Source organism: Spermophilus citellus (genome assembly GCF_964194105.1).
Source record: "Spermophilus citellus genome assembly, chromosome: X".
Lineage (NCBI taxonomy): Eukaryota > Metazoa > Chordata > Mammalia > Rodentia > Sciuridae > Spermophilus > Spermophilus citellus.
The window spans coordinates 31212758-31330210 of NC_138190.1; the positions used below are offsets into that span (position 1 = coordinate 31212758).

At 39.5% G+C, this 117453-nt stretch overlaps 2 protein-coding genes, 1 long non-coding RNA gene and 1 pseudogene across 4 annotated transcripts; all 4 read left to right on the forward strand.

Annotated features, from left to right (window-relative positions):
* Positions 1 to 440: 440 nt before the first annotated feature.
* Positions 441 to 1312, forward strand: LOC308639005 (autophagy-related protein 16-1-like; annotated as a pseudogene). The gene is made up of 2 exons: positions 441 to 494; positions 670 to 1312. The product of its transcript is annotated as an autophagy-related protein 16-1-like (transcript).
* Positions 1313 to 12380: 11068 nt separating this feature from the next.
* On the forward strand, positions 12381 to 12932 carry LOC308639787 (ferritin heavy chain-like; the record flags this gene model as incomplete). The annotated part of the gene is made up of 1 exon (XM_081278128.1): positions 12381 to 12932. One exon carries the CDS (start codon positions 12381 to 12383, stop codon positions 12930 to 12932), a length of 552 nt encoding a protein of 183 aa, XP_081134254.1.
* A 1767-nt stretch (positions 12933 to 14699) lies between these two features.
* Positions 14700 to 70439, forward strand: LOC308639006 (ferritin heavy chain-like; the record flags this gene model as incomplete). Its single annotated transcript, XM_081276920.1, has 2 exons — positions 14700 to 14756; positions 69738 to 70439. The coding sequence occupies 2 exons, from the start codon at positions 14700 to 14702 to the stop codon at positions 70437 to 70439; spliced, it is 759 nt and encodes a 252-aa protein (XP_081133046.1).
* A 2284-nt stretch (positions 70440 to 72723) lies between these two features.
* Positions 72724 to 73753, forward strand: LOC308639044. Its single transcript, XR_014019967.1, has 2 exons — positions 72724 to 72896; positions 72964 to 73753. It is a non-coding gene; the product is annotated as an uncharacterized lncRNA (long non-coding RNA).
* The last annotated feature ends 43700 nt before the right edge of the window (positions 73754 to 117453 follow it).

The following is a 117453-nucleotide window of genomic DNA, read 5'->3' on the forward strand; positions in this document are numbered from 1 at the left end:
GGGAGAAAGATAGCTTTTTAAAACAACAAATGGTGCTAGAAAAACTGGATATCCAGGGGCTGGGGTTGTGGCTCAGCAGTAGAGCATTCGCCTCACATGTGGAAGGCCCTGGGTTCCATCCTCAGCACCGCATAAAAATGAACAAAATAAATGTATATAAAAAAAACTGGATATCCATCTATAGAAGAATGAAATTTAGGCCTTACCTTGCCTGCTAGCTGCAACATGCTATATGGGCTGCAGCAACCTGCCTCTGTTGGGTTCCATGGCCCTGAGGCACCCAGGCAGTGTGTGACAGACAAATCACCGGGCCCTCTGCTCTGCTAACTTTCCCAGCTGTAAAGGCCACACTGCAGAGGACCTGAGGGCCCGACCGGCAGCAAAGGAAGTCGTTGGAGGAGATCATCCTGCAGAAGCATCCCGTGCAGGTGATCGCACTGATGAGACAGACGTTAATTGACTTCAAGCACCAATGTAAGGAATTAACATTGCAGGTGAGTATCATACAGCATGTGACATTTGATTTCTGAGAGTCTTTTCTCTTACTCTACCCCAGTGTTCTTTCCTTAGTGGGGACATAGCCTTTACTGTTGATGGAAAACCACTAGCATGAAAGTGATTTCTTCACCACCACCTCTTGTCATTTAAAGATAACAAGTTGCTGAAAAGTTAGATCTTCATTCATTGTTGGCCCAGAAACTACAAGCTGAAAAATATGACCTCCCAAACAGGCATGAGATAAGTCCTGGTCACCATGGCACATGGAATAACAGTCAACTATAAGAAATGGCTCAGCTGAGGATTAAACATCAAAAAGAACTGACTGAATTGCACAAGAATCATGGGGAGTTAGCTCAGTTGGTGATTTACCAAATGCAGCAGAAGGACAGGGAGATGCAGGCGAATGAAGCAAAAATTGAAAAATGTTTGCAAATTATCTCTAACCTGGCAAGAGTGCCTAGATCTATCCAGCAAGCTTCCAGACCTCCAGGTAGCCAACCAGACCCTGAAGGACAAATATGATGCCCTGCAGATCAATTTTAGTGTCTTGGAGGAAAACTACTGAAGGTGGATGGCTGAGAAAGCCCAGAAAGCAAACCGCCTCAAGGCAGAGATTAAAAGGGACTCCAGGAGATGGCAAGCCTGACTGCAGAAAGAGCTTGCAGAGGCAGCAAAGGAATTGCTGCCAGTTGAACAGGATGATGACATTGAAGTCAGAGTGGATCAGACCTCAGAGCAAACACAGGAAACCTTGCCTGTGGGAGCTATCAGCAGAGTAGCCTGCTGGAGGCCTTCTGGATTCTACCACTAATATCTTTGGGAGACACTTTGTCTCTTCCTTCCCAGTCTCCCAAGATAATGCAGATACTCATCCTGGTTCTGGTAAAGATATGAGGGTATCAACTACTGCTTTATGAGGGAAGTTAATGCTGTGCAGTTCAGTCCAGGTTCCCAGTTACTGGCCATTGGAAGTATGGACCATAGGGTTAAGTTATGGGAAGCATTTGGAGACAAATGTGAGTTCAAAGGCTCTCTATCTGGTAGTAATGCTGGAATGATAAGCATTAAACCTGGTAGTTCTGGGATTTACCTCTTAGAAGCTTCAAATGATTTTGCAAGCTGAATCTGGACTGTGTATGATTACTGATTACATCAAACGCTCAGAGGACATAGTGGGAAAGTGCTCTCTGCTAAGCTCCTGCTAGACAATCCACGGACCATCTTAGGAAGTCACAACTCTGGGATCTACACAGCAAAGGCTGCATAAAGACAGTGTTTGCAGGATCCAATTGCAATAATATTGTCTGCACAGAGCAGTGTGTAATGAGTGGACATTTTGATAAGAAAATGCCATTCTAGGACATCAGATCATAAAATGTGGTTTGAGGGGCTGGGGTTGGGGCTCAGTGGCAGAGCGCTTGCCTCCCACGCATGAGGCACTGGGTTTGATCCTCAGCTCCACATGAAAATAAATAAATAAAATAAAGATGTTGTGTGTGTGTGTGTGTGTGTGTGTGTGTGTGTGTATATATATATATATGTATATATATACATATATATATATGTGTATATATATATACATAGAAAGAAAGAAAGAAAGAAAGAAAGAAAGAAAGAAAGAAAGAAAGAAAGAAAGAAAGAAAGGGTGGTTCGAAAAATGGAGCTGAGGGGGAAGAACACTGCCTTGGACCTAAACCCAGAAAGGACTGAACTTCTGAGTTGTTCCCATGATGACCTGCTGAAAGTTATTTATCTGCGGACAAATAAACCCTCAAGCATATGTTCAGTGCACCTTAGTTCAAGTGCAGCTCTGACTGGACCACAGTCATCTTCAGCCCTGATGGCAGATATGCAGCAGCAGGCTAGACCAAGGGCTCTCCCTGTGTTTGGAGTGTTCTCACAGGGAAAGTGGAGAAGGTTCTTTCAAAACAGCACAGCTCCTCTATCAACACGTGGCATGGTCTCATCCCAGCGTACATGTCATTGTAGACAAAAGGTGCAAAGCTGTGCTGTGGGCACAGCCTATGACCTTTAGGAGAGGCGCAGGGACACACAGGGCCCTGTCCTGTGGGTGCATGCCCTTTCAGAGAAGAGCTCAAGCCTTGTGACACGGTGGCCTTCCTTTGGACAGGATTTTTGAGAATTTTGACTAAGCTCTCTAGTGGCCTGGAGGAATCAACACTGAAACAGCCTGACCCTGCAAGTCACCTGGCTGAAGTTCAGGCTCTTGCCTCAGTTAGGGTGGGAAACACTATTAGCTCCAATCTTCCATACCTCATTGGGGAGCACTGGGTCTCCTCTCTGGATGACAGTTTCAATGACACCCCACATGTCCCATCCTTCCAGAGTTGGTTCTGCCTGATGCACAGCCCCTTGCCTGGAGGTCCTTCACCCAGAAGACTTGTTCTAAACATTGGATTAGTAAAAACACCAAACACAGGGCCTGGGGTTGTTGCAGGGCTCTCGTGATCTGGTCTTAATTACTGCTGAAACTATAGGTCTCTTGACTGGTCTTCAGAACTTCTGATTCCCTTCCCCTCAACTCTTCTACATATCTACTTCTTGTCAAGAAATGAATTTTGATTTGGTTACCCAACAGAATTGATTATAAATTTAAAAAAAATTCTGTGAAAAAAAAATTAACCTCTTTCTTTCACCTTGCACAAAAGCAAAGTGGGTCAAAGACCCAGGAATTAGACAGGAAACTCTGAAACTGCTAGAAGAAAATGCACGCCTCTTATATTTAAGAGCCTCTTAACAAGACTCTTAAAGCAGAAGAAATAAAATCAAGAATCAATTAGTGAGATAGCATCAAATTAAAAAGCTTCTGCACAGTAAAGGAAAAAATTAGGAGCAAGAACAGAGAGCCTACAGAAGGCTAGATCTTTGCCACCTGCTCCTCAGACAGAGGATTTATATCCAGAATATATGAAAGAACTCAAAAATACAACCAGAAACAACAACAACAAATAACCAGCGGAAGGGAAGATGGCGGCGAAGGGAGTGCATCACCCCCGTGTACCGCGTCACTGTGTGGGAGAATGACGAGTTAGAACCACTAAAAGCTATCTTGTTAGGAATTTCCAGCAAAATTGGGGTGCTCCAAAACCTAGAGGAAGGATTTTCATCGCACGACGATCAGCTACGGGGGCTCAAACGCGAGCGATTTGTCAGCACGGAGGGTCACGCTGCTTATTCAGCAAATCGCCCTGCAGCTAGAGTCTGTGGCGCGCACTGGGAAATGACAAGATAGCAACGCAAAGATACAGCGCTGCGGATTCTGTGGGCTCCTGCCAGCTGTGCAATCACTGTACTCAGTGCTGAATTCTGGGTCTGAGACGGGGGAAGGAAGCAGTCCAATTCAGTTCTCCACACCGGTCAGACCACAGAGGAAGCCAGCGGCCACCATCTTGGAGAGCTGACGTCACCATCCCTGTTTTCGACTGATCGCAGCTCATTCAGCTATAGAACAGGTAATTTCAGGCTGCCATTCGCCTGAGTCTCGCAGACAAATTACTCAGGCTCAGTGCTAAAGAACGGGCAGAAACTGCTTCTTGAAGCCTGCTCCTATTAGAACATACACCGAGCCAGGTGCGGCCGAATTCCGGCTCCCGGAACTGCTCTGGCCCAGGGCTAAAGAACCCGCGGAAACTGCTTCTCGGTCCGGGTCCTGCTGAATACTGTGGAGGCCAGAGGGGCAGAGCAGAGCCACCACCCGCGCCCGGAACAGGCCCAGCGACCCACAGGCATGGTATCACATCACCCCAACTGGAGTAGGGGCCGAGTAGAGCCACCGCCCGCATCCGGAACAGGCCCAACGACCCGCTGGCGTGGTAGCCACGTCACCCCAACTGGAGTAGGGGCCGAGCAGAGCCACCGCCCGCGCCCGGAACAGGCCCAGCGACCCACCGGTGTGGCAGTCACATCACCCCATTTGGAGTAGGGGCCGAGCAGAGCCGCCACCCGCATCCGGACCAGGCCCAACGACCCGCTGGCGTGGTAGCCACGTCACCCCAATTGGAGTAGGGGCAGAGCAGAGCCACCGCCCAAGCCCGCAAGGTAGGCAGACCTGCGACCGACCGGCGGAACAGGCCCAGCGGCCTGCCAGCATGGTAGACACGTCACCCCAATTGGAGTAGGGGCAGAGTAGAGCCGCCTCCCGCGCCCGGAACAGGCCCAGCGACCCGCCGGCGTGGTATCACGTCACCCCAACTGGAGTAGGGGCTGAGCAGAGCCGCTGCCCATGCCCAGAACAGGCCCAGCAACCCGCTGGCGTGGCAGTCACATCACCCCATTTGGAGTAGGGGCCGAGCAGAGCCGCCGCCCGCATCCAGAACAGGCCCAACGACCCGCTGGCGTGGTAGTCACGTCACCCCAATTGGAGTAGGGGCAGAGCAGAGCCGCCGCCTGAGCCCGCAAGGTAGGCAGACCTGCGACCGACCGGCGGAACAGGCCCAGCGGCCTGCCGGCATGGTAGACACGTCACCCCAATTGGAGTAGGGGCAGAGCAGAGCCGCCGCCCGCGCCCGGAACAGGCCCAGCGACCCGCCGGCGTGGCAGTCACATCACCCCATTTGGAGAAGGGGCTGAGCAGAGCCGCCGCCCGCATCTGGAACAGGCCCAATGACCCGCTGGTGTAGTAGTCACGTCACCCCAATTGGAGTAGGGGCAGAGCAGAGCCACCGCCCAAGTCCGCAAGGTAGGCAGACCTGCGACCGACCGGCGGAACAGGCCCAGCGACCTGCCGGCATGGTAGACACGTCACCCCAACTGGAGTAGGGGCCGAGCAGAGCCGCCGCCCGCGCCCGGAACAGGCCCAGCGACCCGCCGGCGTGGCAGTCACGTCACCCCAATTGGAGTAGGGGCAGTGCAGAGCCGCCACCTGCGCCCGAAAGGGAGAGAAAAGGGAAATTGCATGGAAATGAAGGGAGACCCTCATTGCTATAAAAAATTACATATAAGAGGTTGTGAGGGGAATGGGAAAATTAACAAGGAGAGAAATGAATTACAGTAGATGGGGTAGAGAGAGAAGATGTGAGGGAAGGGGAGGGGGGATAGTAGGGGATAGGAAAGGTAGCAGAATATAACAGTCACTAATATGGCAGTATGTAAAAATGTGCATGTGTAACCGACATAATTCTGCAATCTGCATTTGGGGTAAAATTGGGAGTTCATAACCCACTTCAATCTAATGTATGAAATATGATATGTCAAGAGCTTTGTAATGTTGTGAACAACCAATAAAAAAAATTCTTAGAGATAAATGAAAACACAGACACAACATATCGGAATCTATGGGACACATTGAAAGCAGTTCTAAGAGGAAAATTCATTTCTTGGAGTTCATTCCTTAAAAAAAGAAAAAAACAACAAATAAATGATCTCATACTTCATCTCAAAATCTTAGAAAAAGAAGAGCAAAACAACAGCAAAAGAAGTAGAAGGCAAGAAATAATTAAAATCAGAGCTGAAATTAATGAAATCGAAACAAAAGAAACAATTGAAAAAAATTGACAAAACTAAAAGTTGGTTCTTTGAAAAAATAAATAAAATCTACAGACCCTAAGCCATGCTAACGAAGAGAAGAAGAGAGAGAACTCAAATTACTAGCATACAGGATGAAAAAGGCAATATCACAACAGACATTTCAGAAATACAGAAGATAATCAGAAATTATTTTGAATCCTTATACTCCAATAAAATAGAAGATAGTGAAGGCATCGATAAATTTCTTAAGTCATAGGATCTTCCCAGATTGAGTCAGGAGGATATAGACAACCTAAACAGACCAATATCAATTGAGGAAATAGAAGAAACCATCAAAAGAATACCAACTAAGACAAGCCCAGGACCGGATGGGTATACAGCAGAGTTTTACAAAACCTTTAAAGAGGAACTAATACCAATACTTTTCAAGCTATTTCAGGAAATAGAAAAAGAGGGAGAACTTCCAAATTCATTCTAAGAGGCCAACATCACCCTGATTCCTAAACCAGACAAAGTCACTTCAAAGAAAGAAAACTACAGACCAATATCTCTAATGAACCTAGATGCAAAAATCCTCAATAAAATTCTGGCGAATTGGATTCAAAAACATATCAAAAAAATTGTGCACCATGATCAAGTAGGATTCATCCCTGGGATGAAAGGTTGGTTCAATATACGGAAATCAATAAATGTTATTCACCACATCAATAGACTTAAAAATAAGAACCATATGATCATCTCGATAGATGCGGAAAAAGCATTCGACAAAGTACAGCATCCCTTTATGTTCAAAACTCTAGAAAAACTAGGGATAACAGGAACATACCTCAACATTGTAAAAGCAATGTATGCTATGCCTCAGGCTAGCATCATTCTGAATGGAGAAAAATTGAAGGCATTCCCTCTAAAATCTGGAACAAGACAGGGATGCCCTCTCTCACCACTTCTGTTCAACATAGTTCTCGAAACACTGGCCAGAGCAATTAGACAAACAAAAGAAATTAAAGGCATAAAAATAGGAAAAGAAGATGTTTTCTAAGCTGCTCTTCCATTTCTTGGCTGTCCTTAAATCACCTACTTGTTTTCTCTGAAACTTTCTATATTCCTAAGCTCTTTGAGTCAAGACTGAATACCTAGAACTGAGAGCCTCAGTTTTTGGGTTATGAATTGAACAAAGCATCAGTTGCTGGACCCATTAATGCTTGTCTTTATGCTGATTATTACCATTATTATTGTTACTACTACTACTGCTGCTATTAAATAGTGCTGTGAAGTGAACCCAGGGCATTACACATGCTAAGCCCCACTCTAACATAACAATAAGCTACACCCCAACTCCTTTTTTGTAATTCCTATCACATGCCATATCCTTAAACTTTGTATCATAACATTTTGTAAAATCACTTATCTATGTTTTTTGTAAGTTCCAAAACCCTCTATAATCGTGTCCAAACACCTTATCTAACTTTATTTCTTTCTATAGCTCAGATGACAGATATTTACAAAATTCCTATTTTAATACATTAAGAAATGGAAAAAAAGACAGTAAGAAAATTAGAAACTAAGAATGTCTATAACCTTTGTCCTGGGGATTTTGCAGTCCTAATAAAACAGGGATAAACTTATATTCTAAAGGGGTTTATTACCCTAATTCCAGTACAGGTCACAGAGATTCTTCTTGTCCATAGTCCCATGGCATTCACAGATAGTTATCTTTGTCACAAAATCCTATACATTAGTCTATGTTGTGTTTTTTAGCAATGGAATGTAACTTTCAAACAATTTTTTCATGGAACCCTAATATATTAAACAGATGGGACTGTTGTGGTTACTTATAGAAGTGTGAAGCTTGGGAACCCCATCATCTCTGAACTTCCTTGTCACGATCAATGCACATCACCACAGCAAACACTGGAACTTGATGAACCTAAGTGAAAAACTCCTGTCATATAACATCCCCTATTGATCTCCAATTTCATAGTTCCTCATCCTTCCACCCCAAACAAGTCTACACAAATCTTTTCCATATATAGACTGCTTGGGGATGAAGTCTCTGTTTAGTTCAGTTATTCTTTTTTTCTTGTTCTTCTAATTAGTTATAGATGACAGTAGAATGCATTTGACATGTCATACATAAATGGAGTATAACTTCTCATTCTTCTGGTTGTACATAATATAGACTTACACTGGTGGTGTAATCATATATGCACATAGGGTTGTAATGTCGGGTTCATTCTACTATCCTTCCTACCCCATGACCCCTACCCTCCTTTCACTCCCCTCTGTCTAATCCAAAGCACCTTTATTCTTCCCTACACCACCATTCCCATTGTAAATCAACATCCACATATCAGAAAAAAAAATTTTTGGTATTTGGTTCTTTGGGATTGGCTTATTTTGCTTAGCTTGATATTCTCCAACTCCATCCATTTACTGGCAAATGCCATAATTTTACTCTTTTTTAAAGCTGAGTAATGTTCCATTGAGTATATATACCATATTTTCTTTTTTTTTTTTAAAGAGAGAGTGAGAGGAGAGAGACAGAGAGAGAATTTTTAATATTTATTTTTTAGTTCTCGGCGGACACAACATCTTTGTTTGTATGTGGTGCTGAGGATCGAACCCGGGCCGCACGCATGCCAGGCGAGCGCGCTACCGCTTGAGCCACATCCCCAGCCCTACCATATTTTCTTTATCCATTCATCTATTGAAGGACACCTAGGTTGGTTCCATAGTCTAGCTATTGTCAATTGAACTGCTATAAACATTGATGTGGCTGCATCACTATAGGATGCTGATTTTAAGTCCTTGGGGTATAAACCAAGGAGTGGGATAGCTGGGTCAAATGTTGGTTCCATTCCCAATTTTCTGAGGAATCTCCATACTGCTTTCCATAGTGGTTGCACCAATTTTCAGTTCCACCAGTGATGTATGAGTGTACCTTTTCAACACATCCTTGCCAACATTTATTGTTGCCTATATTCTTGATGATTGCCATTCTGACTGGAGTGAGATGAAATCTTAGAGTAGTTTTGATTTGCATTTCTCTAATTGCTAGAGATGTTGAACACTTTTTCATATATTTGTTGATCAAATGTATTTCTTCTTCTGTGAAGTATCTGTTCAGTTCCTTAGCCTATTTATTGATTGGGTTATTTTTTTTTCAGTGTTAAGGTTTTTGAGTTCCTTATATATCCTAGAGATTAATGCTTTATCAGAGATGCATGTGGTGTAGATTTTCTCCCAATATGTAGGCTCTATCTTCACTGTATTAATTGTTTCCTGAGTAAAGCTTTTTTAATTTGAATCCATTCCCTTTATTAATTCTTTTTTTAATTTTTTTTTTGTAGTTGTAGATGGCCAGAATGCCTTTTTTTTATTTGTTAATTTTTATGTGGTGTTGAAGATCAAACCCAGTGCCTCACACATGCTAGGAAAGTGCTTTGCCACTGAGCTACAGCCCCAGCCTCAATTTATTAATTGTTGATTTTATTTCTTGCACTTTAGGAGTCTAGTTAAGGAAGTCAGATCCTAGGCCGATGTGGTGAAGATTTGGGCCTATTTTTTCTTCTATTAGACACAGAGTCTCTGTTCTAGTGCCTGAAACTTTGATCCACTTTGAGTTGATTGTGTGTGTGTGTGTGTGTGTGTGTGTGGTGTAGGGGAGCAAAACCAGGGCCTTGTGGAAAGCACTCTACCAACTGAGCTATATCCCTAGCTCAACATTATATTCTAAAAAGGAATTACTTTCCTACTTTAAAGTTCTTCTGATAGTGGTAAGGAGGAAAATTTTTTAAAATGTTGGGCATATCATAAATTATACAATATTTATTAAGTGTCATTAAAATATAGGACTTAAAATTATCCATTAAAGTAAATTATGATCTATTTTTAGATGGAAATACATGTTCATTTCCTAGGAAAATGTGACTTGTCTTCTTTCTACCCTAGAATACATTTTTAGCTAGAAAAAATAAAGGGCTAGGCCGGGCGCAGTGGTGCATGCCTGTAATCCCAGCAGCTCAGGAGGCTGAGGCAGGAGTATCATAAATTCAAAGCCAGCCTCAGCAATGGTGAGGCACTAAGCAACTTAGTGAGACCCTGTCTCTAACTAAAATACAAAATAAGGCTGGGGATGTGGCTCAGTAGTCGAGTGCCCCTTAGTTCAATCCCCAGTACCTCCAAAAAAATAAAAAAAAAAATAAAGGGTTAGAACTCTTCATACGATAAAAAAAAAAAAAAAACCCTACATTTCCATTAGCTCTCAGGAGCTGGTCCCCATGTATATGTGAAGTTGAAAGTTTCTTATGAGTACACAATTCTACATCAAAGGCAGCAGCGAGATGTGTCATTTGTCAACAAACAGTGGAAAAGGCTTCATTCTTATGTAATTCAAGTCCAATGTACAAAGTTAACATTGTAAGCATGGAGTAGAACAGATTAAGGATAGGGAGGTAGCAGAGCAACTTTGAGACAATAGAGGAAAATCAATTAATTGAATTATTTTGTAGCCCCTAAATTCATAATTATGGTGTGGTCCCTTGTAAGGTCTAGCTTGCAAATAACTTAAGAATTTATTTAAAAGAACTATTCTATGCCTGTCATCTCCAGTCCTGCAACATGAGTTGTTGGCAATTACTTGTGGTTCTCTTCATATCTTATCAGCCAGCCCTTCTTTCTGGTGTCCAGGGGAAAATAACTAACATCTAAAAAGAAAAACTAGTCAGATCTATGTACATTTTGTATAGTATTCTTTCCTTTATTTCCTTAAATAAAAACAAGTTCAGTTTTTTGAACTAACAAATTTTATTAAAATAAAGCACAAAATAGCAGTACTAGTATTTAGTGGCTATGCATTCAATAGACAAAAGTAAGATCTATTACTTTTTAAATAATCTAACATAATATCTACTACATTGCTATTATAATAAAATTATGTAATACAAAAGAAAATAGCTTTAAAAACAAGATCTCTTGACATCACTATTATAAATTCCCTAGTTCAGGAAGCTTTGTCTAGGAAAAATACACATAACTAAGGATCTTCATCTTAAAATGTTTACAGTCTTTTTAGGGAGCAAGATAGGCAGACTTGAGGGGCTGGGATTGTGGCTCAGTGGTAGAGTGCTCACCTAACATGCATGAGGCACTAGGTTCCATCCTCAACACCACATACATGTAAAGTAAAAAAGATATTGTGTCCACTTAAAACTAAAATTTAAATATAAAAAAAATATATGCACACTTGAAATTAATTAGCAATTCAGGACAATACATAGGAACTATCTATATAAATCTATCCTGAATAAGCTACCTTTGCAAGTTTAGTCCCTTTCTCAGACTAACCTTGGGATTTACTGATTCGCAGTGGGAGGATAAAAACCAACAACAAGGCTACCTGAGTGGCAGCGAAAGTCAAGAGGAGGTTGTAGGCCATGAATACTTCTACGTGGTTAACATTGCTTTCCCTAGGAATGCACCTAAAGCTTTTCTTTACTGACACAGCAAAGAGAATGCGGTATTTACACAAGAAGAAATTCATGGTCTAGGTACAGAGAGTGAGCTGATCCAGGATATTAAGAGACCATTGAGATTGTCCATTTAGGAGTCCAGAGAGGACAAAAAGCATGTTTTGCTAGGGTGGTGGTGGAAGGTTCCAGAGAGAATAGAGAAGTGAGGAACCAGTCTTAAAAGTGTGAAGAAACATGGAAAGGTAGAAGGATGCAGAGATTTTGGAGTGAAGCTCTGCTGTCAGAGAAGTGTGAGCATGATCATGAGTGGAAGGAGAAAGGAGGCAGTGGCTGGATTTACTGACTTCCGGGAATGGAGCGAGGACACAATCAAAAGGGTCGTTAGTCCAGACACTGACGTCACTGAGGAAAGCTGCCATTCAAACGCAGCCTGTGAGATTAACCGTCCCAGAAGCCCTCCATCTAATGAGAGGGTCCCACTGGACAGTATTCACACGAGCCTCTTCTTACCTGACCACCATTACCACGACGCCCGTCCCTCTAGGCCTCTAACTTAAACATTACGCAGGTGAGACGCCCAGCGGAGTCGCCCAGGTTACTGAGGGAACTCTGCGGGGCACAGCAGGGCACAGCCGGGTACCGCCAGGCCCCTGACCCCTGACCCCTGACCCTCAACTCCCAGGAAAACGCCACCGCCATTGCCAGGCTCCACAGCCGCCATTACCCGCTTGCCTTCCGCCGAGGTCAGACCGGCCCAGGCCCCGGCACCGCTCACCGCCCCAGGCGCCGCCCTCAGACAGCCTGGCAGCGGTCCGGGGACCCCGCCGCCGCTACCGCGGCCGCCGCCGCTGCCCACTGCGCAGCCCCAGAGCCCGCTCCGCCCTCGCCTTCGTGGTGGCACCCCTCCTGCCCGCGCCCGTCATGGTGCCCATCGTGGTGTCGCAGGTGCGCCACAACTACCACCCCGACTGCGAGGCCGCCGTCAACAGCCAGATCCAGGTGCAACTGCACGCCTCCTACGTCTACCTGTCCTCGGCCGCCTTCTGCCACCGCCCACAAGTGGCCCTGGAGCACTTCGCCAGCTTCTTCCTGCGCCTGTCGCACGAGTGGAGGGACCGCGCCGAGAAGCTGATGGAGCTGCAGAACCAGCGCGGAGGCCACATCCGGCTCCACGACGTCGAGCAGCCCGAGCGCAGCGCCTGGCACAGCGGCCTCCAAGCCATGGAGTGCGCCTTCCACCTGGAGAAGAGCCTCAACCAGGGCCTCCTGGAGCTGCACCACCTGGCCGCCGAGAGGGGCGACCCCCACCTCTGCCAGTTCCTGAAGCGCCACTATCTGCACCAGCAGGTCCTCATCATCCGCGAGCTGGCCGGCTACCTGACCAACCTGCGCAGGATTCAGGCCCTGGAAGACCCGATGGCCGAGATCCTCTTTGACAGGCTCACCCTGGGCCGCAGCTGCAAGGACGACTGAGCAGGACTGTGCCCAGCCCATGCCACCCCCCGGGTGGGTCCCCAGGCCGGGCCTACACGTAGCCCTTTCAGCAAGTTCCCTTCAGTTTGGGCCTTTCAGTTTGATTGTTACTTCCAATAAAGTTATTTATTTGGTTTTTAATGAAATAAAGGTGTTCAGTTGGTGTGTGTGTGTGTGTGTGTGTGTGTGTATGAGAGAGAGACAGAGAGAGAAACTCTCACTTTTCCAGAATGAGGGCAGATCCTTGTGTATCCAGGATTCTTTCTGACCACCCTTGTCCCATCCACAGGCTACTCAGAATCTCCATGGGTAAAGAAGAAAGATATACCAGAAGCCCCTGGAAAACATAAAATTAATCTTCCCTTATAAAAAATGTGTGCAAGAGGAATAGGACCGTGTGGGGAGATGTCATGGGGTCTCTGTGGTTATTCACTGCTGGATAAAAGTGTAGGAACTTGGTGCCTCCATAGAAAAGTGAAGGGAGTGGGATTGAGCATGTATTGAAATAAAGGAATCTTTACCTGAAAACTTTTAGTTTTTAGTCTGAAGAGGACACAAAATGTATGGTTGTACTATTCCTTGATAAAGAATTTATGACAGAAACACTACCAGTTTTAACTGATAGGTATAGAGATTTTTCAAAATAAGGGATGGCTGTTGGATTTCTTGTTTTCATTGGAAAGAGACAATTCAGGTATGAGCACATACTATTATTCAATACCTTTACTTACTTACTTACTTTATTAATTTTTTATGTAGTGCTAGAGATCCAACCCAGTGCCTCATGCCTGCTAGGCAAGTGCTCCACCACTGAGCCACAATCCCAGCCCACTTATGTTCTTCTTATCAGCATGGAGGAGACTTTTGGACCTGCATTTCTCCTCCAAGTACCTGGTTGGTTGCTGAGGAATGAGCATATTCTATTGACTTAAGCCAGGCAGTGTCAGAGCAGCCTTAGGCAAATTGGCCTTCAAAAGAAAGCATGTGGGGGTCAATAGAGTAGGTCCACTCCATAGAGTTATCCACTACTGACATCTCTTTGTTATCTCTCAAAATCATATCTACACTCTCACACTATTTGATTTAAAAAAGAATTTGGATTTTAGACTTTAAAGTTGATACTGGAATAAGTTATGATCTTTAGAGCTGTTTGGATATGTAGTGGCTAATATTATATGTCCATTTAACTAGGCTAAGAGATACCCAAATAGCTATTAAAACTGAGTAAAAAAGATCCACCATCCGCACTGTGGACAGGCATCATCCAAACTGTTGAGGACTGGGCATGGTGACAATGACCTATAATCCCACTTACTTGGGAAGTTGATATGAGAGGATTTTAAGTTCTAGGCCAGCCTGGGAAACATACTGATATTCCCATCTTTTTCTGCCTTTTAGCATTGGAGCTTATGGTTCTCAGGCTAGATGTTATGCCATTGGTTCCCATAGTTCCCAGACATTCAGAGTTAGACTGAATTATACCACAAACTTAAGCCAATAGTGGGACTTCCATAACTGTATAAGTCAATTCTATTCTCATGGTAAATTTCATTCACATATATATATATATATATATATATATATATATATATGTATGTATTATATTTGTCCTACTGGTTATGTTTCTCTGGAAAACTTTGACTGATACAGGACAGAATGTGTGTATTTTGCACATGTAAAGGATAGAATATTGGGAAGGCAGGGATAAAACACTGAACATTTGTGCCCTCCCCAAATTCATATTATGAAGCTCTCATGCATATTGCGATGATATTTGGAATGGAAGCCTTTGGTATGGAATTAGATTTAGAAGCAGACATGAGGGTAGGACCTTTCCTGATGGCCTTTATAAGAAAAGACACCAGGGCTGGAGTTGTGGCCTAGTGGTAGAGCACTTGCCTGGCATGTCTGAGGCCCTGGGTTCGATTCTTAGCACCACATATAAATAAATAAAGTAAAAGATCCATTTACAACTAAAAAAAAATTTTAAAAAAAGAAAAGATGCTAGAGTGTGTCCTCCCCACCCCCTCTCTGCCATGTGAGCATACTATAAGAACACAGCTGTCTGCAAGTCAGGAAGAGTTAACACCCTGATCTCAGACATCTAGCTGACAGAACTGTGAGAAATAAATTTCTGTTGTTTAAGCTACTGAGTCTTTGATATTTTGTTATGGAAGTTGTGAGAAATAGAAAGTCTTGTGGTCCATTTTCAGAATACAGTACTCAGCCTTAATTGAATCCAATTGTATAAATTGTACCCAAGTCCTCCAATCAGGGCAAAGGGCAGCACTATGTTAGGTATATAAACCAGTGGACTTCCTGCCCAGGTGTGCTTGCTAGCCCCGTTCCTGTAACATGCCCTTCTGGCAGAAATAAAGATTTGTCTTGCCCACCCACTTTCAAGCACTTGTTTAATCTCTTGTGGAATCTCATTATATCTAACAATTTTTGCACCCAACATGGAGTTCCATGTATTACCTAGAGGTCACAGGGATCCCCCTCTTCAGAGGAGATGTTTAATATATAAGCCCACTGCCTTGTTGCAGTAGCCTTGGAGAGGGGCTGGAAACTACAATCCTTGAGCGAAACAAAGGACCCCAAATCTGAAGTGGATCAGCAACACAGGGAAAGGGCCTAAGCAGGTACAGCAACAACCAAGTACTTCTTTTGAGGTTGAGCCATACCAGGATTAAATAAGTGTGACCACAAGATCACACCTAGGAAAATGGTATGGGGGTATGCAAGAAATCTCCAATAAGGGGAACTGAGCACACTGGGGTGGTGGCGGGGGGGGGGGAGTTAAATGCACAAATGGAAACTGTTACAGGAACCTACCAAAAATGGGGAATAAAAATTCTTGGGCTAGGGACAAGAAAAAGTAATGGAACTAGTCCATATATAAAAATCTTCTCCTTTGAAGAGTTCTAAGCAAGGAGAATAAAAAGTGATGATGGTGGGAGTAAATCTTCCCCATGGAGGACAAATAAACCTTTGATTTCAACATCCACAGTGGCTGGCAGATTTTATTCCTAATGTTCCCAACTGCACAGGCTGTTTTCATTTTGGGGTCATACTTTAAAAATATGTGATAGGCTCTATTTTACCTACTAAGAAGCTACAAGATCTTTGTTTCCTGTTTTATGTATGTGTGCACACCTGTGTGTTGTATTGTTGTGTCTACATATGTTTTTGTGATGGGCACCCTATCAAAATTGGCTTATAGATAAATGAGTACACATAAGTTTAATTAATGGATTCAAATGCCTTTCAGTTCAGTGATTTAAATAAAACTTTAACAAAAAGGGTCAATCTGAATTGATAAGAGTAAAGATGCCTTTGAAATTATTAACCCCATTGCTTCTAGGCCTTTTGGCTAAGATCAAGTGTGAAATTACTAACCCAAATATTTTTTCTAGGTGACCAATCAATCAGAGTGCTGATGGATGAGAATAGTCAATGGTCAACAGTCAGAAATGATGGGCCCCAAATGAGACCTTGTTCAAAGGCAAAGGACACACCAAGATGCTAAAACGGGATGGGTGGGAAAGACGGTGGAATGAGACTGACAACATTACCCTAGTTCATGTATGAAAACACGAGTGGTGTGACTCTGTGTATAACCAGACATGAAAAATTGTGCTCTATATGTGTACTATGAATTGAAATGCATTCTGCTGTCCTATATAACAAGTTAGAATAAATAAATTTAAAAGAAAAAAGATGCTAACTAGTAGAAATATTAATGGGCAGCTTCAAGGCCTATTTCAAATGTAAATGGCCATGAGTCTCACCTGTGGGAATATTTCAGCTACCTCCTTTGTCCCAGAGGCTTGGAAAAACTGAAGGTGGGAGTGACCAGATAAGAGTTAAAAAGAAGGATTAAAATTCAGGCTAAAGGATAAAACTAATGGCCTTGATTCTTTTTCAATGCCTGTTTAATATATAAGCCCCTCAGCTAGCACACCAAAATGGGTTTTTCCTGCTATCTGGCCCCCTCTCACCCAGCGGGATCCTGATCCATTTACTCTTCCCTTTCATTGTTGTCCATGGATTTTATTCTTCAAATCTGTAAAACAAAAACCCAGGAGGTATATATGTGTATTAATAATTGTAATGCAAAAAAAAAGTACATGTATAAAGGCATAAATTGGCGTGAACATACTTTATATACAGAGATACGAAAATTGTGCTCTATAGGTGTAATAATTGTAATGCATTCCACTGCTGTCGTGTATTTAAAAAGTAAATAAATAAATAAAATCAAATAAAAAAAACAGGAGGAAGTTGGCAAAGCAAGGAATCCAGTCATGTCTATACTCTGGCTCATCTTGGAAGCTGTACAGGGGTCTTCAGAAGATTAGTGAAAGAAACTAATGCTCTATCACTTTGTTTTTCTTCCAGGAGTCCTATACTCCATTTTATATATTCTGTCTCTGTTAAAAATTCTGGGACCCTGTCAGCTAGTTAAAAATGGATAGTGTGGCTGCTGGACTCATGACTCAAGGGCCTTGCTGGAATGAGACTTCCCTCTCTGCCCTTGGCAAAGAAAATGTTAGTCTGATTTTTGCTTCAGTCTCCTTCCAAAATAGTCCATTTGCTTGAGAAACTGAGGTCTGTCTTAAAAGTATCCTAAGTCTCTCACTAGGGCTACTCCCCTGTGTGAACACAGGGTCTCTACAGAGGGCCAAATGCAATCAATCACACATGGAAGCTCTGTCTCCACTTTAATCTCCTTTCAGGGCCTCTCACCCAATGGTGGAGGGAGGGCCTCTTTGGATCCCAGGCAGAGGATTACTTCTCAGCATGATCTGATGACTCCAAGACAAAGCCCCACCCATCAAACTACCAGTGCATGAGTGAGTTGCCCCTTTCTTTCTATTTCTCTGCCTTGCAACAACCTCCCCCAGGAACATGGCACTGATCCTGTCCCACTGATAGGCAGTTTTGTCACTTTATACGTAATTGGACTACAGGGAAAGATGTTCTTATCCTTCTAGGAAGAATAGTGGGTCCTTAGGTTTCTAACCCTGCCAGTTTCCCTAGGAAAACCCCATGGCTCTCATTTTAATTACTCTAAGACATTTTGTCCACTGCCTCCTTATCTACTAGGTTAAATGAGGATAGCAGAGTCAATTAACATCTACTCCTTCTTTCTTCTGGGTCTCAAATTTTGGTTCTGTTACAGTGAGGACATCATCTTTGGCTCTATAAATTAGATTCCTTTATACAACAACCAGCATGACAGGTCTTTGATGGCCCTAATAAATAAAATAAAGAAATAAATAAAATAAAGGTCCATCAACAAGTTATATATATATATATATATAAATGAAAACAAAAGTTATAAAAAGAAAAAGGGGAGATTTGTAAGAAATGGAAAGTCTGAAAGTCTGGTGGTACATTTTCAGAATATAGTATTCAGGCTTAATTGTAGCCATCTTAATGATAGTCCCTCCCTTTTGCCCACCCCAATTTTAAAATTAGCCAATCACATAGATTATACCTGAGTCCTCCAATGAGGGCAAAGGGCAGCTCTGTGTTAGGTGTATAAACAGGCAAACTGCCCACCCAGGCACACTTGCTAGCCAGGTTCTGGTAGCATGCCCTTTTGGCAGAAGTAAAGTTTTGCCTTGCCCACCCACTTTTAAGCATGCGTTTGATTGCTTGTCGTACCTGGTATTTCTAAGAGAACCTCAAGCAAACTAAGATATCCAGGGAGCTGGCAAATACTGATGCCTGTATTCAAACTCACTCAATTATATTCTTATGCAAGTATTGGACCAAACAAAATAAAAGTTTATGGAAACTACATTATTGAATTGACAAATATCTAAAGGGGTTTGGAAACATTTCATTTGTATTGATGTTATACACAGAGACACAAACATACACAGTTTTACAAATTTTTTATCCCAAATTGATCTATCTACCATGACCTCTCAAACTAGGGCTTACAATCCAACTTCAGCTCACCAAGTTTTTGTAATGAAGTTTTATTGGAACAGGACTGTGTTACTTTGCTTTCTGTCACTATAATGAAATACCTGAGACAGTTAAATTAAAAAGAGCAAAAGCTTATTTTAGTTAATAGTTTTCAGTCTGTGATCAATTGATCCTGTTACTTTGGGCCTGCTGCAAGGCAGTGCATCATGGCAGGAGCATGTAGCACAGCAAAATCACTCACCTCATGGCTAAGAAGTAAAGAAAGAAAGAAGAGATTGAAGTCCCAGAATTCCTTTGAGGGACATTCTCAATGATTATGGACCTGCCACCAGGCTCGGCCCCCTAAAGATTTAACTATCTACCAATAATGCTACTCCGGGAAACAAGCACATGAGCATTTGAGGGGTATTCAAGATCCAAACTATAGAAAGAACCATGTCCACTTATTTACATTTTGAATATGAGTCAATAAGGAAGCCAGAGGAGCAGGAAGTGATGGTGAGAAGGTACATGTGAGGTGAAGATCTCTGAATGAAGAAGCCAAGGAAGACATCAGAAGGATGGGAGAGGGAATTAAGTATGCACAAGGCACAAGACCTAGTGCTTCACATGTGGTCACTGCACAATACATGAATTAGCCTCCCTTTTGAAATATACTACACAAAATTAAGAATTTGTTCCAGATATGGCATGACTAAGAGTGAAGGAGTATCTCAAATTCCTCTGTGGAGACCACACATCCATGGTATAACTGCAAACCTACTATGCAACCCTTTTAAGAGTTGCCTGCCTTAATTGGCTCATACAGAAATGTTCAATCAACTACAACCACCAGAACTTTCAGAACTACGAAATATAGCAACTGAGTAGCTGTAACAGACAAAATTATCTGCCCAAGTACATATAAATTGAAGAGCTTCATGGAAGCAACTATTGTTGTGCTAGTTTGCAGGGAAACCTTATCCAAGTTCCTCAGTCTGTTGGACTCAAACTACACAAATTTATATTCTTACAGTTCTGGGGACTAAGAATCAAAGATGAAGGTTTCACCAGATCTGGTTCAATTCCTAGGCATCTCTCCTTGGATTTTAGATGCCCCTCTTCTTCCTTGGTCCCTCACAGGGCATTTTTTCCTAAATGTGCACATCTGCATCCTAACCTCCTCTTCTGATAAATGAATAAGAATAATCAATGATCAGGTAATCAGGGTAATGGGCCTAATTAAGGTCTTGTTTTGTAAAGACCACATCAAGAGGGGAAGCTGCAGAAATATTAATGGGCCCTATCAAGGCCTTTATCAAGTGCAAAGACCATGAGATGAAACTAGATTCATCAATATGAATGACACCAGTCATATTCGACTAGAGCCCACCTTCAAGACTTATTTTAACTTAAATGCCTTTTTAAAGACCTATCCCCAAGTGCAGCCTCATTCAGAGGTACTGGAGGCTAAGATTCCAATATGCATTTGGGGAGCCAATTCATCCCCTGACAATGTGAATGAGAATTCCATTTCTCAAATGCTGGAAATTTATCAAGACTTCTTGTCCTATTTTAACACATATTAGAAAGGCCCAAAGAAGTTTAAAAGCTGAGAGAGAATTTAAACTGAGTTTCAGTAACATACAACAAAAGATTGGACCTCTTCATACCAAAGGAGGACTACTCTGAAGAATTATTCACCCAGTGAAGAAGCAAATAATGTCTCCTCTTTACTAAGAACAGAATGTGTAAACTGTTGAGCCTAAGAAACAAAAGACAAAGAAAACCCCATGATACCGAAGGGGATCTTTGTGCAAGGGGCGCACCTGGAGTTTCACCAAGAAGGTAGAATTCAAATTTAGATTTCTCTAAAAACAAATAAAAAGGGCTGGTATGTAGCTCAGCGGTAGAGCTCCCCTGGATTCAATCCCCAGTACCTGCACCCCACTCTCCCAAAAGAAAAGACACCTATCAGTACTTTTAATTACATCTACCAAATGGCTTTCCACTAGTGTTGTCCAACAAAGTACCTACTGGCTATGTGTGGTTCTTTAAATTCAAATGAATTGAAATAAAATATGATTTAATGTTCAGTTCCTCAGTCACACTGGGCATATCTCATGTTCCACACCCACACCTATTAGACAGCATGGATACAGAACACACCCTCTGCATTCAGTTTTGATGGACAGGACTGACTAGAACTAACTGGCCCTGATGTAATTTAACTGGTTAATCACTTCTGTGAACCTTCTATTGAAAAGATGTTTTACAGAAACCAATAAAGACACAGATTAAAGGCTGAACGCTGAAAATGTCTTTCTCATATCAGAAGGACTCTACAAGTCTTAGGTAAAAGTCCCTGTTGGGTATATGTCTTAAAAATATATTCTCTTGTTCCACAGCTTATATTCCTACTCTCTAATTTCTACATGAGATTTTTTTTTTTTTGTACCAGGGATTGAACCCCGGGTCACTCAAAACCTCAGCCACATCCCCAGCCATTTTTTTTATATTTTATTTGAGACAGGGTCTCGCTAAGTTGCTTAGGGCCTTGTTAAATTGCTGAGGCTGGCTTTGAACTAGCAATCCACCTGCCTCAGTCACCTGAGCTGCTGGAATTACAGGCATGTGCCACAGCACCTGGCTACTTAGTGAGATCTTTCGATGACATGGAGTTCTTATTTTTTTTAAGTGCTTATTTTTATATAATCTATAGCAAAGGAGTCAGGGTACCTGATTACAAAAATAGAAGGCAGTGCACTCTGATATTTTCCTTTGTATTCAGTTTTAGTCTAGTTCCATTTAAAGAATATTTCTGGGGAGATCCAACATGGCGGCGGGCACAGAGGTATCAAGTCTCTGACCTCTCCAGCTGTGTGGGCATAGGGAGTCTTAAACCATCTAAATGCCGTTTGCTCAAGATCACTAGGGATTGCAGAGCTAACGTGGATCTGGGGCAAATAGCCTGCTCCCATCAGAACACACACTGAGCCCAGAGCAGCCGAATTCGGGCTCCCGTTCACCTGCGTCTCGCAGACAAACTGCTCTGGCTCAATGCTAAAGAACCTGCGGAAACTGCGTCTCGGTCCGGGTCCCACCGAATACTGTGAAGGTAAATACCAACCAAGCCTTCATAGGCAGTGGCAACAGGATTGAGACGGGGCTTGAGAGGGCCGGTCAGGACCCACCCGTTGCTTTGGTCACCCGGCAAAGGGAACGAAATGCTGCCATTCGCATGGGATACCAACATAGCAGAGAACTGACGTCATCAGAAAGCAGCGGAGGAGATAACTTCATTGATACCAGCGGCAACAGGTGTGTAATCCCCTAGCCTCCCCCTCCACACAGCCGGGAAACCTCAAGGGCCCCTCCTAGCTCTCCCATGATAGTCAGACCGAGGGATTCAGGAGTGGCGCGGGACCTGCGGTGTGGGACACCCGGGCTGCCACTCCCACCAGCGCAGACAACTGAGGTCTCTTGCACCAGCTCCTAGGGGCGTGGCTACCAGAGGGCAAGCAAAATATGCCGAGGGCTCTCAGCCCCAAGCTCCACAACCTTAGGGGCTGAGGGATTGGCAAGCAGGGATAGTGTGCCCAGTTGTTCAAGAAGATAGGGCTCCCGTGAGCAGCAGACCTGGTGTGTAGCCAGTATTGTGGTGAGCGTCACCTGTGAATGGGGCAAGTGGCGGGGTGACTAGACACAAGAAACAGCCCGAGGCACTCAGGAGTGGAGACCCGCACAGTCGGGGAGGAGGAACTGCTGCACAGTGATTGGTTCCCGTGCACTGAGAGGAGAAGCTTGTCCCAGTGGACACAGCTTCACCTACTGGAAGAAAGTTAATCAAACTGTAAGACTGCATTTTAAATTTTTTTAAAATTTTTAATTTTAATTTTTTTTCTTTTTTAATTTTTTAAAATATTTTTTGTATTTTTTTTATTTTTTATTATCACTTTTTTGATTATTTTTTTTAATTTTTTCTTTTTTATTCTCTATTTTTTTCTTTTGTCTTTTCATTTCTTTTCAATTTCCTTATTCCCCTTTCCTTGAATTCTGTTTACTCTCATTCTCTTTAGTGACTTCTTCCCTTCCCTTCTAATACCTTTCCTCCCAAGCAATACGATGCTGTTTATGTGTAATTTACTAAATATGTATAGGTCAATGTTCCGGGACGTTATATAGTGCTACCAAGACCTTAACTTCCCCCAAATACTCCAGACCATTCTTCTGTTAATATCCCTCGTCAGTAGAGCAACCTTCCAAGGTTGCCAAGAGATACCAACCTCAATACCATCACATCATTCAACCTAAATATAAGTCCCAAGACCAAACTGCTATATGCCATCAGAATCCGTAAACAGTTTAGGAAACGAATGAATCTGCACTAAAGTGCAACAAAACACATCATCTCTAGTCATAGTCTCCCATCACAAAAGAGAGACCCCCGAGACACACAAAACCAAATAAATTTATAGGAGTAAACAGTAACTTAGCAGTCAAACAGAGCAAGAAGTAACATAAGCAGCATGAAAAAGCAAGGAAGAAAAGGAGTACAAACAATGCAGGACAGCCTAAATATACAGGAGGACCTAGAGGCATCAGAAAAATTGCCAAATAAAGAACTCAAAGAATACCTTAGACAGATGGAATGGAATCTTAGAGAGGATGTGAGACAGCAAATTCAAACAATGAAAGAACTCATTGAAAATGAAATACACAAGCAAATGAAAGAAGCAAATAAGCATCTTTATCAGGAGATAGAGATTATAAAAAAATCAAACAATAATTTTAGAAATGAAGGAAACTATAACCCAAATTAAAAACTCAAATGAGAGTATCACCAACAGAGTGGAGCAAGTAGAAGCCAGAACATCAAATAATGAAGACAAAATATATCATCTTGAAAAGAGTCTACCCAACTCAGGAAGGCTGGTAAAAAATCACGAGAAAAACATCCAAGAGACATGGGATAACATAAAAAAAACAAACTTAAGAGTCTTCGGGATAGAGGAAGGCATAGAGGTTCAAACCAAGGGAATGGACAACCTGTTGAATGAAATAATTATAGAAAACTTTCCAGACATAAAAGAGGAAATGGATGTACAAATTGTAGATGCATACAGGACACCAAGCATACAAAATCACAGTAGACCAACGCCAAGACACATTGTTATGAAGATATCCAATATACAGAACAAAGGGAAAAAATTAAAAGCTTCAAGAAAAGGAGGCAGATTACATTCAGGGGTAAACCAATAAGGTTAATAACGGAGTTTTCATCACAGACGCTGAAAGCGAGAAGATCCTGGAATAACATATTTCAAACTCTGAAACACAATGGATGCCAACCAAGAATTTTGTACCCAGCAAAATTAAGCTTCAGGTACAACAACGAAATAAAAATCTTTCATGATAAACAAAAGTTAAAAGAATTTGCAGCCAGAAAATCAGCATTGCAAAGCATATTGAGCAAAACACTACACGAGGAAGAAATGAAAAACAATAACCAAAACCAACACTGGGAAGTACCTCAGTAAGCCAGAGAGCAAGTTGAAAGCTAATCATGGAGAAACAAACCAAATTTAAAAAAAAAGATAAATAATCAAACATGGTGGGAAGTACAAATCATGTATCAATAGTAACTCTAAATGTAAATGGCTTAAACTCACGAATAAAGCGACATAGGCTGGTAACATGGATTAAAAAAACAAATACAACAATATGCTGCCTCCAGGAGACACACTTGATTGGAAAAGACATACACAGGCTGAAGGTGAAAGGTTGGGAAAAAACATACCACGCACACGGTCCTCGTAAGCAAGCAGGGGTGGCTATCCTCATATTGAATAAAATCGACTTCAAGATTAAGTTAATCAAAAGGGATAAGGAAGGACCTTATATACTGTTAAAAGGAACCATTCACCAACAAGACATAAAAATTATCAATATTTATGCAACAAATAATGGTGCTGCAATGTTCATAAAACAAACTCTCCTCAAGTTCAAGAATCAAATAGACCACAACACAACAATTATGGGTGACTTCAACACACCTCTCTCACCATTGGAGAGATCCTCCAAACAAAAGTTGAATAAAGAAACAATATAACTCAATATCACAATCAATAACCTAGACTTCACTGACATATATAGAATATATCAACCTTCATCAAGTGGATATACTTTTTTCTCAGTAGCACATGGATCCTTCTCAAAAATAGACCATATATTATGCCATAGGGCAACCCTCAGTAAATATAAAGGGGTGGAGATAATACTATGCATTTTATCTGATCATAATGGAATGAAACTGGAAATCAATGATAAAAGAAGGAAGGAAAAATCATACATCTCATGGAAAATGAACAATATGTTACTGAATGATCAATGGGTTACAGAAGACATAAAGGAGGAAATCGAAAAATTCTTAGAGACAAATGAAAATACAGACACAACATATCGGAATCTATGGGACACAGTGAAAGCAGTTTTAAGAGGAAAATTCATCGCCTGGAGGTCATTCCTCAAAAAAAGAAAAAACCAACAAATAAATGAGCTCACACTTCGTATCTCAAAGCCCTAGAAAAGGAAGAACAAAACAACAGCAAATATAGCAGAAGGCAAGAAATAATTAAAATCAGAGCGGAAATCAACGAAAATGAAACAAAAGAAACTATTGAAAAAATTGAAAAAACTAAAAGTTGGTTCTTTGAAAAAATAAATAACATCGACAGACCCTTAGGCATGCTAACGAAGAGGAGAGAAAACTCAAATTACTAACATATGAGATGAAAAAGGAAATATCACAACAGATGCTACAGAAATACAGAAGACAATTAGAAATTAATTTGAAACCCTATATTCCAATAAAATAGAAGATAGTGAAGACATGGATAAGTTTCTGAAGTCATATGATTTGCCCAGACTGAATCAGGATGATACACACAATTTGAACAGACCAATATCAATGGATGAAATAGAAGAAGCAATCAAAGGACTACCAACCAAGAAAAGCCCAGGACCTGATGGGTATACAGTGGAGATTTACAAAACCTTTAAAGAAGAATTAAAACCAATACTTTTCAAGTTATTTCAGGAAATAGGAAAAGAGGGAGCCCTTCCAAATTCATTCTATGAGGCCAACATCACCCTGATTCCAAAACCAGACAAAGACACCTCAAAGAAAGAAAACTACAGACCAATATCTCTAATGAACCTAGATGCAAAAATCCCCAATAAAATTCTGGCGAATCAGATACAAAAACACATCAAAAAAATTGTGCACCATGCCCTCCCCCCGCACCTGCAAGGTAGGCGGACCTGCGACCCACCAGCAGGTCAGGCCCAGCAACCTGCGGAGTGACAGAGCTGCCCCACGCGCCTGCAGGGTAGGCGGACCTGCGACCCACCAGCAGAACAGGTCCAGCGGACTGCTGAGGGGCAGGCCAGCCCCCTCCCCCAGTGCCTGCAAGGTAGGCGGAACTGTGACCACCGGCAGATCAGGCCCAGCGGCCTGCTGAGGGGTGGAGCTGCCCCCTCCCCCCGCACCTGCAAGGTAGGCGGACCTGCGACCCACCAGCAGGTCTGGCCCAGCAACCTGCAGAGTGACACAGCTGCCCCACGCACCTGCAGGGTAGGCGGACCTGCGACCCACCAGCAGAACAGGTCCAGCGGCCTGCTGAGGGGCAGGCCCGCCCCCTCCCCCAGTGCCTGCAAGGTCAGGCCCAGCAACCTGCGGAGTGACAGAGCAGCCCCACGCGCCTGCAGGGTAGGCGGACCTGCGACCCACCAGCAGAACAGGTCCAGCGGCCTGCTGAGGGGCAGGCCAGCCCCCTCCCCCAGTGCCTGCAAGGTAGGCGGAACTGTGACCACCGGCAGATCAGGCCCAGCGGCCTGCTGAGGGGTGGAGCTGCCCCCTCCCCCCGCACCTGCAAGGTAGGCGGACCTGCGACCCACCAGCAGGTCTGGCCCAGCAACCTGCAGAGTGACACAGCTGCCCCACGCACCTGCAGGGTAGGCGTACCTGCGACCCACCAGCAGAACAGGTCCAGCGGCCTGCTGAGGGGCAGGCCCGCCCCCTCCCCCAGTGCCTGCAAGGTCAGGCCCAGCAACCTGCGGAGTGACAGAGCAGCCCCACGCGCCTGCAGGGTAGGCGGACCTGCGACCCACCAGCAGAACAGGTCCAGCGGCCTGCTGAGGGGCAGGCCAGCCCCCTCCCCCAGTGCCTGCAAGGTAGGCGGAACTGTGACCACCGGCAGATCAGGCCCAGCGGCCTGCTGAGGGGCAGAGCCACCCCCTCCCCCCGCACCTGCAAGGTAGGCGGACCTGCAACGCACCGGCAGGTCAGGCCCAGCAACCTGCGGAGTGACACAGCTGCCCCACATGCCTGCAGGGTAGGCGGACCTGGGACCGACCAGCAGAGCAGACCTAGCGGCCCACCAGTGTGGTAGACAGATCACCCCAATTGGAAGAGGATCACAGCCACTACCTGCCCTGCAAGGGAGATTTTTCAACTATACAAGAGCAATATAAATAAATAGAGGGAAAATTTCAAAAACACAACAGTTTCACAAAGCAGAAAGAAACACGAGCAGTATGAAAAGACAAGGCAAGAAAGGACCACAAGCAATGCAGGTCAACTCAACTCTATAAGAGGTAATAGCTGCAACAGATGGAATGTCAGATAAAGAATTCAGGATATACATGCTTCAGATGATCTGGAGTCTCAAGGAAGACATGAGACAGCAAAATCAGACAATGAAAGATCACTTTGACAAGGAATTACATAAACAAATCCAAGAAGCAAAAGATCAATTACACAGGGAGATAGAGGTAATAAAAAAACAAACAAATAGAAATGCAGGAAGCAATAAACCAACTTATAAACTCAATTGAGAATACTACCAGCAGAGTAGATCACTTAGAAGATAGAACATCAGACAATGAAGACAAAGTATTTCAACTTGAAAAGAACATAGACAGCTCAGCAAGACTGCTAAGAAATCATGAGCAGAACATCCAAGAAATATGGGATAACATTAAAAGACCAAACTTAAGAGTCACTGGGATACAGGAAGGCACAGAGCTCCAAACCAAAGGAATAAACAATCTCTTCAATGAAATAATACGAGAAAACTTCCCAGACTTGAAGAATGAGACAGAATCTCAAAACCTAGAAGCCTACAGGACGCCGAATGTGCAAAATCATAAGAGATCTACACTTAGACACATTATAATAAAGATGCCCAACATACAGAATAAGGAGAGAATTTTAAAAGCTACAAGAGAAAGGAAGCAGATTACATTTAGGGGTAAACCAATCAGGATAACAGCTGATCTTTCAACACAGACTCTGAAAGCTAGAAGATCCTGGAATAACATATTTCAAACACTGAAAGAAAATGGGTTCCAACCGAGAATCATGTATCCGGCGAAATTAAGCTTCAGGATGGAAGATGAAATTAAAACCTTCCACGATAAACAAAAGTTAAAAGAATTTGCAGCTAGAAAACCATCTCTTCAAAAAATCCTTGGCAAAACATTACAGGAAGAGGAAATGGAAAATAACAATGAAAACCAACAGTGGGAGGTAGGAGAGTAGAGGGGGGAAAATAATCAAAGAGGAAAACAAATCAGGTTTAGTAACATTAATAAACAAATATGGCTGGAAGAACAAACCATATCTCAATAATAACCCTAAATGTTAATGGCTTAAACTCACCAATTAAGAGACACAGGCTAGTTGAATGTATCACAAAACAAGACCCAACAATATACTGCCTACAGGAGACACATTTGATAGGAAAAGATATACATAGACTGAAGGTGAAAGGTTGGGAAAAATCATATCACTCATATGGACTTCAGAAACAAGCAGGAGTGTCCATACTCATATCAAATAAAATAGATTTCAAGCCAAAGTTAATCAAAAGGGATAAAGAGGGACACTACATACTGCTCAAGGGAACCATACACCAACAAGACATAACAATCATAAATATATATGCCCCAAACAATGGTGCAGCTATGTTCATCAAGCAAACTCTTCTCAAGTTCAAGAGTCTAATAGACCACCATACAATAATCATGGGAGACTTCAACACACCTCTCTCACCACTGGACAGATCTTCCAAACAAAAGTTGAATAAGGAAACTATAGAATTCAATAACACAATTAACAACCTAGACTTAATTGACATATATAGAATATACCACCCAACATCAAGCAGTTACACTTTTTTCTCAGCAGCACATGGATCCTTCTCAAAAATAGATCATATATTATGTCACAGGGCAACTCTTAGACAATATAAAGGAGTAGAGACAATACCATTGCATCTTATCTGATCATAATGGAATGAAACTGAAAATCAATGATAAAAGAAGGAAGGAAAAATCATGCATCACTTGGAGAATGAACAATACGTTACTGAATGATCGATGGGTTTTAGAAGACATCAAGGAGGAAATTAAAAAAATTCTTAGAGTTAAATGAAAACACAGACACAACATATCAGAATCTATGGGACACATTGAAAGCAGTTCTAAGAGCAAAATTCATTGCTTGGAGTTCATTCCTTAAAAAAAGAAAAAACCAACAAATAAATGATCTCATACTTCATCTCAAAATTCTAGAAAAAGAAGAGCAAAACAACAGCAAAAGAAGTAGAAGGCAAGAAATAATTAAAATCAGAGCTGAAATTAATGAAATCGAAACAAAAGAAACAATTGAAAAAATTGACAAAACTAAAAGTTGGTTCTTTGAAAAAATAAATAAAATCGACAGACCCTTAGCCATGCTAACGAAGAGAAGAAGAGAGAGAACTCAAATTACTAGCATACGGGATGAAAAAGGCAATATCACAACAGACATTTCAGAAATACAGAAGATAATCAGAAATTATTTTGAATAGTTATACTCCAATAAAATAGAAGATAGTGAAGGCATTGATAAATTTCTTAAGTCATATAATCTGCCCAGATTGATTCAGGAGGATATAGACAACCTAAACAGACCAATATCAATTGAGGAAATAGAAGAAACCATCAAAAGATTACCATCTAAGAAAAGCCCAGGACTGGATGGGTATACAGCAGAGTTTTACAAAACCTTTAAAGAGGAACTAATACCAATACTTTTCAAGCTATTTCAGGAAATAGAAAAAGAGGGAGAACTTCCAAATTCATTCTATGAGGCCAACATCACCCTGATTCCGAAACCAGACAAAGACACTTCAAAGAAAGAAAACTACAGACCAATATCTCTAATGAACCCAGATGCAAAAGTCCTCAATAAAATTCTGGCGAATCGGATACAAAAACATATCGAAAAAATTGTGCACCATGATCAAGTAGGATTCATCCCTGGTATGCAAGGATGGTTCAATATACGGAAATCAATAAATGTTATTCACCACATCAATAGACTTAAAAATAAGAACCATATGATCATCTCGATAGATGCGGAAAAAGCATTCGACAAAGTACAGCATCCCTTTATGTTCAAAACTCTAGAAAAGCTAGGGATAACAGGAACATACCTCAACATTGTAAAAGCAATCTATGCTAAGCCTCAGGCTAGCATCATTCTGAATGGAGAAAAATTGAAGGCATTCCCTCTAAAATCTGGAACAAGACAGGGATGCCCTCTCTCACCACTTCTGTTCAACATAGTTCTTGAAACACTGGCCAGAGCAATTAGACAGACGAAAGAAATTAAAGGCATAAAAATTGGAAAAGAAGAACTTAAATTATCACTATTTGCAGATGACATGATTCTATACCTAGCAGACCCAAAAGGGTCTACAAAGAAATTTTAGAGCTAATAAATGAATTCAGCAAAGTGGCAGGATATAAAATCAACACACATAAATCAAAGGCATTCCTGTATATCAGCGACAAATCCTCTGAAATGGAAATGAGGACAACCACTCCATTCACAATATCCTCAAAAATAATAAAATACTTGGGAATCAACCTAACAAAAGAGGTGAAAGACTTATACAATGAAAACTACAGAACCCAAAAAGAGAGAATTTGAAGAAGATCTTAGAAGATGGAAAAATATACCCTGTTCATGGATAGGCAGAACTAACATCATCAAAATGGCGATATTACCAAAAGTTCTCTATAGGTTTAATGCAATGCCAATCAAAATCCCAACAGCATTTCTTGTAGAAATAGAGAAAGCAATCATGAAATTCATATGGAAGAATAAAAGACCCAGAATAGCAAAAACAATGCTAAGCAGGAAGTGTGAATCAGGTGGTATAGCGATACCAGACTTCAAACTATACTACAGAGCAATAATAACAAAAACAGCATGGTACTGGTACCAAAACAGTCAGGTGGACCAATGGTACAGAATAGAGGACACAGTAACCAACCCACAAAACTACAACTTTCTTATATTTGATAAAGGGGCTAAAAGCATGAAATGGAGGAAGGATAGCATCTTCAACAAATGGTGCTGGGAAAACTGGAAATCCATATGCAACAAAATGAAACTGAATCCCTTTCTCTTGCCATGCACAAAAGTTAACTCAAAATAGATCAAGGAGCTTGATATCAAATCAGAGACACGGCATCTGATAGAAGAAAAAGTTGGCTACGACCTACATACTGTGGGGTCGGGCTCCAAATTCCTCAATAGGACACCCACAGCACAAGAGTTAATAATAAGAATCAACAAATGGGACTTACTTAAACTAAAAAGTTTTTTTCTCAGCAAAAGAAACAATAAGAGAGGTAAATAGGGAGCCTACATCATGGGAACAAATCTTTACTCCTCACACTTCAGATAGAGCCCTAATATCCAGAGTATATAAAGAACTCAAAAAATTAGACAATAAGATAACAAATAACCCAATCAACAAATGGGCCAAGGACCTGAACAGACACTTCTCAGAGGAGGATACACAATCAATCAACAAGTACATGAAAAAATGCTCACCATCTCTAGCAGTCAGAGAAATGCAAATCAAAACCACCCTAAGATACCATCTCACTCCAGTAAGATTGGCAGCCACTATGAAGTCAAACAACAACAAATGCTGGCGAGGATGTGGAGAAAAGGGTACACTTGTACATTGCTGGTGGAACTGCAAATTGGTGCAGCCAATTTGGAAAGCAGTATGGAGATTCCTTGGAAAGCTGGGAATGGAACCACCATTTGACCCAGCTATTCCCCTTCTTGGACTATTCCCTAAAGACCTTAAAAGAGCGTGCTATAGGGACACAGCTACAACAATGTTAATAGAAGCACAATTCACAATAGTTAGACTGTGGAACTAACCTAAATGCCCTTCAATAGACGAATGGATTAAAAAAATTTGGCATTTATACACAATGGAGTATTACTCTGCACTAAAAAACGACAAAATCATGGAATTTGCAGGGAAATGGATGGCACTAGAGCAGATTATGCTAAGTGAAGCTAGCCAATCCCTAAAAAACAAATGCCAAATGTCTTCTTTGATATAAGGAGAGCAACTAAGAACAGAATAGAGAGGAAGAGCATGAGAAGATCACCACTAAACAGGGATGAGAGGAGGGAGGGAAAGAGAGAGAGATGGGAAATTGCATGGTAAAGGAAGGAGACCCTCACTGTTATACAAAATTACATATAATAGGAAGTGAGGGGAAGGGGAAAAAAACAAGAGAGAGAAATGAATTACAGTAGATGGGGTAGGGAGAGAAGAAGGGAGGGGAGGGGAGGGGAGGGGAGGGGAGGGAAGGGGAGGGGAGGGGGGATAGTAGAGGTTAGGAAAGGCAGCAGGATACAACATACACTAGTATGGCAGTAGGTAAGAAAAGTGGATGTGTAACCCATGTGAATCTGCAATATATATATAGGGTAAAAATGGGAGTTCATAATCCGCTTGAATCAAATGTATGAAATATCATATGTCAAGAGCTTTGTAATGTTTTGAACAACTAATAAAAAATAAAGAAAGAATATTTCTGGTTGTGTCCCACTAAATTGATGGAGGGGGTGTTCCATTAATGGTTTCCAACCCAGAGGTGGAAGAATTCTGGAATATAAGTTACAAACTATATGCCAACACTAGATAGTATGGCCCTTCTGGAACAAGCTTCCACAGTTGCCAAGACTACCCATTTTTCAGGCCAATAAAATCAACCATGCAGTGAACCAAAACTATCAGGGCAATCTGCTCCTGTCTCTTCCTCAGAACTGGGCCTGCAGCCCCCAGGTGAAGCGCTAGGAGTGGGCTGTCTGCTGTGCTCTCCTAAAGAACCAGGCAGCCTTCATGGGAACCTCAGGTCCTAGAAGTGACTTGTCCATCCCTCTCCCAGGCTACAGGAGAGCTGACCCCTTCTCTTTCCTTCTTCGTTGGTCCAGCAGAACTGGCCACTTCTCCATGTCCCCCCATGTGCCCCAAGTGCACCCAGCTTCTGCATCTCTGTAGACAATGTCATTTCCCAGGCCATGTGCTTTGCCCCTGGGCCATTGTGCCTGTCTGGGTACTGTGATGCCTCTTTCCACCTGGTGGAGATGGACTCCAAGGAGAGGACATGCTCTTCCAGAGAGGCAGACCACATTGCCAGGTGTGGTGTCTCTGCAGAGCTGTGAGCTGGGGGTAGTGAAGAGGGGTGACTTCTGGGACCTATGGCATGATGGAACTGCTCTACCTGCTGTTGCTGGAGTAAGTTCACGTGACCGCTAGGAGGCCCTGAAGGCAGTGGAAGGGTAAGGGCCAGGGGTTGAAAGTCAGGCGGCCTGGACTCCATCCCAGCTCTTCCCCTGAATGAGCAGCTGCACCACCTTGACCAATTACTTAACCCAAGCTAGACTTCTACTTCTCAGCCTGTTTTGAGGATCAATGGGGTGTTACTGTGAATGCCAAAATGCCTGGTGCATGGCACTGGCTCATTAATGATGGCTGCTGTCATTAATACATCGCTGTCACTAGCACATGTGGGAGGAGAACCTGGCGAGTAGACCTAGGCAGTGGCTTCTGGGATGCAGCTGAATGCATCACAGAGCATCTGGGAGCTGATACAGTGACCCAGAAACTCGCCCTACCTGGGCGGGCCAGTACAGTCTCTTACCTGTTGGCCACTCTATGGAAGCCTCTCAGAGGACAACTCTGCCGAGAAGGGCTCTGAAGCCAGGGCAAGCCCCAGTGTGGCGGCAGAGCATCAGACCTGAACTTCCTGGCCTGGTCTGGGTTTGCAGGGGACAGCATTCTCGCCCTTCCTGCCTCTCTGGGTTTTAATATTTAATGATTTGGCCTTAACTTACTTGTGCAGACCTTTTAAGATGGTTGGAGTTTTTGTTTGTTTTGTTTTGTACAAGAATTTAAATCCAGGGGCGCTTAACCATTAAGTCATATCCCCAGCCCTTTTTTGTATTTTATTTAGAGACAGGGTGCTGTTTTTAAGAGCATGGATTTCTGGCCAGGCACCATGGTGCATACCTATAATCCCAGCAGGTCTGGAGGAAGCCTAGGAAAAGCCAGGCGCTAAGCAACTCAGTGAGACCTTGTCTCTAAATAAAATACAAAATAGGGCTGGGGTGTGACTCAGTGGTTGAGTGCCCCTGAGTTCAATCCCCAGTAACTGCCTCCTCCCTAGCTCACTGCAAGCCTGGGCACACACACGAAAAAGCACGATGTTTGGTCATCACTTGGGAAGAGGGTGGGTGCTGGGTAAGTTCACTGAGTTTCTGAGAGGCTACAGTGCACAAGGAGTGCTTTTGAGGATGGGTTACATGCATAAAGAGGTGAGTCAACCAGTCATAGAATACGAAGAGCATGCTGGAGAACATTAGAACGCATGCAACAACCATAGCAGCAACAGAGTGTGGTGGTCCCCAGCACTAAGGCAGGGCCATAGTCTGCACCCTGCTGCCCAGGGAGAATGTGACAGCCGAAGGATGCTTTTGGAAATGACATGTATTTGAACAATGTGAGGAAACAGGGGTGAATAGACTAAAAGCAAAATATTTAAGCCGCAGCGCTTTACCATGCATGTGCAAGTAGGTCCTTGAGGACCAGAAGCCAGGGAGCAGATGTGAGATCACCAAGCGAATGAGAGGCTTCAATCCATTTGTTGTTGTTTTGAAACTGGGTCTCACCCTGTGGCCCAGGCTGTCCTGGAACTCCTGGACCCAAGGGATCCTCCCGCCCCAGCCTCTGGAGTAGCTGGAACCTCAGCCCAGACCACTGCGCCCAGCAAACCCCCTCTGTTTTCATAGCTGACACATATGGACAGTGTGTCTGGCGGCTGCATGTGTACTGTCCCTTTACTTCCCAGGGTGACTTCCTGAGACACCCTTTTACATTGTGGAAACAGGCACAGAGAGGTTAGTACACCTAGCCCAAAGTCACTGGGCAAAGGACTGGCGGTGCTGAAATATTCCCCAGGCAGCTTAGCTCACAGCCCAATGCACAGGAAACAAGAGATTGAGTGTGAATTTCAAAGATTCAGAGAGCAAACAAGTCAGGAAAAGAGCTGAACTCCTAGAGAAGACATGGAGATGACTTTTCTTTCCATGTGAATCAATTCACAAATATTTCCTGTGCACCAACTATGTGTTCCCTACTATGCCAAACACCATGGGGCTGTCAAGCAGATACCCACAGTCAAGCTGGGAAACTCAAACACACATGTAGAAGCACTCCAAAGGCACCATGGAACTACACGGAGACGTGTCATCAACTGCAGAGCAGAGAGGAGGAGAGAAGCAGGGGAATCAGGAGGCTGTGATGAGGGAGGCCAGGGACCAGGTTGCAGGGCATGGGGAAACATAGAAGCCACACTGGATCCACATAAGTGTCTGGAATTCCAGAGAGCCTTAAGGAAAGAACCTGGACTTTGCAGTGACTGACTGAACACCGTGGGGGGAGGGGCTTTAGTGATGGATGAGAAGCACATTTGACGCTGTTTCCTGCACATTATTTATTTTTCAAATATTGTACTCCAACTCCTTGCAATAAGCATAACCATGGGGGAATCTCCTGGACTCCCCATGTCAAAACATTGCTTTCTTACAGCTTCTTCATCTCTGTGTAGCCCAAGAGAAGAGATGGGGAGAAATGCAGATGGGACAGGGCCACATGGGGAGAGAAGAGCTCAGTGGTTAAGAGCACAGGTTTTGGAGTCAAGCTCCTCATTGGCATATGACAGCTATGTGTCTTTGGGCAAGAAACTCAACCTCTCGGTACCAGCTTCCCCATTAGGCTGTGGTCAAGATTAAGAGCCTAAATTCTTGTAAAGCCCCCAGAACAGAGCCTGTTCAGTGAACTGTTCCCATAGAGTAGTAATAATCCTGTTTTAAAATGCATATCATTAGATGGGGCTGGGGATATAGCTCAGTTGGTACACTGCTTGCCCCGTACCACAAAAAAAAAATTATATATATATATATATATATATATATACACCACGTGACACAGGAAAGTGCCAGGGCAAGGCAAACCTTTACTTTTGACCTAAGGGCTTGCTACAAAACCTGGCTAGCAAGCACAACTGGGCTGGCAGTATATACGCCTGTTTATATGCCTCACGCAGGGCTGTCCTTCGCCCTGATTGGAGGAGCTCAGGGATACAATCTACGTGATTGGCTAATTTTAAAATTGGGGCGGGCAAAGGGAAGGGTTATAGTTAAAGTGCTACAATTGGTTCCAATTAAGGCTGGATACTATATTCTGAAAATGGACCTCCAGACTTTCTATTTCTCACAATATGAGCGAGTATTTCCCTTTCTCATTTGCCTGTCCCTGCCCCTGGTCACCTTCGAGGCATCATCTGCCTGGGATGGGGGAACAGAGGGATGAAATGGGTGGAACTGGAAAGAGGAACGTGGGGTTTCTGCTCAGGATTGACAAGAGCAAGATATTTTGAGTTGAAGTCCCATCTTGAAAGCCAAGCTTTGTTGGGAGACAGAATTCTTGACCAAGTTCCCTTCGCTTTTCTTTAACACTCGAAAAACCAATCCTAGAGGGTGAGGCCACCCTGTCCTGGCAATGAGAGAGGACCCACCCTCCTGCAGCCCCAAACCATGGCTTTGGGGAATGGTGAGGAGGATGGAATCCATTGTAGAAAAGGCACTTAATTGGACACCTGAGCACAGCGCCAGGAAATCAGTGATCCTACTACCTTTAGACACTTTCATCTGGTGAATGGTCCTCTGTTATTGAGTTTCAGGCACCTGCCTTTGTTTATGAAGGAAGATTTCTGGAACACTAAAGAGTTATAGTGCAAATCCATCAGGCCCCACCCTGAGAGACACTGGTTTAATTGATCTGAGGTGTGACACACTATCAGCAGTTTGTTGGGTTTTGTTTGTTTTTATTTTTTACACGTCTTTTATTGGTGCATTATGATTGTATCTAATGGTGGGATTTGTTTTTACTTATTTCTACATGCACACAACATAACAATGTAATTTGTCTAATCATTCCCCAGAACTTCCCCTTGCCTCTGTTTCTCCCTCCCCCTGCTCCATTTCTTCTACTCTATTGATCTCCCTTCAATTTTCATGAGACCCTCAGCCACCAACACCTTTCTTTTTTTTTTCCTCTGTGGCTTCCACATATAAGGAAAACATGTGACCCTTGACCTTGTGAGTTTGCATTAACATAATGGTCTCATGTTCCATCCATTTACCTGCAAATGATATAATTTTATTTTTCTTTATGGCTGAGTTCAAACTCCATTATGTATCTATACCACATTTTTTATTCATTCATTCATTGGCAGTCACCTAGATTTCTTCTATAGTTTAACTATTTTTAATTGTGCATCTAAGCATGGGTATGCATGCATTACTGTAGAAAGATGACTTTAATTCTTGAGGATAAATACTGAGGAGTGGTATAGCTGGGTCATATGGTGATTCCATACCTAATTCTTTGAGGAACCTCCATACTAATTTCCACAGTGATTGTACTAATTTGCAATCTACCTAAGAGAGACATAGAAGGGCTTGGGCAGCCAGGGCAAGATGATGAGTGAGGAGGTTAGGGGAAGAGCCAGAACAAACGAGAATGGAGAGGGTCTTCTAATAGGTCAACTTCCTAGTTGAGGAAAGTGCTTGAGGATACCAGCGGGGGACCCAAATAGACGCTTCTGTACTTGGTGCCCTTCAGCAGGGATATCCAATTGAAAAGCTATAACAGATGAGTGGATAGAGGGGCCACCAATCAATAATAGTGAGGAGAGTGTGGACAGGGGAGAAGATAAGGAAAGGAGAAAATTCCAGAGACCATAAAAAGAACAGGCCCAAACTCCCCCACTGGACTCCTGGCTCTGGGGTGACTTTTCCAAAGAGAAGTAAGTGTTTGGGTGTCCACCAGGTCAAAGGTTTAGAGCAGCTCTGTCCACTCTAACAGACCCCAAATGGGAGCCACATGGGAAACTCTAAATGTCCCAGTAACCACAGTGAAAAAGTAAATAGAAGAGAAATTAAAAGTTTAATAATATATTTTAATTATGTCAATATATGTAAAATATCAATTTTCATGCCATCAGATATAAAAATTATTAATAATATTCTGTTCTTTCCTGTAGTAACTCTCAAAATATGATGTGTTATTTATACCTACAACACATTTTGGTTTGGAATAGCCACATTTCCCATATTTAGTAGTCACATGTGGCTAGTGACTGCTATACTGAACAGTGCTGGTATAGACATGGTGGCATTCATCAGTATTAGATGCTAAGCCATGTTAACATGAAATTTATTTATTTTCCTTTGGCAACATATTTATGATATGGGGGCCCAGAAAATATAACATTTTCTTTCTTTTGTAATCCCAGCTAGCCCTGTCAGGCCACAAAGACTCCTGTCTTAGTAAATGTAGAAAAGTGATTCTGACTTCCTGTTGCATTCAGCCATTTGCTCATGTAAAATTGTGTTCCACTGGGGGTATTCATCTGGAATTATGTGGGCCACTGAGTTACAAACAATGCTTGTAATTGCTCATTATACAAGCAGAAATAAACTCTTAATATATAACTCATTGTTACGGTTTACACATTAAGTGTCTTACAAAAACTCATGAGTGAGACAATACAAGAAAGTTTAGAGGTGAAATGATTGGGGTTGAGTGTTTTTTACCTAATCAATGTGTTAATTCCTGATAGGGATTGACTGGGTGGTAACTATAGGTAGGTAGGGTTACTTGCCCAAAGACACATAGCTGTCATATGCCAATGAGGAGCTTGATTCCAGAGGACTCCAAAGCCTGTGCTCTTAACCAATGAGCTCGTCTTTCCCCATGTGGGTGTATTTTTTGTTCTCTGTGAATAGAGCTCTTTTTCTCTGCTTCCTAGTGTGATGGCCTGAGCTGTTTTCCTCTGCCATGCCCTTCTGCCATGATGTTCTTCCTCACCTCTGGCCCAGAGCAATGGAATTGGCCAAATATGGATGGAGACCTGTGAAACCCTGAGCTCCAAATAAACTTTTCCTCCTCTAAAATTATTCTTGTAAGGTCTTTTGGTCACAATGATGAAAAAGCTGACTAAAACACTCATTAAAAGGATCAATTTCAAAATGATAGAAATGAAGGCACACAAATTGATCAAAGCTTACAACTCTTCTCACCACTTGTTTCTACTCTATAAGAGATCTTGATTTCTTTCTTTCCTTTATTCCATGTTTTTTTTTTAGTTGTAGATGGACACAATATATTTATTTATTTATTTTTATGTGATACTGAGGATTGAACCCAGTTCCTCACACTTGCGAGGCAGGTGCTCTACCACTGAGCTATAGCCCCAGCCCAATTCCAGGATTTCTTACTGGTGCATTATAATTACACATAATAGTGGAATTCATTGTTACATATTCATACATGCCCACAACATAACAATATAATTTGGTAAGTAACATTCTCCAGTAAGGATCTTTCCTCCACTACATAATGATACCTTCTAATGTTTGACTTGTATAAATTCTTTAGGTTGTGGCTCAGTGGTAGAGTGCTTGCCTTGCATATGTGAGGCACTGGGCTCGATCCTTAACACCACATAAAAAAACATAAATAAACAAAATAAAGTTAGTGTGTTTATTTACAACTAAAAAATAAAATAAAATAAAACTCTTTGGGATATTGCTGTAGTGAACTGTAGCAGGAGCAAGGAGACTGGAAGGACAATCTGCTATGCTGGAGAGGTGCCCTTGTCTGCAGCAGTGCCAGGAAGAAGGTGGAGGTTCTCCTTCCAGAACTCACACTGTACTCTAGACATAACGTGATCACCAGTCAGGAGCCTAAAATGTGATGTGGCAAATGTTTTCATTTGACCAAGTTTTATTGCATAGGTGCTATGTGCCTAGAACTAAGAATTCAGTAGTGAACATATTAAATATGGTCCTTTCCCTCACTGAGCTTGCAGTCTAGCTTGAGAGACAAATGATGAAGTAAACAAGATAATAAAACCAATAACCAGGCATGGTAGCACACATCCATAACCCCAGTGATCCTCAAGCCTGTAGCAGGTAGATCCTAAGTTCAAGGCAACTTAGCAAGACACTGTCTCCAAATAAAAAATACAAAGGAAAGGGTATGAGGCACAGTGGTAAAGTACCCTTGGGTTCGATCTCCAGTACAAAAAAAAAAAAAAAAAAAAAAAGCACTATCTGGCCATAGAGAATACCTCATTAAGGAGGTAATTTTAAATTGAGGCTTAGAAAAGAGAGGTATCACTTTTGGCCATGTACTAAACTACCCTGACTCTTGGCAGACTTTTGTTAACTCATGATTCTGTGGTTCAATGATTTGGGCTGGGCTTAGCTAGGCAGAACTTCATACCTAGACCAGACTCACCTGCTGTTGCCCCATCAGGCATCTATCATCAACTGCAGGATGGGCTGGGAATGGCTGACTGTCAGTGTGCTGGGTTACTTCAGTTGTCCATGTGACCTCTTATCCTCCTACAGCCATTCCTAGGAGAATTCCCACGGCAGCAGAGTTCTAAGAGCAGCAAGAGGACATGCCCAATGTGCAAGCACTTTTCATGCCTATGTTTGTGCCCTGTTTGCTAATGTTCTATTGGCCAAAGCAAGTCACTTGACTCAATGAGATTTAAAGGGGACAAGAAATAGATACTACAGCAAATGGGAGGTTTTACAGTGTCACAATATAAGGACATGAGTGGAGAAAATTGACATTTTAGTCAGTGTTTTTTTTTTTCTGCTGTGATTAAAATACCTAACAAGAACAATTGTAGAGGAAGAAAAGTTTATTTGGGGGCTCACAGTTCAGAGGTCTCTGTCCACAGACAGTTGGCTCCATTCCTCAGGGTTCAAGATGAGACAGAACATCATGGTGGAAGACTGTGGTATAGAGAAGTGACTCACATGATGATCAGAAAGCAGAGAGAGACTAAGCTTAGGTCACAAAATATATACCACAAAGTCATGCCCCCACTGACCTACCTCCTCCAGTCACACTCTGCCTGCCCACAGTCACCACTCAATTAATTCCATTAGGGGATTAATGCACTGATTAGGTTAAGACTCTTAAACCCCAATCATTTCACCTTTACACCTCCTTGCATTATCTCACACATAAGCTTTTGGGGGATACCTCATATCCAAACCATAACAGTAGAAGAATGTGATCATTTTTACAATGTCCCAGGAAGATAGGGAGTGAACACAAGTAGACATTAAAGAGGTAGGACAAGGACCTATTCTTGATATGTTAACATGTGGTTGATCGTGGGAAAAGAGGAGGAAGAACTCGCAGTCACCCTAGGGTTCAATTAAATTTAATCAAATATAAGAAATTATTGGATTCCAGAATTCAGCAGAAGCCAGAGGACAAGGCTTAGATATAAGAAGATAATCTCTCCAAAGAAAATGAATACTAGACAGCATTCATATTAATACTGTGAAGAAAAACATAAACATGAAATATTGGGATCAGAACACAGGAGAACAGAGATTTATGTCAATGTTGAAGGACATGTGGAATTCACTTAGCAAATGTTTCTATACCTACTAGATATCCACATTAATTGAGCCCCCCTTTACAAGGGAGTCTGTGCTACACCTGGGAAGCAAGACCATGGAGTAAGAAAAAAGATGCATGTTAGTAGTTATAAGGTCTTTCTTAGCATCTGGATGGCCATTTTAAGGGAAAAGTTTCACTTTCTCACCCAAGGGCATTTCTGAGAAAGGCTCACCACTCCTTCATACCAACCCAACCTCTAACTGCCTGCATTAGGACCTGCCCATCTCTGATTCCTGAGCCTGCACTATAAAAGTCTCTGAACCCAACCTCTCTCTCCTATAGAGAGATGGCCTTTATTTGTCAGAGATGACAAATAAACTCTTGTGTGTATCTCTGCCTAGTCTCAGTCTTTCATTTTTCGCTTACCGTCTCTCATTCTTTGCTTTCCCTTCAGTAGTTAAAAGCACTGATATTGTGGTCAAGCTGCCCTGGGTTTGACTCACAGCCCTCTGTGAAACCTTGAACAAGTTAATGAATCTCACTCAAGCAGATTGTTACCGAAAGCTCGGTCCTCATCCCTGATGGCAATCCAATAACAAGGACACAATTTTGAGAAAAAGAAAAAAGAAGTTTTATTGCTTTGCTAGCAAAGGAGAAGCAGGGGGGACTCCTCCTGTCCCAGAGGCTGTGATTCTACCCATCAAGGGAAGCAGGGGGATTTTAAACAGGTTATTCAATGGCTATATTCCAGTGCTTTGCTATCTTGTTTATTATTGTCTTAGCATGATCCCTGCCCTGTGCATGCCTTGTCTTGTCACCTGCCATCTGCCACTGTGGACCTCTGGATGGCTCTGATGCTGAATATCCTTAATTGTCCATGTCCCACGTTATAGAGAACAAGAGACGTTAGGTTACTTCCCCCAACTTTGCCCTCTTTCAGCAGGAAACAGCTTAGATATGTTGTCGCCCATTTTTCCATAGAAATGGAATGTAGAAATTGACAGTGGGGGAAATATAACAGTGATCCACTTTATGCTTTGAATATAGCACTTGATGCTCTGCCACTGCAACTTGTTTTTAAAATGAACATGTTTCTTTCTCTTCCTTTCTCACTGCTCCCCTCCGTAATCTCAGGTGAAACAGGATTATCTTCCCCATCCTAGGCTGAGTTATTTGTCCTTGAGTACTCACCCACCATAGGAACAAATTAATCCAGACTTGGGGATGGTATCAAAAGATCTCAGAAATGATTGTCTCCTAAATTAACAAGTGAATTACAACTCCAAAAGAGCACACATGGAATGTAGCCTTTGAATCACCTCTTTAAAAGCCCCCTATTCCTGCTGATGGGCAGAATCACAGCCTCTGGGACAGGAGACCCCTGTGTTTTTATTTTGCTATCAAAGCAATAAAACTTCTTTTCCCTTTTTCTCAAAAAAGGGGGGGGGGCTAAATTCTAAGAGTTCTGTCCAGAATTGTAATTCATTTGTTAATTTGGGAGATAGTCATTTCTGAGATCTTCTCCTGCCATCTCCAAAGTCTGGATTACTTCTTCCTTTGGTGGGTGTTTGCTCAAGGACAGATAGCTCTGCCTACGGTGGGGAAGAAAGGTAAGTAACCCAGTTTCCCCTGAGATTAGGGAGGGGGAGAGATTAGGGAGGAGCAGGGACATAGGAACTAAAAGAACCATGGTCTTTTAAAAATAAATAGCAATGGCAGAACAGCAAAAGCTATACTCAAAGCATAAAGTGGACCACTGTTACAAGGTGACATCATATCCTTAGTTTGTTGCAGAAATGATATAAGCAGGGCTTGGGTCATGGCTCAGTGGTAGAGCTCTTGCCTAGCATGCATAAGGCACTGGGTTTGATTCCCAACAGCACATAAAAAACTTAATAAACAAAATAAAGATATTGTGTCCACTTACAACTAAAATTTTTTTTTTAAAAAAAGAGAAAAAAATGATATAAGCAAAACACCTAAGATATGTCCATTTAAATAAATGGTCATTCTTCTCAGTCATGTATTATACTTCCAAAGAACTTACACTCTGGTTGGGAACACAAGACCTTAAAATAGCAAATCAAGAATCAAAAGCCAGTTCAAGATAAGACATAACGCATAATAAATTTTCTGAGATTTCAGAGAAGATATAAACATCAGGCCTAGTTTCTCTGACAAGTTTCCCAAATGTGTGACTTTCTGTAACCTATTTTTTTTGTGTGTGCCCTCTAGTGAGAAACTGATGTGACTCCATTTTTGAGAAACTAGCCTCTACCTCAGAGCAAAGCCTGTCCAAGGAAGGGGGCATGACCCTTGTCCTTGGAAAGACCCACAGAGCACTCCTAGGCACATACCCACCCTGCTGAGTTGTTTGTCTGCAAATAACAGGAGAGATCTGTGGCACCAGGTGTCTCTGACTCAGTCAGGCTAGGTGGGGACCCATAGCAACCCCCTAGCAGCCACCAATCAGCATGAGACAGGGAAAATACCTGGGATGCCAGATGACCCTCCCAGTAGTTTATGGTGGTTGATAACATGTTGGGAAACCATGTAGTTCAGCACGTACTCCCCTCATGGCCTAAACCAATCAATTCAAACAAATCCCCCTCTTGTACTAACCAATCACCCCTACCCAACGTGTTCCCACCAGTGAATGTGCTAATCATGTTTTAGAGTTGTTTTATGATTTTCCCGAGGTGTATGATGATTTGCTAAGAGATGCTATGATGTATGTGAAGTCCCTGCCTTCCCCAAAGAATGTATAAAACTGCTGCAAACCCTGGGCTCAGGGCCTCTCAGCATCACCAGTTGCTGTGTGTGCATGGAGGACTGAGCTAGCTCGCAATAAACACCTCTTTGCTGCTTACATCGATTTTGATCTCTGGTGGTCTTTTGGGGGTCCCGAACTCAAGCATAACACTAGAATTCCCTTTCCCCAGTTTCTTCTCTCTAAAGTTAGGTTCCTGAGAGAGACATCTTATCCTTTCTACCATGTGAAGTTAAAATGAGAAGGCTCTGTCTGTGAGAAAGCAGGCTTTCACTCAACATTGAATCTGCCAGGGCCTTGATCATGAATTTCCAGCCTCCAGAACTATGAGAATTAAATTTTTTTTCTCACGTGTTTTGTTATAACAGCCTCAACAGATGAAGAGAGTTGTTTTGTGTATTTTGACTTCTTATGGAAGTACACCATAAATACAGTGTGCGGGGGTATAAAAGGCTAAGATCAATGAATTTTCATATAATGAAAATGGCCATGGAACCAATACCCAGATCAAGATTGAAAAATGTTACCTTAGAGAGATGGGTAAAGTGAGAGCAGGGGACCAAGGGGGAGGGAAAAAGAGAGGGGAAAGGATGGAACTAGGGAATAAATTTGGTCAAATTATGCTAGGTATATGTATGAATATACCACAATGCATTTCAACTTTATATATAACTATAATGCATAAATTTAAAATAAATAAATAAATGGAAGGAAGACCAACAGAGTAGAGGAAGGGGATCAGGGGTAGGAAGGAGGGAAGGGAAAGGGGTTGTACTGAGGACTGAAATGGAGTAAATTATGTGATATGCATTTAGGGATATGTCAAAATGAACCCCATGGTTATGTATATCTATAATGCACTAAAAATAAATTTTAAAAAATTTACCTTTGGGTCTGCTCAGCTTTAAAAGATAACTGCCAAGCTGTATCACAAAGTGGATAAACATTAAGTACAAGTAACCCTTCCAAGGCAGCAGCCTTGGAAGTCCCCTCCTCCCAGGTCTTGTTTGAAGTCCTGTCCTACATTGACACCTGCTGGTAGTTAGTGTCATCCTCTCACATCAAAGCAGTGAAAACTAGGAAATAAGAGGTTTGTGGGTTTTGTTTTCTTTCTTTCTTTTTTCTTTTTCTTTTTTTTTTTTTTTTTTAGTTAGGAAGGCTTTACTTTCTTGGCCTTACAGTCAGTTGAATTCATTCTTTATATATATATATATATATATATATATATATATATATATATATATATATATATATATCATATTTCAGGGAGATAAGATCTCAAATAAGGAAAGAACAGGTATTACAAATGCACAGAATGTCCTATAACATTCCCTTGACTAAGTGAGCAGCTAAGATTCGTGGCAAGGGTAACAGGAAGTTAACCTATGATTATTTTGAAATATTCTGTATTTCAAGTTTGGGCCAGTATACATTTTCCGAGCCAAAATGTACTCAAGTGCTACTGGTTATTCATTTACAGGAAGCCTACTATGTGCTAGTAATAAAGTAATTCTTGAGAACTCCACAAGTAATATAAATACCGCTCCTCCCTGCTGTGTACCCCTTAAGCTTACCATCTAGAGGACAGAGAGTTGTACAAGGCAGGTCTGTAATCCCAGAGACTCAGGAGGCTGAGATGGGAGAATTGCAAGTTGGAGGCGAGCCTCAGCAATTTAGTGAAGATATAAGCAACTTAGTGAGACCTGTCTTAAAATTAAAAAAAAAAATTAAAAAGGTTTGGGGATGTGACTCAGTGGTAAAGCACCCCTGGGTTAGACCCCCAATACAAAATGTGTGTGTGTGTGTGTGTGTGTGTGTGTAATGATGTTAAACAAACTTTTAAATAATTTTATGTCTCAGTTTCTTCATCCATAAATGGGGATAGTAACAGAACAGACCTCGGTGGGTTTGTGAAGTTTACACAATTGTAAACAAACTGTCTGTTAGAAATTGACACATAAATGCCATTTGAGGTTGTTGGCTAAGAACAATAATTTATTATAGTCCCTCACAGTTCTGTGGGTTGAGTCAGTTTGGCTAGATTTGTCTCACTTGGAGACTCTCATGTGATTGGAGTCAGAGGCTGGCTAAGGAATTTTCAAAAGGTTCCATTGGGAGGAAGGTCCAAGACAGTGCACTTACAAAGTTGGCAGTTAACAAGTTTAGCTTTTGACATGAACGTAACTAGGTCTGTTTACTAACGCATCTACAAATCCTCCATATAGTTTGCATTTCTTGAAGCATGGCAACTGGGTCCTGAGAGGGGGGCTCTCAAAATATGAACATTCCAAGAGGGCCAAGTGGAAATAATGGGGCTTCTTAAAATCTAGTCTGAGGTTTAAAGTTCTGGAACACCACTTCCACAACATTCTATTGGTCACACAGAGCCAGCCCATATTCAACGTGGAATGTGACTACAGGAGGGCAGGATCATTAGGAGGTGAGGATCATTGGGGACTACCTTGGAGACTAATTACGACTACCACTAATTGGGACATAGGATCACAGGCTGTAACTCATCCTGTCCACAGTCACTAATATGGCAGTATGTAAAAATGTGATGTGTAACCGATGTGATTCTGCAATCTGTATTTGGGGCAAAAATGGGAGTTCATAACCCACTTGATTCTAATGTATGAAATATGATTTGTCAAGAGCTTTGTAATGTTGTGAACATCCAATAAAAAAAAAGGGACAGAATTAGAGTACCATCTGGCTATTATTCTCCATCTCTTTCTATGGTTATTGAGCATCTTTATATCTTGATGCTCCCTTGTTTTTAGTCTGTTTAAGAATACTCCCTAACAAGAATATTGTTTAGGGGCTGGGGATGTGGCTCAAGCGGTAGCGCGCTCGCCTGGCATGCGTGCGGCCCGGGTTCGATCCTCAGCACCACATACCAACAAAGATGTTGTGTCCGCCGAGAACTAAAAAATAAATATTAAAAATTCTCTCTCTCTCTCTCTCTCTCTCTCTCTCTCTCTCTGTCCTCTCTCACTCTCTCTTTAAAAAAAAAAGAATATTGTTTATATTTATCAGATGCTGTTTGTAAAAGCCTAACACAGTTTGTAGAAACAGTTAACAATTGGAATCAAATATGTTCTTTATGGAACACTTCAAGTCACCTAATTTTGGTATGTGAGCCCTGTTAACTCATCTTATTAAGACAAGAACTGTGTCAGGAAAATAGCAGATAAGTTAGTAGGTGATCCCTTAATTTTCTTTTCCCTCTTTCTTTCTTTCTTTCTTTCTTTCTTTCTTTCTTTCTTTCTTTCTTTCTTTCTTTCTGTGCTGGGGATAGAACCCAGGGCCTTGTACATGCTAAGCAAGTGCTCTACCACTGAGCTATATCTCTAGCCCATGACCCTGAAATTTTTATAATCAGAATTAATTTTAAACTTCAGTGTACATGCTTATATCAGCAATTCCTAGAATTTTGAGTGACTTTGAACTTTAGAGTTTTGCCGTTTATATTTTAAATTTAAATTAACAAAATTAACTCATTGAAAACATAAGCAGGGCTGGGAATGGTGGCACAGGCCTGTAATGCTAGCAATTCAGGAAGCTGAGGCAGAAGGATCACAAGTTTGAGGCCAGCCTGGGCAACTTAGTGAAGCCCTATCCCCAAAAATACAAAGGGATGGGGGTACAGCTCAGTTGTACAGCACTCCTGAGTTCAATCTCCAGTACTGGGGGAGAAAAAAGAACTATAAGCAGGACTAGGAATATTTTGAAGCACTATACTTAGTTCAGAACATAGTATTAAGCAACTGGCAAAAATACTATTTTCAGAGACAGAAATATTTCCACAATTTGATAATGAATTCATTATATGAAGTGAGAGGTCCCTGGAACGTTCACTTGTTATTCCACCAGGGCAGATTCCCATCTTCTTACCCTAAGGTTTGATTCTCTTCTTTCCATGCAAGAGACAGCTGGTGGATCTTTTGTAACCAAGAAGATCACATTATTCTCAGCTTCTTGCAGTTTTATGGACAGAGGACTACAGATGTTTCTTCTAGGTCTGGCTATATCATACATCAAAAATTTTTTCTCTTAGCCAGGCATGGTGGCACACACCTGTAATCCCAGCAGCTCGGAAGGCTGAGGCAGGAGAATCACAGGTTCAACGTGAGACTCGGCAATTTAGCAAGGCTGTGAGCGAACTAGTTAGACCCTGTTTCAAAATAAAAAAAAATAAAAAGGGCTGGGAATATGGCTCAGTGGTAACCCCACCAACACCACCACCACCTGGGTTTAATCCTTGGTACCAAAAAAAAAAAAAATTGTTTTTTTCTCTTTATTGATGCCATGTTCCTTAAGTTGAAGACAATGGAACATTGATTTATTTTCCAGAATGTTTCTCTTAGGGTAAGTAGATACCACAATCACCCACCTTCCTGTTTCTGCTGGCCGCTGGATACAACACATGCTACTCTCTCTACACAAAGACTCTTTTCTTCTCAGAATCTCAATGTCTCATATTGCATATATTAGGACTATTCTAGATCCTGCCATGAAACTTTTAAGGATTTCCCTGTGTCCTTAGAATCCTACCTAAGAAAGTTGTTTGTTATGGTAGTTTTAAAAATTTAAGCCAAAATAAACTTTATTTTGGTTTAGTAAGCAGAAGAGAATTTTATAAGACTGCACCTCAGTAAATCAGTATTCCTAATATAGTACAACTGGGAATGCATAAGGAGCTTGGCTCTACTTTCCAACTCCTAAACTGAGATGTGAAACCAAGAGTTAAAGTATAAATCTTCTAGGATTTTAGACACTTTATTGAGAGATAAATTGTATTATTTTATCTTCTGAATCATTTACATGAAGGCATTTCACATAAACAGCAACACATTATGGGCCTCTTCACCAGTGTTCACACACACACACACACACACACACACACACACACACACTAACACACCATGGAACTATAATTTCAGACCTCGGCCCCATTTATAAAATTATTTAAAAAAATAAACTGTGTTTTAGACACTCTTCTGTGGTCCTCAGTGCAGATTGAGGTGTTAGCTGGCATCACATACATTCATTGCCTGCACAGTAAAATTGGCTTATTACAAATAAGTACATGATTATACGTCCTGAGACATTGTAACTATACCTATCTTGCAGGAATTTTCCTTATTTGTCAACATCTCACAGTTTTACTTTGCAAGAGAGAATCCAAAAAGGATTTTACCAAGTTGAAACATGCTGTGAAGGCCACTTTTTTGCTTTTTAAAGTAAAAATAAATCATTGTAATAATACATATTTTCACTTCTGTTAATTCAGCACTGATTTCCACTATGCACATATATACAGTCTAGTTGCATTTTTATTTTTGAACATGAAGGAATTATTAAAAAAGAGATGGTTGAGTTTAATTGTATATTCTAATATTTATTTATTTATTTATTGTACTGGGGATTGAACCCAGGGGCAATTTATCCCTGAGCTATACCCCTAGTCCTTCTTTCTTTCTTTCTTTCTTTCTTTCTTTCTTTCTTTCTTTCTTTCTTTCTTTCTTTCTTTCTTTCTTTCTCTCTCTCTCTCTCTCTCTCTCTCTCTCTCTCTCTCTCTCTCTCTCTCTTTCTTTCTTTCTCATGATCTCCTTAAGTTGCTGAGGATCTCACTAAGTTGCTGAAGCTAGACTCAAACTTGCCATCCTCCTGCCTCAACCTACTGAATGGCTGGGATTACAGGCCTGTGCCACCACACTCGGCTGTGTGTTTGTTTTTTGCTCTTTTTCAGGTACTAGGGATGGAACTCAGGGCCTTTCTCATGCTAGGCAAGCACTCTACCTCTGAGCTACATCCCTAGCCCCTGGACTGTGTAGTCCTAAACTGCATAAAGTATCTTGTTCTTAAAGAGCTTTATCAGCTGGGCACAGTTGCACACACCTATTATCCCAGCACCTTTGGAGGCTGAGGCAGGAGGATCATGAGTTCAAAGCCAGCCTCAGCAAAGGCAAGGCACTAAGCAACTCAGTGAGACCCTGTCTCTAAATAAAATACAAAAGAGGGGCTGGGGCTATGTCTCAGTGGCTGAGTGCCCTGAGTTCAATCCTTGGTACAAAAAAAAAAAAAAAAAGCTTTATCAACTTGACCATCTTCAAAGACCCCCAGAAAGCACTTCAACATGTTTTTTTTTTCACTGAAATCTTTCATTTGGAGATAACAAAATAGATGGACCTTCTTAAGCCCATGGATTGCTTGTATTTATATCACAGCTTTGTAAATGATAAAGACTGAATAATATTGAGCAGATCTTCTGCAAACAGTCTCACATGATAGCTTCATTTTTTGAAAGTTAACCCAAATCATGAAAACCTTCCAAATGGAGTCATATGTTCCGGGATTCTTTCCATACTTAAGAAGGGAAATGTTCATTCTTGTGCATAGTCTTTTACTACAAGTACTCTTATTGACAGCATTACAGTTTTCTTCTCCAGCCATCCTTCTAGCATGAGGTGATTTATTGTACTTGAGTCGAAAGCATGAAAATGTCTACTTCCATAATCACAGCTAGCAACAGCCTTCTTGTTCCCTGCTGAATGGATAAGACCACATTCTTAACCCTGTGGCTGTACATCTTATTGAACAATATTGGCCTGATTTATGACTTGTTTCTTCTGGTATTCCTCCAGCCTCATTAGGAGGCAGAAGTAGATGCAATAGAAGGCAGCCCCAAAAGGGAGACCAAACAGCCAAAAATGAGCAAGATGCGCAGGTTTTGGACATGGTACCAGATGGGGGCTGCCCTGAGCCACCCAAGCACTCTCTGAAATCTTGCTTGGGCCAGCAGGACCGTGACCCTGCTCAGAAGAAAATTCAAGCCACTTTAACCAAGAAGGATTATGGATAGACAGATTCCTCTAAGCTCTCCTATCTTACCCAGGAGTGCCAGAATTTTTGACACCTCTTTCCTTGATGACCATCACCAAAAGAGAGCAAAAAAGACAAGTGACATAGTAAATACACCAAGGGCATGAACTCCAAGAAAAGTTTGGTAACAATGGAGAATCATCAGGACAAAAACAAATTTTGAGATTTATCTTCTTTGATCACCATAGTCAAGTTTGCCAGCTGAAATGATCAAATAATTCATCTGCTTTGTATCTTTAATTATTTAAATTATAAGGAGGTAGAAATTGTTTGCTTTTTTAAAATCAGTGCTTTTCATTAAAACTGCCTTTCTTATCAATATTGTTCACAAGTGCAGAATATAGGGGCTGTATGAGACCCTGCATTCCCGCACCACAAAAATAAGTAAGAAAGAAAAAGAAAACAACTGCAGAATACAGGATCTGAGATGGTCATTATTAGAGAAAATAAAACTTTGCCACTTAATAAAAGATGTTAGGCTTCACACGATAACACATCATCAACAGTGGAATGAATAAATTTTTTTAAAAAAGTGTATTTCAGCTCACAGTTTCAGAAAAATTGATACATTCACACAATGGAATGTTACATATCAATGAAAAGAAAAATTACAACTATACCCAAAAGTTTGAATGAATCTCACTGTTGGACAGAAAAGGCAGATCCAAAAGAGTACATGCAACATGATTCCATTTAGGATTGACAAAGATCACCACCTCTGTTGTCAGAATTCAGTAGAGTACTTACTCTTGGGAGGTAATGACTGAAAAGAGGAATGAGGGGTCATCTGGGATGTTGGTTTTGTTCTGTTTCTTTTTTTTATTTTTTTATTTATTTTTTTATTGGTTGTTCACAACATTACAAAGCTCTTGACATATCATATTTCATACATTAGATTGAAGTGGGTTATGAACCCCCAATTTTGCCCCAAATGCAGATTGCAGAATCACGTTGGTTACACATCAACAATTTTACATAATGCCCTATTAGTAATTGTTGTATTCTGCTACCTTTCCTATCCCCTACTATCCCCCTCCCCTCCCCTCCCATCTTCTCTCTCTACCCCATCTACTGTAATTCATTTCTCTCCTTGTTTATTTTCCAATTCCCCTCACAACCTCTTATATGTAATTTTGTATATCAATGAGGGTCTCCCTTCATTTCCATGCAATTTCCCTTTTCTCTCCCTTTCCCTCCCATCTCATGTCTCTGTTTAATGTTACTCTTTTCTTCCTACTCTTCCTCCCTGCTCTGTTCATAGTTGCTCTCATTATATCAAAGAAGACATTTGGTATTTGTTTTTTAGGGATTGGCTAGCTTCACTAAGCATAATCTGCTCTAGTGCCATCCATTTCCCTGAAAATTCTATGATTTTGTCATTTTTTATTGCTGCATAGTACTCCATTGTGTATAGATGCCACATTTTTTTTTTATCCATTCATCTATTGAAGGGCATCTGGGTTGATTCCACAGTCTAGCTATTGTGAATTGTGCTGCTATGAACATCGATGTGGCAGTATCCCTGTAGCATGCTCTTTTAAGGTCTTCAGGGAATAGTCCGAGAAGGGCAATAGCAGGGTCAAATGGTGGTTCCATTCCCAGCTTTCCCAGGAATCTCCAAACTGCTTTCCAAATTGGCCGCACCAATTTGCAGTCCCACCAGCAATGTACAAGTGTACCCTTTTCCCCACATCCTCGCCAGCACTTGTTGTTGTTTGACTTCATAGTGGCTGCCAATCTTACTGGAGTGAGATGGTATCTTAGGGTGGTTTTGATTTGCATTTCTCTGACTGCTAGCGATGGTGAGCATTTTTTCATGTACTTGTTGATTGATTGTATGTCCTCCTCTGAGAAGTGTCTGTTCAGGTCCTTGGCCCATTTGTTGATTGGGTTATTTGTTATCTTATTGTCTAATTTTTTGAGTTCTTTGTATACTCTGGATATTAGGGCTCTATCTGAAGTGTGAGGAGTAAAAATTTGTTCCCAGGATGTAGGCTCCCTATTTACCTCTCTTATTGTTTCTCTTGCTGAGAAAAAACTTTTCAGTTTAAGTAAGTCCCATTTGTTGATTCTTGTTATTACTCTTGTGCTATGGGTGTCCTATTAAGGAATTTGGAGCCCGAACCCACAATATGTAGATCGGAGCCAACTTTTTCTTCTATCAGACGCAGAGTCTCTGATTTGATATCAAGCTCCTTGATCCATTTTGAGTTAACTTTTGTGCATGGTGAGAGAAAGGGATTCAGTTTCATTTTGTTGCATATGGATTTCCAGTTTTCCCAACACCATTTGTTGAAGATGCTATCCTTCCTCCATTGCATGCTTTTAGCCCCTTTATCAAATATAAGATAGTTGTAACTTTGTGGATTAGTCTCTGTGTCCTCTATTCTATACCATGGTCCACCCGCCTGTTTTGGTACCAGTACCATGCTGTTTTTGTCACTATTGCTCTGTAATATAGTTTGAAATCTGGTATCGCTATACCGCCTGATTCACACTTCCTGCTTAGAATTGCTTTTGCTATTCTGGGTCTTTTATTTTTCCATATGAATTTCATGATTGCTTTATCTATTTCTACAAGAAATGCCCTTGGGATTTTGATTGGCATTGCATTAAACCTATAGAGAACTTTTGGTAATATCGCCATTTTGATGATGTTAGTTCTGCCTATCCATGAACAGGGTATATTTTTCCATCTTCTAAGATCTTCTTCTACTTCTCTCTTTAGGGTTCTGTAGTTTTCATTGTATAAATCTTTCACCTCTTTTGTTAGGTTGATTCCCAAGTATTTTATTTTTTTTGAGGATATTGTGAATGGAGTGTTTTTCCTCATTTCCATTTCAGAAGTTTTGTCGCTGATATACAGAAATGCCTTTGATTTATGTGTGTTGATTTTATATCCTGCCACTTTGCTGAATTCATTTATTAGTTATAGTAGTTTCTTTGTAGACCCTTTTGGGTCTTCTAGGTATAGAATCATGTCATCTGCAAATAGTGATAATTTAAGTTCTTCTTTTCCAATTTTTATGCCTTTAATTTCTTTCGTCTGTCTAATTGCTCTGGCCAGTGTTTCGAGAACTATATTGAATAGAAGTGGTGATAGAGTGCATCCCTGTTTTGCTCCGGATTTTAGAGGGAATGCCTTCAACTTTTGTCCATTCAGAATGATGCTAGCCTGAGGCTTAGCATAGATAGCTTTTACAATGTCAAGGTAAGTTCCTGTTATCCCTAGTTTTTCTAATGTTTTGAACATAAAGGGATGCTGTACTTTGTCAAATGCTTTCTCTGCATCTAACGAGATGATCATATGGTTCTTATCTTTAAGTCTATTGATGTGGTGAATAACATTTATTGATTTCCGTATGTGGAACCATCCTTGCATCCCAGGGATGAATCCTACTTGATCATGGTGCACAATTTTTTTGATGTGTTTTTGTATTCGATTCACCAGAATTTTATTGAGGATTTTTGCATCTAGGTTCATTAGAGATATTGGTCTGTAGTTTTCTTTCTTTGAGGTGTCTTTGTCTGGTTTTGGAATCAGGGTGATGTTGGCCTCATAGAATGAATTTGGAAGAGCTCCCTCTTTTTCTATTTCCTGAAATAACTTGAAAAGTATTGGTATTAATTCTTCTTTAAAGGTTTTGTAAAACTCCGCTGTATACCCATCCGGTCCTGGGCTTTTCTTGGTTGGTAGTCTTTTGATGGCTTCTTCAATTTCATCCATTGATATTGGTCTGTTCAAATTGTGTGTATCCTCCTGACTCAGTCTGGGCAAATCATATGACTTAAGAAATTTATCGATGTCTTCACTATCTTCTATTTTATTGGAATATAGGTTTTCAAAATAATTTCTAATTATCTTCTGTATTTCTGTAGCATCTGTTGTGATATTGCCTTTTTCATCCCGTATGTTAGTAATTTGAGTTCTCTCTCTTCTTCTCTTCGTTAGTATGGCTAAAGGTCTGTTGATCTTATTTATTTTTTCGAAGAACCAACTTTTAGTTTTGTTAATTTTTTCAATAGTTTCTTTTGTTTCAATTTCATTGATTTCCACTCTGATTTTAATTATTTCTTGCCTTCTGCTACTTTTGCTGTTGTTTTGCTCTTCCTTTTCTAGGGCTTTGAGATGAAGTGTGAGCTCATTTATTTGTTGGTTTTTTCTTTTTTTGAGGAATGACCACCAGGCGATGAATTTTCCTCTTAAAACTGCTTTCATTGTGTCCCATAGATTCCGATATGTTGTGTCTGTATTTTCATTTATCTCTAAGAATTTTTTGATTTCCTCCTTTATGTCTTCTGTAACCCATTGATCATTCAGTAACATATTGTTCATTTTCCATGTGATGTAGGATTTTTCCTTCCTTCTTTTATCATTGATTTCCAGTTTCATTCCATTATGATCAGATAAAATGCATGGTATTATCTCCACCCCTTTATATTTACTGAGGGTTGCCCTATGGCATAATATATGGTCTATTTTTGAGAAGGATCCATGTGCTGCTGAGAAAAAAGTATATCCATTTGATGATGGTTGATATATTCTATATATGTCAGTTAAGTCTAGGTTATTGATTGTGATATTGAGTTCTATAGTTTCTTTATTCAACTTTTGTTTGGAGGATCTGTCCAATGGTGAGAGAGGTGTGTTGAAGTCACCCATAATTATTGTGTCGTGGTCTATTTGATTCTTGAACTTGAGGAGAATTTGTTTTATGAATGTCTCAGCACCATTGTTTGGTGCATAAATATTGATAATTGTTATGTCTTGTTGGTGAATGGTTCCTTTTAACAGTATATAATGACCTTCTTTATCCCTTTTGATTAACTTAGTCTTGAAGTCGATTTTATTCGATATAAGGATGGCCACCCCTGCTTGCTTACGAGGACCGTGTGCGTGGTATATTTTTTCCCATCCTTTCACCTTCAGCCTGTGTATGTCTTTTCAATCAGATGTGTCTCCTGGAGGCAGCATATTGTTGGATTTGTTTTTTTAATCCATGATACCAGCCTATGTCGCTTTATTGGAGAGTTTAAGCCATTAACATTCAGAGTTACTATTGATATATGGTTTGTACTTCCATCCATGTTTGATTGTTTATCCTTTTTTAAAAAAATTTAGTTTGTTTCTCCATGATTATCTTTCCCCTCGCCCTCTGTCTTTACTGAGGCACTTCCCACTGATGGTTTTGGTTATTGTTTTTCATTTCTTCCTCGTGTAGTGTTTTGCTCAAAATTCTTTGCAATGCTGGTTTTCTGGCTGCAAATTCTTTTAACTTTTGTTTATCATGAAAGATTTTTATTTCGTTGTCATACCTGAAGCTTAATTTTGCTGGATACAGAATTCTTGGTTGGCATCCATTGTCTTTCAGTGTTTGAAATACATTGTTCCATGACCTTCTTGCTTTCAGTGTCTGTGATGAAAAATCCGTTGTTAACCTTATTGGTTTACTCCTGAATGTAATCTGTCTCCTTTCTCTTGTAGCTTTTAATATTTTCTCTTTGTTCTGTATATTGGATATCTTCATAACAATGTGTCTTGGCGTTGGTCTACTGTGATTTTGTGTGCTCGGTGTCTTGTATGCATCTTCAATTTGTATATCTGTTTCCTTTTTTATTTCTGGAAAGTTTTCTGTAATTATTTCATTCAGCAGGTTACTCATTCCCTTGGTTTGAATCTCTGTACCTTCTTCTATCCCGATGACTCGTAAGTTTGGTTTTTTTATGTTATCCCATAACTCTTGGATGTTTTTCTCGTGATTTTTTACCAGCCTATCTGAGTTGGCTAGACTCTTTTCAGGATGATATATTTTGTCTTCATTATCTGACGTTCTGGCTTCTACTTGCTCCACTCTGTTAGTGATACTCTCAATTGAGTTTTTAATTTGGTTTATCGTTTCCTTCATTTCTAGAATTATTGTTTGATTATTTTTTATAATCTCTATCTCCTGATAAAGATGCTTAACTTCTTCTTTTATCTGTTTATGTAATTCATTCTCAATGTGTTCTTTCGCTGCTTGAATTTGCTGTCTTGTATCGTCTTTAAGGTTCCATTCCATCTGTCTAAGGTGTTCCTTGAGTTCTTTATATGACCATTTTTCTGATGACTCTAGGTCCTCCTGAATATTTAGGCTGTCCTGCATTGTTTGTACTCCTTTTCTTCCTTGCTTTTTGAAGCTGCTCATGTTACTTCTTGTTCTGTTTGACTGCTGAGTTACTGTTTACTCCTATAAATTTATTAGATGCTTGGGAGGAAAGGTATTAGAAGGGAAGGGAAGAAGTCACTAAAGAGAATGAGAGTAAGCAGGTAGAATTCAAGGAAGGGGGATAAGAAAAATGAAAAGACAAAAGAAGAAAAAAATAGGAAATAAAAAAAGAAAAAAAAATTTAAAAAAATAATAATAAAAAAATTAAAATTAAAATTAGAAGAAAGAAATTAAAAAATTGTAAAAAAATTAAAAAAACAACAAAAAAGAAAAAGAAAATGAAAGAAAAACCCAAATCAAAAAAAAAGAGAAAAGAAAAAAAGGAAAAAAAAAACTAATAAATGCAGTCTTAGAGTTTGATTAACTTCTCTTCCAGTAGGTGGTGCTGTGCCCACAAGGTCAAGTTTCTCCTGTCAATACGCGGGAACCAATCACTGTGCAGCAGCTCCTCCTCCCAGACTGGGCGAGTCTCCAATCCTGAGTGCCTAGGGCCTCCTCTTGTGTCTAGTCACTTCCCACTTTTCCTCTAGCCAGGCCCCTCTCACGGGTGCCGCTCATCATAATACTGGCTACACGCCAGGTCTGCTGCTCCCGAGAGCCCTGTTTTCATGAACGATCTGGCACACTCTTCCAGTTTGCCATTCCCTCAGACCCTAAGTTTGTAGAGCTTGTGGCTGAGAATCTTCAGCGAATTTTACTTGCCCTCCGGTAGCCACTCCCCCGGTAGCTGGTGCAAGAGACCTCAGCAGTCAGCCCTGGTAGGAGCGGTAGTTCCGCGCCGCGGGTCCCGCGCCACGTCTGATTCCCTCAGGCTGGCTGTCGCACTCACGGGAGAGCTGGGAGGGGCCCTTACGGGAGAGCTGGGAGGGGCCCTTAAGATTTCCCCGATGTGTGGAGAGGGAAGGCTAGGGGATTACACACCTGTAGCCACAGGTTTCAATGAAGTTATCTCCTCCGCCGCAGTCTGATGACCTTTGTTCTGTTTCTTGATGTGGGTGTTGGTTTCATATGTATATGAAACCCACGAAGCTGACTCATGATTTGTATACTTTTCTCTATGTATATCATATTTCATTGAAAACTTAGAATTTTAATAATAATGTTATGGTAATTCCTAGGTTTATGTGTGGGCTAATAATAAGGAAATATGTGGCTCTAGAACAAGAGAAAAATATAGTAACTGTTTAAGAATCAATTTTATTCCCAAATTTCGGCAGTGGCTATCAAGACAACTAAGATTGATCATTTAGAAACATACATACATGTTCATTGACCTCCACAAAACATAAGAGATGGTACACTTGACTACCCCAATTTACTAATTCCAGAGATGCTGTCATCTTTTAGAGGGAGGTTGAATAACTTATCCAGTCCATATCCAAAATTGGCAAAAATAACTTTATCTTGATTATTGCCCTTGGGCCTTTGGAGGAAACTGAGACCACTGAAATGTTTAAAAATCCTATAAGGCTATTTTTTCATCCATTGGTTGTAGTTTTATGAATATGGAAACTTAAATGTGCTGTAAACTTGAAAAGGACAACTATAAAATGAAATTTACATACGGCAGTAACATACAAAGACTTAATTTCTAACATTTCATCGTCTGAGTAAAATCATCTAATTTGGTTCAAATCTCCATTCTTAGTGAAAGAAAAGTATTAAGAACAAATCAAAGAAGTATTTTAAAGTTACCTTTTTGCATGTCAGTCCTGTGTTTAAGTGGTCTCAATTTCACAGAGATGGCAGAAGATGAGCAATGATCATTAAGAGTCTAAACACTGTCACTCTCTGGCTGAATTATTCTGGGCAAGTTCTTTCCTCTGGGTCTTTTGTTTTGTCACCTATACGTTGAAAGCATTGTACATATAAATTATTCTTCCCTCATGTACAAGTCTGAACATAAGTAGCCCAGGAGAGTACAGTCATTTCAGAAAAGCAAGGAAGGCCCTAGGCTCCTATCATCTTGCTATTCCCATTATTGGAATAATGTTGCCCTGACTTACAGGATCCAAAGTGGTATACCTCTACCACATCTGCATCCACCCAATTGATGAAGAGATCAGAAAGGGGAGGAGTAGATTATTTCTTCTCACATTACTGATCAGAACTTAATTACCTGGCCTATATAGCTGCAGAAGATACATAGATCTATGTTTTCATATTAGTTGGCCATGTGCCCAGCTAAATATTGGGACTTCTATTAAGCAGAGATGAAATGGAAAAAATATTGAGGGACATTTAGCGATGCTTTTCACAATGAGATAACCTCTAACATCTCAGCTAGGACGGTACTTCTTAAGTACTAAATATTAATTTTGCAAGGTCTGTTCTTAAGACAGTTTACTAACTCATTAGTAAATGAAAATATGCTACTATCGGATGAAAAGTGAAGTCTTGCATATGAACAATTAGACTTCCCATTGGTGTAACTCAAAATGATATGTCAGACTTTTCCTTGAACAGCAACTGACATAAATGTTGAACCATATGAAGCTGACAATATTCAAATATTTTTGATAAAAAATGGGAATTTTATTTATTCAAACTTTGTATTTTCATATACTTCATACAGAATGAGTATACCAAATACATAATGATATTTTCTTTTTTTCTTCTTCTTTTTTTTTTTTTTTGGTAGCAGGGATTGAACCCAGGGGTGCTTTTTGTATTTTAAGGAGGGTCTCACTAAGTTGCTTGGAACCTCACTGAGTTGCTGAGGCTAGTCTTGAACTTGCCATCCTTCTGCTTCAACCTCCCAAGTTGCTGGGATCACAGGCATGGTTCCCCCATACCCCTGAGCCCTGAGCTTATTTCTTAATAGTACTTTTTTTTCCATTTTTTACAAACCCATAAATGTTAAGAATCACTATTATATAGTCTTGTGTACTTGAGCCAGAAATATGGCTCTGAGAACCAGTTTTCCTGGGATAGATGTTTGATTGAAGCAGTGTTAAAAGATGCTTTCATAATATTTACAAAGGAGAAAGACAAGTTCCTATTTTCTTTTAACACAACAAACATAAAGAAACTTGAGAAAGCACTTGAGTACTTCTGTGTTTGCTGATATGTAACCCCGAAGCTTTATTTCTCCAATCAGAGGAGAAAGCATAGCTCATGACCTTTTGCTAACTGCAGTGCATTGCTCTTTAGAGCCATATCTCATGTAACTGCCAATTTACAGGAAATGGTCTCTTGGCAACAATTACTTATCTGGAGCAAGACATGCACTCCTTGTGACAGCAAAATGTTGTTTGAAAGTGACTGTTTGCCTTGCCAGTTATACATATAGAACTTTTAAAAGCATATTTAAGTAATATTTTATCTGACAGAGTTCTCAATGTTTAGACTTACACATTGAAATATTTATTATGAAATGAGGCAATGTCTTATAATTTCTTCAAAACAACATGTAAGTAGTATACCACCATGAATAAATAAATGTTCAAAGCGGGAGATGGGAACATGGGAATCTATTTATGTTAGTCAGCTTTGCATTGCTGCGACCAAAATACCTGACAAGAACAACTTTGAGGAGGAAAAGTGTATTTCAACTCACAGTTTCATAAGTTTAGTCCACCTTGGCTGGTTCCATAGCTTTGGGCCCCCAAGGTGGGGCAGAGTATCTTGGCAGAAGGATCCAGCAGAGGAAAGGCTGCTCAGCTCATGATGGGGTCAGGAAGCAGAGAGAGGAGTGAGGAAGGGGCCACAGGGAAGATGCATCCTTCCAGGGCTCACCCCAGTGACACACCTCCTCCAGCCATGCCCTACATGCCTACAATTACCACCCAGTTCACTTAAACTAGGATGAACTGATTAGATTACAGCTCTCATAATCCAATCATTTCACTTATGAACATTCCTGCATTAACACAGGAGGTTCTGGGGGACACCTCATACAAATCATAACACTATTATAGTATTCTTTTTATTTTATTTTATTTTTTGTTGTTGCACACATTTGAAATGATCCATGATCAAGAGATAATTCATCCTCCAAAAGCACATTTAGGGAGAACACAACATATTATTTCATACAAACATAGTTTTGTCATAAAGTATCACAAAAACAATAATTTTAATTATTTTAGATTTGTTGTTGGGTTTATTATATAACACTGTTTAAAGGTCAATAGGTCTTACTACATTTCCAACCAAAACAACTTGAGAATAAAATCTAATTCTCTCTCAAAGTCATAGGTCTCATAATAAATGAGTGTCTAGTATTTATACTATTTTTTCAGTATATTCCAGAACTTTCCATGGTAACATTTTCCCAATATTTAAATACTAACATTGTTAGAGAATGTAACCTTAACAAAATATTTTTCCACTCCTGACGAAAATCTTTTATTGCATTCAAAAAAGCCAACATTAAGATTTGAAAAAAAATAGAATATTTAGTTTTGGTTTTATGTATAAAAACATATTGTCACACTTTTTCTCAAAATTATTGATTGACAATATAAAAATGATTTAAATTTAACTTCTAAAATTAACTTTATTCATAACAATTCTCTTTGACAATTAATATTTTAAAAGCAGATGAGAGACAATAATATGATATCCCACCTACAGAATGTAACTTTGCAAGATATTTTCTCAACCAACTAATCTAATATGTAGGTCGTGGCCACTGAAACTACTTCCCAGTTCTACAAAGCAACAATTTTACACAGCTATGACTCAAAGATTTAGCACTCAATTTGGAAACAATGAAATATAATTTGAGGCTTGTTTCCTAACACCAGAGGGTCTAGAAAACATGTTTTGTTTCTAATTTGTAAACATGATTAAGGTACTCAACTGACAAAATATAGGCGGCAGCTACAAACCCTAAGCAAAGAGCTATTCTCCTTTGCAAAATTTCTCTTCTCTTACCACCATTATCTCCTCCCTCCCTTCCTCTTTCCTGGCAGACACAATCATGTGATAATTTCTAAGGCAACTTCAGGCCAAAAACCACATAAATGTGGAATTTTTCTCTTTGACAAAGTTTTATTTACCAAAGTGAACTGAACATCAAAATTGACTTTGCCAGGCACCAATTTGCAAGTATTTATAGCCATTATGTATTCATAACTGAGAATAACCAAATTCTGGCTGCTATCATTCTATGCAAATGAACCACTTTAATCAAAGAATTAAGTATAGAATTTGTGTTCTGGGAGTTGTCTTTCACAATTTTGCTGTAATAAAACTAACATACAACCCTCAAATCCCAGTTACAGGTTTCCAGAATGACTCAATTGTTATCTGCAGGGCTTGGCTATGGGTTGAGTTGGGTTGAGATGAGTTGAGATTTGCTCTACCTGCCTCCTGATTCTACAATGCTCAGTGCATGGCCAACCACAATTGTGTAAGCACATTTACCAGACTTTTTATCTTCTCACACACCACTAATGAAAGGAAATGACATGGGACACTCAAAATTAGGGGACAAAGAAGTATTTACCACCACCAATGAAATCATGGCTAAGATAGAAAAGGAAGGATGAACTGTGAGTAAATAATACAACCTACCACAAGAGAACAGAATACAACAAAGTCCCTAAGTGGCAAGGGAATGATGAATGGAAAGTTTCTATCTTGAGTCTCTAAACAGGTGCTGGGCCCAGACTGACTTATAGTTGGGTTGACTCATAGCAACATCAATAAATTACTCACCTTGAACAATTATGCAATAAATACAGACTACAATCCAGACTTCCAAAGCTAGCAATAGCTTTTGTTCATGACATAAAACTAGTTTGAATAAATCAAGTCATTTTCAAAAGATATATGTTGTTAGACTTCCATCTAGTGGCCAACAAGAGTCACTATTCAAGATCAATGACGAAAGCATCTTGAAGGGAAACAACCACCACAAAAACAAAACAAACCTCATATAGAACAGCTGTAGCTCAAAGGTCAAATTCAACCAATTTTAAGGGGTGTGTGTGTGTGTGTGTGTGTGTGTATGTGTGTCCTTAAGTATATTTTTTTAAGTATACTACATGTTCTTTTAGTATAATACATGCACCATGTTTATGTTTTTTTTTTTCTTTTTTATATTTATTTTTTAGTTGTAGCTGGACACAATACCTTCATTTTATTTATCTTTATGTGCTGCTGAGGCTTGAACCCAGGGCCTCGCATGTGCTAGGCAAGTACTCTACTGCTGAGCCAAAACCCCAGCCCCCCTGTGTGGTATTATAGGGCAGTTAATATATATAGGTTAACATAGGTTAATGTTTCTTCCCTGCATAGTGTACCTAAAAACACAGCCTCTTGTATAGAAAATTCATGAATATTTGTTGATGGATTTAATTGAAGAACACACCTTTTCCCTTAAGGAACTTAAAATTTCCTTTTGTAAATGCTTTTTTTCATCTTATTACACCTCTCTGGTAGAAAAGAAGTCATCACCGACATGCAAATTAACTTCCTTCAATATTGCCCAATGATAAAAATAATCAGTTTCATGACCAATGAGCCATATAGTCACCACTTGGAATTTCATCTCCACTGAATATTCTGCTCTTTGGCTGACACACTGTTCTTTTTTTAAATTAAATTTATTTTTAATTTTTATTTATTTATTTTTTGTGTGGTGCTGGAGATTTAACCCAAGGCCTTGTGCATGCAAGGCAAGCACTCCATCAACTGAGCTATATTCCCAGGGCTGGATATAAAAATAAATTAAGTTTATTTTAACTGATATATGAAAACATAAGAATTACACCTATTAATGGGGTACCATGTGATTATATATATATATATATATATATATATATATATATATATATATACATATATATATACATATATATATTAGTATAATGTTTAAATCAGGTTAAACATATCTATCCCCTCAGACATTTATCATTTATTAAGATAAAATCCACATACCACAAAAATTCTTTAAAAAGTATAATTCAACGTTAAATGTTCTCACTGAGTAGTGCAACCATCATCACTGTGCAATTTCAAAACATTTTCATTATGCAAAAGAAAAGCTATGTACCCATTCATACCCATTAGCAATCATTCCACATTCCCCTCTCTTAGCAACCACTTTTCTACTTTTTTTCTCCATGGATTTGTTTATTTTGGACATTTCATATAAACAGAACCATACCAGCCTACCAGCCTTTCATAACAGGCTTCTTTCATTTTAGTTTAATGTTTTGAAGGTTCATATTTTTCGTAGCATATATTAGTATTTCATTATGATAAGGGACAGACAGGTACAAGTTGTGGGAACGTGAGATTAAGGGAATAATTCTATAAAATGGGTGCACTGTGCTGATCCCCACATACTTTTTTTTTTCTTCTTCTTATTCTTTTTTTTTTTTTTTTTTTTTTTTTTTTTTTTAGTACTAGGGATTGAACCCAGGGGTGCATAGTCTCTGAGCCACATTCCCAGCCCTTTTTATTTTTTTTTTATTTTGAGACAGGGTCCTGCTAAGTTGCTCAGGACCTCACTAAACTGCTGGTTTTTATCTGGCTTTGAACTTGCAATCCTCCTGCCTCTGACTCCAGAGCTGCTAGGATTACAGGTATGCGCCACTGCACCTGACCCAAGTTTTCCACTATTTTACAATCCTCCCAGTAAAGTATGAGAGTTTCCATTTCCTCATATTTCCAACACTTGCCATTATTTGTCTTTTTTATCATCCTAGTGTGGGTAAAATGGTTTCTTATTGTGGTTTTGATTGAATTTTCTTGGTGGCTATTAATATTGAGTATCTTTGAATGTATTTATTGGCAATTTACACATCTTCTTTGGAAATATTCTTATCTAAACACAATGCTCATTATTTCTTCTCCTTTTCCTTCTTTTGAGATGGTGTCTCTCTCTGTTATGCATCTTGGCTGGAACTTACAGGCATGTGCCACTATGCCCGGCAACTTTGTTCATCTTTCAATTGGATTATGTGATTTTGCTCATTTTGTTTTAAGAGGTCTTTATATATTCTGTATATAAGTTTCTTATTAGTTATATAATTTGCAAATATTTTCTCTCTGTACATTCTTTTTTTGTTTTGAGTAAAAATATTTTTAACTTTTTATCAAAAGTTTTTAATTTTGATGTAGTCAAATTTTTCTATTTTTTCCTTTTGTTGCTTGTAATTTTGGTGTCATAGCTACAAAAGTAGTACTTAGTCCAAGATTATAAGGTTTTACTTCTAAATGTTTTGCTAAAAGTTTTATGGTTTTTATCTCTTATATTTAAGTTTGTGACCCATTTGTAAGTTAATTTTTAAATTTTTTAAGATGGACTCAATGCCTTTATTTATTTTTATGTAATGCTGAGGATTGAACCCAGTGCTTCACATATGCTAGGCAAGCGCTCTGCCACTGAGCCACAACCCCAGCCCTGTGAGTTAACTTTTTTATATATGGTTATCCAATTATCTCAGCATCACTTATTGAAAAGACTATTCCTTGCTTTTGTCAAAAATTAACTGACCATAAATATATGGATTTATCTTGGGTTCCTCAATTCTATTCCATTCATCACTTCTATTGTCATGCTAACATCAAGTAAACCTTATTAATGGAGTGCTATAGTAAGCTTTGAATTCAGTAAATTATGAGCCCTCCAACTTTGTCCTTTTTCTTTCCCATATGAATTTTAGGTAAAGCTTTTTTATTCTTCCCTCCAAAAAGCTGAAAATTTAATAGAGACTTGCCAGAGAGCTATAGAAAGTTCAACTCAATTGTCATAAAATCTGATGATTTAATCTAATAAGTCAAAATTACTTGGAGATCATTCTTATATGCCTGTCATAGCTGAGGTTATGTTAGCCTTTCTTTCCATAAGTTTTATTCTCTTTCCTTCATGCTCAGTTTCACTCTCTTTCACTAGAGGAAAGTGAGTTGAACTTTCTATAGCTCTCTGGACTTCATCAAAAGAAAACAAGGTAACTCTAACTTAGAAATAAACAAACACACACTTTCTCTCCCTCACATGCATCAAACCACTACTATGACCACTACCGTCACCACACTTCTCTTTTAAGTGCATACAACTTGCAGAAACTGGCCTAAGGAGAAAATAAGTACTTTTCCTTTAGAGGGCAGTTGGACATGTCTGTTCTTTTTTTTCTTTTTTTAGCATGAATACTCTCCCTGGTGAGAGGGTAGGAGAAGGGCCTAATAAAATTATGCTGAAAGTTCTCCTCTCACTCTGAACCTTTTGACACAGATAAAATAAAACTAAAAGAAATATCAAGGGGCAACCAGGCACAGTGGTGCACACCTGTAATCCCAGCTACTTGGGATTGCAAGGAGGATTGCATGTCTGAGGCCAGCCTCAGCAACTTAGTGAGGCCCTGTCTCAAAATAAAAAAATAAAATAAAAAGGGCTGGGGATGTAGCCTATTGGTAGCATGCCCCTGGATTCAATTCCCACAATTACAGAAATAAAAAATAAAACAGCAAGGAAAAGCTACAATGGAAAATTTTTATTAGCCAAGCACAATCTTAGACTGAAAGTTGGATTTTTATATTTTCTTTGAGAGATAATAGGTTAGGAAAATAATTTACACAAAGAACATATGATTTTTAAATTGGCTTTTATTTTCCAGCCAATTGATTCTAGCCATGCAGGGACATATCATTCAAAGGATGAAGTCTTGAGTAGCAGCTTCAGTTTACTTTAAAGTAGAGTCTACGAGGAACCCTCACTCTGCCTCATGCCTTTGATCCAATGTCCTGTGAATGCAAAGGGAAGGAAGTTCTCACCTAGACCTCTATTTCAAGTAATTTGCCCAACCACAGACCTTAAAGTTAACCCACTGGCCTCTTCCTAGGGGTCAATGTCCAATAAAAGACTTCTCATATCCCTGTCTTATTCAGGGTTCTCAATGTTTTAGCTTTGTCTCAGGTCACAAAACATTTCCTGAATTGCAACAAACTCTTCCTTCCCTCTACTAGATTTGGAATTATTTTGTTCTTGCTTCTTGTAGTTTCTGTAGTTTGGAAGTTAAAAAATTGATTTGAGACCTTTTTCTATGTAATATAGCCAGCCATTTAGTGCTCCCATCTAAGTAGTTTAGATGACTCTCACAAATGTTGATATGTTGTGCTTACTATCATTCACTTCCAAATAACTTTCATACCCCTTGATCTCTTCTTTGACACATGTACTATTTGGATGTATGTCATTATTTTCCAAATATTTGGCAGAGTTTTTTTTTTTCAGATATATTTCTTTTAATGATTTCTAGTTTAATGTTATTGTGGTCAGAGAACATGTTTTTGCACGAGTTAAATCCATCTAAATTTATGTTGTTGAATGGCCCAGGATTTGGTCCATCTTTGTAAATGCTTCATGAGAACTTGAAAACAAATGTGCTTCTAAAGAACATATTTTTAAAGATTCCCCTTACACCTCAGTGATTTTTGCTTAATGTGAGCATTATTTCTTCCTTCTCTTCCTCTTTTCACCCCTGATTAGAAAAAGTAATATTCCACTGGTAGCCTGCAGAGAGACTTTTGCTGTTTTTGAATCATGTGGATGTATTAATTACTTAAGAAATAATTATTTGCATTTTTAAGAGTAAAAAAGGTTACTGGAGCCATAGTGGTGAGCTAGACACACAAAAACTTATCTACGACACATACACATACATATACACATACACATACATATACAATACACATACAGTTAGTAAAGCAGAAAAGGTGAGGAGTGCTTGGAAGATAAAACAAAGGATGCTTTCAGACTGATAAATCCAGAAAATTAAAAACACCTGCAGTAGAAAGTCAAACATACTTGGAGAAAGTTCAAGAACAGTGTCTATAAAACCAAACAACTACAGAGGGTACTGGTGCAACTATGAAATTAATTAGAGTTCCTCTCTAAACAGCAGATCCGCCTGCCCCTACCTTGCTATACCCCTCTGCCATGTCTGTTAAAGTGGGTAATGAGCACCAGTAGCATTTGATCCCTCTTAGTCCTCCAAAACTACATTTCAAAGGCAATATTATCTGACCAGGAAGAAAACCCAAATAACAGTAGAGGTTGAGACAACTGAATAACTGAACAGAAGGGACACAAAACAGCAGCACATATTGCCTAGAAGAGAGATCCACTAAAGCCTTCTAATGGATATGCCCAAATTTTGGAACTGGGATGATTCATGCCATGTATCCCCAAAGGAGAACACTGTCTAATTGAAGCGCTATACTCTAATACTCAGAGAAGCCTGTTAGTGAAGTGGACCTCCCAAGACTTCACAACTGTGGATCAGAGTCATGCTAATTCCCTAGGGCAAATCCAAAGGGTCCTTGATTCCCACAAATGAATAAACAAAGGTTGGCCAGCTATTTCAGGGAATGAAGAGGAGACTACCAGAAACAAATAAAACTAATGCTTAAGGAAATAAACAGGTATAATAAAAGAAACAGAAGAGAACTTTGCCAAAATTAAAATTCATATTCTCAGAGTTATAAGGAAGACAGGAAGTTTACAAAAAGAGAGCACATTGTTATAGAAGGAAACAACAGAAGACAAGAGAAAGTCCTTGAATGCTAGAAATGTTATTGCAAAATTAAAAATTCAATGGAGAATAGACATTGTGAAGACACCTGGGTTGCTGATGGAACTCAGTACCAAGCCTTGGCCTCTGACCACTGACACCTAACCCCTCCCTCAAAAGGGTCATTATTAGTATAAACTTTGAAATCACTAAAGAGAGATGCCATTTAAATAGAGGTTTATGATATTAACTAAGGATACCACAAAAAGTACTACAGTTTTATCAAACAATCACATTTGGACAATATTCCAATGAGTTGCTTTAAGAAAATGTTCAGGTGATTGACACAAGAAGCTTGTCCTTATATTCATAAGTACCTTTTAGAAATATTATAGGTTAGCTCACACTGGCTAGTTTGCGGATGGAACTAGGTGCGGGCGGCCCCAGCCACTGATCGCTGACCCCTGACCTTCCCTCAACGGATTTCCGCCCAGTGGCAGCCATTTCTAGGCCAACATCCGCTATTTCTCACTTCCAGCCGCCATTTTCCTCTTACATTTCTCCTCAGGTCCACCTAACGGTGACCCTCCCGGGTCCCGAGCCTATTTTTTTGCCAGCCGCACCTTCCTCACCAATCCTGGGGGCGCCCAGAAGACCCAACCGCTGCCGCGGCCAGCGCAGCTGCCGACTTCACTGTCTGCTGTCAGTGTTACCGCGCCGTCTTCGACTTCGTGCCCGCGCCACCCGCGCCCGCACCGGCGTCCGCCATGGCCTACTCCGAGCCCTCACAGGCGCTCCTCAACTATCACCCCGACTTCGATGCCAACGTCAACAGCCAAATCCAACTGCAGTTGTACACCTCCTACGTGTACCTATCTGTGGCCTTCTTCTGCGATCGCCACGACGTGGCCTTGCAGCACTTCGCCAGTTTCTTCCTGAGCCGCTCCCAAGAGTGGAAGGTCTGCGCCAAGAAGCTGCTGGAGCTGCAGAACCAGCGCGACGGCGGCGTTCGCCTCCACGAAACCACCAAGCCCGGCCACGACGACTGGCACAGCGGCCTCCAGGCCATGGAGTGCGCCTTCCACCTGGAGAAGAGCCTCAACCAGGGCCTCCTGGAGCTGCACCACCTGGCCGCCGAGAGGGGCGACCCCCACCTCTGCCAGTTCCTGAAGCGCCACTATCTGCACCAGCAGGTCCTCATCATCCGCGAGCTGGCCGGCTACCTGACCAACCTGCGCAGGATTCAGGCCCTGGAAGACCCGATGGCCGAGATCCTCTTTGACAGGCTCACCCTGGGCCGCAGCTGCAAGGACGACTGAGCAGGACTGTGCCCAGCCCATGCCACCCCCCGGGTGGGTCCCCAGGCCGGGCCTACACGTAGCCCTTTCAGCAAGTTCCCTTCAGTTTGGGCCTTTCAGTTTGATTGTTACTTCCAATAAAGTTATTTGGTTCTTAAAGAAATAAAAGTGTCCAGTTGATGCGTGTGTGTGCACGTGGGCGTGTGTGCAAAACGCTCATCTTTTGAGAATGAGGGCAGATCCTTGTGTATCCAGGATTCTTTCTGCCCACCCGTGTCCCATCCACAGGCTACTCAGAATCTCCATGGGTAAAGAGGAAAGGTATACCAGGAGCCCCTGGAAAACACAAAATCAATCTTCCTTTATAAACAATGTGTACAAGAGGGATAGGATTACATGGGAGGATGTCAGTGGGCTCTTAGTAGCTATTCACTGCTGAGTATAAGAAGATGGTGCTTCTGGGGGACAAGTGAAGGGAACGGGATTGAGAATTAAAATAAGGGTGGGGGGAGGTTGGTCGCGCAAGCCTGTAATTCCAGTAACTCTAGAGGCTGAGGCAGAAGGATCGCAAGTTGGAGGTCAGCCTACGCGATTTAGTGAGACCCTGTCTCAAAATAAAAAGCAGGTTGGGGATGCAGCTCAGTGGTTAAGTGCCTGGGCTCAATCCCTGGTACCAAAAAAGTTTTTAAAAAGGCACCTTCAACTTTACATAAACATTTAGTTTTTTAGAATATGCAAATGTTTAACATTTGATTCTGGGTAAAAAAATGAGAGCCCCATGAAATGGCATGTCAGAGTACCTCTTTGACCACCTCACCCTGGGCCACAATGAGGGCGATGAAAGGACTGAGCCTTAGCCTGGCTTCCCCATAGACACAAGGTGAATTACTGTGGTCATCAGTGTGTGTGTGTGTGTGTGTGTGTGTGTGTGTGTGTGTGTGTGATGGGGGGGCAGTAATACATATTACCCTCAAATATTTTCACTTCTTTTTTCCCATGTGCATCATTTCTTCCATTAAAGTGACCTTATTACTAAGGAAAAATATTAATAAACTCTCGAGCTTGCTTGTTCTTCGTTGACTTAAAAATCATGAATTTTGGTGGTTATGCAGCGGGGCAATACATTATTCATCTCCCAGGAGCTTTGCTGTAGATAACACCTCTGACATGTGGGTTGTGATGATAATGGTTGCCTAGGTTACTTTCCAGAGACTTGGAGCCTGCTTTTGCTAAAAGCACAGACTCTTCACTTGGGTCTACACATATTTAATAGGTGACTGGAACAGAATGAAAAGGCTTGGCATCTCTGCCTTCATATTGTATCTCTTTTGCCACCTTAACCATTGGGTCAGTTTTTTGTTCAGCTTTGCATGTGCACATGTTGATCATCTGAGAAATGTTATATCCAAAACTATTAAGACAAGTTTAACTTGACCTGGACTTGCCTAGCCATCTCTTCTCCCCCTTGAAGGCTAAAGGTATCTGTCAGCCATCATCAACAAAAAGGAGTGAAAAAAGGTAGCAGCCAAGTTCCTGGAAGATCTGTGGCTATTCCCCCAAAATGAATATCCCTCCCCTTTGTTAGCCTGTCTCTCTCCCTCATTTTTTCTATGTTTACATCTGTAACCCCTCAACTCCCTGGAGTTGAAGAGTTTATTTGTGACATGAACTTCCATTTCTCTATTCTCTGGCCACTAAATAAAACCTTTATTTCTCCCCAACACTTGTTTCTTGGATATTGGTTTTTCTGTGGGATAACCTTCCAAATTGGGATGGGGTAACAACCTGATACCCAAAACTGTCACTAGAAGGATGCAAAGGATGAGGCCAAGGTTGAAGAACATAATTGTTATATTGGACAAAAAAACTAAGTTGTCCTGAATGGTAAGCCTGTGACTTCAGCAACTTGGAATACTGTAGAGGGGTGGGAGGAGTTGAAAGTGGTTGATCAGTGAGGAAACATTGTATCCAGTCCAGGTGTTGGTTGAAGAAATGAAGACACAGATAAATTCCAAACTGGTTTGGGGAAAGTTAATCAAAGTTACTCATGAAGGAAAGATGAGGAATGAGAGATGGTTCTGGGGTTTGGACTTGAGTATCTGGGTTAATAGTGATGCTATTATGAACCCGGGAATGTTTGCAGCAGGCTCACCTGGAGGTGGGGGTGGGGAAACAAAATCTGAGATACGTATTAGACAAAAAGTCACAAGGTCAGCAAGTAGCTGAAAAAAAAATGAATATCCCTTTCCCCTCCAAATGTACATATGAGAGACATCATCCTATAGGTTATATTAAAGCCATGTGGGGGGCGGGGGGTCTATGGTGTCTGGGAGCTTTGGATCCCCTGCAGTTTTTACAGAGCACTAAAATCTATGGACTCTAACATGGACTTCATTTAAAGAAACCCACGGACCATTAATGGACAAAAACATGAATCAATTTGTATTGTGACATTCAAATCCTAGCACTTTGGGAGAGGCTGGTCTTAAAGACCTGGGCATAAGCAAGTCTCCTGTCTTAGCCTACTGAGGAGATGGGACTACAGCATCAAGTACCAAGTTTTTGAAGACCATGACCCACCATACCATCACTATGCATTCAAGAGTTGAGTATGAATAACCACATCAAGATTTAGATCCTCTTCAAAAGCTTCAAGTGTCATCTGAATTAAAGCTCTCCATTGAACCCTCTCACAAAACTAAAAGCTGAAAGGGACCCAACTCCATTAATATACTTTAAAAAATATCCCTTCCTCTGACTTCAGTTTCCTTGACCATTAGGGTCTTTCATGTTGCTTATGTTCCTTTATACAAGAGCCAACAAAATGGTGCATTCCAAAAAAATATGTTCTATGGCCATAAGCTTTTCTTGGTAGGACAGAATAAACTTGGCAAAATAAGTTTGGAATTAGGTCTTTTATTGTAGCCTACAAAAAGTTGGATCAAGAATGTGAAAATGAGAATTAAATGTTAAAAATATTTGAGGTTAGTAGAGTATATGCTTTGCATGAGTAAGGCCTGGATTCAATCCCCAGCATCAAAAACAAAACCAAAAAGCCTCCCATATATTTATGAGGTTAGATTACACTCTCTATGTGTTCTAGAGAAAAGACCCCCCAACCTGAAATTTGATGGTTTTTATTCTATCTCTGCCTCCATCTCTTACTAGCTATATGATAATTGGGAAAGTCATTTAACTGACCTTATCTTCATTATCTATAAAGGAACCTGGTATTTCCCCTGCCTACCTCACAGGGTTGTTGTGAGGTTCAAATGAAATAATATACATAAAAAAAGACAATAAAATGTGCAATACAGTTGTAGGGACATGTGTTACATGATTGCAAATCATTCTTTCTGCTCTTTGGCCTGGGAAGGTAGGTGATTTAAACACAAATTGAAAATATATATTATGTCCAAGCTGGATATGTGGAAATTAGGCTACATTAAACTTTTTTCTCCCTCTGAATACTTAGAGTACTCTTATGGGCTAATTCTAAAAAGGAGGAAGACTACAAATTTCCCTCAAATTATAAATCGGCATTGATGATGTTCTAAAGTAATTAAGGGTTGTAATAGCGATTTACAATGTCCATTTACTAAATTGTGACCAGAATTTTTTAAAAATGAAGAACATAGAGTAGAATATTTCACAATGCCTCCCACATAGGAAGAGTAAATATTGTTTTAGTTATATGTATGTTTGAATATGTGTATAGTTTGTTATTAAATAAAATGATATTTTTTCTTGTGAGTTGCAAAAAATAAAAAATAAAAAAATAAAGCCATGTGACTGGACATACTCACCAGAAAAAGAGCATAAAGACAGTAAGGCAAACTCATCCCCAAGTCCAAGGCAGCTGACATTTAGAGGATGGTTGATGTATTGAAACACCCAGAGAGCTGCTGGTTCCATTTGATCCTTATGTTATTTCCAGAGTGTCCCCATGTCTGTTCCAAGTTTATTTCAAAATCAGCCCATTTCTGGAAGCTAGATGTGGCCTCTGGTTTGTCTTTAAAATGTGGAGAAAAATTGGCCTTTTGCTTTGTTTTAACGGCAATGGGTAGAAAGAAATTATTTTCCACTAAAATAATTATTCCACAAGGAATTTATATACCTGCTTTTCTATGTTTGTTTCCTATTCCCCTTTAAAACCAACCCCCTCCCGGTCCACCCTCTATTTGACTAGGATATCTCAACCCATGTAAACACTAAGGTTGTCCATATCCATGAAAAAAATACTCAAAACATTTTTTTCCTATGATACATTGGGGTTATAAAGATAAAATAAAAATATTACAGACTAAAAGCTGTAGTCAAAGACACATGAATTGTTTTCCTCCCTTTTAAGTTAGCAGATTGCTCTGAACATTTATTATAATACCAACAAGTTTACCTGTGCAGTAATTATCTTCCCTATTTCCTCATTACTACACTTTAAGATTTTCTTAAAAGTTAAGATTATAGCATTGTGAGTTTAGCTTCCAGAAAATGTTATTGCCCCCTGCCCCTTGCACTTCTCAGTCCTATGTGGTCTTCTCACTGTATTTCTTTCTCTGCCTTCTTTGAGGACCTCCACCTTTGATTCAGAAATTACCTATTTTAAAAAAATCATACATATACGTGTTTGTGTGTGTATGCACACACACACACACACACACAGGCTTCTCTTCTAGATATGAATAACCACTAACCACAGAGTAAGCATCTATTTAAGTGCTTCAATTTTTAAATTGAGGACTTTTCTTAATTTCCTCTTTTAGAGAGGAAATTTAGAGCACTGATTTTTTTTAATAACTCCTTGTAATCATAGATATTATTATCTTCATTTTTCACAGGAAGAGACTAAGGACCATATAAAATTCTTTGGGTTTTTTTTTGTTCTTTTTAATTTTTATTTTACAGATGAATGGAATTTACTGTGGTATTTCCCTATATATATACATGTGAATTAATCATGTTCCTTCACTCTTCTTCTAGCTTGCCCCCCCCAATTCCCACAACTTTCCCAGTCCCTAGTAACCAACTTTTACTTTCAGCTTGACTGTTTTACTTATTCATTTTTCTGAGTTTTAGTTTCCAATATGAAAAAGAACATGTGATATTTGTCTTTCTATATCTGACTTATTTCATTTAACATGAAGTCCTCCAGTTCCATTCATTTTTCTACCAATGACAGGATTTCATTCTTTTTATGCCTGAATAATACTCCACTGTGTGTATAGACCATATTTTTTTCCACTCATCTTTTGATGACCACCTAAGTGATTCCATGTCTTAACTACTGTGAATGTGCTGCAATAAACATAGGCATGCAGGTAATCTCTTTTGAATGCTGACTTAATTTCCTTTAGATATATACCTAGGAGTGGTATAACTGGATCAGAGATCTATTTTTAGTTTTTTCAAGAACCTCCATACTATTCTCCATAATGGCTATACTAATTCACATTTCTACCAATAGTGTATAAGAGTTCCCTTTTCTCCCTTTCTTTTCCTGCATTCTTCTTTTTATAAGAGCCATCCTAACTGTGGTGACATGATATCTCATTGTAGTTGTGATTTGCATTTCCCTGATGGCTAATATGATATTGAGCATTTTTTCATAAATGTTTGGCCATTTGTATTTCTTTTTCTTTTCTTTTCTTTTTTTGAGAAGTGTCTCTTCAGATTATTTGTCCATGTTTAATTGGATTATTTGTGTGTTGTTGAGTTTTTTGAGTTCTTTATATTTTCTGGATAATAACCTCTGTTGGAGGAATAGCTAGCATATATTTTTTCCCATTGTATAGATTCTCTCTTCACTTTGTTGATTGTTTCCTTTCCTGTACAGAAGCTTTTTAATTTGACACTATCCCATTTTTGCTTTATTCTCTGGTGCTTTTGGAGTCTAACGCAGAAAATCACTGCTTGTATCAATATCTTGAAGTGTTTCTCCTGTGTTTTCTTCTAGTATTTCCAGAGTTTCAGGTCTTACATTAAGGTTTGATTCATTTTGAGTGGACTTTTATACAAAGTGAGAGAAATGTCAGAGTCCAGTTTCAATCTTTTGCTTGTGGATATCCAATTTTCCTGAAATGGTTCCAGGATTTCTTAACCATACAATTCTTGGGTTCAAATCTCAGTTTAGCCATTTACTATGTTGGGTAAATTTGATCAAGCTCTTTAACCTCTTATGCCTTGTTTCCTCACATGTAAAATAAGGATGATAAAATTAACAATCCTACTGGGATGTTGAGATCGAGTGGCTGTATGTAAATCACTTAGAAGAGTTCCTGGTACAGTGTAAGTCACGTTAGCCATCTTTTGTCACCAGTGTGACATCATCTTATATTCCTCATTTCTGGGTTCTTTTGTGATCTCTATGATTTGGGGAAAAAGTTTTTTTCACATCTATGCTTTGCCACTGGAGGTCTCTCTTGCATTTCTACCAACCATATCACCCTACCTACTGAGAAGAGAAAATCCTTAGCAACTGCTTCGGTTGTCAGGTGCCAGGATTCAGGAGGGTGGTTTGCTCTTTTCCCTGCCCCAAATCCAGGCCCAAAAATGTAGGTGAGTTTTGCTGTGGCAGCTTTCCATGGTATCACCCCTGTTCTGTCTCCACCTGCCTTCCTTTGAAATCACCCCTAGAACAAACACTTCGTGTTTCTCTCAAAAGCCTGAGCCTCCAACTTCCATTCTGAACTTTCTCCCCACTCAGCAGAGATGGAGAGGAGCAAAAGAATGAAGTGCTAACTCTACTTCCCACTTTGTTTGGATGCTTGGATCTGAAAAGGAGAGAAATGGGTGGTCAGGGTTGGGGGGAGAATGAGCAAAAAGGACCACAATGGGGCTACTGATAACAAAATAACTACATGGGATAAATCACCTTGAGCTTCAGCACAGAGGTTCTCAAACTCTGATTTGCATTAGAATCACCTGCACTGCTTTTAAAACACTCAGTGCCTGAGCCCAATCCAGTCCAAATGCATCTGCCTCTGGGGCAAACCTAGGCATCCCAGGTATTGAAAACTAGTGTTTTATCATCTACCTCAAAAGTGGTCTGTGGAAGAGCAACCAGAACCTCACCTGAGCTCTTGTTATTAATGCAAAATTTCAAGCTCCACCCCAGACATACTGAATCAGAATCTTTTTTTTAAGACCCCAGGTGGTCAATTTGCACTCTGAAATTTGAGAAGCACTGTTTTAGCACCCTCAACTAACAACACTACACCTTGAAATCACCTAGAGAGCTGGAAAATAATACTAGTCCTTGGATTTACACAACTTGCTCAGCTATATTCTCATGTAAGTACTAGACTAAGTACAATAACTGTAACTTCAACAATTATTATTGAATCAATAATTATTGATCACACATATACACATACACATTAGCTTTTATCCATTGCTGTAATTCCTCATATACTTTTTTTTATGGCATAGGTCAGCAAACATCAGCCTGCAATAGCCATCAAATTTCAACCCCCCCCCCCATTTTTTTGGTGTGTGGTGATGGAGATTGAACCCAGGGCCTTTTACATGTGAGACAAGCACTCTATCAATTGAGCTATATCCCCAGCCCCACCTTTCATTCTTTTTTGATAAGAAAATATTAGAACACAGCCCCTCACTTCACTTACCTATTTCTAGGATTGCTTTTACGCAACAGATGAATTTGTTTCCACAGAGACCACTTGGCCAGCAAATGCTAAGACATTTACCATCTAGTCTTTTATGGAAAATCTTTGCCAAACTATATTTTATATAGTTTTATATTTGCCACTGCTCTTAATTTGCCTACAGCCACCATATAGTTCAAGCTTTTTTCAACTTCATTTACTCATCTATTTACCTTTCCTATTTCCTTTTGCTTTGTTCACTCTCAATAAATATTCTAGAATGATTCAGATATTTGTAATATTTTACACATATCCCCAACAGCCACACTTACTAGAATTGCGATTGTCAATCTCCAGGCTAACATCTTTGTGTATTTCAGCAAGTCAACCTGTCCGACTTTGCGTCTTCAGTTTAGCCTGTCTCTCATTGTGCCTTTGTTAATTAAAGGCCATCAGTCATCCAGCTTCTGGGAGCATCAGAGTGGAACAATTCCTGACTAACCTTTTTTGACTGATTCTCCATAATTACATATTCATCACAGAGACTATTTAAAGTGTACTCATTTTTAAGTCATTGCAATCTATTCCAATCATTTTCTTGCTGTGAGGCATTTAAATTTTATTAATATGCAAAGCTACTGTCTTGTATGAGGTGGAATAGACTTCTTCCATTTTATCTGCATTTCAATGTTTACACTTTATAATGTTGCTTTTGGTTTATAATTCATTATATATGATATCAACTGTACCTCATGGACCAAGAAGATTTATTCTCTTTTTTCCTGTGATATAATTTTCTGTGCATGATTTTTCTCATCCCAAAAGTTCAATTCTTCTATGAAGTTTATTGGGAACTAAAAGTACCAATTTAAAATATTTTAGAAGTATAAATAAATAAGTCTAAATGAAAACATTCTAAGGCAGGAGCAACCATGCATTTTTAAATTTTTTTAGCCAAATAGTTATTCCTTCAACAAATCATGTTGAGTTCTGTGACATGTTCTATGTTATGTTTGGCACTAGAAATAATACTGTGGCCAGGGCACAGTTCTCTGTATCTTTCTGGGATCTCAAATCACAAAATTCAACTCTGGCTAATCAAAGCAGAAAATAAATTTTCTGAAAGACATCCAGTAACATACTTGGAAAGCTGTAGGACCACGCTCAGAAAATGGGAAGCATCATACAAAGTAGAACCTTATCTCCCATCTACCTTTATACTTTTCCTTAAGAGGAAATATGCTCAGATGTTAGGTTGTGCAAAGTAATAATCTAGTTCTTATAACCCTCTTTTAGTAGATGCTGTTGGTGCTTTGCCCAGATCCACTTGACCAGCAGGACACAGCTGCTTGTGAGTATACGGCAGCTGACGGCTTATGTCTGTGACCTTTTCAGAAGGATTATCCTTGGCCAACTGAGACAGCCAAAGTCCAGGGATACAGAAGAACAAAAGCAGTGAGTTTTATGATCCAGAGACTATTTTTTTTATCTAGCGAAGGTGAGACTTTGCCTTAAACCACTTCCTTGCTTGGTTCCTTCACTGGCCCCATCCTGCTGCATGGCTTTCTCCTGAGTTCATTCTGGAAGGATCTACTTCCAGGAAGCCCAACCTAAAACTTACCTTCAAACAGAGTTGATTATCCTCTGTGTTACCACAATTTCTACTTTGTTCCTTGTTAATGATATTTAACACTTTGTATGGCTATTTTTGGTTCATGGGTCAATATCCCTTAATAGGCTATGGAAACTGTGAATGCAGGGAACATGTGCATTTTTCTCTCCTTAAGCCCTACCATATATATAAACAGGAGCTTATAAGTGGTAGGATGAACTTAATAAAAAATAAAGTCAGATCATAGTAGATCAAAGAATGAATAAAAATAAGGCTACAGAGACAATAAGTGTCACAATAGGCTCTTGTTCCAGTGTCTAAATGTACCCTTAAGTGTCATTATTGGCTTACCTATTTCATCTGCTATCTAGAGTGTGGGTGATTGAGCAAAAACACATTTTTAGTAATTAGTCTCTGCCCAGAAGAATTTCTTCCCAGATATAAAGTTCACATAATCTGGTTAATTTCCCAAATAGGTCATGCATATTCTTTCTTTCTTTGCTAGTTTCATTACTGTTTACTCAGGAAGGGTAAATTTAAAATTTAAAATTTTATGACTTAGTAGATTTAAAATTTATGACTTAGTAGTTTGTTTCATTTGTTCCAAATGGTTCTAGCTTGATTAGTCTATTACCTCATCTATGAAAATCTGTGTGTGATAGATACAGGACAAATAATCTTACAAAGGGCTGAGGATATAGCTTAGTGGCAGAGTGCTTGCCTAGCATGCATGAGGTCCTGGGTCCCATCCACAGCACCACAATAATAGTAATAATAATAATTTTACTGAGCATTTACCAAATACGATATATTGTGGTATCAATTATTGGGGGATAGGAGGTTGACAAGAAAGAATAGAAACTGTTTCTATGCTGCAGGAGTTTGAGCTAGCTAGAATCATGGCACAGTTTAGGATCACTTATAAAGGACCTTATCAACACATTTCAAGTTAATTAATAATTAATGCTTAGGGCTGGGGTTGTGGCTCAGCAGTAGAGCGCTTGCCTCACATATGTGAGGCCCTGGGTTCAATCCTCAGTACCACATAAAATAAATACATAAAATAGAGGTATTGTGTTCAACTAAAACTAAAAACTAAGTATTTAAAATAACAGTAATAATTAATGCTGAGCCTGTAAGGACCAATAGGATATAGTATGACAGAATGATAGCAAGAACTAGGCCAATAAAGAAAGGAAGTTTTCTGGAAAGAAGCTTTCCTCAAGTGTGATAATGAACTTATTTTAAAAGACACTTTCTTAATATTCCTATCTAGCCCATGCCTTCTTATTTCTTTTTTTCTATTTATTTTTTTTTGTTTTTTTTAAATTTTTTTTGTTTTTATTGGTTCTTTTTAGTTATACATGACAGTAGATTAATTTTGACATAACTGCACAAGCATGGAATATATCTTGTTCTAATTCAGTCCCCAGTACCTCTCCTTCCTCTTCTCTTTCCCTACTCCTTGCTCCCTTCCTTCTATTGATCTTTCTTCCACTTACCTGCAGTTATTTATTTTTTAAAATAATTTCTTGTGGATGTACACAATGGTGAGATTCACTATGGTATATTCATATATGTACATAGGAAAGTTAGAGCAGACTCATTCCACTGTCTTTCCTTTTCCTGTCCCCACTCCCTTCATTTCCCTTTGTATACTCCATTGAACTTCTATTCTCCCCTGTCAAGCCTTCTTATTTCTGCTCTAAAATACCCAAGCCACAATTCTAAATATGCTATATTCAAATACTAGAATGAATTAAGTAGATGGAGACGAGTCTGTATCTCAAGCTGAGAGTGTCACCGGGCTGCCACTTGGTGAAAATGCCATTATGCCTTTGGTTCAAGTTCGAGCCCGCAAATTGTTAATGCAAGGGTTTATTTCTCTCAAAGAATCTCAGGGTGTACAGGTTCCACATGAGAGATCAGTGACCTTTTTCTGTAAAGTGTAAGTATTTTAGCCAGATGTGGTGATGCACACCTGTAATCCTAGCAGCTCAGGAGGCTGAGGCAGGAGGATTGCAAGTTCAAAGTCAGCCTCAGCAATTTAATGAGGCCCTAAGCAATTCAGTGAAGGGATGTGGCTCAGTGGTTAAGTGCCCCTGGGTTCAATCCCTGGTACAAAAAAAAAAGTGTAAGTATTTTAGAATTTACATCCCATATCATCTTTGTCACAACTATTTAACTCTACCATTGTAGTATGAAAGCAGTCAGTCAGAATATACTTATGTGGCTGTGTTCCAATAAAATTTTATTCACAAAATGAGTGGTTTCACAGATTTGTCCCAGAGGCTATAATTTGCCAATTCCTGTTAAAGAAGCCTGACTCACACCAACAATATTGCCCAACAATTACTAGTCAGATACAGATAGGGTTTATATATTCACAGGACACATTACCTGCATGTCTTATCAGAAATTGGCCACTAAAGAAGTTAAACTTTCAATCAGAAATTTGCTTAGCAAGCAACAGATCAAGCCAACAAAATTGTTCTCTTGATTTGTGTTCTTCCAGAAGTGACCCTGAGCAATGGTTTGAATGCAAGTGTCTATTGGCAGATAATCCCAGGAAATATGACTAAGGAAATAGAGAAGTAAAGCAGGGAAGGGTAGGAAGCTAATAAAATTTATGTTATCAAGCAAGATGATGAAAATCAACTAGGGCAAAATCTCCTGGGAAAACATGTGTCAGATTTATCTCACTCACGCAGCAAGGGAGCTGGAATATTTATCCAGTAACTCCATCAGTTATTGGTTTGAAGGGACAGGCAGAGAGCACTCCAGTGTTCAGAGAAAGCCATCAAGCAAAAAGTTTCAGGGCTGGCTGCTAGAAGTTGAGCAGCATATATGGACAAGGTAAATGCCAAGGATGTATAGTGGGGCACCAACAGCATGTTACGTTTGTTTCCTCCCAATTGGTATTCATCAGGTAATATGATTAAATGAGTAAATTTTCTGTCATAGGTATTTTTCTCACATGGAACTGGTCATGTAGAAACCAACTAATCTTTCTCTTCATGATTTTGGACAGGCAAAAACACATATTTCTAACAATCTCTTTTCTTAAATATTCCTCATTAGCTAACCATAATTTTATTTTATTTTTTTAGCTAACCATAATTTAAAATGCTAAAACAGAACATACTAGAATGGCCATAATTATAGATTTTTTAAAAAACTGGTAAGTACTTTGTTTTATAGCTTCTCATTTGGCCTTGATTTATGGTGGTTCGTTACTTACTACGCGTACTGTGCTGCCATATTTATTGTTAGAGGAGACCAAAGGCTGGCCTGTAGAAAAGGAGAAAGTAGATTAGCAGTGAAAGAATAAAGGTGGGCAATGAGGCAAGGGAATGAGTTCCTGGAAGAAGCAGAAGCAGTAGAGGTTGGGCAGAAGTAGGGTGAGTAGAAATCACTGCATCCTGTAGGAAAAAGAAGAGATAGGAATAGACCTCTCCTGATTCCTACAATCTTTTTTTCCTCACCAGCACCACCACCACCACCACCACCACTACTACTATTAGTAGTGGTAATGGGAAGATTTGGGGGCATTCATTGAATATACCCAAGGTTTGAGCCTTTGGACTCTCTTTATGGTTCTTCACCAGAGATAATATTTTCTTTCTCTTGGTTTGTTTGCTTGGGTTTATATTTCCAACTAAAGGAGTATAATGCTTCTGATCACCTCCAGCATATTCCAGGAGAACCCAGGGTGAATTGTGTGGTCACAGCTGAATTAAAGAACAGGAAGATCAAAATTGTCTTCTTTGTCTGATCATGTGGACTCTTGGGGTATTAACTAATCAGGCAGAGTTACTTTAGGAGCAACTATGGAAAACCAGAGTGGGTAAGCAGTCTCTTGATACACACCCAAGTTTGGGAACACAGTACCATAGAAGAAGGAACTCCATGATGCTGGCATGTTCAGAGCACAATTTTTAGGTTGTTCCATTGACTTTGTGAGCCACTGCCATTCTTAATGCCAAATAAGCAGTATAAGCCTAGTGGTTAAAAGCATGGGCTTCAGCGTCATGCTGACCTGAGGTAGATTACTGTTTCAACCACTTAGCTCTGCTGCATGCTCTATCCATTTAGAAAAATGTCATACCTCACTGAGCTTCCTATGAAGAACCTACTTTCAAAAAGCATTTGAGGTCAATGCAGACTTTCTTAGAATTTTGCAGTGGAAACCAAGAGTTTACATCCTGTTCCTCAAAGCAATCAACTTCAAAATTTGTTTGACATTTATATTCTTCCAAGTTCTTTCTTGGGCTTCCTGTTACAATGATTTTCCTCTCTGTCCTTCATACAATGACTAATATATTGGCTCATCCATACCCCCACTTATTTTCTGTTCCATCTTGCTAGGCAATTCATTGACACCCTTCTGGCTCTCTAGGTCAACAACATATAGGGGTCTCCAGTTAACAGGGCCCATTCGGCTTAGAAGGCAAATAGGATTATGTTATTAGTGGAAAGGGTGGGAGTTTCTTATGCTTCATGTCACCCTAAGGACTTTTCTTTGTTGTTGTTTTTTTTGTTGTTGTTTTTTTTGTGTGTGTGTGTTTACACTTTATTTCCCGAGAAAGAAACACATGGCAGCAACACATCCAGCTTCTCTCAGTTCCTTTGCCTACCCCTCTCCAGTGGTGAATAAGTAACTTTTTAAAAAATATAAACAGGAGCTAAGGCTGTAGCTCAATAGCGGAGTGCTTGCCTACCATGTGTGAGGTGCTGGGCTCAATCCTTAGCACCACATATAAATAAATTAATTAATTAACTAATTAAATTTAAAAAAAGAAAGCCCACCACCTCTTTTTTCTTTTTCTTTTATCATTTTTAAAGTTTTATTTTTTATTTTTTATTTATTTTATTTTTTATTAAATACATGACAGTGAAATGCATTATAATTCTTATTACACAGAGTACAATTTTTCATATCTTTGCATATAGAGTATGTTCATGCCAATTTATGCCTTTATACGTGTACTTTGGGGTTTTTTTGCATTACAATTCTTATTACACATATATACCACAATTTTTCATATCTCTGTTTGTATATAAAGTTTGTTGACACCCAATTTGAGTCTTCATACATGTACTTCGGATAATGATGTCCATCACATTCCACCGTCCTTGCTAATCCCCTGCCCCCTCCCTTCCCTTCCAACCCTTCTGCCCTATCTAGAATTCATCTATTCCTCCCATGCTCCCCCTCCCTACCCCACTATGAATCAGCCTCCTTATATCAGAGAAAACATTTGGCATTTGTTTGTTTGTTTGTTTGTTTTTTGAGATTGGCTGACTTCACTTAGCATTATCTTTTCCAATATCATCCATTTACCTGCAAATGCCATGATTTTATTCTCTTTTAATGATGAGTAAAAAAAAAAATTAGAAACAGGAGGGAAAGCAACAGAGTGTGTATGGCAGCTGTGAAGGTGTGCCACTCAGATCACCCTTCAAGAGAGAACTTGCCATTCAGTTATAAGGAGTGCAGCTAATTAACAGCCTCCAAAATTTTAAGATCACATTCTTCTTGGCAGCCTACCCAGTGACCAAACACAGAAGGAATGCTAAAACCTGCCCATTTCTGCCAATGTGAGACTCCAATATAAGGATTATTTACTCTGGAGTTCTCCAGTGGGTTGTGTGAGACTTTGTCCAATCTACATTGCGATCCCAGGTTATCCCTACCCAATTCTGCTGCTTCTTTTCTTTTCTTTGATAGATGTCAGACTGTAGCATCATCTGAAGATTTCCCATGCCCAATTTGCTTCCTCCCACTTTTATCTTATTAAAAGGTTTTTAGCCATAATAAGCTTTTTGCACTCCTAACTCTGTCTTAGAGGCTGCTTCCCAAAGATTCAACTAACACAGTGTAGTCCTGTGGCTTGATTATTTACTTATGTGTGTTCTCTCTCTCTCTCTCTCTCTCCCCCCCCCCCACAGAGGATTCATGTACTCTCATAAACTCTATGAACTAAGTTTCCCAGAAAATTACTTCTCCTTGAAAGTAGGAGGTTGTATTCTTGGGTACATTGCTAGGGAGGGAGGTTTTGAGGTGCCCAGTATGTTTGCATCCAGTTTCATTCTATAATTCAATCTTAGAATGACAACGCTGATATTTTTATCCTTATCTGTTTTATTCCTGTGGTTTTGATCTCAATTAGTTTGTGACTCAGGAGGGAAATAAAAAGGGCTGATTCATTTATCCTTTCAACCCCAGTATGAATAGGAAAAAAAATTCTTACATGTAATTTGGAATACTTAAATGATTTTCCAAAGGTCACATAGGTCATTCCTTCTGCTCTTTTTTAATGAATTCATTTTTAAAAAATTAACCAAAGGCATGATCTTAAAAGGTGATAAAATGAGCAGAACGATAGAATTTGATTACTAAAGAATTTTTACAATAATTGCTTCTGCAGATGGATCTATTGCTTCCTTGAAGATATAAAGGTAGAATATCTGGATCATGAGCATGAGGCTTTCCTAGAATTTTAGCATATGTATGTTCCATGGAGAAATTTATTGGTCTTAGTGTATCCAGAAAGGACTCTAGCAGACAAGCTTTAGGATACTGGTTCTCTCACATTGTCTATGAGAACTTCTGTGCATACAGCCATTGCTGAAGTGTTGGTTCAGATATCTTTTCATTCTTTCCCAGATACCTGGCCTAATTTGCCTCAGGTGCCTACTTAAAGTGTCAATATTGGTATTATATCTATAGCCCCTCTGCTCATCAAAGACATCATGTGCAACTTCAGTGGACAGTATGTTCCCATATTACCAGAGACGTTTTACCTCAAGTGCCTATATTTCTCTGACTTAGAATAATCTCTGGCTATGGGAGTGTGCTAGGCCTATCTATGTGCTAGGCCAGGAAGTGCCAGGGAATTTAATGCCAAAGGAGTACCTTCTAACCAATGTAGAACAGGAGTTACTGGGAACATCTCCAATTTCCTCACTCTCTTGGAGAAATAATTCTGCAACATGATCCATAAAGTCTCTCAGAAGGTGCCCAATATATTGAGTCCCCTAGCAATAACCCACTCATTAACATATCTTGTATTGAATGTTCTTTTTCTTTCTAGTTTCCTCCTCTGTGCTTCCTAATATCAACCCCTGCTATGAACCAAATGTTTGTGTCGCTCCAAAAGTCGTACGTTGAAATTCCACCCCCCAGTACTATGGTGTTTGGACAGTGATTAGATTTTTAGGGTTGAGCCCTCATTATGAGATCAATGCACTTATAGGACAGTGACATTGCTCCTCAGGTGCCAGGCCTTGCAGTCAGCCTACTGGTCCATGCCAAGAAGTAGCAGCGGAGCGATGGAGTGGTAGAACAGCAAAGGTGGACCGAGTGGGTTGGAGCTCTCTGCAGTGTGGAGCCTGCCATAGGGGCACTTCAAGCGAGAGGAACGATGGGCCAGTGCTAAGGTAAGCCATGGCAAGCCTATCTGCCACCCTGTATCAGCCTAGCTTCCACACAATGAGGATGCCTGCTGCAGAACCACACTCTAAGGGGAAGTGCAGTGCCAGACACCCCACTGAGCATGCACAGTCAATGACTTCATCCTCCTACTTCCAGAAGGTGAGAGAAAATGGAAATGGGGCAGACTTGAATGACTCAAGAATTGACCAATAGCTGCGTGTGGTGGCACATGCCTGTAATCCCAGTGGCTGGGGAGGTTGGGACAGGAGAATCCTTGAATTCAAAGTCGGCCTCAGCAATCTAGCAAGGCCCTAAGAAAATCAGGGAGACCCTGTCTCAAAATAAAATATAAAAAAGGACTGGGGATGTGGCTCAGTGGTCAGGTGCCCCCAGTTCAATCCCCAGTACCCACCCCCCAAAAAAGAATGGACCAATAGCGTTGGTACATTTCCAAGCCCTAATTAGCATAAGTTTAAACCAATAATAGTGAACAAGTGCTATATAAACCCCCTAGACTAGCACACTCGCAGAGAAATCCTGTTGTGGGTTCTGTCTTTTGGTGCAAGTAATTTTGTGTGGAGTTCTTTTCCCGTTTTGAGTAAATCCTACTGTTAACTCACTCATCTTGGTTTGTAGGTTTCATTCTTGGAATTAGAGGAGAACCCAGAAAGAAGAAGAAATTGAAGATGAGTTGCTGGGGTCAGCCTCAACACTGGAGGGCATTACCTGCCATTAAGAGCTGTAACACTTCTTGGCTGTAGGGGCATACAGCTTGTGCCAATTCCACCTGTCAGTAGATGCAGTGAATTGAGTTTCATCTCAAAACTTCAGTTTCAAAGCAAAGAGCTTGTTCTTCCCTACCATGGAAGAAGGACAGAGCAAGAAAATGTCCATCTTCAAACCAGGAAGAATTCTCACAAGAACCCAAGTGTGCTGGCACCCTGATCTCTGAAGTCAGGCTTTCAGACTGGTAAGCAATAAATGTTTGGTTTTGAAGCCCCCACACACACACCTGCTGCCCCAGTCTGTGATCATTGGATACAGTAGCCTTAACTAAGACACTCCCAAATAAACTGTTTATATCCAAACCCTATTCTTAGGATCTATGCTGGGAAGAGCTTAAACTAAGATCTCAACTCTGGTCCTAGCAGACGTTAGTTAGAAGCAGACATGTGGAGTATAGCTGAGTCACAGAAATTGTAGAGTTCTAGATACTGCTAGTTTATGTGTGTTTCTGTTCCTTACAAGCTAAACACCCTTGACTTGACCAAAAGGCGAAATGAATTCAAGCTTGCTTCAACAATGTCTATTCACATAAGACAATTCTCATTTGCAATGGAGAAACTGAGCTAGCTAGAAAGTTGTTTGTTAGATGTTGAGAGCCACAGACAAAGCAGCCCAAGCAAACTTCCAGTTGATTGGCTCCTCTGTGGTGAGGCTCATTGGGCTGTTTCCCCGCCCTTTCAGACCACAGAGCTGCTCATTGGGGGACTATTTTGGCTCCGCCCATGTGACCCAGCCAATCAGCCTCAAGAGCAGGAGGAATTGGGGTTGAGAGGCTGGCTCCCCAGAAGAGCCCCTGGTGGCAGTTGGGCTGTGAGGGAATTCCTGGAGAGCTCAGGTGGTGCCCCATTCTAAAAATAAAGTTTGTTCCTGCTTGACAAGTGGCTCCTGGATTGTGCCCAGCCAGACTGCGGCAGTTAATGACAAGCTTTTTAAACCATAATATTCTAAAATGTGGGAGAAGCTCCAGTCCCAACAGCAGCTCATTATTAAATCACTTTGAAGTTTTTAAGTAGGCCTGGAAACATTTCTACAGAGAGATATTTTATTCATTTTGTTTTATTTGACTCTTGTTAGCTTCTGATTAGCCCCCAAAGAAGGTAGAATATCCTATTTTAAAGTACCAAATTATTAACTATTATCAAAAATAAATAAGTAGAGAATTTTTTTCTAACCAACCCTGGTGCCATAATAAAGTAGAAAAAGAATGGACTTGGGGTTTTTTTTAATATTTTCTTATTTGTAGATGGACACAATACCTTTATTTTATTTATTTTTATGTGGTGCTGAGGATCCAACCTAGTGCTTTACACATGCAAGGTGAGTGTTCTACCACTGAGCTCCAGCCCCAGCCCTGGATTTGAGGTTTCTAAGATCTGGATACTCCAAGCTCTACTACTAATAATTGAGTTTTATGGGATAAAGTCACTAAATTTCTCTAAGACTTCTTTCTTTTTTTCTTTCTTTTTCCCAGTGCTGAGGATTGAACCCAGGGACATTCTACCACTGAGCTACATCCCCATTTATTTTTTTTTTAATTTTGAGACAAGTTCTTGCTAAATTGCTGAGACTGGCCTTGAACATGGGATCATCCTGCCTCAGCTTCCTGAGTGGCTGTAATTACAGATGTGAGCCACCATGCCTGACTGAGATTCAGTTTTCTATAAAAATGAAAAGACTGGTGTAGATAATCTCTATCACTTTAGAATAGAATTTACCAACAGGAAGCATAGTTAATTCAGAGGCATTTTTATAGAGTAATCCCAGGTTTTTGGTATAGGTTCATTTCATCCATAAAGTCAAGAGAATGCAATCAAGCTGTGTATAACCTCAGCATATCAGACACATTTTCATAAGGGAGCTACATATTATATCCCGAATAGATAAAGAAATGGCAAAAATAGTAATGAATTGTTTCATCAGTGGATTATGACATTATCTGCTGGCAATATTAGTCTGATTGCTACTGATGCAATAAAGGTAGACAGCTATCTGCGAGAGTAATGAATCTAAGCAAAAATTGTGAATTGTTCTTAGTTTAAACATGGAGTAACCATCTTGCTAACCTAAGAGAAATCCATGCAGTAAATCACTTCAGGAGGAATAAGAATCCAGAAAATTCTGCTTCTAAAGGGTAAAGCATCATTTTCATTTTGAGACCTACTTTCAGATACTAAATTAAATTTTAGATGGCCTCAGCTTTTTTCCTGTTTCTAAAAGACCCAACTCACAAATTTGTCATGCCTCCAGTTTCCAAAAGCTGGCACTGGTAGTCTTTTCTCAGATGAATTCCAAGTCTCGTTCAGCTTGGCTAGTTAATTATAGTCATTATCATGAAAAATACTAGGTCACATTAGTTCCATTTTTTTCTTTGCAGAAGAGAGTAATGTGTGAATGTTTAGTCAGGTCATTTTGTATTCAGCAACTAACTCTGGCTTTTATTACTCGGCTGTGACATTGGTAGAGGTCACCTGCAAAGCCACGGGCAGGCAGGATAGAGTAACTTGTGCAAGGAATGTGACAACTAAATAATGTTACAGAATTGGTTTGTTTCTGCAACACAAATGCACTGAGATATTGGTTCACCTTTAACTCTGTCATCTGCGGAAAATGACTTGGTTTCTCTTTTCCTAAAATGTTCTATCTGTAAAATGGGGGTATAATTTTATTTCTTGAAGATCAATGGCTGAACAAAAAGAACAAGGAATAAAGAAAACATAGGAGAACAAAGAGTCCCCAGCTTCAGAAGAAATTGTGAATCAGGAAATGTATGGCCTTCCTTTTGGTCCTCAAAGCTCCTCTGAAATGACAGAAAAGGGATTTTTTTTTTTTAAGATAGAAGCTTGAAAAGCTAAGTAAAATAGGAGATAATAGCAACAAAATTTGGAAGCTTAAAAGCAGTCAGTGGCCTAGAAAACCTAAGAAATCTGAATTGTTAACTGCATAGTGGAAAGCTGTGAACCAAATAGCTATACCGAGCATCATGGGAAGGGCTTTAGGAATTGTTGGTAACAGTGAACCCTGGAAGTTGGGATGAGGGTTGAGCTGAAAGCAGAAGGATTGGATGAAATTGTGTATATGAACCATTTAGAGTCCACATCCCTTACCTAATTCTGTGCAGCATTTGACTGCCCTGCCTGCACTCTAGCAGCAACTGAAATTTGTTTTTTTGAAAGAGAATACATCAGGGGACATCTGAACTGGGGAACACCAGGTACAGTTAAGGTCAGAAGAGCTATATGAAAAATAGGGGATTAAGTAAACATTTAGACAAAATGCTGCTTCTCCTAACCCTCTTCTTCTACTCTGCTCCTACAGAAATGACAGTCAAACTTGGGTCCCATGTTGCTAACCAAGGTATCTCATTGCCAGTTATTGAATTATACTTTTCCTAACTGAAAGGTTATGTTATAGGGAGATTCTGTAATTCCATCATGAGGCTCATAATGTCTGATTTTTTTTGTCTTTTGTAAAATTGCAGACCTGATGATCACAGCCTGGATTCATCATATCATTAGAAATCAAGAAATTATAATATTCTAACTCTATCATGCTTTCTTCATTTATGGCTAGAATACCTCTAAAACCAGAAAATTTCCCTCATCAACTATCTGCCTACTTTGACATAAATGTGTACAGGAAAGTCAGGATAAATGGTTGGTTCTTTCCCCTTATTACCAGCTTTCAAAATAATAAGTTGCTTTCCTGGCAAAGATTTAAGATTTTTTGATGTGTTTTAATTATTATTGTTAATATTGATGTCCTCTTTCTTTTTTATAATCATTTCTATTTTATATCAAAGCTATATATGTATAGTCAAATCATTTACCCATTTTCCACCTTCCAAAGGGCAGCGATTTTCACTTCTCTTAGCTAATTAGCTTGATATCTCTACCAACCCATGCTCATTATTTTCTTTTCAGTTTTCAGCATTATCTACTGACTTTTCAATACTGAAAATGAGGATTTAGCTCAATTCTACCCTCCCAGCCTCTACCCCACACAGGCATCCATCACCTATAATCTTCATATAGTTATAGCATAATTACATTTAGTTCAATATTAAATGTTTTTATTGACTGTGTAAATATTATTCATAACTGAGGCCCATACAACATCCTGATTATTCTTCCATTTTTGTACATTTTTTTATTTTACCTGGAGTTAATGATTGCCATTTGTTGTTTGCTCACTTAATTTTTTATATTCTTATTACCAATTCAGTCTCCAACTCTCCATTAGCAGCATAAATATTGTGTTAACACTTTTAATGTATCAGGTCCTCTTTCCATGTTGACACCTTGAATAAACTTTCTGAAGTTTTTAGACTGCATCCAACCAAGTCTTCTGGTATAAGGATGTCATTCTGTGATCTCCCTCACCTGTAAGCTGGTGAGATCCTGTGACCTCTTCAGATATACCCACTGTTCCCTGGCTTCCTTACCTCTCTTTCCTTTGGTTGGTCTATTTCTTACTTTTGCTAAGAATCTGATAGGTTCAGGCATTTGAAAATTCATGTCCTTCAGTTATGGGGCATTTAATTCCCAATTCTTTAATAATATCTTCTCCATTTTCTTTGTCCTTCTTTTCTGAACTTTTCATTGATTGGATGCTGAACCATCCAGTTGGTCCTTTAATTTTCTTACCTTTTCTGTATTACCACTTTGTCCTCTCACTCAGCTTTCTGGAAGATTTTCTCAGCTTTATGTTCTCAGCTTTTAATCTCTTTATTACAATTTTAATCTCCAAAATACTTTTTTTGTTTGTTTGCTCTCTGTTCCTTTTACTGGCACCCTCTTCTTATTTCATAAATGCAATATTCTCTTTTCACTCTGAGGATATTTATAATTTTCTTCTCCTTATAAACTTGATTTTCCCCCTCACTCCTTTAATTGAATGTTTGTTTGGTTTTGTTTGGCCTCCACATTTCAGACTAGAGGATTTCCTCAGAAGATTGCTCTCTTTGGTTTATCTGTTCATACTTAACAATGAAGTATTTAAGAGCTGGATACTCTGTGGAAGCAGGTGGGTTTTTGTCAAGTTTAGCTGATATGGTGATGTGACTGGCATGTTCCTTTGGAGTAATCTCTGGTGTCAACATCCACAGTGAAGGGCTATTCAGACATTAGGAGCTTCATGGTGAAAGTACAGAATCTACCTATAAAGTGATCCTTCAGTTAAGTAGGGAAAAGATAAACAATCCAATAAACAGCATCAGGCAGTTGGTTAGCAACATGGGGAAAAATGAGTATGTACCTCACACCACGCACCACATTTTCATGCATTGATAACCAAATGTGAAAAGGCAAACTTTCAAAGTTTTGGAAGGAAACTAGAAGATAATCATTTAAAAATTTTCTTTGTGGTTTGATGTAGGGAATGGGTTCTTAAATAAGACATTAAAATTTAAGCCACAGTGGGAAAGATTGATAAATTTAACTATATGAAAATTCAAATGCCTATGTATCCAAAGACACCACAACAATAAGAGGACTAAACCTAGACTGTGAAGAAATTCTTGTGACACATATAACTGACACTATTAGTTATCAGACCATATCAAACACTACTATAAATCAATGTCAGTTGGGGCGTGGTGGCACACACCTGTAATCCCAGCAGTTTGGGAGACTGAGACAGGAGGATTGTAAGTTGAAAACCATCCTCAGCAACATAGCAAGACTCTGTCTCAAAATAAAATATTTAAAAAGGGCTGGGAGTGTGGTTATGTGCCCCTGAGTTCAATATCCAGTACAAAAAAAAAATCAATGTCAGAAAGACAACCTAATAAAAAAATGAGCAAAAAAAGTGAAAAATAGAAATAAGGAATTCATAGACTAGGAAAAATTATTGACCAATGAACAGACTAATGATATAATAATTCATCTGGGAGATGAATATTAAAACAACTACGAGATGCCTTGACATCCATCAGATTGACAAAACCTAAAAAGTTTGATGATACCATGGGTTGATGTGGATGTAAAGCAATTCAATATCTCTGACTTTGATGGTAGTGATTGTAAATTGTCTCAACCATTTTGATTTAAAAATTGGCAATATCCAGTAAAAGGATATACCCATATTTAAGACCCAGCATTTCTGACCCTAAGCATACTCCCTAAATAAATTAATGTGTAGAAATGAGTAGATATTTACAGGATTATTTTTGTAGGAATATAACTAAAATAGCTGTAATACTCATCAATGCAGAATAGATAAGTATATGGTGATATAGTAGTGATATATGATGAAATACTATGCAGCTATGAAAATTAACCCACTGGGGTTACGTGTGTCAATAGAGACAGAACTCAAGAGCCTATAATGATCAAGAATAATAATTTACAGAAGATAGGTATGGTATCATACTGTTTATATATAATCAACAGGCAAAATAAATGTATAAAATTTATATACATACATACACACATGAAGTATGATGCATGAATAGAAATAAACATCATATTTAGGCTTATGATAATCTCTAGAGTGGGAGGATACATAAGATCTGATAAAATCATCCAGCTAAAAACAATAATAAGAGATGGCTATAGCAGCATTTTTGAAGTCTCATCACTGATTATATACATGAAGTATTCAGAGAATTTTTAATGATGTGATAAAACCACCAACTGCTAGCCTGGATAAATTTTAAAAAGCCATCTCTAGCAGCCCTATCAAACTAAATAACAAGAATTACTGTTCAATTATTGCTAACAATAAGAAAGACTCCTCCTTCACACAACTTAGAGCAAAGCTGATTGTACTCTCTGCCAAATGCTATTTCCATAGCCTGGCTTGAGCTATTTTAAGTATCTGTCAGGTCTTGAGCAATTTCTATATATCTCTTTGGCAACAGTTTCAACATCCAAATTAGCAACTGGATGTTTGAATAACCAAGCAAGATAAAAAAAATCATTATGTGAACTTTTAATCTAAACCCCATTTGTCCAAATGGAAAGTAAAATCTAATCCACCAACACTAAATGTTCTTGTGTTATAGCTCATTTATAGAGTCATATAATTTTCATATCAAGGCCTCACTATAAATATTTGCTTTTAGAAATGAGAGAGACTGGCAGTCTAGTAAAAATTATTTAACTAGATTATTTAAGTTCTATAAAATGTGCTATGATAAGCCACTGATGAAGGAGGAGAAAGGATGTTATGTCTCATCTTCATTTATAAAGATAATTAAATGACTAAATTGGTTAAGAATTTTTTTTTGGTACCAGAGATTGAATCCAGGGGTGCTTAATCACTGAGCCATATCCTCAGCCCTTTTTATTTTTTTATTTTGAGACAGGGTCTTGCTAAGTTGTTGAGGCTGGCCTTCTTCTTGTGATCCTCCTTCCTCAGCCACCCAAGTTGTTGGGATTACAGGTGTGCACCACCATGCCCAGCTAAATTGACTAAATAAACAACAGTAAAGGACTATAACCATTAAAATTATATTTTAAGGTTTTATTGTTGTTGTTTGTTTGTTTCTTTTGGTGGTACCAGGGATTGAACCCAGTGATGCTCTACCACTGAGCTAAAGTCCCAGCCCTTTTTAGTTTTTACTTTGAGACAGGGTCTGGCTAAATTGCCCAGATTGGCCCCCAAACTTGTGATCTTCTTGCCTCAGCTTCCCAGATAGCTGGGATTACAGGTGTATACCACCATTCCCACCTTTAAGGTACTTTTTTGTTAAAAAATATGACACAGTCACAGATACTGTGTAAATGTATAAAATATTATGAAAGGAAATATAGAAAATGTTATATTTCTCTAGGTGTTGGGATTATGGGTTATGTTTTTCAAATATTCTACAATGATGTGCTAATCAGCTTTGCATTGTTGTGACCAAAATATCTGACAAGAACAGCTTAGAGGAGGAAATGTTTATTTTGGGCTTGTGGTTTCAGAGGCTCAGTCTATGACTGGCCAACTCCATTACTCTGGGCCTGAGTACAAGCAGGATGTCACATCAGAAGAATGTGGAAGAGGAACGATACTCAGCTCATAGCAACCAAGAAGCAGACAGAGAGAGAGCTAGGAGCCAGAGATGAAATATTATCCCCAAGGGTGACCCCAGTGACCTACTTCCTCCAGCTATGCCCCACCTGCCTAGAGCCCCCATCCAGTAATCCATTCAAATTATTAATCCATCAAATGAATTAATCCACCAATCAGTTTACAGCTTTTATAATCTAATCATTTGACTTCTGAGCATTCCTGCATAATACAGGAGCTTTTGAGGTGACACCTCATATCCAAACCATAACAAATGAATACGCATTGCTTTTCTAAATGGAAAAAAAACATTTTTACTAAGAATAATGTATGTAAATCTTTAGAGGACACACTTTAATCCTAATTACTGAGTTATTAATGAAAGTCTGAATGATTGACTATGCAATATGAAATATCATTTGCATGTCTTAGTAGATTTTGTTTAAATTCATCTAAGTATTCTATTTTAATCAGAAGTGATAGTCCTTCCATTTTTCAAAATCATTTCTTTAACAAAATTATTTATCCTCTCAAGTGTGCTTCTCTGACATTTAAGGGATACTTGGGTCATATATCTGTGCATTTATAACTAACTGTGGTGGTTCTCAGTCTTTGTTGCTTATTAAAATTACTTAGGGAATTTTTTTTAATTCCAGTGCTTGAGACACACCCCTGATACATGAAATCAGTATATGGGTGGAATCCAGCCATCAGTAGTTTGTAAAGCTCCCCGGGTGGATTCAATATGCATCTAGTACTGAGAACCAGTATACTAAATAGAGTCTTATTACTCAAAAGTGTGGCCCGTTGCTCAGAAACTTAAGTATAAAATCTTATGCCCCACTCCACACTTATTAAATTAGAATCTGCATTCTGACAACACCCTAAGATGATTCACGTGCTGTTTAAGGTTGAGAAGCACTATTCTAGAGCGTTCAAATGAATGATTGAGGTTAATAGGATCAAGGTCATGAGTATGACCTTTGTTTCAACAAGTAGTTTTGCTGTGTTTGAGGCAGATAGTCACTAACATTTGTGTTTACCCTTCTGTTTTTAAGGTCATGCATGCCAATAGTCTTTTGTGGTCATAGGTAGATGTGTGCTTGTAATAATCTCCCAAAGGCCAGGAGTGTTTCTGTTGCTTGTTAGCAGTTCCTCATTACCCCAGGAAATCTGTCAGTTAATGACATTAATTACTCTAGCGTCATTTTGAAACTTTATCCAGCAAGGCCCTTCACAATCAGATTCTACTTGCTATAGTCACATTGTGGCTGAACCCCAAGGTCTTTCACACCTCCATATTGATTTACATTTCACGGTTTGGGGCACAGAGGAAATCCTCAATAAATATTAGCTGCTACTACTATTATTATTTTGGTGCTAAGGGTTGGAACCAGGGCCTCCTGTGTGCTAAGCACAAACTCTACCTTTGAGCTCCACTCCAGTCCAAATGTCTTGCCTTGAATGGGAAAACTCCCTGGCTGGAATGTCCTTATGCTTCTTCCTCACCTGGCAAATGCAAACTTAGCCTTCAAATACTGATTTCCTGCATGGCCTCAGTCTTAAGTGCTGCCATTCAAGGGAAACATCCTGTGTCACCTTCTCTGATTATAATTCCTCTGCAGTGTGTGCTGTAACCCGCTTCTCCTCTATGCACTTCTGCAGAAGAGGGACTATATATCCTTGAACTCCTAGGGCTCCTAGGCCTTCCATAAATAAGCATACAATGAATCAATGATTGCAACAGAAAAACACCTCCTCTCATGGAGACTTGCCAGGGTGCATGGCAGAGGTTTTACTAGGCAGAATAGAAAACCACTAGAAAGCGTCTGGTGTTGAAAATGATAGTTATGAGATGCATTTTTATAAGACATTTACTGTTTAAAGGAAAAACAATTAAAATGCGTACTTCAAAGTCCTGAAATATAGAGCCTCTTATTTCAACTGTGTGATTTCTAAGGAAAATTTTGTATTATGATTGTTAGACTTTTATCTGTTCCTTGTGCATTCATTCATGCATTCATTAGTAAATCATTTTAAATATCTGCTCTAAGACATTATATTTTTAAGCGACTATAGTAGACTGTGACAATATGAAGGAATCACACCTTTGCAAGATTAATTGAAAAGAGCATCATCATATGCTAATGTCTTGCAGTGGGAGACAGTGTCTGTTTTGTTATTAGGCAGAATACCCCATGCTTGCTGTAGAGGGCACAAGGATTCCCTTTTAGGGTTTCATATGTCCCTGCCTCATCTCCAACATGCTTGCCACAGCCAGGCCAACAGCTAGAGCTCTTCTTCAGGAGAAGGACTCCCTTTGGGCTATTGGAAATTCTTTGCAAAAATCATAGATATGGAATCCACACAGACTGGATGTGTAGGTATGAAAGCACAGCTTCTTTAATTTAGATTGGGACAACTCTGAAGTGTGACTGACATTCCAGAGTTTCCTCAGTAGACTTCCTATGTGAGACTTGGCCTAAAAGGGCACTCTTGTTTATTTTCTCTTTTCCCTTTCTTCTTCCCTAGTTCCTATCACTAGCCCCCATCCCCATAAGCATATCTTTAACCAATCAGTTGTCTGTCAATCTTCTTCTTAGGGTCTGCTTCTAAGGATCATGAACTAAGGGGCTTATTAATGCTGTATTTCCATATCAATATATACACAAAGAGGTTTACATACCCAGCACTCTTTAATTCTTCTTTCATTCTGTCTTTATCAATTAGTCATCTCTACTATTTATGTCTTTGTATTTCCCACTGTGTTAAGGGGAACTATTTTATTCCTTTTGAATCCCCTGTTCTCTCCTCTCCTCCCAATCATAGTCTCTCATAGACTCCCACAGATAATAAGTACTCAAAATTTTTGTTTGTGGTTTTTCAAACCAGACAGAATGCACACACATCTATATAGATGCATACATTAATTAAGAAAAGTCAAATGTGATATTTGAAGAACCTAAAGCACATATTATTAAAGGATTATTTTTCTAAACAGTCTGAACATATATTCAAAAGTCTATGACTTAAAATAACCAAGTGATTTTTTTTCTTTAAAATGAATTCATCATCAAAAGAGTTTTAAAGTAAGAAATGGTGAAAATAATTATATCCCTACAGAATCTGTCTTTTGGACCCTTTTATGATTAATGCCTACTAAAATTACTCAAATATAATCTGACACAGATTTTTCAAAAAGCCACAATTAGAAATGAAAGAGGAGATAAGAGGTTTCATTAAGTCTCTTTCCCTCACCATTCAAACCAGTCCTACCCAATTCCTTTTCATAAATTCTTTCCCTAACATCCCTTCAACTCAGTCCCATTTGGGACACACACATGCAAAATTCTGACACAGTCAAATGAGCTTGACAATGTAGCTGTCCTGCAAAATTTCCCTTCTCAAAATTGTCCAGCAGGGACAATCCCCAGAGTAAAGGAAGTGGTCCTTCCTGAGTTTGTTTGCTTTGACTCAGTTACCTATAATGCCTTGGAATGTTCTTCCTATCAAGCCCTTCTTGTACATTAAATTTCAGAAGTTGTCCTACAGAGATAAAATGGATCTCCAACTTCAACCAATTTCCATGCAAATTAGGCTTGGCTAAACATGTAGCCTGGGAAAAAACAAGCTGTTGCAAAAATTCCAAAGACCTAAAGTGTTTTTCATTACTTGTCACATGTAGTAAAGGAAATCCATTTTTCCATGAGCTTTCCCATGCCTGAGTGGCTGCCTCATGGAAGCCCTTTACAAAGGTCCACAGTGTTTCAATATGGCCGCTGTTATGTTCATTCTATAGCTCTTCCTTCATTGTCATGATTGGCCCTAATTGCAGAAGCACCAGAAGGTGTTACTGGAGAACATATCCCCTAACATTAGGGCATGTGGATAAAGGTATAACTTTCTAACCCAGTGCCAAAAAACGATGGTGCCTCTGTGTCAGAGAAGTGTTTCTCATTTTCTGATTTTCATCTAAATCAGAATCATTTTGTTACAGAGTACTATTTGCCTGTGGAGTTGTAGCAATCTTGCCTGTGACCACCAGTTCTTGCAATCTTGCCTGAAGAATTTGAAGTGAGTCACATATAGTAGCTGGCAGGAGTTTATTAGAAGGGAAAAGAAAAGAGAAAAAGGAACATTCTTGTAAGGAAGGAACTGAACTAAGTAAATATATAGAGAGGAGAGGTGGCTCAACTGTAACATAGATTTTTTTCAGGACAAACCTGAGAAGGGGGGGTCCCAGCAGAAGTTGGAACCTATCTTACATTTACAATCTAGGAAAGTTATAGGGGAAAAAAGGGGTAGAGTGATTTTTGTGGTTTGGCCATTGCTACGGTGTTGTCAGGAAAGGGTTCTTGAGGTCATCACTATCATTATTTGTGGTGGTCACTGTTCTGTGTCAAATAGGGTGTTTCTCATAATATCAGTCCCAGTTAACAATTCTCATTATAGGATATTGTCTGGGGTTGAGGTCAGGCTGACTATAGTTCTGGGTCAGAGTGACCATGGGGTGACAGTTGTTCTAAGGTGGAGCAAATATTTCAAAATGGTGTTGCCTAAGTCAGGTTCTCCCTAACAATTCTCAAGGGAGAAAAGGATAGAGTGAGTCCTCTCAGAGAGTAGAGGGATGGCACACCTCACTTGTCCTACAGTTTTATTGGAGTTCCTAGGGAAGTTTCCAAAAAATTCCACCAACTCCACTTTTTGACTTTTGATTGATAGCCAGGTTTTAAGTCAATACTTCATAGGGTCTAACCCCATGGAGTGGAAACTTTACTATTATAATGACATGCTAAGGATCCAAAGACAATTTGAGGTCACCTTGGCCTGCACTGACCGGTTCTAACTGAAACTTATTCTTATAGATTCTGTGGTTGGTGGACTTTGCTTCTAATTATCATGTTTCCCTAAGTCCTGAAATGTGATCTGTATAAAGGTCAAAAAGTCCCCCACTTCAGGTAACTTGTGTTCTTCTTATTGGAGACAAAGATTCTTTGGGCCTGCAGGTTAACAGGCTGTTGGCTGACTTAAGCCAGCACAGGGCCAGAGTGGCCTTAGGCAACTTGTTTTTTAAAAGGAAGCATGTGGGGTGTCAGCACAGTAGGCCCAATTTATAGAATTATCCCCTTAACCTCATGTTCCCACCTTTCATGTCTCTGCTACCTATCAACTCAGGAAGGCTTGTTAAACATGCAAATTCCTATAATACAACTTTTGAATCTAATTTTCTGGAGATAGAACACTCCCCTTTAATAAAGTTTTATCTGACCATCACTGAGTGGCCCAGGGCAAGCCCATTACTCACAGAGCCACTGAGAATTCTTAGATATTTAAATATGGTGCTCCTGGACTTGAAGCTACATGAAGATCAGGAATTTTGCTTTGTTCTTTGGTGTATCTGGCACCTCGAATAGTGATGTCTATATAGTTGGAGCTTATTTGACCAAATTAATGCAGAGTGTCTCTCTTTGCTTTGATAAAAGAACATTTCTAACTATAAGGCAGCCATCTTCCCCTGTTTGCAAGAAGGACAGAATCAGAATGAGACTCTTCTTGCAATTCTTCTTGAACTTAAGACTCTTCTCAAGTTCCTGATTCTACTTTTCTCTGAGGCCTAGCTGTCTCCCTGTGATTCCCTTGATTTTGTGACCCAATAAATTGCTGAATTTATTGCTCATTCATTTGATTTAGGTTTCTGTCCCTTGCAACCTAAAACATTCTAATAAATACAGCCTGGATCCTATGATCTATTATTTGTAAACCATTTTATTATATTTTTACCACACCTCAGCCTATAGGCAACTCCTGAAATAAATTTAAAAATCTGAGATGCAAAGAGGTAGAGAAAACTTTCCTAAGGTCACAAGCTAATGTGTGGAAAAACCAGGACTACATTTTTATTGATGTTTCCTTCTTGGTGAAAAAGAACAGATAGATCAAACTTGGTGGAGATTGGAAGCTTTGAATTGTTTTTACCTTTAATGCTTTCCAATCAGCTTAGCATTATAGCAAAACTGGTTCAATGATGAGGTAAGATTTCAGCCGCGAGACACTTGCAGAAATCTCATTCTACTGCAGACAGAAAATCTGATAAGTTCTTGTCTAGTCCCAGGGAATGTTTCATCTGTCAATGAGAGAGTGAGTGTAACAAAGGAAACTGCTGCTCCGGACTTAATTATAACCACCAGGAAGAACTGGGAGTGACAGGGGTGATTTCCAAGTGTTATAGGCATTGTCTAACTTAGACCCTGGATATGTCTGGGTGCATATTTAGGAAGTTGAAAATTTAAAATTCTCACAGAAAAGACAGGAATGAAGTCTTTGACAACTACCCTATAAATGTGAGAATGAAACATTAAGAACATTGGGAATGTTTTGTTTGCCCGTATCCCCCATCCTTTGCCTTGGAATGAAATACCCTCATTTTTATTGTGGAATCACTTGTCACACATTCCCAAAACGATGTTTCCCACTCCCAGGTCATATTACCAAGCATGAGCTTGTGACCAAAGTCTGATCAATCAAATTGGCTCTTGAAGGAGCATGCACCCAAAACCAGGCCAAAGAGAGTCAGAATCTTAAGAGGAATACTCGTTTTCTTTTAGGATTGCTAAGCTATAGAAAGAGTCTACCTGCAGTGGACTTAATCTGACCTAACATTCTTACGTACGTATATGAATACACCACAGTGAATCTCACCATCATGTATATCCACAAGACACTGATCTAAAAAAAAATCTATAAGTAAATAGCAGAAATATCAGTGGCAGAGGAAGGTCAGCTAAGGGAACAGAGGGTGGGAGGAAGGGAGGGTTAGGGGAAATACTGGGGACTGAATTAGAAGGAATTATATTCCATGCTCTTATAATGATGTCAAAAGGAATCCTATTGTCATGTATATTTACTTTTTAAGAGAGAGAGAGAGAGAATTTTTTAATATTTCTTTTTCTTTTTCATTTTTTGTAGTTATCGGCAGACACAACATCTTTGTTTTGTATGTGGTGTTGAGGATCGAACCCAGGCCGCCCGCATGCCAGGCGAGCGCACTAACGCTTGAGCCACATCCCCAGCCCTGTCATGTATATTTAAAACGAACCAATATATGTATTAAAAAAAGAGTCTGTCTCTAGTGAGGAGGAGGAGAAGAGGGATTTAACATTATTTTAGCACTTAGTTCAAACCATGACAAGATCTTTTGGTTGTGAGCCTTTAAGTTCCCTTTTTGAAACCCAGCTTTGAGTTGGGTTCCTGCCCAGCACAGAGAGGCATCTGAAGAATCCAACAAAGTTGTGGAGAGAATTTGCCAAGCAACAAAGGTTTTAAAATTGCAAAGACAAGATGGGACCAACTAACCAAACACGAATATAAAGGAATAATATAAAGTCTTAAGAATGGCATTAGGGAGGACAGAGTTTAGGATCACTAAGTAAATGTGCAAAAACAATGCACAATTCCTTTTTTATTATTTTCTAAGAAGATAAAGGAAGTTACAGGAATATTAGTTGAGCTATAACAGTTGATGGAAGGAAAGAAAAACTATTTCATTTCTTTTATGTTTCTATTTATTTTTCCATTAAAAAATAATTTCAAATTGAAAAGGTTAGAGCAGCAAAGATCAGAAGAAAATAGAAACCCTGGACATTTATAGAGATTGGAGGTTATGTCAGTCTGAAAACAACCATGGTTGATTCGAATAGAAAAATAATTTACCAAAAGGAAATTGGGTAGCTCATAGTTCTAGCCCTCTGGGAGGGCTAGAAAGCTGGGAAGAGGCGAAAGGCCAGGAAAAGTGACCTTAATCTCCCCACAGAACAGCCTATTATAGACTCTGCTGCCACCATTACTGTGTGGTGGATGCTATACTTTGTGCCACAACTAATAGACACTGCATGCTGTTATAGGATCCTGTCTCCTCTGCCCTGGGAACTTGATGTTGACATAGCCGTACTTTGTACCTCAGATGAATCTACACAGCTACAGATTTTTTGCACAGGTGGCTTCAATTCAAAGTCCGATTGTGTCAACAAGTGTATTTGGTTAGCAGAATATAGTCACATGCTCACATTCTAGCTTCAAGGGATGCTAGGAAAACTCTATGTGGTATTTTCAATTCTATAGGTGGAGACAGTGGTAAATCCGCAGAGAATGGAATTCAGCTAGTGTGTAGCTAAAACAACTGTGAAAAACCCTTCACAGAGGGCAGACCACACCTGAAGAGGTTTGTTCACTCTGGGGAGGGCTGATTCTTAAGAGGGTTATTGACAATTGAAATTCTTAGAGGGGTAGAAGCATCTTGAAACCAGTTTATAAGGAAAAAATTGAGGGAATCAGTAAAATTTAGTCCGAATAATCAACCCATTTCCTTTAGTTTTAGAATCCTAAAATGACAGCATCACTTTCCCCAGGGATGCTGTCCAGTGCATACTCCATATCCATCCATCACCTATTCTCTTCTTCCTTATTGGTCTATTGCTAAAATTTTTCTAGTAGACAAAACTGAGATAAGTGGAGCCTGCTCAATATAGATAAGACATTTTTAGCATATAAATGTCCTTTTGTAGAATGGCCTATCTTCAGATTCACAATGATCTCCATTTCCAGAGAAATGCACCACAAAAAGGCTAAAGGTTTATAGCATGTGGCGCATATGGCAGTATATTCTATGTGAGTCATAGAACCTATCATACTGTCTTTTTCCCCATTACTCCTTAGTAGTACAACCTGACTTTGTGTACAGTGGCAATACGCCTTACTGTATGATTATTTTCCAGCCATCCTTAAGTAAGATATAGCACTATGACTGATCTGTGGCCAATTAGAACAAAAGAAATATTCTGTGGGATATAATATCTGTGGGATAGAATAAGAAGGCAACTTTGAAGGACTGACTCAGGTTAGAAAAACAACCTTTTTACCCTCCTCCAATTTTTCCCTTCTGCAAGGCTAGAATATAGCTTTTGTGACTGGAGCTATAGCAGCCATCTTCATGAAGTGACTTAGAAAATTGAAACCATGCATTACTAATAACAGAGTGGAAAAAAGCAGAAGGAGCCCAGGTCCTTGTTGACAATATGGTATCACCATATCACACCTACCTCTGTACTTTGGGATTTTATTTATTGTGGTTTAAAGGAAAAATCAAACATGGAATCTACCCTCTTAAAAATATTGAAATATACAGTACAATATCATTAACCATAAATACAATGTGCTATAGATTTCTAGAATTTTTCATTTTTCATAACTAACTCTATATTCATTAAACAAAATAACTCTCCATATCCTCTTCCCTCCAGTCCCTGAAAAGCACCATTCTACTTTCTGTTACAATGAGTTTGAGTACCTTAGATACATCATACGAGTAGAATCATGTAGTATTTGTCCTTCTGTGACTGTCATGTATCACTTAGCATAATATCTCAAGGTTCGTCCATGTTGTAGCATATTTTCTTTATTCATTAGTCAATGGACATTTAGATAATTTCTGCCTATTGGCTGTTGTGAATAAATGTAATGAAGATGGAAGTGCAAATATGTCCTCAAGATCCTGATTTCACTTCTCTTGGATAAATACTCAGAATTGGGATCCTGGATCATATGATAGTTCAGCTTTTATTTATTGGTTTATCTATTTACTTACTTATTTATTTTTTAAAGATCTTCCATACTCTTTTCCATAGTGGCTGCACCATTTTACATTCCCAAAATAGAGCACAAGTTTTCCGATATTTCCTCTTCCTCACCAGCATGTTATTTTCTTTCTCTCTCTCTTATTTTTTTTTTTCCTGTATTGGGGATTGAACCCAGGGTACTTAACCACTGAGCCACATCCCCAGCCCTTTTTTATTTTTTTATTTTGAGACACCATCTAACTATGTTACCCAGGCTGAACTCCAATTTACAATCCTCCTGCCTTAGCCTCCCAAGTAGCGGAGATGATAGGCGTGCCCACCACACCTGGAAGTTTTATTTTCTTGTAATATCTTTTTCTGGCTTTGGTATCAGGATAATGATAGCTCCATAAAATAATTAATTAATTGGTATTAATTTTTAATTTTTTGGAAGAACTTGAGGATTGACATTAATTCTTCTTTAGATATTTGGTAGAATCAGTGTGGAGCATAATCTTTTTTTCTTTTTTTAACATTTTAAAAAATTTATTCTAATTTGTTATATATGACAGCAAAATACATTATAATTCATATACATATATAGAGCACAATTTTTCATATCTGTGGTTGTACACAAAGTAGAGTCACACTATTCGTGTCTTCATACATGTACTTAGGGTAATGATGTCCATCTCATTCCACCATCTTTTCTACCCCCATTCCTCCTCTCTTCGCCTCCCACCCCTTTGCCCTATCTAGTGTTCATCTAATCCTCCCATGCTCCCCCCACCCCATTATGAATAAACCTCTTTATATCAGAGACAATATTTGGCATTTGGTTTTTGGGGATTAGCTAACTTCACTTAGCATTATATTCATGAAGCATAATCTTGAAAGACACAATCCTGAATGCTATAATCATAAATGTTGAAATCCCAAAAGATCAAAATCTCCAAAGTCTCAAATACAAAATGATGAAATGTGGAAAGCTGAAAAAAACACAATTCCTACTTTTTTTATTTTGGGAAACAAAAATCTATGTAGAGTAGAAAACAATTCTGGGAAAGGGATTAGTGCATTTTGGTGTACACAGTATAGTCACATCATGTTAGGTGGAATGACTATCTAGAAACTTGGTAATGTTTTTGGTGTGTCTGTAAGCCTATGTTCATAGGAGGTTAGTGTATGAATGAGTGGACTAGATGGATAAAGATCTGTCTTCAGTGTGGGCAAGCACCACTCCATTGACCCAGGCCTGGAGAGAATTGGAATCCATCAAAGTGTATTATCACACTGTTGACTTTGTATACAGGCAATGTGGGTGAATGTAAAAGCATTGAAACTTCCTTAGTAAATAAAGAGATGTCCTTTGTACATTTGCATTTATGAAAGATCAAATTTTTCCTATCTTTGTTCTTTGGGTGGATATATATGCAGCATTGATTTATTATGTTTTTTGATTGATTTTATCAAAGACTTAGGTTGCCCATCTCAATATTTCAGATGGCCACAGTTATAAAGCTAGATGCACAAAATTACTAATCATAGTGATAGGTGCTTATGCATTTTGCTTTTTGACCTATTTCACTATGAATATGGTTCATCCAGTCATAACTATTATAGCTATTCAGCTCTCATTAGTATACCTGAGTGTTTATTCTTGCAAAAATGTTATTGCTTATTTTATTGTGTAAAATGGTATATGAGTGTCTGTCACATTTTTATATGTTTCTCAAATAAATCCCTTTTAAAATGTAAATAAATGTCTTCTAAAGAATTTTTGAGCTGGGTACAGTGGCGCACACCTGTAATCCCAGCTGCTGGGGGAGGGGGTGCTAAGGCAGGAGGATCTTGAGTTCAAAGCCAGCCTCAGCAACTTAGCAAGGCCCTAAGCAACTCAGCAAGACCCTGTCTCTAATTAAAAATTATAAAAGGCTGGGGATGTGGCTCAGGGGTTAAGTGCCCCTGAGTTCAATCCTAGTTGCCTCCCACCAATAAAAAGAATTTTTGAAATTATTTTTTCCAGAATTATATTTTGTTTTGGATTTTAGACTTTAGGGATTTCAGTCTTTCAGAATTTCAACATTTATGGCTTTTGAGATTGTCTTTTAGAAATATGGCCCCAATGAATGCAACAGAATTCAATTGTGAAGCCATCTGGTCCTGGGCTTTACTTTGTTGGGAGGTGTTTATTATTGATTTAATCTCCTTACTGGTTATAAATCTGTTTGCATTTCCTATTTCTTTATGAGTCAGTCTTAGTAGATTATATGTTTCTAAGAATTTATCTGTTTCTTCTAGGTTTTCTAATTTGTTGATGCATAATTGTTCTTAGCAGTTTCTTATAATTCTTATTTTTATGGCATCAGTTCTTAATTTCACTTCCTTGTTTTCTTTCTTTTTTTGGTGGTGGTGGGGTACCAGAGATTGAACTCAGGGGGCACTAGCCACTGAGCTACATCCCCAGCTCTATTTTGTATTTTATTTAGAAACAGGGTCTCACTGAGTTGCTTAGGGCCTCACTGTTGCTGAGTTGGCTTTGAACTCATGATCATCCTGTCTCAGCCTCCCAAGCTGCTGGGATTCCAGGTGTTCACCACCAAGCCTGGCTCACCTCCTTGATTTCTGATTTATTTATATAAAACTTCTTTTTTTCTAGTCAAGGAAGTGTTTGCCAACTTTTTTTATCTTTTCACAGAACCAAAACTTAGTTTCATTGATGTTTTTCTGCTGTCTGTTCTCTAGTTCATTTATTTCTGCTCTAATCTTTTTTAAAAAATATTTTTATTAGTTATTGATGGTCCTTTATTTATTTATTTGTTTATATGTGGTGCTGAGAATTGAATCCAGTGCCTCACCCATGCTAGGCAAGTGCTCTACCACTGAGCCACAACCCCAGCCCTCTGCTCTAATCTTTATTATTTCTTTCCTTCAGTTAACTTTGGACTTAATTTATCCTTTCTATAGTTCTTTGATGTGCAAGAAATAAATCATTTATTTGATATAACATGGGCATTTATTGCTGTAAAGTTAGCTCTTATTTTTGCTTTTGCAGCATCCCATAAATTTTGGTATGTTGTATTTAGATGTTCGTTTGTCTCAAAATATTTTCAAAATATCCTTTTAATTTCTTCTCTGACCAATCGGTTATTTAGCGGTGTGCTATTTGATTTCCATATATTTGTGAATTTTCCTGTTTTCCTTGTACTATTGAGTAGAAGTACTGTTTTGTTTCATTCCTATGGTTGGAAAAGATGTGGTATGAGTTCAATCTTCTTAAATGTTTGAAGACTTGTTCTGTGACCTAACACATGGTCTATGCTAGAGAATTCTCCATGTGTGATTGAGAAGAATGTATATTCTGCTGCTGTTGGGTGGATTGTTATATATATGTTGGGTCCATTTGGTCTATAGTGTTGTATAAGTCCTGTGTTTTCTTTTTGAATACTCTGCCTGTTATTCAAAGTATAATATTAAAATCTCTTACTATTATTGTGTTGCTATCATTTCTCCCTTCAGTCTGTAAATATTTGCTCCACATATTTAGATGCTCTGATATTGGATGCATATATGTTTATCATTGCTTTATCTTCCTGTTTAATTGATACTTTTATTGTTATATAATGTCTTTTTAATCTATTATGAAGTTTTTGATAAAGTCTACTTTGATATAAATATTATCACTTCTGCTCTCTTTTTGTTACTGTTTCTATGGAGCATCTCTTTCCATCTTTTCATATTCAGCCTGTGTGTGTCTTTAAATATAAAGTAGGTTTCTTATAGACAGCATATAATTGGCTGTGTTTTAATCCATTCATTTTTTTTAACACAGGATGCTTAACAACTGAGCTACATTCACAGCCCTTTTAGTATTTTATTTAGAGACAGGGGCTCACTAAGTTGCTTAGGGCCTTGCTAAGTTGCTGAGGCTGGCTTTGAATTCGAGATCCTCCTGCCTCAGCCTCTGGAGTTGCTGGGATTACAGACATGTGCCACCACCACATCTGGCCCATTCAACTATTTTATGTCATTTGATTAGAGAGTTTATTCTTTATTCATTTAAGGTAATCACTGATAGGTAAGAACTTACTGCCATTTTGTCAATTATTTTGTGTTTTTTTATAGCTCTTTTGTTACTCTTTTCTTGCTGGTTTCCTTTGTGTCTCATTTATTTATTTGCAATGACATGCTTTGGTTTTTCTCTCATTTTCTTTTGTGTATCATCTTCTATAGGTACTTTCTTCAGATTACCATGGACTTACGTAAGTACCTATAATAATAGTAATATTGCTGTTTAGCATTTTTAAATTTCAGCTTGAACAACTCCATTTAGCACTTCTTATAAGGCAAGTCTAGTGATGATGAATTCCCTCAATGCTCAATGTTCATTTATTTGAGAAAGTCCATTTCTCCTTCATTTCTGAAGAACAGTTTGCCAAATAGTATTTTGGTTGGCAGTTTCTTTCAGTACTTCATTTGTGTGTGTGTATGTGGTGGGGGTGGGGTGGGGTATTTAATCATTCAACTTCTTTCTGGTCTGCAGAATTTGTGCTGAGAAATATGTGATAGTCTTATGGAGATTTCCTTTTGCATGTAGTAAATTCCTTTTGTCTTACTGCTTTCAAAATTTTGTTTTTAATTTCTGATGATTTGATTATAATGTGTCTTGGCCCAGGTTTCTCTGGATTCACCTTATTCAATATCTATTGGCCTTCTATAATGTGGATATATATCTTTACACAGATTTGGGAAGGTTTTGATATTATTTCTTTAGACTTTCGGTCTCTTTCTCTTCTCCTAAAATCTCCATGATACATTTTTTTGGGGGGTCCACTTAATCGTGTCCCATAAGTCACTTAGGTTTTGTTCACTCATTTTCATTCTTTTTTCTTTCTGCTCCTCTTACTGGGTAATTTCAAATGACCCCATCTTCAAATTCACTGAGCCCTTATTTATTTATTTATTTATTTATTTATTTATTTATTTATTGGTACCAGGGATTGAACCTAGGGACACTTAACTACTGAGCCACATTCCCAGCCTTTTTTATATTTTATTGGGGATAGGGTGTTGCTGAGTTTCTTTGGGCCTTGCTAAGTTGCTGAGGCTAGCTTTGAACTCACTATCCTACTGCCTCAGACTCCTGAGCTGCTGAGATTACAGGCATGTGCCACCATATCTGGCCTGAGTCCTTATTTTGCTGTTGAATTTCTCTAAAAAAATTTTCATTTCAGTTATTGCATTCTTCAGCTCTAAAATTTCTGCTTGGTTCCATATTTTATATATATATATATATATATATATATATATATATATATATATATATATTTTTTTTTTTTTTTTTTTTCTCCTTGTTAAGATTTTCACTTTGTTCAGGTATCATTTTCCTGAGTTCATTAAGATTTTCTGGGGGGGGGGGGCGGGGGTGGTGGTATTGGTGAGTGAAGCCAGCAGGGGCATTCAACCACTGAACTACATCCCTAGCCCTTTTCTGTATTTTATTTAGAGACAGGTTCTTCCTGAGTTTCTTAGGGCCTTGCTAATTGCTGAGGCTGGCTTTGGACTTGTGATCCTCCTGCCTCAGCCTCCAGAGCTTCTGTGATTACAAGCCTGAACCATTATGCCTGGCTCTCATTAAGCATCTTCATGAGAGTTATTTTGAATTTGTTTCAGGTGATTCATTTCCCTCTATCTTTAAGGTCAGTTTCCAGCAGTTTTTGTTTTCTTTTGTTTTCCCTTCAATTGCTCCATTTCCCCCTATGTCTTTGGGCTTTTTGAAATTTTGTGTTGGTATTTTTGTATTTGAAAGAACAGCTACCTCTCTCAATTGTGATGGACTGGTTGCAGAAAGATTAAGACCTTAGCCAATCAGCATGGCTAGAGATTCTGGGGGCCTCCTTAAGCCTCTGTGGGTGTGTGAATATGACACTTGAGTGCCTGGATTCCTAAATTGAGGGATTTGCCAGTTTCTTTTTTTAGGAGCTCATATGCTCTTCTCTGTGTTTGTCTGCTGTAGTACTGGTAATCTGAAGCCACAGCTTGCCATCCAGCCCCTCCCCCCTTTTCTTTTATTCTCAAAAGCCCAAGACATCTAGAGTATGCTGGGCCCTGTCAGCTCCCTGAGTCAAGCTTATCTGAAACCAGTGTGTCAGGCAGCCCCCAAAAGCCAGATGTTGGACATATGCTCCAATCTTTTTTTCTCCCAGAGGGAGATGCTAGCAAGTGCTATCAGCCACTATCTGCTGTATAGCCAGTCCTGTGTAGCAACAGCATGCTGCCAGAAATTTTTTATTCTCACTATCCCTCAGGTATCTAGAGTATGCTGATTCCTATCATTACTCTTAGGCAAGACATAAGCCAGTCCCTCAGTCAGAACCCTGAAAGTGAAAACTTTGGACACATGGCTCAGTCTTTTTCCCTCCCCAGGGACAAGCCAGGAACTGGGAGCTGGGAGTTTCCTTCCAGTCAGACAGCAACCAAGGGCCAAGGGTACTATGGCTTGAGGGTGCCATAAGTTTTTCCACAATCTTTAATGTGACTGGTTTTGTGTTTGCATAGTGTGCAGGGGCCCCTTAACTAGTTTATGGATTTTTCACATATGTTTTTTTGTTGAATATATCTCTCCACAGGAAGAAGGCAAGTTTGGGGTTTCCTATTCTGCTGTCTTGCTGGTGTTACTCTCTGTACCTTGTGTAAGGTCCTTGTTTAGCATCTGGATGGCCATCTTAAGTGACAGCCTCCATTTAAGAAAAAGTTTTTGCTTTCCCGCCCAAGGGCCTTTCTGAAAAAGCCTTACCTCTCCCTCATACAACCCCACCCTTAACCACCTGCATTAGGACCCACCTGGCTCTAATCCCTGAGCCTGCCCCACAAAAGTCTGGGAACCCAAGCCCGTATTGCCTCTCTCTGTCTGGAGAGATGGCCTTTATTTGTCAGCTTGGACAAATAAATTCCCGTATGTATCTCTGCCTGGTCTCTATCTTTCATTTCTTGCTTGTCCATCTCCTGGTTCCTCGTTTTCTTTTCACCTTGAGCTTCTTTTTTTAAAATAGAAGACAGAAATAAAGCTATACTGTTTAGGACATGGAGAATAGGCCCCAGGACACTTCCCCTATCTACAGCTGTTCTCCTACCTGCCTTTCAGTCATGTGTGTGGGGTGATGTCTGTAGTAAATTGGAGCTTAGAAGCCCAGGCCTCAGCAGAGGGAAGGCAGGAAGGGAAACTAAGAATACAAAAGGAACTCGCACTTGGCCCCTAGCTGACTGAACCTGCTATCCCCAGTACAATAGGCCCAGGGAACTTCCCTACCTGCCCTCCTGCCCACACTAAATGAGCCCGCCAAAAGAAATTGACCAACTCCTCCCATGACCTGGCTCTCTAGCCCTATAAAACTCAGCCCCTATTGTAGCCCCTTGGCATTCTCCCCTCAAAAATGTGCCCCTCTATCACTGATCTGTAGAGGTCTGCCTCCGTTTCTTTTTTCATTTGCTTTCATACTGTGCTTAGATTTTTAAATGTATATTTATTTTTATGTGACTCAACCTTACCCTAATGGATAAAAAGAGATAGATGCCTGCTTTGGGTGGAAGGTGATATTAGATGAGAAATTAAAATGTTTTAAAATATCTTTTATTTTTATTTGTTCATTTTTATATGGTGCTGAGGATCGAACCCAGGGCCTCATGCTTGAGAGGCAAGTACTCTACCACTAAGCCACAACCCCAGCCTAAAACTTTTTTTTTTTAATATATATTTTTTATTTTTTAGTTGTAGGTGGACACACAATATTTTTATTTCATTTTTACGTGGTGCTGAGGATCGAACCCAGTGCTTCACGCACGCAAGGCGAGCACTCTATCACTGAGCCACAACCCCAGCCCAAGAGAAATTAAGACTTTACAAATTTAAGGTATATAAATCTCAGGATTCGATGTAGTTTTCTTCTCTCAAATATTTTATGAGAAACAAGAAATTTTTTTAAAATAATGGGAATGTATACAAATATGCTTCCCAAGAAAGCAAATTCATATATATATATATATATATATATATATATATATATATATATATATATTTAGTTGTAGTTGGACACAATACCTTTATTTTAGTTATTCATTTTTTATGTGGTGCTGAGGATCGAACCCAGGGCCTCACACATGCTAGGTGAGCGCTCTACTGCTGAGCCACAACCCCAGCCCCTCCTCTTGATTTATTTTTATTTTTAACCATAGCAAAACAATTTGTTTCATGCTACTTTGGTTAATTAGGAAGAACAGAGGAAATGTCTAGGTGTGTTAGCTCTTGGGCTAACCTCAAACTCTGTATCTTCCTTTGGGCTAGATACTTAGCCTGTATCAGAAACCATAGTTATCTTGTACTAAATAAATGGTCTCATTTTATTTATATTTAGTCATTGAGTAAATGAAATAAAGCCATTAGAAGAGATAATAGACTGCAGATTTAAAAATAAATATTGAGACGAGATAAATATGTCCACTTTTCCATGACATTTATCTGGCAGCAGCAGCCTATTAGACTGTCATTATGTTCTATTTCATTGACTTATCTCCAGGCTCCCATTTTTAGAAGGCCCATTCATTTTTTAAATGCTTTTATACTCATCACTTACATGTACTTACCTACATAGATCCTCTGCATCTACTAGTACTATATTTTTGAATTCCAATTTCATATGTGTCACACAAAACTCAAATCCAAATGTACAACATTCTTTGTAGAGTCAGGCAGTGGTGACCAAAAGGAGGCAAATTTTAAAAGGCCGCTGAAGGAGGCTTTATTGAGATTTCGCTCTCCAGAGGAACTCTCACACTAGCAGAGTGGGTCTAAGAGAAGTGCAAGGGGCTCCACCAGACTGGAATTTTTACTGGGTTTAGGGCATTGAAGGGAAGCTTGGGACAGGAAAAGGGGTTTTTAGAGTCCCTCATCCTATTGGGGCTGGGGGGGGGGCTAGGCTGGCTAAGATCCAGGATTGGCCAGGAGATCCTTGATTGACAGGTGGTTCCCTCAGTGCCTCACCTGACATTCTTGACCCCCCAAAAGGAAGGGGGCTAAAAGTCACTATCCAAATAAACCACCACTTACAGTGGTAGCCTGGAGATTCAGCTCTGTGCAGGTTCTAATTGTGAATTTCAAGTAAATATAAGCCAGCCACCTATATGTTAATAGAAAGATAATGACTTTTCTAGAACTTTTTTTTTCTGGTACCGGGATTGATCCCAGGAATGCTTAATCACTGAGCCACATCCCCCAGCCCTTTTTATTTTTTATTTTGAGGCAGGTCTCATTAAGTTGCTGAGGCTAGCTTTGAATTTGTGATCCTCCTGCCTCAGCCTCCTGAGCTATTGGGATTACAGGTGTGTACCACTGTACCTAGCTTAATTCTTACTTTTCTTTCTTTTTTTAATATATATTTTTAGTTGTAGATGAACACCATGCTCAGCAGTTTTCTGGAACATTTTAATTAAAAAAGAAAATATAATTAGAAGCTGAAGAAACTCAATTTTTACCTTTTTTTTGGGTGGGGGGCGGTACCAGGGATTGAATACAGGGGCATTCAACGACTGAGCAATATCCCCAGCCATATCCCCTTATGGGGTCTCACTGAGTTGCTTAGAGCCTCACAGTTGCTAAGGCTGGCTTTGAACTCTGATCCTCCTGCCTCAGCTTCCTGAGCCATTGGGATTACAGGTGTGTACCACTGCACCCAGCTCAATTTTTACTTTTCTTTCTTTTTTAAAAATATATATTTTAGTTGCAGATGAACACAATATTTTTATTTATTTATTTTTATGTGGTACTGAGGATTGAACCCAGGACCTCACACGTGCGAGGCAAGCACTCCACCACTGAGCCACAACCCCAGCCCTCAATTGTTACTTTTTTAAAAAAATATTTTTTTAGTTGTAGATGGACACAACACCTTTATTTATTTTTATGTGGTGCTGAGGATTGAACCCAGTGCCTCACACAGGCAAAGCGCGCTCTACCACTGAGCCACAACCCCAGCCCTCAATTTTTACTTTTTAAACTAAATTTAGCTTTTACAACTTCTAGCTAATAATGAACCAAGTTTCTCTCAGTCTTTCTAGAAGTAGCTCAAATAATTGAAAACCATAAGACATTTTTTAGGATTTTGTTTTTTTCAAAATTGAGAAAGTTTGGTAAAGCAAGGAGAAACTGGAAAGTTTCCAAAGTACTTAAAAGACTGAAAATGACTGAGTCAAGAGTCCTCCTCATGTCTCGTCTGCTTATCCTCTCTTTATAGATCTACTCACCCACATAGCTTTCTGTCATATGTTTTTACCTTCCTGTCTACTTTTACTGCTGCAGAACCAGATAGCCTTGAAAAAGATTAATTTTATTCTGTCTCATGCATCAGCAACAAAATTTGTCAACTTGAATCTTTATTACCAGCAATCACATAAAAGCTGAAAAACCCAGCATGGTTTCTTTTTTCACCTTAGAAGTAGAATTTGTCACACTAAAAAAAAAAAAAAGAAAAAGAAAAAATCTGTAGGCTTATAAATGGAACACATTTAAGAATCATTGAGAAAGAATAAGCAAAACAAACAAAAACAAAAAGCAAAAACCCCATGACTTTTCTAAGGAGAACCAACTTACAAAGATGCAAGAGGTTAGGGGGTGAGAGAGCAGAGAGCTGTGATAATCCATTTCTTAAAGCAACTTTATGCAGACTAATAAGGATTTTGGACAAATGTTGACATTTATTCAAACTAGACACCAAGTTAAATCATTTGCAGTCATTATCCTAACCATTCTCTGAGAAAGATTCCATTATCATTGCCAATTTACAGATGAGAGAACCTAAATTAGGAAGATTAGATAACTTTCCCAAGGTCGAACAGCTAGGCTTGATGGAGCAGGATTTGACATCAGGTGTCATTTCAATACCTTCACTCATTCATTGCCCAAAAGCTTATAGAGATTCTCTGTTCTCAAACTTGACTTCAGCAAATTCAGATATTTTTCTGGCTTTCCTCCATAGCTACCTAGCTTCCCCAAACAAATCACAGCAAACTACTTCAAATTGACAAAAACCTGAATAAATATAGAGCTCTTTATTTTGCAAGTGATAGCTACCCACTGAAGCAAAAAGGAGGAATATACAGGGTCTTTTAATTTAAAAGGCCTTCAGGTAAGGTCAGGTGCAGGCATTCTAACAATGTTATCAGGTCACACTTTTTGTCATCTGTTTTTGTTACCCAGTTCAGCTTTCCTTTGTGTGGCTTTCTCAGAATGCTTTCTCCTTGCAGTCATAGGATGGCTGCCAGTAGTTGCACATTTAGTCCTACTACTTTAACAATCTTTCCCAATGTGTCTAGCCAAAGAAGCTCAGGATTACTTCTCCCTGGGCAAACCTAGGATTCATGCCTACCCTTGGGCACAATGGAGTGGTTTAGCTCCTTTCAGACCATATGTTCTTGGATTGGGAGATAGTGTTTCTCGAAGGAAACTCAAGCTATTGCTCTTAGGAAAAGGGAATGCAATCTGGGTAGGCAAACTTCCTCATTCTGAAGTCTAGCCTGCCTTTCCCCTTACTGTCCTTAGAGTGAGCCATTTCCAAAGCTCATCTCTGCCAGCCTTTCATAATCAATCTTACTGCATTTTTGTTTTATCTTCAGGACATATGTGTTGAAATTATGCCTATGTGTATGTATTCATATAGGCATATTTATTTAAAATGATATATCTATATCTTTTTCTGTCATAAGATTGTAAAATTGCTTCCACAAGAGGTCTATATGCTGCCATTGCTGCTGCCACCATGTTTCTAGTGATCCCTGAAAAGTTCAAGCATATTTTCCAAGTACTCAACACCAACATCAATGGGCAGTAGAAAATATTCTTTGCTATCTCTGCCATTAAGGGTATGAGGCAAAGATATGCTCATGTGATGTTGAGTAAAAGAGATATTGACCTCACCAAGAGGGCTGGAGGACTCACCGA